The following is a 144,179-nucleotide window of genomic DNA, read 5'->3' on the forward strand; positions in this document are numbered from 1 at the left end:
AGAAAACAGTGTTACCTTTACGGTGACCCAGATCTTGTTTCCTGGGCCAAGTCTGAGTAAATAGTCTTGGTCTGGGATACCTCTGCAGCAGTTGGGAGACAGATCTCTGCAGTTGTGTTCCAATTAGCCCACCTCCACAGGGTTTTAGGTGAATTCATCCTAGATCAATTGGTCAATAGAGCAGAAGGATGGTCCAGCAGTTAGGGCACTAGACTGGGATGTGGAAGACTTTGGTTCAATTCCTTGCTTCCCCACATCCTTCCTGTTTGACCTGAAGCAAGTAACTTCCTCCTCCTGTGACTTATTCCCCAACTGAGGATTTATCCCTGTGAGGATAAATGTTAACGATTGAGGGGCTCAGACACACAAGGACATAAGTACCATAGATACCTTGAATCCATAGAGCCCTCAGATCTATTGGCCTGATCACTACATGTTAGAATGGATGGAGAATGGAATGCATGCAGAAGAAGTGAACAACCCCCTCACAAGTACACATAATTCACTCCCTGTCAGGAAGGGCAATCCCACAGAATGGCTTGCAAACTCTGCCCCAGTAAATGATATTGGATAAAATAATGCTGATTACAAGTTTGATGTATTTTAATACAGCTTCTTCTAAAAAGAAGGTGGAAAATAGGATCAGTTTAGCCAAATCTTTTTTTTTTTTTTTTTGCCATTTTGAAATGTTTCCTTTGCCTGTATGATATTGCAATAGCACTGTTTCACTAGCATCCAAATATTGATACATGGTGCAGTACTAGCATGCCCTTTTCTTGCATCATAGCATCCTCAATGATCTTTCCCTACTAGTGCTGTTGTAGTGCTGCTGATTAATGATCAAGCAGTAAATTAAGGGGCACTTTCTGCAACCTCACAGTTGTGCTCCATTTCATTGCATAGTCCACTACTATCAACTGACTTACAGCAGTGGGGAATGAAAGGGTAGTCCTGCCAAAAATAGCTCCAGCTTTAAACAGGAGTCTGGTCTCAATATTCTACCACCAATTCTACGTGGGGAGATGGTGTTATGGTGGAATCAAACAGAGAATCTGATTCTGGTGCCTATGAAGTCAATAGGAGTCTTTGACTTCAATGAGAGCAGGACTAAGCCTACAGTTAGAGCAATCTCTGAAGAGTAGTGAAAATGCCAGACCACCACCCACCTGCTGCACACTCCTCTGATGTGGAAGTCTCTGCAGTCACATAAAGGGTGATGAGGATACGAGCTATGTGAAGAGATGAGGCAAGAATGGATTTTTTTAAATAAATATATTGCACTGTTTTCATCGCCACATGCAGCCTGGAGAATGATGGGTTTTAAAAGACAGCAAATGTGTCCTCCTAACAATTAATATCTTGTAGATAACTAAGGATTTCTTTATTTCCTAAACCATAGCATAAGGAAAGACTTCTGGTTTCCTTCAACATATGAAAGTGTGATATATATTTTAATTTTTTTCCTCCCCCTTGACTACAATTCATTTGTCTATCATTTTTTCTCTTATTAATACAGCACTTGGCTTTTTCCAATACAGCACCTGATCCCCAGCCTAGTACAGGATGTCATTTTGCATTTCACACAACTCTTTTCCATTCAGCAAGTAAATATATTATACACCAACAGTTCACGAACATTTTCTTGGAAGGAATCTTTTCTCCTTTTAGTAGGAAGGGGACCAACAAAACCCCAGATCCAAACACTGTGATAATTTATTACCTTTTTCTTTCATGAGCTTTTCAAGGACTGTATAATTCCTCTGGGATCTCCAGTTTCCAAAGGGGGAAATGAGAGATCCAGATAAGATCCCATGCCAACATATTTAGAGACAGGCATGTCCTTCTGTAGCTAAAGTAACTGAGCTTGATTAGAAGCCATCAGATGCAAGAACAGACTCAGGAGGATACAGCAACCCAGGTCAGAGGCACTAATAAAGAAGACAGATGATCTGCAGTGCTTACTCCTGCTGCTCTACAAACTGAGATGTGAGTCCCTCCTGATAAATCATTTGATGATATTCCAGCACATTTGGAAAAACTAATACCTTTGCCTTATAGGCAGTGTCCTGAATGTGCCCTAGACCAAGCTTCAGAAAGCATTGTATGACATGGAGAGAGCGATTCTGCTGCACTACTGCTTCCTCTGCAGCAGGGCATTTGATTTCTATAACTGGGCAGGTTAAAATGATATCAGTTATTCGGTCACGTACTGGGCACTACTGACAAGAGTTTGACATCACTGATAGTCTGTTAGAACACTCTTGTTGCATCCAGTATCCTAAAGCCATCTTGTAATGAGTAACTATAGTGGAAGACTTCTCCATCATCTCTATTTGAGATGCACTAATGGGAAGGAACAATGACACTTTTCCTGCTAAAAAGAATTGGACGGGCTGCACTGAACCAGTTCCCAACATACATAGATTGCTGCTGCCTCTTCTTTCAGTGCAAGCTTTGTCTCATTGACACTTGCTATTGCTAGTATCAATAATTTAAAGCCACAGGCACAGGCAAGCTGTAAATAATTTAAAAAATATAATCCATGTCCATCCCTATTGCTGGAGATCAGTTGGGATCCACATTTTTATACACGCTTATTTATACTGAGAAACTTGTACAATAGCTACCCAACAGAAGCTAGAAAACAGCTCTGAATAAAATAACATTGTCATATTATGTTCTGCAGAGCAGAGACAGTGTACTGCTGAAATTTTTTTTTTTTCAGCTAACCAACACTGAGGCTGTATTTTACTAGCCCAGAACAATCACATCTAAACAGCAAGCCCTGAAATTCTGTCTGTAGGAATAGTCCATAGAAGAATGGGGGCATCATCAAGCCATAGAAAAGCCTTAAAAAATAATAAGAATAATTTGACAAAGACCAAACACATCTTGCTGCTCACAGGAATGTTAGACAAAAATATACAGAGTCAAAGTGTGAGCAAGCTGTTGCAACTCACAATCCTTACTCCAAGCAGCATTTTAAAAAAAAACCTCAAAGTTACAGGTGGCTTGAAATGTCTTTGAGGTTTGTTTGGGGGGGTTTTTGTTTATTTTTTTTTTCTTCTCACACAGTGAGAAATTATTACTGGTCACAAAGGAACGTGTGGGGGGGGGGAGCTGGTATACACTGGGGGGGGTCGATGTAAGATACGCAATTTCAGCTACGGGAATAGCGTAGCTGAGGTCGATGTATCTTATTTCAACTTACCTCGGGTCCTCATGGCATGGGATCGACGGCCACTGCTCCCCCATCGACTCCGGTACCGCCGCTCGCCCTGGTGGAGTTCCCTAGTCGACGGGAGTGCGTTTGGGAATCAATATATCGCGTCTAGATGAGACGCGATCTATCGATCCCCGATAGATCGATTACTACCCGCTGATTCGGCGGGTAGTCGGGACGTAAGCTGTGTGTGTGTTTCCTTCCTTCTTACAGGACAGTTTTCTGGCGCTTGTCAGTAAGCCTCAGGTTTTTTCATCTGACACAAGACACTGGTAAAGCAGCTCCTAATTAATCACTTGAACCTAAGCTTCATGGGGCCACTTTAATTTTTCCCAAATGAGAGGTGCTTTTAAGCTTGAACTTCAGATGGTGGTGGGGTGTTTTTTTTTTTTTTTTTGTTTTTTCTTCTTTTTAAAAAAGGAAAACCTCAGGGCCCAATTCTTCAATTTTTGCTTCTTATGTCTAGCCCTAGACTACCTGTGTGAGGAAAGGATTGCTCAGTAGGGTCCCTGCTCTGCTGGCTTCTTATGACGAAGAGTGTAAAACTCTTGCTCTATACACTGGGGGGAAAAGTTGTCTGTGCCAGGAAGTCTTTGTGATATCTTTCTGTGAATTGCTACAGTAAGTTTCACAGCCCAAGAAAGAGCAAGTGCCCTGTATCAGATACATAATAAGCTAGCCAAAAGAAGGCAAACAACAATATCTGCAAGAGCCAGAGAAATCCTTAAGTGTTGGGGGGGGAACCCATATAAACTTCTAAGGATTCTGTGGGTTTCAGTTTCTAGAGTACACATGTCAATGAAGCTTTCCCTTTTCTGTTAATCTGATATCTAAATGAGAACATAAGAACAGCCATACTGGGTCAGACCAAAAGTCCATCTAGCCCGGTCTCCGTCTTCTGACAGTGGCCAATGCCAGATGCCCCAGAGGGAATGAACAGAACTAGTAATCATCAGGTGAGCCATCCCCTGTCACCCATTCCTAGCTTCTGACAAACAGAGGCTGAGGACACCATCCCTGCCTATGCTGGCTAACAGCCATTGGGGGACCTATCCTCCATGAATTTATCTAGTTCTTTTTTGAACCCTGCTATAGTCTTGGCCTTCACAACATCCTCTGGCAAAGAGTTCCACATGTTGAAAATGCGTTATGTGGAAACAATACTTCCTTTTGTTTGTTTGAAACCTGCTGCCTATTAATTTCATGTGGTGACCCCTAGTTCTTGTGTTATGAGAAGGAGTAAATAACACTTCCTTATTTACTTTCTGCACACCAGTCATGATTTTATAGACCTTTATCCTATCCCCCTTCGTCGTCTCTTTTCCAAGCTGAAAAGTCCCAGTCTTATTAATCTCGCCTCATACAGAAGCCATTTCATACCCCTAAACATTTTTGTTGCCCTTTTCTGAATCTTTTCCAATTCCAATATCATTTTTGAGATGGGGTGGTCACATCTGCATGCAGTATTCAAGATGTGGGTGTACCATGAATTTATGAGGATGGCACTATACCTACATAATAATATCAAATGGATTCAAAACCATCTAGGGTTAACACCGTTATTTTGAAATAATTGATTTTTATTGCCAGTTTTCTTTCAAACTGATTCAAGTTTGGTGGTTTCTTGCTGAGACTTGGTCTGAGGTTTACTCTGCTCAGGCTGTTATATTCTATACAGAATCCAACTTTAACTTCAGATAGGTGAGAGTCTCAATAAACTTCTTGCTTACTATCTGTCTGATCCAAAGCCCACTGAAGTCAATGGGAATGTTTCCAATTACCGGTACTTCAATTGGATTGAACATTATGCATCTGATCCTGAGAGATGTTGAGCCTGACCCATTTTTCAGGCTATAGAAAGCAGAATGTGATTCCTGGGTTGGCCAGAAGAGATCACTGTATAACAAAGGGAAGCATTCCTCTCCTCCAAACTGAGCATACTATCTGCTCATTATGTTCTGCCACGAATGGTTGGGGGCTCAAATTCACTCCTGAACTCAGATCCCTATATATCAGCCTGACCAGACAATTTTACTAGGCCCAGAACCAAACTTTGCATTTAAAAAAAAATTTAGAAACATTTTTGGTTCCTCTGCTTGGTAAAAAATAGAATGCCTTACTCTAAAAGGCCCTCATGAAGGCTTTCAACACTGCCCCACAACTCCCATTCAATTCAGTGGACTTCTACATCTTGCAAGATAGGGCACAATATGCAGTCACTACTGTCTTGTTGGATTGTTCACCAAACAGATTGAAACAAGATAGCACTACCAGCTGACATTTGGCCTTCTCCAATTCCTCCTAAGGGAGTGTGTAAGGTCTGGGTGTAAACAACATATGTATTAGCAGCTGGGCAAATCCTAGAATGAAGAGTATTCTAGGCTGCTACAAATGCACAATGGGATAAATTAATCTGTCATTTAACCCTTTGTTAATTACACTGTGTGAAGGAGTTCATTCTATAATGAAGACATCAAGGAGGAATATTACGGAGCATGAATTTCAAAATCAAGTTGTGCCTGCTTAAATGCCAAGACTTTTTAAATCTTGGGCCTAGAACAGACCCATCTAACTCAAGCCACTGAAACTCAATGTAAAAAATAAACTGTAATACACTCTAAGCTTTTATTTACATTTTCAAATGTAGTCATTAGTCTTTTTAGCTATTCCATATAGCTAGGGGTTAAATAATACTGTAGAGCTCAAAAATCCATAGATCTCCAAGATTCCATAAATATATTTTCCTAATGGGAAAATAATTATGCTAATTAAATAACAGAGCTAGCTTATTTATTCCTTTTACTTAATTTAACCAAAAAAGTCCCTCTGCATTGCTCAGTGCAGAATAAAGCATTTCTTTACTCAAAAAGGCATTTTCCATTTTTGAAGCATGTTATTAAATGAGTTCTGAACAGGTATTTACAAAGCTGCTCCTAAATTGTTCACTCTTTTCACATGCGTCCAAGACAAATTCCAATTTATGTAGTTCGAATCCTGCTGCCCTCAAACTCATTCTGAAACTTCACCGCTCCTACTAAATTGTAGTGTAGAATTGCAGGGACAGAATGCCTGGCATGCTCCACCACAGAGATGGTTGTCCATCAATGCTGGATTAAGGATTCATTGTATAAGCAGTCTCTCAAGTGTTTTCAGAACCTCCAGGGTGAAGGATACTATATCTGTACTTCAGATTCTTGTGAGCTCTGTGTCCTAATTGTTTTACTGGGACAATGAAAGATTGAGGATTATTATTTGATGCCCTCCCAATTGTTTAGCTGTTTTATTTCTACAGTACTCATCATGGCTTTATCCTGTGGCCACATTACTTCCATGGTGTTCCTGCAAGGGGAGCAGGAACATGCTATTCTGCTAATATTTTCAGTCACTTCTGTTCTTGGGTGAGAGAAAGGTAGATGGGAGACTGGAAAAAGGGCCAATGGCCTTCAGGACAAGACTATTGGAACATACTGTGGATTCTGGGAATCAAGCATCCCTTTCCTGGAGATGGAATGTAGTAAAGGAGACTCTCTTCACCATAGGCATTCATACAGCAGGGCCAAGTTTATTCATCCCCAGCCCATTTCCACAGTCAGCATTGTTCTGCAGAAATATTTATTTCATGTGAATTAATTTTGTTTTTCCATAATCTGACTGACACCTACAGGCCAGAAGACAGTTCTGCAAGCTAAAGAGGATTTTTGGAAAGAATATATTTCTTTGTCCATGCAGGGGGTGCAATTATTTGTGACTCTCTCATTAGTACAATCATAATATGCACTATCAGAGCACTGAGTTCACACATATTTCCCCCTCTTTATTTAAAGCAATATAACCGGTCTCCCAAGTCTCCCTGAAGGATGCCTGGGTATTAAAATACAGTGCTTTGTGTCCATGGCTATTGGAAAAATTACAGCCTAGAAACAAAGGTGACTGCTTTTATCCTACACAAATTAAAAAAATAAGTATGTGCAATGGAGTAAGGTATGCTGTAACTTCTGGCTGCCAATGCCCTGTGGTAACAGTGGATTTCAATTGCTGTGGGCTTGTAAAACTTGGAGCCTGATTCTCCTCTCACGCTAACATGGTTTGAGAGTGACTCCATTGAAATAAAACACTTGAGAGAGGAGAATCAGATTTATGGAATGCAAAATAACAACATTCCCTGTTCTCCACCCACCCGAATTAAGGACCTGAAAGTGTCAAAGCAAGGGTGTCAGCAGGAAATCAAGAAATGGTATAGACGCACTAAAATGTTAGTGGTGTGTAGTAAAACACAGGGGCGAGCTGAAGTTCTTATTCATTTCTGCACTAAGCAGGGTTCTTTAACCTATCATCATGCCACTGGGCTCAGCACTTTGAAAATTTCAGTAAGACAGCTTAAATAGAAAAGAGCAATTTTAACCAAGGTTGACAAAAACCAGCCTCAGATCTTATTAATGTACAGTAAAGACTCCCTCACTGGCAAGATCAGTATTCTGTGGTGTTGATCATACGCCTGATACACTGACTGGATTTTGCTCATTGTGTTATATGTAAGTATTACATGGTTTATCATGTTTCTCCTGTTTTTTCTCCCTGCCCTCCACTCCCACCCCGATAAAATACTTGTGGGTTCATGGGTCCAAGGACTTCTGAGTGGGGAACAGCAACCTAGAAATATGACCATGCAGGTTATATTTTAACTCCCTGGATCCAGAATTAGGACTACAGCTCTGGGCGGGGCTCAAGGCATAGTTAGATTTATTTTTAGGATATGACCTTTAGGCAGATTGAACCCAGCCCTTTTTGCTGTCATTGGCAACTGGGCCAGATTCTGCTCCTATTCCTTGCTTTCTATATGGAGTAACTCTGTTCACCAATTCAGTAAGGTTACTCCAGATTTATCTTGGTGAACTGAGAACAGATTTGCCATGGAGTTTCAATTCTGCTTCCAAAATCTGTTCCAAACAACGAATGCCACCTCCCATTCTTTCTCGTCAGATATTATCTAGATTCCACAAAGTAATTTAACCTCCTCTGTATTTTTCTTTGCTTTTAGAAGGACTAAACTCCCTATCCTATTTTTTTTATCCTCTGGGGCCATGCTTCAAGGCTTTTCTGTTTCACAGTCTAACCTAAATGGGCTGCCTGATAACATACAAACAGTGGGAGGAGCTTCCTGAGTAAATTAATATTTTTGCCTCCAGTTTTATTTCAGGCTGTGTGGGGTTTTTTTATTTTTTCTTTTTTCTTCCTGTCCTTGGTTATATCACTCCCACTAGCCAAATCATGCAAGACAAATAGAAACAGGACAGGTACGAATATTAGCTGACCCACATGTCGGTATAAAACTATCAGGGATACACCCCGGGGCAAGATATCCTGTACTTGAATTCTTTCCCGAGCATTTGGTGTATCTGTTGTAAAGGCAATCTCCCTAAAGGACATGTGATCTGACTCCTATTCATAGAATCACAGCAGTTAAAGATTGTCTAGATTATTCCATTATTTAAAATTCTAAAGGATTTTTCAGTGATAGTGCAACCAATGTCTGACTTTACCAATTCCAAACACTGGCTTCACGAAGAAAAAAAACAAAAAATGGAAGAGATCAGGAGTCTAGCTAATCAGTGGCATAGTGGTCAGTATCCGCACCTGTCCTGTAGGAAATCAGGGTGCAGTTATCCATGGGGAGCCAATTTGCTACACCATGTCTGAGGGTGACCATCAGTGGGCACTGAACCTGGGAACTCTGGAGCTAAAGCATGAGCCTCTCCTGCCTAGGCTAAAAAATCCAGTTCCGTTAGCCAAGACTGTTCCACGCTCATAAACTTCTATATGTGGCCCAGCCTCCACTAGATAGGAACAGAGCATCATATTCAATGTGTTATGCATGCTTCAGGTCACATTACAGTGGTTCCATTTCCCTGCCAATGTATCATTGCTCCTTATAATATAATAATCTTAAGTACTTTGGCCATTCTGGTTGTAAATGTCTCATGCAATGATATTTCCACCAATTTCCTTGGATATGAAGATTGGTCTCATTCTTAGGAAGTTTTCTTGAGACCCACTCTACATTTTCTTTTTCCTTAATTTCAAGCCCCAGATTTTAGCACTCCTGAATTTGGGAATTTCCCAGATACAAATTTTGATTCGGGCCTCTATCTTTATAATGGACTGAACCAAAGCCCTGGATCCTAACCCCATCAAACTTTGGAAAAGTTTAGTTCAGGCCTTTCCCTAATCCCATTATTTCCAGTTATACTTTCCTTATAGTACCAAAAGCAATTGCTTTTCCTTTTCTGTGTTTAATAGTTCACCTTTCATGTTTAATATTTCCCTTTGCTCATTCAGTTATAATACATCATTTGCATGCTCAAACCTCAGTGATCAAGGAACATCTGAGAACTACAATGACAAATGAAGACCATCTAGCAGGGGTAAACACAAATGAGATGTGAGCCAAAAATCTCAATAAACACTGATTCACTATCAATCTACTATGTATGCAAACGAAGCAACAGAAGAATTATTTTGCAGTGAGTGATGTTTTGCCAATGGGACACTGTGCACAGTGTGATTAATTTTCACAATCTAATGACTTCCTCCTGCCCAAAAAAAAAAACACATTTAATGAAACTCTTTATTTTGCAGCATAAGTCTTAAATTTCATTCAATACATTTGTTGCAGTTTTTATCTTACTGCACCATTGTGTGTAAATTTGTATCCTACTAATAAATGAAACCTTGTTGTATTAACTTTTAAAATGTTCATGTTCTTAGCTTTAGGTTACAGAGAAAAAGATTAATATAAAAAGGGGGTATGTAACATTATACTTAAGGTTGTGTCACTACTTTTCATACAGTCTCTTAACAGACATATGACATTCAGCCATAAAGATTCAGTTCAGGGTGAATTCTACCATATATTCTGTAGGTTGAACTCTACCATAAACTTTATAATTAATAATACTAATTAATTAATAAATAATACCTAACTCTTATTTAGGTGCACTTTTTTCTCCCTACAGAATATAAATAACTTGTATCCTGAAGAGGAAGAATCAAGCCACGTTACCAGACCCAAAGCAAATGTCTGATATAAATTAATTAGGCTGATTTGAAATTATTATACATGCCATGGGGTGTATCAACCCTGCACTGGGCCAACCGGAAGCTGACCAATCACTGCAGGCCCAAAAGACCAAGCCCCCTCCTCACCCCTGCTGTGCATGCTCCAAGTAGTGGGGAGAGATAAAAGGAGACAGCCCAGCATAGGTGCTGGAGAACCCCCTGACTTGAAGCAGTTTCCATTATATACAGGGTTTGGTTCAATGGCTCTCTGCACCCCCACTATAAAATTTGTTCCAGCACCCCTGCAGCGCAGCCTAGTTGGGGTTGGCTGAGGAGGAGGAATGATGTGTGCTGCGGGCTCCTGCAGAGGAACCATCGACTCTCCAGATTGCTGAGGCTGTGCTATACAGGGACAGGCAACCACGGAGACTGATGGGAATGCTGAGCTGCTGCCAGCTGAGGAGATGCCCGACGTGGGTTTTATGGTAGGAATTGACCCAGGGAACATGTTTAGGAGCCAAGGCTTGAACCCTTCATAGGGAGTGTACCAGCTTCATAAGGCCCTGCGTCAGAACCTGGTGTAGTAGGGTGGGCCCAGCTTCCCCAACTCCAACCCCCCACACTTGCTACTAGGCATGGCTGCTGGGGACTCTTGATATAGACTGATTGTTTGCTCTGCTCCAGCCAGGGGGTCAGAGCCCCCGAACTGCTATTGTTTGCCCCAGCCAGGAGGCTCAGGGGCTATAGACTGACAGTGTGCTCTGCCCTACCCAGGGATCTGGAGTTGGTGATTGTGATCACTTGACTTACAGCCTGTTGTCAAGATTCCCTGCTATCAACCCCCACTGGGCAAATGGGGGCAACCCCCACTGGGCCTCTGTGACACCAAGGAAGTTCATTTTCTTCATGAATAATCTAAAATCTATTGTCATCTATAATAATATATGGAGATATCCTATCTCCTAGAACTGGAAGGGACCCTGAAAGCTCATTGAGTCCAGCCCTCTGCCTTCACTAGCAGTACCAAGTACTGATTTTGCCCTAGATCCCTAAGTGGCCCCCTCAAGGGCTGAGCTCACAACCCTGGGTTTAGCAGGCCAATGCTCAAACTACTGAGCGATTCCCTCCTCCCCAGGTCTATTTGACCTGAACCACCAGACATGCATAATAATTTTTTGAACATTTTAAAAACCATTCCTACACAAATAATGCCTTGCAGTTAAATACTAATGACTAGATTGTGCCTTGCACTTGAGCACAAAGGTTGAAAATCTGCCCTATTGAAGTCAGCAGACATTTTGCCATTGACTTCAATGCGGTCTGGACTTCATCCAAGGAGTGCACCTGGCTAGCACTGCAAGGGGGATGGGCAAGAGGCAAAGCCATGTCCCTGATTCCTCACAAACTTACTAGCAGGCTGCAGAGGGGAGTAAACGTTGCCCCTTCTTACAAATGGCAGACCAGGAAGATCCAAGAGACAAAGTACAGTCTACCTAGAATTGTTTCATTCTCATGACAGAGTCTCTTTTTTCCTGATAAAATAAGCTTAAATACATAATGACTTATCCACTATTCTTCAATTTTCTTTTAATACTACTGACTGTAATGAGGAATTTAGAATGAAGAAATTAAACAAAAAGCTCCCCTTTGTGTATTCAGAGGGAGGGGATGTAATTTCAGTAGCACCATAAATTAAGGATCATTTTTAAATTATTTATATTTAATGAATGAGTAACATATGCTGCTATATTATTTAGTAACTTAATGTAAAGCATGCTAGTGAATGCCATATTACCAAATTCTTATCAAGGGCTTTATAACTTGTAGATAGTCTTACTCATGATCTGTACTCTTCTTAACAGGGGTTCCTGCAAATAGAAAAAGATCTAGCAACTTCAGAGTTACGGGTTTGAATGCTGACAGAGGGAAAAAGTGGCATCCAGCACATAACTAATAGACGTTTTTTGTTTGTCTGGCGGTTCCTGATATATACCCTTGCTGGCTCCCAACCCAAGTGATGCCTGTATGCTGGTATGCTCTATACTGGCGGTATGACCCCTTCCCTAGAACCCCACTGGAGGAGGGGTCTAGCTTTCATTGTTTTATTAACAAGTAAGATTAAGAACTATTTTTAGCTCTGAACAAAGTAACAATTTTAAATGATGATCAAAGAGTTTATTAGTAGTAATGTTGTTTTTGTTTCTTTGTGTTACTGTAGTGACTAAGGGTGCCGGGTATGGACCAGGACTTGAACAGCACCTAACACAACAAACACAGGAAAAAGGCATTCCCTTCCTCATCCCACGATGTCTCCCAACGTGGGGCTCTGAGCTCAGTTGGGGCCCTGTACACACTACTATAATAAGGGTCAAAGACATGATTCAAACTGGATTTGTGCCATGAATACAGTAGAATTACAATGAAGTAACATTCTTTTGTACCACGTTACAAGAACATTAGGGCTGCAAAAAAGTGCTTAAAACTTAGGAAATGTTAATTTTGCCCCCTGTGAGTATGTATCCTACTTTCCCCTCCCCCCCTGAAGTCACCATCTTATGTGTACAACAGTAGCAAAGCTCTATTATTGCCCCTCTCACAAGTACCATTTCTTTTCAAGCCAATTGCTTCTGTACTCCTAATTTCTACAGTGGGATGAAGGTTCAGCAGCACTACTGCCCCAACCTTTCTCAATCTCCTGTGCTGCTCCTCACCTCTGCCACACACACACACACACAGTACACCCCCTTTTGGCCTGCAGATGTGTGCAGAGGGGTTTATGGACACAGATGCCAGTTCATCATACGGAGCATGGTATACATTTCTCTCCCCTGTAGTTGCTGCCTCAGCACCTGTGCTCAAAACAGCAGGTCCACATCTCCTCTGGCATCCCCGTCAAGTTTCTGATTAGAGCTGGTTGGATAGTATTTACAAATAATATGTTCAACAATTTTTTGTGCCTTCTGTAACTGAAAAAATTAGTCACACGCTTTTTAAAATTACTTGACCAGTGTTGTAGGTGGTTGAATAATATTCAAGTAAATTGTGATTTCCCTCCCCCATCAATCATTTAATAAATTATTTAAAAATATTTTTACAGTATTCTACCAGTACTAGCCCCATGATTTGGGGTTCAGGAAGGGAAATGCATGCCATAAATCCACACTATCACAGGAACATAGGACTGCCAGGGACCTCTTGGGTCACCGTATTTAGCCCCTGCTGTCACAAGCAATGCATCATACTCTCCCTCATTAGAGACAGTTGTGGGGGGATGTAAATAATACCAACAAAGAACTGGAGGGAAAAACAAAGAGATTAGTTATTTATCATCCAACAATAATTTGACTCCTTTCTTTGCAGGGTGGAGAATTGCAGCAATTCGGTATCAGATTTGCTGTATAGTGAAACCAGTCTGAACTGCCAGGAGAGGGAGACAATGAATGGAATAAGACAGTAGAAGGGATTGAATGCTGATGTCAATTAAACCAGATCCATGAAATCAATGAGGGCTTTCAGTGGTTGTTCTTCATAGCCAGCTCAGTTTGGTATGCAGGGGAAGGTGTCTGTTTTATTGTGATAGTAAATTTCAGAGCACAGAGAGTAGAATATTGGCATTTCAATCAGGCAACTTCATAGACACGCAGCCTGCTCAACTCTGTGTTGAAAGCTTTATGAAAGAGAGCCTGTAGGATATCCAAGAGATTACTTACAAGATTCTAAGGGATGGAGTTGAATGAAAACCTTATAACAGAGCGTGGAGTCCTTATTGATGTGAATTTGAAATATGCCCCTGATCTTTCTGGAGTCTCTATAAAAAGCACAAAGATAACAGAGTAAAAATACTTACCTATAAAACACAAACACACAGGCATATACTTATTGGTTGACATACAAACTTTAGGTGTCATCCTTTGAGAATTGAAAATCGGTGATGTTTAGAGTGGGTAATTCAGGAAAGCAGACATTGTCAAATGAGTGGATGTGGGTGTGAGATATGGGTAAATATTTCAGGTTTTCAAGAAACCATAAATTATACTGTATCACTACCTTAATATATTCTGAGAATTTTCTTTTGACATAGCATTCCATGAGGCTAAAATGTAGCCCTCAGCACATCAGTAAAGTATTTATAAACTGCTTGCTCTCATGCCATTAGAAAAAATGATGCTAGCAATTTCACATGTGCTAAACAGGTTTTCTGAGAAGCTGCAGATTTTGCTTAGCTAAATTATTAAATCAGTCTTTTTATTAAAATGGAAATGTTTCTACTAAAAATCCTAAAAAAAGGATGCTCCTGAGTAGAATATGACAGCTCTTAAACAGAGAGAATTAAGTTAGTTAGGCTATTTAGAACACCCTAAACCATCTCTAGGAAATTTCACTTATGCATTTTTGCTAAAGTTCCTAGTTGGAATTGAATGTCAATCTTACCTGATAGTTCATCTATAAATATTACATATAAACATGGACACTAATTCACAGGCACGTGACATTCTGATAGCCAGCGGAGAGGTGCAGCTATCAAGGCGGCTAGCGGAGAGGAACGGTTAGCAGGACAGCTGGCGGAGAGGCGCAGGTGGCGGTGAAGACTGCAGCAGAACCCCACGGAGAGACTTGGCAATCGGACGTCGACCCGAGCAGCGGAGCATGTAAGGTGCCCCCATACTTCCCTCCTCCCCCTCCCCACCCCGCCCAGGCTGGGAGGTAAACTCTGCAGATGAACTTCTGAACTCCGGGGCTTCTGACCAAGGACAGAAACTGTGGGAGGGGTGACTTTTGGGTTGCTGGACTCAAGAACCACTCTGGGGCTGCATTGACCAAAGACAGACACTGTAGGTTGCTGGACTTCAGACCATGAGGGGAAAAGGACACTGCCAAACTTACTTGGGGTGGGTCTTTTGCTCATGGTTTGTGTTATGAATCCTGTTTGTGGTGTTTCCCCAACATCATGCCACATTGTTTCCCTCCTTTATTAAAAGGCTTTTGCTACACTTAGACTCTGCTTGCGAGAGGGGAAGTATTGCCTCCTAGAGGCACCCAGGGTGGTGGTATGTAATTGTCCCAGGTCACTGGGTGGGGGCTTGAGCCGGTTTTGCCTTGTGTTATTGAAAAGGAACCCCTAGATACTGAACCCGGCCCTTGCTGCTAACTCTGATGGGCAGAAGGGTTACATATACATCCTTTTATCTGCCGGCCACTGCCCTGTATCCTCCTGCCAATAACAAGATGTGGGTGCCCAGCTCTCACGTTGCCTGCTGCCCAGCCTTCCCTCCACAGGCTGCTGCCTCCAGCCTGCTACTCCTGCTCACATGCAGCCTACGGGTACACTACAGATGCTATGGCTGCACAGTTACAGTGCTGCAGTAGCACCATAGTGTAGACATGTGCTAGTGACAAAAAGTTTTTTTTTTTCCATTGGTGAAGTTAATCCACCCCCTCAAGAGGTGGTAACTAGGCTGATGGAAGAATTAGGGTGACCAGATGTCCTTATTTTATAGGGACAATCCCGATATTCAGGGCTTTGTCTTATATCTGGTCACCCTAGGAACAATTCTTCCACTGATCTAGCGGTGTCTATAGGGGGCTTAGGTTGCCTTAACTATGTCCCTGCGCAATGTAGCTAGGTAGATCTAAGTTTTAGGTGTAGAGACCAGGCCTGTGGTTCCCTCCTGAGCCTGGTCCCTCTCTGACCTTAGCATATTATTTATTTTTCTTGTACACTGGTGATTATGGAGCGTTCTACTAGCTTGATGTTGAGCTAGGTAATTCAGTGACCTCCGCTGCCTAGATCCTTTCCCTCCAGCCCAATCAGGGACGATGGAAGATACCCAGTAGTGACTGATTTAATAATTTAGCTAAGCAAAATCTGCAGCTTCTCAGAAAACTTGTTTAGCACATGTGAAATTGCTACCATTGTTTTTTCTAATGGCATGAGAGCAAGCAGTTTATAAATACTTTACTGATGTGCTGAGGGCTACATTTTAGCCTCATGGAATGCTGTCAAAAGAAAATTCTCAGAATATATTAAGGTAGTGATACAGTATAATTTATGGTTTCTTGAAAACCTGAAATATTTACCCATCTCTCACACCCACATCCACTCATTTGGGTTGTACAATACTAGGTGCTTGGGGCCGTGCTGTGACGTGGAGCTGAACGTTGCAGAACAAGTTATGAGCAGAGTTTTATATCTACATAAATACATAACCACAGTCTGTAGACATCTCATAATGACCATCAAGTTCAGAACATTACAAGCTTTCATAAAAGACCTGACTCAATATACTTTTATAGTACACTAACATTTTATATACTCAGTTAATTCAACTGCTTATTCTTTAGCATTCAAATTCCCTGTTCTCCCCTTGGGGTGTTTGGACCCTCATTTTCACAGTATGATCATAGGAGTTTGGGGAGTTAGTTGGTTTTTGGTTTGGGGATATTGAGGTCTTGTTTTTGCGGATCTGGAGAGTTAATTTTCCTAGATAGTTTTGTGGCAACATGCATTTCACAGACACAGCTCAGGGTATAAAGTGACTCTGTTCTATCCCCAATTCCCCCTATGATGTTCACATCGGAGCATCAGACACATTAGTATTGTCTCCAAAGTGGTTCTAGGCACTACACAATCCATATGGACAGCTCAAGGGCATCATGAATCATCACACAGTCCCTGTGAGCCAAGCTGTGGGCTCCATGATCAGCTTGTGGCACCAGGTAGGCAGTGGCAAAAAAAAAAAAAAACAAAACATGAGGTTGGTTTCCAGAGACAGGACACACGCAGTGTTGCCAACTCTTGAGAATTTTAGCATGGGTCTCAGGTAGGATTGCCACCTTTCTAATTCTGGTAACCAGACTCCTGAGGCCCCACCCCTGCCCACTTTTCCCCTCCCAAGGTAGAAGGTAGCTCAGGAGCTGGCAAAGGTTAATGACTGGGCACCTCCCCCCACACACAGTAACCAGGCTTTCAGTGTCCTGCCGAAAACTAGGCACCTGGCACCCGGACACAGAAGCCAAAAACTGGACTGTGCAGGTAAAACCCAGGCCACTGGCAACCCTAACACAATATTTGGTGTTTCTTAGAGCTCCAGCTCCTGGAGCCAAGTGATCAGACGAGAATCTCAAGGTTGTTTTTTTTTTTTGGCACTGTATTTCTAGCCCTCATGGTTATGGAGAAAATTTGAAAGTGTGATCCACGTGCACCCTTAAGGCTCAAAAGACAAAGCAAAAGAACTCATGTTTTAGTCACTCCTGGATTTATCTTTAAATCTTATTATTTTTAAGTCTGTCTCATGACTGGGAAGGGCTGGGGATGCCGACATACTTTTTGAAGATTTGGGGATGACAACAACTCGGCTATGAATGCACCCTCGTTGAGGCCCGGCCAGGGCGGATGCGGGAGCAGACCAACGGGAGCTCCGTGCAACGCCACCTGGGCACAGGCACAACCTTTGGTGAGCAGGGCCGGTGGGTGACAAGCGGAGGGCCAGCGCCGTGCACGCACAGCCGGGAGGGGAGCTGCTGCTGCTGCCCCAGCCCCGCTCCCCGGAGCGCGTCCTCTCTGGCCGGGTTTAACCCCTGTTGCCATAGTTACCGCCTCCCCCCCCCCCCCCGCAGGGGTCTGAGACGCTCCCAGCCCGGCCACCGAGGACGAGCATGTCAAGCTGGCCGCAGGAACCCGGGGGCTGCCCCTAGGCCCGTCGCAGACCCAGCCCCGCCTCCTGACGAGAAGGCGACGCCATGGCCGCGGTTTTTAAGCTGTGGGTGCTGAGAGACGATTTTTGCCCTTACTAAAGATGGCCGCCAACCCCTCTCCCCCATTGCCTCAAGTGGGTGTGAAGCCAGGCAGCGTCTGTTAAGATGGCCGCCGTTTCCCTGCATTCTCTGCCGCGGGGTTGGAAGTGAGGCCGCCCTTAGCAAAGATGGCTGCTGTTCCCTTGTTGCTTCCAATCCGTGTGACGGTAGTGTGCCCTTAGACAAAATGGCCGCGCTCTGTTCTTCACCAGGGGCTGCGAGCAAGGCGGGCTGCTAGCCCTGGCAGAAGAGTCTGTCCTCCTGGTAAGGGATGATTGTGCGGGGGCAGCAGATTGAGCGAGTAGGGGCTGGAGGGAGAGAAATCTTAGTTCCCCCGCCTGCTAGTGCCTGAAAGAGGAGGCTCTGCTAGTCCCTTTGTGTGTGACTGAGGTTGAATTTGTCTCTAAATGATCAGGCACAAACTGGGTGGGGGGAAGCCTGCCACTCTCTTATCAGTAACAGAGAAATGGAGGTGGACAGACACGTCTGTATTGTATACATCTCTCATCAATCCTTCCAGTCTGCCTTATTGCTTTCTCCCAGAAGAAGCAGGGTGGCATAATAGATAGGGCATTGGAGTGCAATTACTATTTCTGTCCTCAGGTTTTCCTTATGTTGTCCCATTATCCAGGGGGCCAGTCTATGGAGCAGTCTTCTAAATTTCAGCCAGTGATCGATCCTCTCTGACTTTCTTTTCAGTTCAAGTCAATTGATCTCTGATCTATTGGACCTCTTTTCTTCCAGTTCACACGTTCTTTCTTTTTTTCTGCCCCTGCACCTTTTTTATTAGCTTTTCCCATTTTGGGGACTGCTGTGAAACTACTCAAGGGACCAATAAAAATAGGTCATTTAATGATGGTGGTGGTGGTGGTTTAATTATACTATAATATTTGGTACTTATTCCATTCTGTGATCTCAAAGCGCTTTACAAACATGAATACCTTAAGCCTGATAACAATTCTGTAAGGTGACAATATGTGTATTATCCATGTTTTCCAGATGGGGAAACTGAGGCATAAATAAATTAAGTGACTCAGTTTGGTGATGTATGTGACTTTGAACGGGAGCCAGGATTCTTGGATCCCCAGTCTTGTCTTTTAACTGCTAGAGCATCTCCCGTCCCTAAAGATTGAACAAAATAATACTAAAAACTTTGGAAGTTGTTGCTTACGATGAAGACTGCATATTGGAAGTGGAGTCCATAAAACAGATTTTGCTGTAATTCTCTTCAGACATTTTCGAGTGGCTGAATTTTTAGGATTGCACAAATCCAACCAAGTCAATAAAGCAAAGATTTTAGCCTCTCTATGCTTTATTCAATACAAAAGTTAAAACAACCCACTTAGTCTTTTAATCTTTAATAAGCTTTAGCTGGAAACAGCTAATCCTTTTACTCAAAAGATAAAGAAATCTTTCTATTAGAGGCATAAAATATCCTAAATAGGAATGGTAAATTTGTTCTCTGTATGTGTGTTAATGTTATTGGAAACAAAGAAATTAAGAGATGGCTGAAATTATGACCTGGCAAGATGGCTTTTCTTTGATAGTCTGACTTTTTTATCTCTACAGGTGTACTGTGATAGTAAAGTGCATCCATCTAGGATCTCTGGTTCTTGTACATGCTGCCTGTGGTTTTAACTTGATTCCCAGGAGGAAGAACTGCTCAGATTCTCACACTTTTACCACATGTACTGGAATCCTGGTTGTTACTACTACAATGTCGTGGGTGCAAGCTGCAGTCAGCCGGCCCAGTGAGGATGTGTTTGATGAAGATTCTGATGAACTGCATGTAGTGCAGAAAGAATGGAAGAGCACTATGGAGAAAAGAGTCAAAGTAATTTTTATAACCATTACTTCATTTTTAGTAGCCTTTTGGCCATTTTCTTTAATACATAAATTGATACCTGCATGAGTGTTTTAAGAGAAAATGGAGGATGGCTGTTTAAAAGTTATTGTAGATCAATTTGTTCTGTATAAAGTAAAAATTGAGCAAGTTATTAAGGAAATGTGACCAACCAGAACACACTTGAGATTCTTCTAAGGGGGAGAGTGCCTGCAAATTGAGAAATTGTAGTCAAAATTCTGCATATCTAATTTGCTCGTGGTGCATAATGTATTTGTTTGTTACTCCCTCAACTACTCATGGGTGTTCTTTGTATAAATTCCTGAACCTCAATAGGAGGTTAGATCATCAGAGGCAAAAATATACAAATTTAGTCATGCGACTGTTCACTTTATTGATGGAGATCACAGCAATAGCAAAACGGTCCCTGGGTGCCTGCCACAGTTTCCCTTTAAAAAGACAGAAGTGGGAGGTCAGGTTGGCAGGAAGAATTTTCTGAATTCTAATACCAGCCCCAAAACACCAACATACCCCCTTACTCTGTATGTTACCCCCAATGACCAATAACTAACGCTTCAAATTTTCTGTATCGTTTATTCTTTTAAATATTCTCTAATAAAATTTAAATCAGTTCTGCCACTCACTGGCCTGCTCTTTGGCTTTGAGTACATTTGCTCCAGCTATAAAATGAGGCAATAATATCTTTCTATCCCCCTAGTGTGTTATGAGTATTAATGAGTTTGCATAGTACATTGAACATGTAAAGTGCCCATATATATATTCAAGTATGTAAAAGGTTGTTACGAGGAGGAGGAAGAAAAATTGTTTTTCATAACCTCTGAGGAGAGGATAAGAAGCAATGGGCTTAAATTGCAGCAAGGGAGATTTAGGTTGGACATTAAGAAAAACTTCCTAACTGTCAGGGTGATTAAGAACTGGACTAAATTGCCTAAGGTGGTTATGGAATCTCCATCATTGGAAGTTTTTAAGAGCAGGTTAGACAAATACCTGTCAGGAATGTTCTAGATAATTAGTCCTGCCACGAGTGCAGGGGACTGGACTAGATGACCTCTCAAGGTCCCTTCCAGTTCTATGATTCTATAAATGCCATATGTTATCAGGTATCTGGTTCATCTGGCTGGAGAGAAAGATATGGAATTTAATCAAAACAAAGTCCAGACTCAGGCCAGTTGTATCATGATAGGAGATCATGTTTGTAAATTTTGAGTGATATAATTAAACAAGGCAAATGAAGATGTATGAGCCATATTTTAGCATTTTTTAAAATAGTGGAAATCACCACTTAAATCAATTGCAGGTCCAGATTAAAAATCAGTAGTTCATTGTAGCCCTATAGTAACCAATATATAGTAATTCCTCTAGTTTGCCTTCCTATAGAAGTGAAAATAACAGTGAAAAAATTAATTTTTATGAAGGCTCATGTTAACAAAGAAATCCTAAAATCCTGCAGGGTCGAGGTGAAGGGCAAAACTCCAACTTAAACTGGTATTGTATTAGACTCTTAGGATTTGATCTCATGCCATTTACTTTAATGGGCAAAGGATAAGCTCTTAATAATGTAGCATCACTATGAGTCATGGTGCCGGGAACATTAAACTTCCACTCTTGGGTGATCAACATCTGATCAAAATAACGGAGGGGGCAGGGGGAGAAGCTATGGTCTGGGCCATAGATAAGGGAGGGTACTGCTGTGGGACTAGAGCAGTGGTTTTAAACCTGTGGTCCGCAGACCGTGTCTTAAGATTTCCAAAGGGTTCTGCACCTCCATTTGAAATTGTTTAGGGATCTGCAAATGAAAAAAGGTTGAAAACCACTGGACTAGACAGAGCATTGTTCTTTGAAAAAGGCATCTGGATTTTGGCTTCTTCAAGGAAACTTTATTCTGCTGTTTCAAGATACTCCTGAGGCTAGCTCCTTCTTTAACCACATCTGATCTTTTCATAGTTGAAATTCCACCATCTCCAATTTCCTTGAACAGAAAATAGAACTTGCTCTCTGAGATGTACTGTTTTCATTCATAGCTTCTCTGCCTGAGGGTGGTGACTACCATCCCTTTTTTGTGGTTAGATGGTAAAAGGGGTCCTGAAACTTTTTTGCTGTTGAAATTTGAGGTTGCAGTATGGAAGAAGACAAGAATTGCTGTTCTAATGCATGTTACTATGTGTGTAGAATAAAGAAACATATTTATAGTACAGTCAGTTATTTTGACCTCACTGTATATAGTTCTGAAAAAGGAAGTCAAAATGACCATGTTTATAAAATATCAAGAAAAGTTTTTGTTTTCTTCTTTTAGTTTTGTGAATCTCTCATTTCTGCTGGACAGTACAGTATACAAGTTTTGCATGCATCTAGCCAAATTAGAAAGACACATTCCAAAAAAACTGAATGTTTATATAGACTTGAACTCTTGTATTATTTCTTGTAAAATAATCTCTGCTTGTAGCTGGATTACTGACATCAGTAACCTTTCATCTTGTTACAGGAAGGCTATAGAGATGGTGTTGAGGCTGGGAAAGAGCTTTCACTTCAGCAGGGTTTCAATCGGGGTTACAAACAGGGTGCTGAGATGATGATGACCTGTGGCCAACTCAGAGGGACCCTTAGGTAAATGTTGAAGCTTTGAGATTGTTTGGTATGTTTATATGGAAATCTGGATCTACTGTTTGTCAAATGCTGAGAAGACTCAGGGTAACACTTTCAAAAGTGACTTTGGAGCTGAAATGCCATTTTAAAAACTAAGTCGAATTTAGACTCCCAAGTCATCTAGGTGCTTTGGAAAATGTTACTTAGTCACCTCATACTTCAGATTATATTATGTAAAATATTCCTAAAATGCCTGTAGCTATGCTATGAGTATCAGGCATAATTTTTTAGGTAGCACTAAATTGGCCATGAAAAAGATGGTGTTACCTGGGAAGGCTTTAGCAAAAAGGTGGTCTTGCGTTTTAATCAGAAAAGTCATCCTCGAGGTCAGTCTGATTTTTCTCTGGTAAGGGCTGTGGTCCTGTCACTGAGAACCCTGCCTCAGCATTTGTCTTACTGTTGGCTCTGTTAGCTGAGACATCCTTGTGGAGCACCGTTCTGCCCTTGTTGGACGCAAGAGTATGTAACCCAATGCAACCATCACACTCTGTGTTGGAACTACCACCAGTGCAACAGACACTACTATGTGATACTGGCTATTACAATTATTCTTCAGAACAAAAAAAATGTAGTGTGGTAATTCTTAGCCCACCTCCCATTCCTCACTTAAAATTAACAGATTAGTGGTTCAGTGAGTTATCTGAATCTACACTTTTGGCTGAACATTCAGCTCTTCCTGTTGAACTTTCCTGAAACACGTATGCATGAAATGTACACACAAAAATGGAACGACTTTTTAACTTTTAGTCACCTTTTCACCCAATCTCAAGCAAACATGCAACTCACTGCAGGTGTTCAGAATCACATTTATTTCCACCTGTTTTGTTTTTCTCTTCAGTGCACTCTTGTCTTGGTGTCATCTTAATGGACAAATTTCTGCTTTGCTGAGTAAGATAAGTAACCTCCTGGCTGAAGTTGGCAAGTATGAAGAATATGTGCTTAAGTATATGAATTCTATCAGTCCACAGCCCCACCTTGGAGAATTACTGGATTCTGTTCAGGACATGGACCTTAGTCATACAATTCCAGTGGAGAATGAATTTGATGAAACTGAAGCTGGAAGACACTGTGAAAATGAGTCCGAGTTGAGTGAAAACTCTTGCAGGAGTAACAGTGGGGCTGATTCCTTGTATTCTGACAGTTGTAGGAGAACAAAAGAACACACACATTCTGAAAGGCCAACCCTTGCTTGGCTTAAAGAAGAGACCGTCTGTTTAGGAGAGCAGCTAGGCTTGTCACTGGACATATTACAGCATGTCCAACAACTGGAAAGTTAACTTTCTCTTGTGCCAAATGGAATCCAATTCTAAGAACAAACTTGACAGGCTTGTATTTTATGTGTGGCTCAAAGGTTGGTCGTCATACTAGCCATTTAATTTCATGGGAATGTAGTGATCTGATTCTAATGTTTCCCTTTAAAATCTAATAAAACAACCCTTGCTCTCATCATATTCTGTCATACCTCAGTTGTTGGCAATAACAGCAACAACAAAAAAGTTGCTTTCACACCTAAATTTAACTTGAATAGGTGGAGAGTACTTCATATACACTAGTGCCACTGCAGAATTAGACAGCTATGCATTTATGTGTCTCCTACTGTCTAGGACTCTAACATTTTCCTCTAATTTATTTAACTTGCCCTTTTTAATATTCTTTTTCAGAAAAGGAACTGAATGATTCTTGAGTCTTATTCCTAGAAAACAGGAGCTCACAGAGTACCAAAAATAAAATAAATATTGCTATTCGGTTTAGAAGGTAGTCTGGGTGGAGAACTCCTTTGAACAAGTGGGAACTGCACGTACAGAAATAGGCAGCATGTGTTCCTTTTTGTTTAAATATTTGAGTGATGTTTTGCCAATTTAATTTGTTCAAAATAGAACAAAGACTTGCATTACATCAAATTGTGTATCACAAATCTCTGGTGTAATTAGCTCTGCTTTCAGAGCATCACTTCACTGAAACTGGTTACAGTACCCAGGACAAAATTTCATCTGAAGCAGGAGGTTAAAACACAAAAGGCTCTCCCCCTCACCAGTATTTTACCAAGCTGTAAATATTAAGACTGGGCAGCTAACTTCAGTTTCTCTATTTAAAGTAGAACTGTAGTGTACTTGAGCATATTCTAAAGCAGTGCCTGCCACCTTATATGTGTAACTTTCCAAGAAAGCTACTTAAACTAGCAAAGGCAAGAGGATCTAAGCAAAACTGCATACATCTTGAATATCACTTTAAAATCTGTTGGTCACTGGATATCAATTATATAGTAGGAAAATCTTGGATGATTTTTGCCACTTGTGGTAATGCATCTGATTGTCAAAGGTTTAAATAAAAAATTGCCACCCACCTATGGCATTGTGCATTTGGCTACATACAATAGAGGATGTAGGCCAGTTCCACTATAGGTGTAAGGTACTCAAAATGCAGCACAACTATTGTGTGAAGTGCAGAGCCAGAGTACTATGGCTGCTCTCTGCAGAGACAAAGGGTGTGGGGGGGGAGGATTTTGTGGCTTGCTTGGGAAGTGATGGGGATGAAGCTGTGGAGACTCACTGTGCCTTCTGATGTGGTTATGCACACCTAATTCAAAATATGGGTAATAGTACCTGTCATGCCAAATGAGTGAAGTGGGTTTTGCTTGTGTTGGTGAGGAGAATTATTTTCCCCCTCTCTCATCCTTATTTTGGGTAGTGCAGGGTACTAAACTTTTTGCCAGAGCTAGAGTTCTCATCTTCCTTTGAAACATCAGCATTATCACCATCTGTGGGAGATAAGAGACTGGATTAGATGGACAGGTAATCCTTAAGGCATTAAATAAACCTTTTTCATTTTTGTTAGCTGGTATATTCTACATCTTAGGGGAAAGCCAAAATGGAAGCTAGAGTATTGTAATAAGGTTATCACAGGACCAGAGTCTCGTGTAGCTGGAAATTTTAGCCTCATTGTAGGCCTTGTTAACTTATTTTAATATTTAATTCAATTAAAAAAACCTTATGGTGTGCTATGAGATTTTTTAAAAAAAATGCAATTGCCACCATTTTCCCTCTTGAAACTTTTATAAAGGTACTTTCTGCTCCTACTGCTTGGCATACCAGTTTCCCTGAAATCTGACTTGGCCTTACCCCTCTACTAAAATGGCTCTTATAAAGTTACCATCTTTGTTCTTCTTCCCCTGCCTTTTCTACTGAGACATGATTGATCACGCTTTCAGGCTTCAAAGAATGCTTTCCTGCTCCTTCAGCTGTTTCCAGTTAGTTATGCTTAACTAGTACCTGTACTCACAGCATGATGTAATTATGAACATTATTGAAAGCATGTAACTTATGAGACCTTACATTTTACTTTTTATGGACAAATACTACACCAAATATACTGCTTAGAGGGTTTGTCAGGTCTGAGACTAGTTGAACAGGTGACTCTGTGCCACAGGCATATTAGCCACAATTTTCTACACACTGCTCCCATAACCAGCCACGTTTCTTATGGCTGTCTCCTTATTTATCCTAACACACTGCATTTGTCACTTTCTGTTGATTTTGTTTAAGCTGACTGCAAATTCTTTTGGGCATGAAGTCTGTTTTGTTTAGACAGTCAGTATTCATTTGTTCAGTACTGTCTTATGCACATTTCTCACCATATAAATCAATTTTAGCACCTACAAGACAAGAATGCTGAGGAGGACTTCTCACTATCTATTCCTGTTTTAAATTGCCACTACATAAGTTTTCATCGGGTTGAAAGCATGTTTAGTCAGAGGCCAAAAACAAATGTGGAAGGTTTGCTTACCACCTACATTGAGTGGATTTGAGAGTAGTTAAAAACAACAACAACAAAAAAAAACCCAAACACTCACAAAACCCCTATAATGCTGCTGTAACGTTTTTGTACTCCAACAACTGAAGTTTAAGTTTTCAAGCCTAATAGTAGGCTAATCCTTCATGAATACAAGTCATTGGGCAGAATTTAACTAAAAAAAATTCACAGCCATTTGTTTGCAAAATTATTTTATTGCACACCTGTATTACCCATACCCCCCCTCTTATCCAGAACTCTTTTTGCAAAAAGAGGATATTAAACCAATACAGGAGGGGGGAAAAGCTTTTAATTTACTACACAGTTCCATGGGGAATAGTACAAGTCAACTCATTTGCATCAAATTGCATTTGTGCACAAAATAGCTTACTAGCAGACTGTTTAACAATAGTTCCTTTCCCCTTCCACCTTTCTTACAAATTTTTCAATTACATGTTAAAAAAGTGTTAATGCAACATTATGGTTTAATAAATGGAACCGCCCAAAGAAAGAAAACAAAATCTTAAGGTTACAGCAATATAACTTGGCCACATTGCATGTTATAATATATGTACATCTACAAATATTTAACAAACCACCACCACCTAAATAACGACATGCCCATATATGCATTATGGGTTAAATTAAGGTTGCTACAGTAGTGATAATTTGACTTTTCAAATTTGCGTTTATATTCTCAAAAAAAAATTATTTAGCAATATGCAGGGTTGAAAATATTTAATTCTAAGAGGAAATCCTGCTAGACAGAAGTATTGATCTTGCCAAATACTCCTCTACTGTTTCTTGAGACAATGTCTATTGATCACACTACAAAAAAAAGTGACATGGAACCACAGTAAACATCAGATGAGTATTTGCTTTAGTTATACTGATATATCACAAATCGCACACTCAATACTGGCCGTGGAGCTGCTTGCCTCCATTCCATCACATGAATTTTGCATGCTGGCTCCAGAAATATTTGCTCCTGTACTGTTAAAAGACGTAGTTTGCTTGCAGGTCACTTCAGGATTTTGCTCAGAGATAACTTCCATATTTTGTATTTCACCATCAACTTTCATTGTGACAGCATTCTTGAAAATAGCTCTCATGACGAGAGGGACTGACATACAACTGAGGGGCAAAAAGAAGGAGTTGAGAACATTATTCACTACAACGTTAACCACTCAGTCTCAGCCACTGTAAAAAAAGCAGATTAGCTTGCTGAAGTGATCCATTTTTTTCTGTGGGAAAATATGGATTATTGAATCAGAAGTTCTTAGTGTAACTCTTCAGTTAGCTAATATGGCTTCTCATATTCTTAGATATCCTGAGGACTGCATGAAAGTCTTTTTTTTTTTTTTTTTTTTTAAAGCCATCTTAGGATATCCCCTTAGATAGTTCCAAGTTTGGGTTTTACTTTTAATGAGAGCTTAAGTTAACAGCATTCACCTTACAATTAGAAAACCATAGTTTTTAAGATAATTCTCATGCAATATATGAAGTTTTAAAAGAATACAGTGCCTCAGTCCTGACTTATCCACAGTAGGACCTTTTTACAAAAAAAAAAAAAAAAAAAAAGGGGGGTTTCTACTGTCTGTACCACTCATAGGTGCCGACGTCATAGGTCCTTTGGGGCTGGAGCACCCAGAGGAAAAATTGGTGGGTGCAGCAGCCAAGCTCCCCGCCCCAGCTCAGCTCACCTCCACCTCCTCCCCTGAGCACGCCACATTCCTGCTTCTCCCAGCACAAGCTCTGGGAGGGAGGGGGGGGAGCAGAAATACAGCACGCTCAGGGGAGGAGGCGGGGGTGATGATTTGGAGAAGGGGTTGGAATGGGGGCAAGGGGGGGGGGGTGTTGAGCACCCACTGGCGCCAGCAGAAGTCGGTGCCTATGGTACTGGTTCAGCTGAAGCAGAATTAGCAATAGCGGAAGCCCAAAACGTACAATGCTCTAGCTGCAGCAGCAGCTTTCCCATATCTTGTTGCTTAAATTCATGGTTCAAGTCCAGCCTACATCCAACTTACTGCCAACTGGACAACTGTTTATTGACCTGGATGAAGTGAATTAGTAGTCCACTTAGTGTATGCATGTCTCATCCACAGCAGCCCCACACAGTTTGGACCCCTCATCTCAGTAGAGATGGGAAGAATTGAATAGACATGAAAAATGAACTGCTCACTCCCCAGAGGTGCCCTCTAGAACACAGGAGGTACATGATGCTGACAGCATGGGAAAACTTGCACTGCAGCTACTTCTGCTGTACCAGTTGTGTGACTAAGCAGATGCATTTCCAGCTGAGCACAGGGCCCCTTTTAAGAGGATAAAAAGAAATGTCTAACTTTCAAAATGTTTTTTCACTTCCTACTGTAAAGAAGTCTTAGTTGCAGACACAAGAAGTGCTAGCGTAAATAAACATATCACTAATTCAAATTGGGCAAATGAATAAATAGGATATGCAAAGAAAAGTGACACCTTTCTTTGAGAACTAAAATATACCTTAGTAAATGCAAAGACAATCTTTTGTTCCATAACTTTTTAATAAACAAGTTCATTTGATCATAGGGATGGTAGTTTTTAACTATTTCTGAAGATGCATAAAAATTACCATTAATAGACAATTTTTGTGTGTCCCAAACGTTTTAGAGTAGAACACTTACCGCTCCATGACTCTTGAGATAAAGTCATTGCAGCAATTTAGAGTTACATCTTGAGGATTTGTATGAAGACTGCATCTGATTTGTCTGGAGCTCAAGACATCAACTACCACTGAATAGGAAAAAATATGGACATTTCAAAATTGTGTGTGTTTACAAAAGTCTAGCAATATTATTTATAACCCCTGAATATTTTCCTTTGATCCAAGTATGGAAATTAAGACGTGTAACATTAAATATTAATGGTTATATTTACCATACTAAACATAATGTGCTTATATAACTCAATTACTATTGCTGTAGGAACTATACAGCCCCATCCCACTGATTTCAGTAGGGCTCTATGGGCGTATGGCAGTCTCAGTATACCCGTGTTCAATGCATTGCAGAACCAGGGCCTTAATTCTTTTACATTTCCTGACTTTGTTTTGAACTGGGCAACCTTAACAAAGCATTTCCTGTTTGTTTATATACATAAACACGCAGAAGAGTAAAGTTTAGGAAGATTGAGATTCACAGTACAATTGAAACCCATGTCCTGATAGAACAAAGATATTTGTAAACGTGATTATATATATATATATATATATATATATATATATATATATATATACACACACACACACACACACACACACACACACAATAGCAGTGTTGAATATTCTACACTTACCACAGGCTAAACTCTCCCCCATAGGATGCTGGAATGAGATAGAAAAGCTAGTGCCCTTTTGTGGAGACACTTCAAAATAAAGCAGCTCTGAGCAATCTGTAAAGCAGTAACTTCATTTAATAACTTAGTTTATTTAAACTTAGCCCCATTTAAGTGAATTATACACTAGCCATTCAAAACACTGGCAACTCAGAATCTTAATTATTGTCACTCTGCAGTTCAGTTTGCCTCTGGAAACTAAATATTGGGTCAGACATGGGTGTGCTACTTGAAATATTTAACCTACAGAGAGCCCTACACAAAAACTAAGGATGCTGATAAGAATTCAGTCATTTCAAACAATTTGTAAATAGCAGTGGATTTGGAGAATGCACCTGCTGTGGTGGTGACATCCAACTTACAAATACAAAACAAATCAGCAGACTATTACAGAGAAACAAAACTTCATAACATACAATTTACCTTCGTTTATAGTGTTCTCAGAGAGACAGCTGCCAATAAGAGTGTTATATGCCACTTGATGCCGAAGAATCTCAATTATAGCAGGTACACACTTTGGATGGGTAAATGGAATTTTACTGACGAGGGCTCCTGTTATACCTGATTTCTCTGTGCCCTTATTTATGAAATAACTGTGCTTCGGGCAATCTGGAAGAGACTGATGAAGAAATACCTATTTTTGTGAGGAATGGAAACTTGGAAAGGCAAGATGGCTAGTCCTGATACTAGAATGTTACAATGGATCTGGTACCAAAAAAGTCTTTTGTGGGGCACACATTTGTCAAGTCTGAAATCCCTGGCCACACTTCAATGAAAATATCACTCAGAAACTGAGTCAACTGAGACCAAGCCCCTCTCCTGCAAAAAATACCTTTTAAAACACAGGATAATCTGCACTGTGCTTCATGCCAAAAGACCGTGAGTTCTAGGGTATGGCTACACTTGCAGCTGTATAGCGCTCTGAGTTAAACCCGCCTTCATACAGCTGAGTAGGAAAAGCGCCACAGTCTGTCCACACTGACAGCTGCCAGCGCACTGTCGTGGCCACATTTGCAGCTGCATTGGGAGCGGTGCATTATGGACAGCTATCCCAGCATTCAAGTGGCTGCAACGTGCTTTTCAAAAGGGGGGGGAGTGGAGTGTGACAGGGAGTGGGGGGAGAGAGAGTGGGTTTTTGGAGTGCTGAGAGTGTGTCAGCACGCTGTCTTGTAAGTTCAGACCCTCCTGCTTCTCACCTCACTCAAAGCAAACAGCAAAATGTTTGCTTTTTCTCTCTGAAACAGCACTTCCGCATTCCTGCAGCTGATCACAACAATGAGAAGAGTGGCCTCTTGATAAGGGGATTATCACGCGCAGTAAGTTAACTCCTCGTTCACACTGACACCCGGGAGTTGTAGCCAAGGCACAGCAAACGTTATTCCTCTCGGGGAGGTGGAGTACCAGCAGTGCTGAAGCCATGGAGATACAGTACTGTACTTGCCTTGCCAGTGTGGACAGAGAATGAGGTACAGTGCTCTGGGAGGCTTTATTGCGCTGTAACTCACAAGTGTAGCCAAGGCCCTAGTCTCAGTTGTTCTTGTGAGGGCTGTTAATAAGGGCAGTGAAGGTCATCGCGAAATTAACAGCCTTTTACCTTTAATTTAGGAGAAGTTAGTATCATTCAGTCATTATACAGGTAAAACGACAGAAAGAGGATATTTCAGGCCAAGCCGTGAACAGAGTGCTCTCACCCGACAGACCCTAATCTCATTCACTTTCCCATACTGTCTTTCAGAAGGAATGTGCTTAGCTGTGCTATCTATTCACCACACTTTTCCCAGAGTCAGGAATCCTGATAACCAGTTGTGACGCATGGCTGGAAAGGGTTAAACATCCTGCAAAATAAATAACCCCCAAAAGACATGTGGGGAGATAATGTTTGTGTTTTTGTGTATTTACAGATGTATGAGTAGGGCAGACAATGTAATCAACAGTCCCGGTCTATGCTATATTCTTATACTTCAGAGATCAAAAGAAAATCCTAGCATTTAAATGAGTTGTAAACACGGGATCTCTCTGTAGTCATCCCTCTTTAAAGTGTATAGCAAATAATCTGTGAATGGTGGAAGAAAAAGCACATTGCCTTATGTTAATTCTATAGCCAAGTACCGGTGAGGGACCTCCTTCAAAGTCATGCTAATTACCTTTTGAACTCCAACTTGTCAAAAGACATGAAATTGTATAAAAGATCTTTGGGTCCTGATTCTGTCATCTTAGATCTGCTTAGGCTTCATCAGGGGAAGTTGGAGTCAAAAGACTGAAGTCCCAGTTATGCTAGTACACCCTGAATATGATATTTGGACATTGGACTATAACCTATGAACTATTTCTAAAAGAACTCTATGCAACTACAAAGCTCACCATCTCTGCTAGGAATCTGCACTTAAATGAATTGAACTCATGTCTGTATGTATACTGATCTTTTAACCATACTCTTTTTTTTAAAAAAAATAAAGTTTAGTTAATAAGAATTGGCTGTAGTGTGTATTTGGATAAGATCTGGAATATTCAATAACCTGGGAGGTAATGTGTCTGATCCTTTGGGATTGGTAGAACCTTTTCTTTTATATGATGAAATAAGATTTACAGAAATTTGCATCACATTTGACGTGGGTACCTGGAGGGAGGCCTGAGGCTGGATCACTTTAAGGGAACTGTGTTGTTTGGACTTCTGAGTAACCAGGAAGGTAATAAAGAAGCTGTTTTATGCTGGCTTGGTAAATCTAAGTATTGGAATATCCAACAGCTTTATGGGGATTGTCTGCCCCATTCTTTGCAGTTCACCCTAATTGAGTGATTACAGCTGGTCCCCACTAGGACCCCAGTCACCCAGTGTTCCATACTGTCTCACAAATAGTTGTGTAACCAACTGGCAGAGCATGTATTGCATGGACCATCTAGGGGTGGTCCAACTACCAAATAACTTGTTTCTGCCACTGATTGCTCCTACAGCTAAATTAGAAGAGGTTTATGGGCAGCTACAAAGGGTGTGGGTTCAAACCCACCTAGCGACTCATTTGAGGGGAAAAAGGTGCTCTAATCTTTTTAGTGCAAGGACTCTGGAATAATTGCTGAAGCAATTTTATTTTGCAAAACATATTTGATAGTTTATTTAGATGTGATATTTGTTTTAATGTAATTTTAGAATATATTTGTGCAGCAAGTGAAGGTATGATTGTAGCGAGCATAGGAAAATCCACAGTAGCATAGGTAACAGTGGTAGTGAAGATGTGGCAGCTTAGCCCACCTTAGCACAAGCCCTCTGGAGACCCTGGACACACTATAATCACACCTTCATTTGCTGTCTAGACAAAACCTTACTGGTTCTGCCTTGGTTGCTTTAAGAGCAGAGCTTCTCTTAGGCAGGCACTTAACTGAGTGCATATTAAGGAGCAATTGGGCAGGGTCGGGTGTAGAATTTTACCGTGTGTCCAGAAAGAGGGGGGGAGGGGGAAAGAGATCCTCCCTGTTTAAAGCTCCAAAAAGGTCAGCACTTAATTTAATAAGCTTATTTTTCCAGAAAGAAAGTCTTCGTTCTTGAACGTGTAACATTAGCACTTGGTAGGAAACTGGATGCCTTAGGGCATTGCTAATAAGCTACAGAGTCTCTCACCCATATCCAGCACAGCTCTGTAGAGATTAAAGTTATTTCCATCTGATGGATATGTAGTGGTCTCTAAAGAGGAGGACTTTGGTGGGTCTCAGTTGCAGCTATCACATTATAAAAACTCACCCACCATTGCCCTGCAAAACAGCCACACTGCAGAGACCAAGAACTACATGGGCCATGTAGTTATCCCTGTTATCTGTAGAGGAAGTGCCCTCTTCTCCAACTGCCCCCGTCCCCCTTTCAGAATTAAGGAATGCTAGCAAAGGAGATGGATGTGGGAAATTTGCCCTGCCACTGCTTTGTAGATAAACAGTGGCTTTCACCCACCAGGGCTGTCCTGCCAACATCTTACACCATTACTTAACCTCGGCAGTCTTTAAAATTTATATTTAAGGTTATTTTCGAGTAATTTCTAAATATGCAAAATAGCTCCTAGACTAAGGCTATCATAATACTAACTATGAAACTATTGTTTTTAACCACTATGTACCACAAAACAAAAAACAGAAAAAACATTTAAAAAAGAAATCAGTTAAATTTATGTATAATCCGATTAACTAAAGGAGTGACTAATTTTTTACATTCTTTCTGCCACTCATTGTAATAAAGACTATAACAAATAGTAAATTCACTACTCTTACTGTTATGCAGTAGGGAATTCCATTTTTAAATCAGATTTAAAATGGAGTGACATGATCTATGCTAAAGATTTTAAAACTGAAAATCTACCTCGGAAGCATCTTGGATATACTGGAGAATCTCAGATTTGAGACTAGTCACTAACAAATTCTGCTTTTGAAGGAATTAGAGGGAAAGTGGTAGACAAATTTACTTAGGCTAAATGCTTTAAAACACACCACCACCACATACAATTGATATGACTCCAGTTACTACACACAAAACAATGTCTCCTTTATCACCTTTATAAAGATGTCAAATTGCCTTAAATTAATTAAAAGTAAGGGGGTTGACAGAGTTAAAAACATTGGAGTAATATACTCCCTGATGGGCATTCAGTTATGTCAGAATTCCTGAATATTGGCATTGCTTACTGACATACAAGAAGTGTTTACTTAACCACATAAATGCAGACAAAGAATAAGAGCAAAATGACTTGCATGTATCAAAAGTCAGAACATACATACCACAAAGAAACAAGAATTATTCATGGCCACATCTTCCTTGTACTCATCATTAAAGGTAAATTGAACAATCAATGCATGAAGAGAAGCTAGCTTCAGTCCATCAATTGAAATTCCTAAAGCCAGGTAATTTTTAGATTAGTATTTCTGGATTGATTTGTAGTTATTCATGAGACATGGAAAATGTTCATTCAATTTTTACAAACCAACAGTCATCATAAAGAAGATAGGGAAGTGTTTACCCCAATTTTACAGATTGGGAATTGATACACAGAAACTTCACCAGGAAGTCTATCATAGCTTCATATTAAATCTTGATGTCTCATGTCCCAGTCCAGTGCCTTATTCACAAGACTATTCTTCCTCCTTATATCATCTATTCTTGGTCCTCTACATATTATTTTCCAATGTCAGGTCACATTTACATGATAGCACATTAATAATGTGCTAATCACATCTGAGCTGATAGGAATACTAATCAGAGGATTTTCTTTCACAGAGAAGGTAGAAAATCTGGACACATCTCCTGCAAAATTAGCATGAGGGAGGTAAAAAGGAAACAAGCTATGTAGAATACTCAAAAATATTTAATCTTACAGATAATTAAACATGCCTGTAAGCTTCTGTATCTCTTGAATACTGGATGAGGACATAGGAAAAGGCTGATGAAACATCAAGAAAAAGCAAGCTGACAAATCCATGCTGAGTTCATCAGTCAGTGGTAAAAAAGCAGGGTTGCTGAGGAAAAAAGGGTAGAAAGGCAAGCTTGTTAAAGAAGACACTGGTGTGACAAGGATTCTTAGTGCCCAGGGTAAAATGAAGACACACATATGGTAGAGATGATTCTCTTCCCACCTCAAGAAAAATCTCCCTCTGGAAAGTGCAAGTATAGACTAGATGTCATAAAGCAAAGTCTATATGAAGACTGATAGAGAAGGAAGGTGAGCCACAAAAAACAGGCAGGATTCTAGCTATAAATCAGTGCAGTGTGGTTAAGAGGGGAGTTTCCCCTCAAGCCTACCCCTTGTATTACCTGTTCAGGCAATCAGATTAAATGATGCTGTCCTAGGAGTGGTCATGCAAACAGTTTAAAATGTTACACAATTTAATTACAATACACTTAATTGATATTTAAAGTTAGGAGCTTGATGCAGGAATTACTGGATGAAGTTCTATGGTCTATGTTGTACAGGAGGTCAGACAAAATCATCTCATTGGTCCTTTCTGATTTATGATCCCATGGAATTCATACAGTTAATATAAACTTGGACATAATTTTAAACTCTTTTGGGAAAACAGTCATCTGATTATGCAGAGTATTCCCAAGAGGGATAATGCTGTCAATACAGTAGTGTTGCTCTTGTCTAACAGTGGGTTTGCATCTCCATTATATGATCATAGGATCAATACAAATGATGTCAATGTCATTTGATTTGAAAATCCATTTATATGTTCAGAAATGTCAATAATGCCTTTGAATCTCACCCATCTCCTGCCTGAGAATCCACAATTAATGGGGAAATGGGAAGTTTGTGTGTTGTGTTTGAACTTCCAACAGTTACAAATACTTTTGTTCCACATACTTGGGAGCCTGAGGGAAGAAAGAAGACAGGTATGAGTCAGTGCATTTTTTTTTCCCCTTATGAAAATATAGATGAACATACTGCTGGTGAAAGGTGCCAGACTAGAAGGCCTGGTGTCTTCCAGTCATCTATAGTGCAGGCACAACCTAGACAGCTACAATGCAAGATTTCCATCACCTAGCCAAAGATTGCCTGAACCCAGATTGCCAAAGATGCCAGTTTGACCATCATAGCTGACGCTCTTTTGTGACATGAGCATGTCTTCATTAAGAACCAAAGATCCACCAGTTCATTTCACACAGGTCACTGAATGACTTTTGGTTGCTACCATGCAGGTCTTAATTAGTACCAGCAACCTAGAAGTGGCAAAGTCTCCAGTTTCCCGAACAATCATGTCCCTGCATTAAATAAGTGCATCACAGGGCTTTGTTTGCCACAAACTGTATGCATCTTTCTGGACTCTGCTAAACAAGCAGTTTACAAATTAATTTGTTCCCACCTTAGTGCCAATCATGAAGAACCAAAGGATACAGAAATGTCATTCTAGTTGTTCCACTTACAAGGAACCATCTTGCATATGAACTTGGATGTAGTGAAACCTTAAATTGTTCCCAATTCCATTTAGCGATCTTCTGCTCAAAAGGAAACTCGTATTGTAGAAAGATAGTTACTGCACCAAGTGAGTTCACCCTTTAAGTACACTGGATTCTTTTCAGACTACAATTGTAAAAACTAAATTTCAGTTCAAAAAAATAAGCTAACACTATTTTAATTTTTACTGTTTATCCATTTTTACCAGGATTCAGCTCTTCTTCCAGAACTTGATATGGAGATAGATAATATTCAATGTTCATAGGGGTTCCTGAAGTAGAATTAAAAATTACAATTGCTTACTACAAAACATCAATTTTGAGCTGGCAAGAAAAAAAATCATTGAGAGAACTGGGCGCAAATGTAAAAACAAATTATATTTGTAAGTAATTTTCAAGTCATTATAGTGTTGAATTATATTTTACTGCTAAAATCTCAATGAGAAAAGTGTATAGAATCAATTTAATTTAATCTTTTGAAAGGTATATTATACTTCAATTGTTATATAGCCTCATATTCAGACTGGAAAAGACTTAATTTAGCAATATTTTAATCTCTCTTCTTAATACTTGTATTTAAATGTTAGAATTTGGAAATAACATCCAACTGGAATACACAAATAGGCAAAGTTTCTTAAAAATTAACTCATCTGCCCTGGGGAGGAAAGAAAGCAATAATACATAGACAAGGGACTTTCATGTGGCTCAGCATAGCAAAAGTGTGTATTGAAGATACATTTTGTGAAAAATGTCTGAATTCTGAGAGTTAAAGCCCAAGGCCCCTGTTGACTACAAATTTATGATGATCTAGAACAAGGTGCTAAAACCCATCAGTTCAAGTTAGTCCCCCTTTTAGGCAAGCAACAGTATCTCTTTTGCAACTATGGAGAGTTTCATAGTTACTCCCAAAATTCCCCACATGACATCAGAAAGTTACTAGCACGGTTTTTAAGCTGGTATGATATCAGGCTGCTGGAATATTTTGCTAGCTCTATGGTCCCCAGAGCATCTTTCCATTACTGTAAATGTACAGTGCTTGGGAATACAGAACCCCTGTCAGGCATTACTTCAACACAATTAATAAATATAGCTAATGATGCAGCTCAGAACTGAAGGATCTTTGCTGTGGGTACACAGTTTACTCAAATTGGGGGGGGTTGTTTTCTTAAATCTAAACAAAAAAATTACCTCCAGTTCTTTGCACAAGGTGTCCTGCTTTTCCATGAAGTACTTCAGTAACTCTGTTTACATCCTGTGTTCTAATTTTTTACAAAATACACACTGATCAGTGGTTCTAGAGTGACAGTGCTATTTAAATCAATATAAAGCCATTTCATTCCATTAAATATTCTCTCTTCTCTTTTGATTGCCTTGGCTTTAGGTTTTGTGCAGTTCTATGGTAGTTTCTAGAAATTCTCTCTCAGGCAACTCACTACTGCCCTATGTCTCTCATCATGCACAGTCTTAATGCTTGGATTTCCAGCTTCAGCTGGGGCCCTCTCTGCTCCCTTGTCTAGGCTTGCTGCATATTTAAAATTTGACATGTTTTGGTTTTGTACACCCCTGGCTCTAAAGGGCGTGGTGATGAAAATACTGGAATGACAGACAGACTACTGCAAGGGCAAGGTGGGAGGAAGTATGAATAAGTGACTTGGATAAACTGGAACTCAAGTGAGACTCTCACACATCAACCCACATGTAGTGCAAGTATTAAATAATGAGCTGCAAAATGGTAACAGGCTGAAAGATCTACTCAGCTGTACAAATAGCTTACTCATCAATTCACAGTTAACTGCTCAGGATATTTGCTGACAGATTTGTGACTAGTGAGGACATGGCATGTTAGCTCAAAAAGAAATGGCCATTCTTAATAAGGAAACACTATGCAAAAATAGTCTAATTGTATGTTCTCACATTACAGCAGGACCTTATTTGATGAAGCTAGTTAAGTAGACAAGTCTCCAGAATAGTATCTTCAATTTTCAGGGCTCCCAGAAAGGAGGCTCAGTCACATGCTGGGGTGCAACTCTTCATTGGTCTGAATTGCATCACCACCTGCCCTGAAATCTTGGGTGCCTCACAATGCTTTGCTCTTGTAGCTCCCAACCTGGGCTGCTCACAAACAGCCTGCTAGCATGCAGGTCACACCCTGAGTGTCTGAGATAGCAGAGGGGCAACAGTCTCACACCAGGCTGCCTCTAAGAAACTGGACAAAGGAGACAAAAGACAACTGCAAACCTGGAGTTTAAGGGCTGATAGACTCAATTTAGGTTAATTTATGGACAGGTCTAATGGGAGGCAAATTGAAGGGGACCAGGGTCGAAGAAAGCTGGAACCCTTAGAGAGACTGCACCAAGGGCAGTCAACAATGTGGTACCAGAACTGGGGATTGACCTCAACTGTCCCTGCAGAAGAAGGAAGCTTAAAAAGTAGTTATATATTTATATACACACGAGCTATGGAGGTAAATCAGCTCCAGCAATGGCTGGCTGACTCAGAACAGCAGACACAGCAACAACTGTTTGAACAGATGGCACCACACCAGCAACAGTTGTAGCAACAGATGGCAGAACTACTACCAACTGCTGCTACTCAGGGCTCCGCCCATAGAGGAAATGTGTCTCCCACACTTCAGGGGAGCCATTCCAATCCAGACACTTTCCAAAATGTTAAACGATGACCCAGAGTCATTCTTAGTAACTTTTGAAAGGGTGGCCATGGCCTCTCAATCGCCCCCAGCCCCGTGGGCAATCAGCTTGCTCCACTCCTCATTGGGGATGTCCAGGCAGCAGACTTGACAATGCAGTGCCCAGAACTATGAACAAGTCAGGATGGCCTTATTGGGCAAACCACAGGAGAACACAGGCAGCTGACTGGTTTCTGGACAGGATAGGTTAAAAGGCGGCCCTCTCAGGGTCTGTGGGTAAGATTTCCCTGAAATAGCAGGCCCACCATTTTAAGCATCCCACCAGCCTCTTGTCCCAACCTACACAGGAACAAAGGCCTAGTGAAAGTTGGAAGGAGGATGCTTCCTCCAAGCTGCTAGAAAACGAAAGGACAGACTCGATAACCTGTTACTGCTAAGGACAAGTAGCAGTGATAGACTATGAAAGGGTGGATCCCCTGAGGACACAGGAATATCCTCATTTTGCCTTTAAGGCAGACTTGTTGTATTGAGTAGACCAGGACAAGCAAGCGCAGGAGATATGGACGGAACTACTAATACCCCAAGTATATCATCGCAAGCGTCTAAATTTAGCACACACACAACACCATGTGCAGGACAAGATAAGAAGTCAAGAATTTCTGTGCATCGTACCCCAAATGCTAAATTAGTGGCCACTAAGCAAGTCCAGCATGCTCTACTAGTATCCCTTCCTTTGGTGGAGACCTCATTTGAATGAGTAGGAACTGATCTTATAGGCAGAGCCTCTGCTAATCTATTGGGGGCCCTAAGCAGGAATATGTTTGCCCCGCCAACACACACAATACTAAAACAGGCAAGTTCGGGGGGCCTCTTAAGACGCTCAGGGCCCTAAGCAATTGCTTAATCTACTTATGCCTAGCACTGGCTCTGCTTATAGATCCCCTACAGAAGAGCGCCTTTGGACACTAACATATACTTGTTATTGTAGATTATGCCACCTACTACCTGGCAGCCATGCCACTCCAGTGAACGAATGCCAAGACTATCGCTATCTTCACACGGGTAGAGATTCCCAAAGAGATCCTGACAAACCAGGGAACAAATTTCACATCCTGGCTGATCAGAGAGGTCTGGGAACTACTGAAAGTCAAAGCATTATGCTCATCTGTGTACCATCCACAGATGGATGGCCTAGTGGAAACATTTAATCAGACACTCAGGAGAATGCTCAAGGAATTCGATATCCAGGCCCTTGACATTGGGACCAACTACTCTTGACCCTACTCTCCACCATCAGGGAAATACCTCAAGCATCACCACGCAAACGGCTATCTGGGCAACAGGCATACGAGACCTGGTATGGGAAACATGGAAAAGCCAGGCTCCAAGAGCTGGAAACATAGTACAATTCTGTCTTAAAGTTATGGGAGTGATTGGAGTTTATGGGGGTATAGGCTAGAGAAAACCTCAGAGAAACATAGGAACAACATAAGAAAGGGGCACAAATGCATGCCTCCCAGCCAGGCAGAGTTCTACTACTACTTCCAAGCTCTGAATCAAAGCTAATGGCCAAGTGGCAAGGTCCTTATAAAGTGATAAAGAAGGTAGGAACCATGGACTATTTAGTCAGACAACCGGAGGGGGGGGGGGGAGAAGAGGGAGGAAAGGAACAAGTTTACCATGTAAATTTGCTGAAGCCCTGGAGAGACAGGGCAAACCTCTTCATCATGCTGAGGAACCAGAATTGGTACCCTAAATTAATGACTGACTATCTAAAAGAAAGCTCAGTGCCCCTCAGAGAGCCTAAACCTGAAGCAAAAGGAACAGGCATTCCAACTGGTGGCCGCTTTTCCAAAAGTATTCTCAGCATCACCCCACAAAGATGTCCATGCCCCACCATCACATTAATATAGAACCTGTTAAAGTAATACAGGAAGGGCTCTGACCAATCCCCAACAAATTGAGGGGAACCATCAAGAAAGAGCTCAAGACCATGTTAGAACTTGGGGTAATAGAGGAATCCCAAAGTGACTGGAGGAGTCCTATTGTGCGGATTCTAAAGCCAGTCTGCTCACCGCGTTTCTGTATAGACTTCAGAGAGGTGAAGACAGTTCCAAAATCCGATGCCTACCCCACGCTATGGGTAGATGAACTCTTATATTGGTTGGGAGAAGCCTAGTACATTACCACTCTGGATTTGATGAAGGAGTACTAGCAGATCCCCTTAAGGCCGGACTCTCAGGAGAAGACCGCTTTTCTATGCTGCTTGGCATATTTCATTTTAAGACAACGCCCGCCAGATTACATGGGAAAGCAGCTACTTTTCAACAGTTGATGTGGTAGTGTACTTGAATGACAGTCATTTATAGCAAGAATTGGGATTCCCATCTGAATAAGGTAGCCTCCATTCTCCAGTCCCTGAGGGAAGTCAAGTTAATGGCTAACTCCGCTAAATGCACGATAAGAAAACAGGAAGCCCGTTATCTAGGGCACATGGTTGGCGGACAATAAATCTGCCCATTGGTGGATAAGATTCATGCCTTACAGCCTACAAGACCCTCACTGCCAAGTCTGGGCCTCCCTAGGTATAGCTGGCTACTACTGTCAGTTCATACCACATTTCAACAACATAGCAGTCCGGCTAATTGATCTAACCAGGGACAACCCCTAAGACAGGTTTTATGGGTGCCCACCTGGGAAAGGGCCTTTTAAGAATGAAAGGGCATACTCTACAGACACCCAGTGTTGTATTTCCAAACTTCGAGAAGCAATTCATATTGCAAATAGATGCATCAGAGGTAGGACGAGAGGTAGTCTTTCCCAAGAGGTAGATGGAGGAGGACACCTGATAACTCTTTCCTCACAAGAAGGTATACTTGGCGATACAAAAGGAATACTTGGCCGACAAGTGAGTGATAGAGAGACCACAGTACTAGCTCCTAAGAAACCAATTCATATTAGTTACCGATCATGGCCCCTTGCACTGACTGAATGTAATGAAAGAGGCAAACCCGAGGATAATGAAATGGTACCTGTCATTACAACCATAAGCCTTCTGGTTACAACACTGAGCAAGAATTTTGGATAGAAATGCCAGTTTTCTGTCAAGAGAAGTAATCTTCACTAGCCAAGGCTTGGCTTTGGCCATAAGGGTTTACAAATGGGGTTTACAAACGCTTTACTGAGCATAGGCAGAAGGGAGAAGAGTCTTTTCCACTTATAGGCAATCAGATGACCACAGCCCCACACGTCTGCTAGAACTGCCAGTTGTGGCGGCATGCACCCACAGCTGCGACCAATAAAGAAAGCAAACCCAACTACAAAGGAGGGAGAACAGAAAGCTGGCTAGACCATCGGGCTCAACAGGTAGTTATCAACGGCTCAATGTCTAGTTGGCAGCTGGTATCAAGCGAAGTGCCCCAGGGATTGGTTTTGTTCAACATCTTCATTAAATGATCTGGATGATGGGATGGATTGCACCCTCAGCAAGTTCGCAGAGGACAGTAAACTGGGGGGGAGAGATAGGGTCCAGAGTGACCTAGACAAATTGGAGGATTGGGCCAAAATAAATCTGATGAGGTTAAACAAGGACAAGTGCAGAGTCCTGCACTTAGGATGGAAGAATCCCATGTACTGCTACAGGCTGGGGACGAACTGGCTAAATCGCAGTTCTGCAGTGGAGTCTACAGTGAACAAGAAGCTGGATACAAGTCAACAGTGTGCCCTTGCTGCCAAGAAGGCTAATGGACTGCATTAGTAGGAACACTGCCAGCAGATCGAGGAAAGTGATTATTCCCCTCTATTCAGCACTGCTGAGGCCACATCTGGAGTATTGTGTCCAGTTTTGGGTACCCCACTCTCCCCCCCCCACCACAGAAGAAAGGATGTGGACAAATTGGAAAGAGTCCAGCGGAGGGCAACGATAATGATTAGGGGGCTGGGGCACATGATTTATGAGGAGAAGCTGAGGGAACTGGGCTAATTTAATCTGCAGAAGAGAAGAGAGCGGGGGTGGGGGGGATTTGATAGCAGCCTTCAACTACCTGAAGGGGGGTTCCAAAGAGGAGGGAGCTAGGGTGCTCTCAGTGGTGGCAGATGACAGAACAAGAAGCAAAGCTCTCAAGTTGCAGTGGGGGAGGTCTAGGTTGGATATTAGGAAAAACTATTTCACTAGGAGGGTGGTGAAGCACTGGAATGGGTTACCTAGGGAGGTAATGGAATCTCCATCCTTAGAGGTTTTTAAGGCCTGGCTTGACAAAGCTCTGGCTAGGATGATTTAGTTAGGGTTGGTCCTGCTTTGAGCGGGGGGGTTGGATTAGATGACCTCCTGAGGTCCCCTAGAAAGCTGGGACCCCTAGAAAGACTGCACCAAGAGCAGATGGCACCATGGCAGAGATTTCTAGCTTCCCATTGGGAGAAAACCCAATATCCATGTATACTGCTGTGAGCAAGTCTATTATACCAATTTCATAATTTCATATTGCAAAAAGAATAAAATCAAAGGCACTATGTACTCAAGATTACCTGTACAGAAGGGACATTGAATAGAGATCTTTTTCCAAAGATTGCAAGGCAAGATATACCTTAGCTTTCATGTCACTAGGAAAGAGAATACGGATTATTAAGAATTAAATAATTGACAAATAAAAGCTAATTATATTTAAGAGATACAACCTATTTCCTGGAATTTGATACAGATTTAACAGGCCTTCTAGAATCTTTCCAAAGGCATCATAATTCTTCATCCTAACAATAAAGAACAAATTATTACAGCCAAAATACCAAAAGATGAATGAAACACACCATACAGCTTTATATAGTGAGGTGGAAAGATTTCATACAGTGCATAGAGACAGTGACGTAAACCTGGTTGTAATATTTAGCATTTCACAACGTTGTTAAGAATTTTATTTTTTTTTTTAAAGAATATATCAGGAAATGTGACTTGACTCAGGCACAAAGCAATGCAATTAAATTTGACATTACTTAAGTATGCATCACTGAAAGCAATCAACAGGCACGGTATACACATCTGACAGCTGGAGATGTAACTTATCAGCTAGGAACAGCACTTCTTGACATTTCAATACAGTTAGTCGTGCACTACACTCCCCCATAATACAATGAACCCATAAATAGTTCTTTCATCAAAAGATCTCCAGGTTCGCTAGTCACACTAGATCTCATAACACCCCTGTGAAATAGACAAATTTTTAAAACAGTCTGAATGGGTAAGTTGAAACACAGAGGATAAGCAACTTGCCCAAGGATACACAACAAGTCAGCGTTAGGGCCAGGAACATGACTCTGAATCTCCTGACTTCACCACCAGACCAAATTCTTTCTCCAACCAGAAACTTAAGCAAACCATTTAATTTATCTCTGCCTCAGTTTCCCCCCATCTAAAACATGGGGATAGCAATACTTCCGTACTTCACAGGCACATTTGTTAATCTTATTTCACCAGTGGTTTGAGGCCCACAAATGTAAGATGTTATAAAAATGGAGAAGTTTCATTACATTAAATGTAATACTACTTAATAGGGTCCACCATTAGCCAATTAAAGACCATAAAGTAATGAATATCTGAGATGGAGTTAGATTGAATGGTATACTCTAATGGGGTGGTTTAGTATACTTTCCCCCTTATCACTACATATTGTAACTACACATCACCTTTTAAGATCATAATTGGGAGCAAAAACATTTGATGCACTTTATAAAGTTACTACTACAAAGGTGAGTGAGAAAAAGAAAGTTTTGATCTCAGCTAGCTATATGTATGAAATTAGAGATGCTAATCATTCAGTTTGAGACAAATAGCGTTTAAGATGACCAATGTGCAATGCAGGTCCTCAGGTAGAAGGAAGAAAGAGAATACCTCTGTCCATTTCTCACCCATCCTTGTCCTTTTTATTCCAGTAAAAAACTTGTGAGATACCACAGCCACTGAAATATACTCATTGGAAAGAGCAGTTGACCAAATTTGTTTTTTAAGTATATTTTAAAATCTAATGAACTTTTCAGCTGGTCTTTAAAATGAAGGTCACTTTTTGAACAGGAAATGTTTAGACAGGTCAAGAAATATTTGGCATAAGAATATTTAAATCCATTGCACAACATCCTCTAGAAATATCACTAGTGGGAATGTGAAGACCCTTTCTCCCCTTTACATGATGAAAAAGAAACCGATTATTCTGATTTATTTGCACTGCCACAGAGAAGATTGATGAAGAACTGAAAAAAGGGGGGGGGGAAATCGAGGGAGTGTAGGTTCAGGGTCTGAATACAACAAAAGCTAATCTATATAAAAATGTTTTTCCAAATATTATTGCAAGAATCCATGTTTCATTACTAGCCAAAAACCAGTTTGTACAATTTTATATGTATTGTCCACTCTTTAATAAAGAAGGGTTTAAATTGTGTTATGTAGCCCTGCAGTCCTTATAAGATAAACACACATATTACATGTGTTCAGCTGATAGAAAGAGCCAATACACATAGTTAAATTTAATGGAGCCGCATCTGCTTACACAAGCAGTTACTCCAGAAGTGAACATATCTTTTCCCTGCAGTTATTTTCTAAGCTGTGTTTGTATTGCCTCCCCTTTAGTTTACAGACTATAAAGAATTAAAAACAAAAAAGCCTTCTAATATGAAGCATTAAAGCGGATTTTTAATATAGATATGTTTAAACAAGGACATTGTTTTAATTTCTTCTTTCTTATCAATCACTTTCTGGTTTCATACTTAAAAATATAAAATTATTTAAAAAAAAATCAAGTTTTCAGCAGTATGTAGCTTCCTGATATTAGGATATTTAGAAGAGAAAACTCTTGTACTATTCCCTTTAAAATACAATGCTAATTTAAATGTTTCAGAAATTATTTTCATAACAGGTTCAGGACTATTAAATAATTCCCTTCCAATCAGCCAAGGAATTCTAAGCAAGTCTATACCTTAGAAGCTGCACTAGGTCATCACAAACCTAGAGAAAATAAATAAATAAAAAGGTCAGACTTTTCTAGCACCCTTTATGAAATACCTCTGTAAACATTTTACTGGTGACAATATCATTGTTCATTATTTTACTCAACAAAATTTCCTCACAGAAATCAAAGTCATATTATATAGTTAGTTATGCCAGAATCTTAATACAAGAATACTAGGAAAAGAGAATGGCAGTGTGACTGACAACTACCCAAGATAAGTTATTTGATAAATTCTATTTCTAAAATCCATTTGCTAGTTTTTTTCTTGGCAACTATTGTGGTGCGGTTCTCCAAATATGTACTTCCATTCTTAATACGATAACCCATCATAAATGACAGATTTTCCTCGCGAGACACATTTGTTCCAGTTTATTTTGAGTTAATTTGTATTCTTTTCAGATTTTTGGGCTGACTACCCTGAAGTCTTCCACACTTCCATTTAGCCACAGAACAGCAGCACTGGCAGTGGCAGCACAAGTTTCTCCACACTTTACCCTCCAGGTTGTTTCGCCTAATAACAAACAGCAGCACCAATGCTTTTAGTACACAGTGATGTTCTATCACTATTTTAACAAGGAACTCCCAGGAGAGAAAAAAAAAATTCCCCTGTAATAATCCCCATTAGCAGGAATGTGTGCACATGTATTGAAGAATGTCTGAGAAATTCTCACAATAATTAAAATCCCCCCTCTGGGAATACATATTAAACTGCACTTCACTGGAATTCTTAGCACCTGAGGAATATATTTAGTATGTTGAACATAACTTTTGTAGGGCTTTAAGAAGGGATAGATATCTGGGGGAAGGTCTGGATGTAGCAATATTTAAAGAGGAAGTAAGAAGCAGAGAAATCACCCCTCTTCCCTTATGCTTGGTGGTAGAATTTTAACAAACTCACAAGAGCTCCCTACAACACACTATAGTACTGTGAAGATGTAAGATAATGTTTTGTACTGCATTTAACTAGGAGAATAGCTCAGCCTGCCTACCTGTTGAATCACTGTCCTTTAAAATGCTAAAAAGGATTCCAAGAAATACCAATTGCTATGTGGACTCTTGTCTTACAGGAACTAGACAAACATTATCAATACATTTAGGTATACAGGTATATTTATGCCAGCTAGTGTAACAGTCAAATGGAAGTTTGTTCAATAGCAGAGAAGTATCTTATTTGGTGTTTTTCCAGCCAGTTACAAAGATCCCGTTATGAGTCACTTTCAGAAAAAAGCCATAAAAACAAGATTATGTTTTGTTACACAAGGAGCATGATAAAAAAAAAAGAAAACAGATCAACTTTACCACAGGAGCTTCTCCAGGGTGAGCCAATTTTACATCTATCACCTTTCCATCTTTCTCCAACTGAACTTCTACATAGAACATGTCTGATGTTAAATAGCAAGCTGTCCCATTGGGACTTATGTGAGATTTCAACCTACAGAAAAGGAAAAAGCATCATATACCTGGAAGTTTTGTTGTGTGAAGAAAGAAGGCCAGTTTATTTTATTTGGAAATGTTTACCGCTCTAAAATAGCTAATCAGATGCTAAGCCAAGGAAAACTATCCAACTAGAGAAAGTACTTTTGGTCTTCTCTTCTGTGATTTGCATTATTAATGTGTTTAGCAAATATTTACCTTAGTCCTCGCATGGCTTCCTCAACCCCACCAGAACAACCACTTCTAAGAATGCCACAAATAACTCATTAAAGAGGACACAGTTACGTATCCTCTTTTTGTTCCACATAACATAGCCCATTAGAATGCCAATCCAAGAAAGTTCACAAAATGTTAAGTCATCCATCTGGTAATTCTCACTGGATTTGAGGTAGTTCAGTTTCATTTACATTTAACGCATAAACAAACTTACCCCCTTTGTTTGGATACAAATTCCAATCTGCTCATCACAGTAGACAAAGATTTAGCTGAAAAGGGGAAATTATTTAATCAGATTTCAATGTACTAGAAAAAAAAATGGCAATTATTTTGTTTCAGAAAGTATGATTTAACTAGTATAGATAATACAAGAGAGAATGTCTATCCTCTGTGTTTATACAGTTCTTAGCACAATAGAATCTTAATCCTGATTGGAAGCATCTATTCATATCGAGGTCATGCCCAATCAACCACTACTCCTCTCTCCTCCTACCTTCCCTCCACCCTGATACAGCTATTTCATGGAATGTTCAACAATGGATTATGAATTTTCTTGCATCTTGTTACCATTTAAAGTCCTCTGTATCTTCTCCAAGCAAGAGAGTAAAGGATGATGTGGGGTAACACTAATGGAACCTCGAGGTGGTTTATCCTAGCACAATAGGGGAGGAAAAAAAGATAATTTCAAACATCACCAGTCAAAAAGAAACTGGATTCTGTGTATGAATTAGAAAGATTCAAACCCAATCCAAAATAAAAGCAGCAGCTATTTCACACCAAAAAGAAATCTGTAATTTCACATGGAGGTGAAAGCAGTTCACCACAGCTCTGATTCTGCAAACTCTTACACACGAGTAACTTTATGCATAGGAGTAATAATAATACCCGGCTCTAGAGTAATCCCATTGAACTAAATGGACTGACACTCTCACGCTGTAGCAATTGACATAAAGCCTTTTTTAATTATTTGTATTACCATAGCACCTGCGAGCCCAAGTTGTGGAGCAGGACCCTACTGTACTAGGTGCTGTACAGAGAACAAAGAGCTTATAGTCCAAGTACTTAAAATAGCACAGGGACTGCTATCCATAAACTCTTTAGACCAAATGCAGGCCTTGTTTGATAATCTGAACTACTTTCACCAGGCTTCCTAGGAGCCAATCCAGAAGTCTTTATTGAGTTCTTGGCATCAGCAAGAGTGTGTCTGAGTAAAAAATGAATGAGCACTAAATAAGCATTTGTGTAAGCATTTACAGGATCAGGGGCCAAGTTCTATTTGAAAATGTGACGTTAATTAGAAATTAGGATCTCCAAGCCTCCTTGCTGGCAGGCACTGCCTAAAGACCTCCAAAATCAATCAGCAAAATTATGTTCTCATTTTTGTTAAGTGGATATTTTAGTTAAATATTAATAAAGAGCATCGAAGGAGGACATGGACACAAATGTGATTTGCTCTTTCTAGGCAGCGTTCATGACTATGCTGGAGCCACCATTGTTTATACAAGGAGACACTTAAATACAGTAACCAACATGGAGAACCAAAACAACTAGTACCTTAAAAGTTAAAATTATAAAAGATAATCTAAGTAGGAGCCTCCCAACTGACTCTCAACCTCCCAAAGGATGTGTCTAAGTCTTTGTGGGGTCACAACCTTAGGGCTCGCTCATTCTTTACTGAGGTCAACTCCCACTGAAGTCAAAAACTGAGTGAAGACCTCAAGCCACTAAGAAGTATTATGAAAGTTGCTAAGATTATCAAACAAGGCCTGCATTTGGCCCAAAAGAGTTAATGGAAAGCAGCTCCCTGCACTGTTTTAAAGTATCCATGTCAATTGTAAGATAAACAGAAGTCAGGCTTTCGTAGGTGTAAGAAAGCTCCATGAAAAAGCTTCACCTTGAAAGAAAAAAAAAAAAAAAAAAAGTCCCAGAAAAATTTCAGATTAGTTAGAGACATTTCTGTTGTTTGCCCTTTGGTCAAACACCCTCATCTTATCCAGCTGCCAACAAACTTGCTGATATTTCTTACCATGCAAAGACGTACAAGTTTCAGAGTTTCAATCCATGGTTTTTGTGCATATTTTAGATGCAGCTTGTCCATTAAAGCATTTATTGAAATAAGTTTCACAGGATCTGGAAAATATTTTGAAATTTTCTAACATGCAATACTGTATTTTACAGGTTACTTTATCAGTAAAAAGAAAATGGTTTGTTCATTAGACCCATTCTACTTAAACTGTATAGATAAGTTCATAGATGTTGCACTTCAAGAAAGGAAACAGAGGAAAGATGGATTTGAATTTTTTATACAATAATTTAATCATAATAGGCAATGTTGAAATTTCTCAGGGTGCATTTCTGTGTGTTAGTTTTGTTTTTCTACATCTTTCAGGGGTTTGTGCAGGGAAATGTAGACTTCACTTCCATGTGGATAGAACCTCATGCCAACATGGAGCTCATTGAAGACTTAAGGCTTAATTAGCTTACAGAGATAGGCAAACGGGGCAGACCCTGTCTTGATCCCTGGCACAAGGGGCAGCAGAGGGAGAAAGGCAGTCCCTGACAGACAGGGAGAAGGGAAAACAAAAGCCACCTCTCGGGGGCGGTCAATGGAAAAGGAAACAAGACAACCCCAGGGCCGGCAGTGACATGGGAAGAGGAAGGGATGGGAACTACAACAGGAACAGGATCAGGACCAAGGGCAGGAACCAGACTGAGATCAGGGCCCCAGCAGCTAAGCCACCACAATGCTGCACCTCTTGACCAGGCATGGGGATCAAGGAATGGGTATAGGAAAGGGGTCCTCTATGAAGTCAGGCCGGGGTGCCAGGGTAGACTTGGCACCCTCAGTCTCTCCCCCCGCTCTCCACAACAAAACAGCAGTCACCACCACAGGAGCAGAGAAGATACAATCACTCAGTCCAGTAATAGTACCCCCCTCCACAATGTCCTGCAGCAGCTCTACACACAGCTCCCCTTCTTCTTCCAGGACACCAGCAGCAGCCTCAGAAGCAGCTGCAGCCAGCCAACCAACTAGCCAGGAGACCCAAGGATGGTAGCAATGGTGGGGTGGGTCACTCCTCTCTGGAGAGCAGGCCACCAGGGCACTGCAAACAACAGCCAGGGAGACAACAGGAGGGGTCTGACCAGGGGAGAAGCAGGGCAACAGAAGCTGCCCCAACTGAGAGCTGATACCTGACCCCACACTCTGATCACTTAAACATTAATTAGGTCCACCTGTATATTATGGAATGAGTATAGGAAGCATTCAAACTGGCTCCACCTCTCTGGCACTGGATGGGGATCAGTGGTGGGAAACAGAGCCCAGGCAGGAAGGTCCAGGAGCTATCCTGACAATAAATGTCACTTGGTGCAACCAGGAGCAATCCAAACACAAAAAGAACGTCCTTCCTCCCCCAAGAGTAAAAGTCACTCCCAACAGTTGGAGAGGGGAGTATCTTCCGATCATCCTAATTGATTGATCACATTGCTAATTGATTGATCACATTGCAAACTTTCTAGAATAATATCAGAAGGGAGGAAATTCCTCTCCCTCCCCCAGCTCGCAGGTGGGGATAATAGAGGGGACACAGAGGGAAAGAGGGACTTTTTACACACAGCTTTCCTCGTTGTGCACGATGCCGCTGCACAGAGCTGCCTGCCCCCACTGCATTCAGTGCAAGCACACTACGCACGTGGGAGGGATTTGGGGCAGGGTGTGCAATGCACCCTCAGAACACAAGCGGCTCGGACTGGAGGGGGGTTGTTGGGGGACCCACTGGCCGCTTGAGAGGCTAGGGGCAAGCAGGAGCTCAGATCCCAAGTACTGAACATGTGGAAGCGGTTTGCGGGCAAACAGAGCAACCACATCTTCCCTGTCTACTCAGCTCCGCTGAGCGTGTAAAACCCCCAGCCTCAGGAGCGACCAGGGCCAGCACGCCCCCAGGCACCCTCATTTACCAGCATCCTGGGACCCTGCCTCACTGCCGCAGGAACCTGGCTGGGGCCAGGAGCAGAGGGACACCTGCTCGCTCCTCTCCTTGGGACTGGGGAGAAGCTGCATCCTCTGCATCTCCAGGCTGTTTGCTGGGCTGGGTCCTTACTCCTCAGCCGCTGCCCCCCGGATACTTGCAGCAGCAGCTGTGGCCCAGTCACTGGAAATTCTTCCTAATGAGCCGGGGCCACAGAGGGCACGTGAAGAGCCCGTGAGTCTTCCCCACACCCAGCGCAGCCCTCAGCCTGAGCAGGAACTTTCCCCCAAGCCGGGGGCAGCTGCTCTCTCCAGTAAGGCAGACACGGTGACCGAGGGAGATTTTAAATGTCTCATTCACACACAGAAAAACCCTATCCCCGCCCCTTCCCGAGAGAGAGCCTAACACACGGCAGATCCCCTCCCACTTACCTACTCCATCCCTCAGAAGGGGGAAACGGAACCTCATGACAGCAAAATGCCCGCCCCTTAGCCCAGCCTCAGGAGAGGAGACACAAAGCAAAAGCTCATCCTTCATATTTTGTTCCACCCCCGAGATAACAGAGATTGCAACACCCCATCTCCCTCCCAATCAGGGATTGCCCTACACTCCTTCCCAGTTTAGTCATTTTCCAACCCCTCCCTGTAAATTTGAATATCTCCTCTAATTTCAATTCCCCAGGGAAAGTACTGTCTCCCATCCTTTTGTGCCCCAGGAGGGAGAATATATAAACACATGGGGGAGGAATTCATAAAAAAGCAGTTAGGCTCCCACACCAGAGCTGCCCTTCCAGTCTAGGAGCTGGAGTAAAGGATGTAACCCTCCATGCCATTTGCATGGTGTCCAACTGCCATTGGATTTGGGGCCCAGTGGCTGTTCCCCAGGCCAGCTTCCACTATTTCTCTTCATACTTCCTCTGTGGGCCTCAAGGACCCACACCTCTCCCACATAGAGCACAAGGAATGGGCTGTGGTCCCCCAACACCAGGCTTAATCTCAAGCACTGTCCTTAAACTTCGTCCCCAAACGGAGGAGTTATGGAGTCTTTGCTCTGAAGGGCAGCCCAACACTGGAAGGAATGCAGTACTGCCTGAAGGTGTCTTGTCTACATCATATGGTACTGTTTAGATGTATGGTACTATTTGCCTTTGTTCTTTTGTTTGTTTTAAACAATGCCTTCACACCATTATCACCACTCATACTGTGAAGTCAGACTCATAACATATAAAGGTACTGGTCCTGCAAACACTTAAGTGCCTGAGTAGGATGTGAACAGTTCCATTGACTTCAGTAGGATAACTCCAAGTTACGCAGTAAGCGTTTGCAGGATCAGGGCCATGGGCCTAGTTTGGAGGTGGCAGGGGGGGTATTCCTCCCCCAAAACTGCAAGCATCGGGGAGGCTTGGAATTTGCCCCCACACACATGTGTCTCCTTTGGCCTGACTGGAACTCCCCCTTTCTCCCCCCCCCCCAAATATAGAAGTCAAACTATGCCTATGATCAGGGCCTAATAGTCTTGTGGGAAGTGGGACAAACCTTTGACAATCAGGGCCTTATCCCACAAATACCGGGACAGGTGCCAGAACCACAGAATACAAACAAATGTATTTTAAGCATGCAGTAGGGTGAAGTTATATGCTTAAGTCACAGTTTGCAAAATGACAGGTTTCAGAGTAGCAGCCGTGTTAGTCTGTATCCGCAAAAACAATAGGAGTACTTGTGGCACCTTAGAGACTAACAAATTTATTAGAACATAAGCTTTCGTGGACTACTGGGCTGTAGTCCACGAAAGCTTATGCTCTAATAAATTTGTTAGTCTCTAAGATGCCACAAGTACTCCTGTTGTTTTTGCAAAATGAGGTGCTCATTTATGCTGAAGATGTAATTAAGTGAATGCCCAGCTGCCCAATTGTTTCTGTACTCTTATTAGGTATACTTTAGTCTCAGCCTCTGAAGAGCTACAGTTTGAAATTTTTTGAAGTGACTTCCAATATAATTGCCAGCTTTACCTGTGAAAAATAGGGCATCTGTTTGAAAATTTAGGCCAATTTTTTTCCAGTAATTCCAGAGAATCATTCTTTGGCTCAGATTTGTTTGAATTTCTTACTGAAAAACAGGCTTCCTACTAGTCAAGATCTGTTTGATGGCCTGAGTGAAATGAGTTGAAATCTCAGTCTAATTCTACTGAACAGAAATGTACATCACATAATACACCACAACAATTAGCAGTACTGAGTACTTCAGTGATAATTTTAATCAGAGAGGCCAAGGCTCCTGGGCCTGATCCAAAGCCCACTGAAGTTAGAGAGTTTTTCCATTGACTTTGATGGGATTTGATCAGGCCTTGAATGAGCATGCAGAATGAATTGCCCTCTCACCCTACAAAAGAGAATGCCTTCAAAATATAGTGAGAAGTCTTGTGCTGCTTGCCTTCTCTGGTAGCAGCTGCTCTGAGAATAGAGGATTTAAGCCTCCAGTGCTCTCAATCTAGCACTGTTCATAAGCTTAAAATTCACTTTAGACATTTTTGTAAAAGAGGATAAAAGAATCTTTTCTACTGGGCTTGAATTTTCATCACTTTATTTAGATATTATATTTTGTGCTGCCTGAATATGGATGTTTTGTTGCCAACCCTTTGTAGGGATGCTGCTTGTCTCGGAACAGTGCTTCTCTGCTTGGCTACATAAAAATAATAATGTGCGCTATCATTATACACAAGTAAGGGGAGCTTATATATTGATTGAAAGCTCCTCACATAAAGCTATTGTTCAGACATGTACAGAACTATTGTATCAAGTTATCATACGCAAGAGCAGAGTTAGAAATGTTAAATAATTAAAAAGAAGCCAGTTATTACAAAAAATGAAATGATTAAGCTGTGTCATTAAAAAAATTAAAGGCAGCAGGCCAGACTCTATTCTCAATACATGAGATGATTGGAATCGCCATACCAGATCAGAGCAGTAGCCCCTCATCTAGTCTAGCCTGTCTGTGACTGTGGTAGGTACCAGCAGCTTCTGATGAAGAAACCTTGCAGTGAGTAATTGTGGAATAATGTCCCCTCAGGGAAAGTGTCCTCCTAAATCTGAATAGTTAGAGGTTGGTTTACGCCCCAAAGCTTGTGGGTTTATATCTCTTCCAGAGCTCTTTTATAAATTAGTAATTACTATTATTACTCTGTTTGCTGTGTTGTTGTAGCCATGTTGGTCCCAGAATATGAGAGAGGTAAGGTTATTACTCTGGTTAGTCTTGTTATACTTTTCCAAATCCTGCTAAGTTCCTGGCCTCGATGATCTCTTGGGACAATGAGTTTCACGGGATAATTGTGCATCCAATGAAAAAGTACTTTCTTTTATCAGGTTTGAATGTATTACTGTAGTTTTCCCGTTTCATTGAATGTCCCCTTGTTCTTGTTTTCTGCAAAAGGATCAATACACATTCTCAATCAATACACCAGCATGAATCCAAAATAACTACTGGCTTCAGTGAAGTTACTCCAGATTTGTGACCATGCAATAGGGACAAAATTTGGCCCCTTGTTCACACTCAACAACATTTTTAATAAGAGCAATTTGGAAAAGGTTCAGAGATTTTGATTTTTTTTAATGTAATGTAGTGGATTGTTTGTTTTTCTATTAATAATATGCCCAATATAGAAACTTTGCATATGAATCTTACACGTAAACAATAAATCAGTAACACATGTCTTATCAGATTTGTTCAAATACTTTCTCAGTTCTTTTCCCAAGAGAGGAAAAAAGCCCTTTCTATATGTAAGTCCTCAGTTGGATAGTGGTGGATTGGAAAACAACAGCTACGTAACAGCTCACAGTAACTTAACACAAATAATTTAGGACAGCAGGTAAAAGTCACAGTGTACATTTGAAACTACAGAAGATATTTAGCTATGCAAAATATGATTGCCTGAACTGATATTTGGCCAGGACATAAAGGTTAACACCCTGTTCTTTCAAAAAGTTTAATGGAATATAAAATAATTTGAAATGGTTAGAACCTAGTTTTAAATCTCATTCAAAAGACAGAATAATGCCCTCTAGCATCTTGCTGGAGCACTGGTCAATAGCCACCAAAACTACTGAACAACCAACAGCATTTCCTAACATAGCCTGGCCAGTCTTCCATTTTAGCACTAGCTAAACTCACCCCTGCTTCCTAGACCTTTACGGCTAAAGGCCATGAACATTACACTGTAGCTTTTAATACTTCATTTACTCACTACCTCATATTTACAATTACAGTATAGTATTTTGTACATGAGAAAGGATTTTTTTCCCCAGTATCAAAATCTCAGTGCCTGTATTTCGCTTCACTAGAACTATATAGGCTGATTCAATTTCACTTCATAACTTATAGAATCAGCCTCTTAGCACTCTAAGTCTACAGTGTGAGCCACTTAACTCTGCTAAGCTTTGGCTGCTTTTCTCTCACCTATCATCGAGCGGCGAACAGCAGAGGCTAACAGAGGGAGTTTGCCTGGGATCTGTCCGAGAGGAGGTACGCTAAGTGCTGCATTGGGGGGCTGTGTTGGTGAGTATCTGAGTGTCTGTTGCTGGGACAGTTTGTCAGTTTGACCGTGTGCTTGATCGCTTGCTTGAAAAGTGTGAATTGGGAGTGCTTTGTTCCAGGTGGGCCTTGAGTGGGCCTGACTGGTATATAAGGGCAGTCAGCAGTGAACCAGCTGAGTGGCGAACAGCAGAGGCTAACAGAGGGAGTTTGCCTGGGAGTTCGCCTGGGGAGAGCTCACTGAGGCTTTCATCTGTGGGTTTCTCTGAGTAGTTACTGCAACAGCTGAGGAAGCTCTTAAGAGGAAGATGATATGGAAGGTGAGCAATCAGCTGTTGTAACCTGCATAGGTTGTGCCATGTTTGTCTTTCTTCCACAGGACAGAAGCAACTTTGTCTGTACAAAGTGCAAGCTGGGCTCCATATTGGAAGAGAAGGTTCGAGGTCTGAAGAAACAAGTATCGACTCTGCGTTGCATAAAGAAAATGAAGATTTCCTGGGCAGATGTCAGGAGATGCTTCTACGGCCACAACGTTCTGAAGATTCAGAGCAGGCGCAGCAGGGACAGAAGGATGGTGAAGAAGTTTGGCAGCATGTGACCTCCAGAAGGAGAAAGAGGAGCGTCCATGTACCAGCAATGGAGATACAGGTGAGCAATCGTTTCCATGTTCTCTCTACAGGTACTAATGCAGAAAGTGGACTAGATGACACAAGTCAGTGGCACTGCTATGGGTACCCGCATGGCCCCACAGTATGCCAACATGTTTATGGCTGACTTAGAACAACGCTTCCTCAGCGCTCGTCCCCTAGTGCCCCTCCTCTACTTGCGCTACATTGATGACATCTTCATCATATGGACCCACGGAAAGGAGGCCCTTGAAGAATTCCACCTGGACTTCAACAATTTCCACCCCACCATCAACCTCAGCCTGGACCAGTCCACACAAGAGATCCACTTCCTGGACACTACAGTGCAAATAAGTGATGGTCACATAAACACCACCCTATACCGGAAACCTACTGACTGCTATACGCACCTACATGCTTCCATCCAAGACACATCACACGATCCATTGTCTACAGCCAAGCCCTAAGATACAACCGAATTTGCTCTATCCCCTCAGACAGAGACAAACACCTACAAGATCTTTATCAAGCATTCGTAAAACTACAATACCCACCTGGGGAAGTGAGGAAACAGATTGACAGAGCAAGACGGATACCCAGAAATCACCTACTACAGGACAGGCCCAACAAGAACAATAACAGAACACCACTGGCCATCACATACAGCCCCCAGCTAAAACCTCTCCAGCGCATTATCCACAATCTACAACTTATCCTGGAAAATGATCCCTCACTCTCACAGACCTTGGGAGGCAGGCCAGTCCTTGCTTACAGAAACCCCCCCCAACCTGAAGCAAATACTCACCAGCAACTAAACACCACACCACAGAAACACCAACCCAGGAACCAATCCCTGTAGCAAACCTCGTTGCCTACTCTGTCCCCATATCTACTCTGGCGACACCATCAGAGGACCCAACCACATCAGCAACACCATCAAGGGCTCATTCACCTGCACATCCACTAATGTTATATATGCCATCATGTGCCAGCAATGCCCCTCTGCCATGTACATTGGCCAAACCGGACAGTCCCGCCGCAAAAGAATAAATGGACACAAATCGGACATCAGGAATGGTAACATATATAAGCCAGTAAGTGAACACTTCAATCTCCCTGGTCATTCTATTACAGATTTAAAAGTCACTATCATTGAACAAAAAAACTTCAGAAACAGACTTCAAAGAGAAACAGCAGAACTAAAATTCATTTGCAAATTTAACACCATTAATCTGGGCCTGAATAGGGACTGGGAGTGGCTGGCTCATTACAGAAGCAGCTTTTCCTCTCCTGGAATTGACACCTCCTCATCTATTATTGGGAGTGGACTACATCCACCCTGATTGAATTGGCCCTGTCAACACTGGTTCTCCACTTGCGAAGTAACTCGCTGCTCTCCATGTGTCAGTATATAATGCCTGTAATCTGTAACTTTCACTCTATGCATCCGAAGAAGTGAGGTTTTTACCCACGAAAGCTTATGCCCAAATAGATCTGTTAGTCTTTAAGGTGCCACCAGACTCCTTGTTGTTTTTGTAGATACAGACTAACATGGCTACCCCCTGATATCTGAGGGAAGGGAGCAGAAGGAGACTCCATCGATTGGAAGGCAAAAGATGCACTGTCCTAGGGATGGGGGTTCCACAACCACCACTCCCAAGAGGAGGAGGAGGGTGGTGGTGGTTGGGGACTCCCTCCTCAGGGGGACTGAGTCATCTATCTGCCACCCCAACCAGGAAAACCGAGAGGTCTGCTGCTTGCCAGGAGCTAGGATACACGATGTGACAGAGAGACTGCCGAGACTCATCAAGCCCTCGGATCGCTACCCCTTCCTGCTTCTCCACGTGAGCACCAATGATACTGCCAAGAATGACCTTGAGTGGATCACTGTAGACTACGTGGCTACGGGAAGAAGGATAAAGGAGTTTGAGGCGCAAGTGGTGTTCTCGTCCATCCTCCCTGTGCAAGGAAAAGGCCTGGGTAGAGACCGTCGAATCATGGAAGTCAACGAATGGCTATGCAGGTGGTGTCGGAGAGAAAGCTTTGGATTCTTCGACCATGGGATGGTGTTCCAAGAAGGAGTGCAAGGCAGAGACTGGCTCCACCTAATGAAGAGAGGGAAGAGCATCTTCGCAAGCAGGCTGGCTAACCTAGTGAGGAGGGCTTTAAACTAGGTTCACCGGGGGAAGGAGACCAAGTGGGGAAATGGGATCCTGGGAGGAAGCACGAGCAGGAGAGCGCAAGAGGGGAGGACTCCTGTCTCATACTGAGAAAGAGGGACGATCGATGAGTTATCTTAAGTGCCTATACACAAATGCAAGAAGCCTGAGAAACAAGCAGGGAGAACTGGAAGTTCTGGCACAGTCAGGGAACTATGATGTGATTGGAATAACAGAGACTTGGTGGGATAACTTACATGATTGGAGTACTATCATGGATGGATATAAACTGTTCAGGAAGGAGAGGCAGGGCAGAAAAGGTGGGGGAGTTGCATTGTATGTAAGAGAGGAGTATGACTGCTCAGAGCTCCGGTATGAAACTGCAGAAAAACCTGAGAGTCTCTGGATAAAAGTTGAGAAGTGTGAGCAACAAGGGTGATATCGTGGTCGGAGTCTGCTATAGACCACCAGACCAGGGGGATGAGGTGGATGAGGCTTTCTTCCAGCAACTAGCAGAAGTTGCTAGATCGCAGGCCCTGGTTCTCGTGGGAGACTTTAATCACCCTGATATCTGCTGGGAGAGCAATACAGCGGTGCACAGAGAATCCAGGAAGTTTTTGGAAAGTGTAGGGGACAATTTCCTGGTGCAAGTGCTGGAGGAACCAACTAGAGGCAGAGCTTTTCTTGACCTGCTGCTCACAAACAGGGAAAAATTAGTAAGGGAAGCAAAAGTGGATGGGAACCTGGGAGGCAGTGACCATGAGATGATCGAGTTCAGGATCCTGACACAAGGAAGAAAGGAGAGCAGCAGAATATGGACCCTGGACTTCAGAAAAGCAGACTTTGACTCCCTCAGGGAACAAATGGGCAGGATCCCCTGGGAGAATAACATGAAGGGCAAAGGGGTCTAGGAGAGCTGGCTGTATTTTAAAGAATCCTTATTGCGGTTGCAGGAACAAACCATCCCAATGTGTAGAAAGAATAGTAAATATGGCAGGTGACCAGCTTGGCTAAACAGTGAAATCCTTGCTGATCTTAAACGCAAAAAAGAAGCTTACAAGAAGTGGAAGATTGGACAAATGACCAGGGAGGAGTATAAAAATATTGCTCAGGCATGCAGGAGTGAAATCAGGAAGGCCAAATCACACTTGGAGTTGCAATTAGCAAGAGATGTTAAGAGTAACAAGAAGGGTTTCTTCAGGTATGTTAGCAACAAGAAGAAAGGAAAGTGTGGGCCCCTTACTGAATGAGGAAGGCAACCTAGTGTAAGGTGGATAGAAAGCTGGCTAGATCGTCGGGCTCAACGGGTAGTGATCAATGGCTCCATGTCTAGTTGGCAGTCGGTTTCAAGCGGAGTGCCTCAAAGGTCGGTCCTGGGGCCGGTTTTGTTTAATATCTTTATTAATGACCTGGAGGATGGTGTGGACTGCACTCTCAGCAAGTTTGCAGATGACACTAAACTGGGAGGCGTGGTAGATACACTGGAGGGTAGGGATTGGATACAGAGGGACCTAGACAAATTAGAGGATTGGGCCAAAAAAAACTTGATGAGGTTCAACAAGGACAAGAGCAGAGTCCTGCACTTAGGACGGAAGAATCCTATGCACTGCTACAGACTAGGGACTGAATGGCTAGGTAGCAGTTCTGCAGAAAAGGACCTAGGGGTCACAGTGGACGAGAAGCTGGATATGAGTCAACAGTGTGCTCTTGTTGCCAAGAAGGCTAACGGCATTTTGGGCTGTATAAGTAGGGGCATTGCCAGCAGATCGAGGAACGTGATCGTTCCCCTTTATTCAACATTGGTGAGGCTTCATCTGGAGTACTGTGTCCAGTTTTGGGCCCACACTACAAGAAGGATGTGGAAAAATTGGAAAGAGTCCAGCAGAGGGCAACAAAAATGATTAGGGGTCTGGAGCACATGACTTATGAGGAGAGGCTGAGGGAACTGGGATTGTTTAGTCTCCAGAAGAGAAGAATGAGGGGGGATTTGATAGCTGCTTTCAACTACCTGAAGGGGTGTTCCAAAAAGGATGGAGCTCGGCTGTTCTCAGTGGTGGCAGATGACAGAACAAGGAGCAATGGTCTCAAGTTGCAGTGTGGGAGGTCTAGGTTGGATATTAGGAAACGCTATTTCACTAGGAGGGTGGTGAAGCACTGGAATGCGTTACCTAGGGAGGTGGTGGAATCTCCTTCCTTGGAGGTTTTTAAGGCCCGGCTTGACAAAGCCCTGGCTGGGATGATTTAGTTGGGAATTGGTCCTGCTTTGAGCAGGGGGTTGGACTAGATGACCTCCTGAGGTCCCTTCCAACCCTGATATTCTATGATTCATTATCACACAATCCCATCTATTGTAAGACTAAGGCTTTATAGACAGACATGGGACAAAAATAGTTTTGTGGCAAATGATCATGAATGTAAAAATGAAATTACCCTAGTTTATCTAATAGACATATTTTTCAATCTGGGAATAACTGGGAAGTGTCAAACATTCCTGCATGATGGCAGCACTGCTGTCTCCGAGTATTCATTGCTTGGATCGCCTTTTCCATGTTGAAGGGAAACAGCCATAATTCCTCTCCAGACCCTGGTGTGAATAACCTCATGAATGAACATGGCCAGGCTTCATAATATATATATATATATATATATATATATATATATACACACACACAGAGTTTTATTTGGCAAGGTTTTAGGGGCCACAGGAATGACTGATTACTGGTACAGGCAGGGCTGGCTCCAGGTTTTTTGCCTCCCAAGCAAAAAAAAAAAAAAAAAAAAAAAGAGCCGGAGTGCCGTGCCACCCCAAAGGGCCAGAATGCCGCCCCTTGAAAAGTGCCGCCCAAGCACATGCTTGGGACGCTGGTGGCTAGAGCCGTCCCTGGGTACAGGAACTATTTTCTGGCTCATCCCCCCCATCTCCAGTCCTTCTAACCTTTACTACAGAATTTTAATAATTAAGGGCCATATTCTACCACTTTTATTCATGTTGAGTAATACCTTATTCAGTTGAAATCAGTGGAACTACTCATAAATGGCCTGATCCAACACCCACTGAAGTCCATGGATTACCTCCGGTTGAATGCAATGGGCATGCAATCAGGCTCAGATTAAGGTATTCGTGCAGAACTGAGCAGAATTAAAATTACAAGGATTTATTTTAGGTCCAAATTGAAAATGTTACATCTGGAAGAGAAAATAAATGGGAGATCAAGGGACAGCTGAGATGGAAATTCAGGAAGGGCAATAGGTAGGAGGGATAAAGATCACTTGGGGGATAGAGGGAAGGAGCTAGGGTGGCGAGACACTTACAGATTAATAATACATAGCTCTTACATGGTGCTTTTCATCTGTAGCTTTCAAAGAGGTCAGTATCATTATCCCCATTTTACAGCTGAGGAAATTAAGACACAGGAGGGAAAAATGACTTGCACCAGAGGTAGGTCCTGAATCTAGCTTTTCTAAGATTAAATCCAGTATTCAGTCCACTAGGCCACACTAGAATAGAGATAAGGTGAGGAAGACATGAAGGAAGAAAAAAGTAAGTAGCTGGTGAAAAATAATGGACTAACACAAGGGGAAAGGATGTAAAATAATTAGTGGTAGAGTGAAAACATGAATAGGCAGAAGAGGAAAAAATGGAATAGAGAGAAGAGAAAATACAGCTATAGAAAGGAATGAAAAAAGAAATAGCAAGAAAATACATACAAATTTAAGAGCAGAAACATGTATCTATTTTATTTACCATATTTTTATGGTATTATCATGGTAGAAAAGGGACAGCTGAAAGGACAGAGGGTCTACTTTAAGCCTGTGGACTTAAACTACTGTTGGGCCAACAGTGGGTTGGAAAAGAGTCTTCAGATTGAAATGTTCTGGGTGAACTTGACTAGGATCCTCTCTCTCTTTCTCTCTATATGCAGAGAAGAAGAAAAACTGTATGTGATGCGTATAAAAGTTTTATTGGTATAGTTTTGGGATGGACATATTATTCAGGCATGATGACGCCATGAGTGAGTAATATAGGTCACTCCAAACCAGTAGCAGTAAAATCTTTATACCATACGTCACTGTCACATCATCCCTATGTGCTATAAACTTACAAAGTAACTATTAACTAATATCTTTCCAGAAACTCATAACATTTTCTCAAATAGCTTTTATAGTCATAATAATGTTGCAATTTCTATGTTCTGATTTCTCAGTCTGTCAAGTGCTATATCCCATTGAAAGTAGATCATTCCTGGCAGTCTAGTGAGATGAAACTCCTCCTCCTAGCCCTGATGATTCATGAAATATCTGTCTTTAAACCTGCCAATACTCCTCAACTAATTATTTTACACTGCATCTCAAGCTTCTGAGCTTCTCTATACACTCAAAGAAGAAAACATTTTGGGACAAGAAAAATGGCTTTTATTTGAAGGGTAATTGAAGTTTTGGAATGCTAGAAGTTATACAGCAGAGAGAGATTATGGGCAGAGTACAGGTGATAAATGCAATGTATCTCATTACCCTGCAATTTATTACAGTAATACCACATAGATTTGGGGTGTTCACAATCTGGACCTGAATTTTGCATCCTGAACATATCTAATCTTTATTATTTGTTTGCATATCAGTAGCACCCCAACTGATTGATCCCATTGTACCTGGTGCTGTGCAAAAGCGTAAGTGATCATCCCTGCCCTAAAGGGCTTACACTCTAAATAGATAAGTCAGAGAAAGGGAGCGAAGGGAAACAGAAGCCCAGAGAGGTGAAGGCCAAGATCCTCTAAGGTATTTAGGTGCCTAACTCCTCTTGATTTCAACAGGAGTTAGCCACCTAAAGACCTGTGAGGTTCTGGGCCGAAGTGACTTGTCAAGATCCCACAGCCGAGCCAGACAACAGAAATGAGATCACTTGAGTTCCACTGTAGTGCATTATCCACTAGGCCATGTTGCCTCTCTCACTGTTACACTGTTAACAAATATTAAAATTTTCATACCTATACAAGCAATATTTTGATTTATTATTATTCATGCCTAATATTGGACAGAGGAAGTTGAAACTTTCTAGCCATTTACATTTTTCATTGGGTAAGACTGTTTCAGAACACACAGTCCTTGAGATTTGTGGTTTATTTCCTTCAATACTGTTGCTTAAGGTGTCAATTAATCTGCAAGCAAACCTCCTCCTACACACTTATTACTTTAAATATAAAAGGCATGTTAAACTTAATATAATTGTGCACCATTCTTAAAAGAGGAAAAGCAATTCATGCATAGGAAATACTACCACCTCCATAGTGATTGCAGTTCAGCAATACCTTCCAGTGGAAATGCCTGCCCACCCACAGACACAGCAGATCCCCAGCATATACATTTTCTGCTGAAATAGGAGGTTGCTCTCAAAAGCAGTCAGTGACTCTGTCCTCTTTCTATTTTTGCACCCTAGATAAATGGAATCTATTCAACCCTGATGGATTTATTGAAATCTTACAGGGAAAATTGGCATTTCTTGCATGGTAAAGCTGCACAGACTGCATTTTCTGATGAGAGTGGCTCATTCATGTATGTCACCAGAACCCTGAGCTAAAATTACAGTCTTAAATTATATATATTTTGTGTGTGTATATATACTGTGTATTATAATACAAAAATAAATTGAAAGAGAAAAGTTTTTGCTGCTTTGGATTTCATACTCTGTACTGGAATAGCACAGCAGGGCTTATCACAGGCACTATGGCATGATCTTTATACTCCATAGTATAAAATTATTTAAAACAACTGAAGTTCTTAGTGTAGCATTCTTACTATTTAAATTATTATGCAACATCAGACCTGACAAATATAAAATTGTCTAAGTCTGTGGTTAGTAACACACTAAACATTTCCATGCATGTTTTGTATACATACTAGTACATGTGCTGGTAGACAAAAACAGACAATTGCCACATGCCTAGAAATCCTAGTTCACAGCTGTAAAGACAGGCAGGACCTGATTCTCACTGCCTTGCACCTTGTGTTTTAAACTGGTCCAGAGAATTTTAATAGACTTTCTCAGAAATATTTCTGTTGATTTGATGTTAGACAGCTTATTTTTACATTCCCCTAGCACAGGTGTAAATAATTACATAGGTGCAAAGTAAGGGAGAATCAGGCCCTTGGTTTTATAGAAATAGGTTATACAAAACCTAGCATCAAGAGAAATATTTCCATGACATTTTTTTTTTAAATCCCAATGGAACAATTTAACAAACAAACAACCCAATAAGTGTTCCACTGAAGCCTTTGCAATCCCATGTTTGCATGAGAACCTGAAAGTGAAATGTATTATTAAATGACTTTAAGCAAACATAAAATTGACTAATCTATTTTCATTTTATAAACTGAGTGAAATGCAAAAATTAAACAAACATAAATAGTGAAAAAATATATTTGTTACGTAAGTAAAGAAGTTTGTTTTGTAAAAGCATACCAGGGCAGATTAATTGATATATAAATCTAGTTTAAAGTGGAATTGTAGTTTTAGAACTGGACGCTGAATTCAGTGGGAAATATTTTCCTTTAAGATTCTGTGTTTAAGAACTGCAGTAAACTCTTATCTTGTGTTTTGCATGCATCCCAATGTTTAATGAACCACAGAAGTACAATCACTGCTAATGTGACAGATGGCAAGTTAGTTGTGCTCACATTTCCCACTTTTCAAAAATATTCAGTTTTAAATCAGAAGAGGGGAAAAGATATTGTGAAATAGGCTTTGTTACCATGAAATATAAAACCTTTTAGTTTGGGCTGCAGGATAAAAATGACATTTGTCATCTCAAATGATTGACAATTGGCAGAACTATGACTATATCTAACTGGAAAAAGAGTCAATAAAAATCATAGACATTTATTTAATGGGAAAATAGGTGCTTTTTTAGAAGTGATCCAATTCCCACTACAATCAATTAAAAGACTTCCACTGACTTAAATGGGATTTCCATTGACTTCAGTGGGAGAGGTCCCTTCTTTCTGTACAGTGGAAAGTGAAGGTGGATGATTACCCGTTAGGGGTATGTCTTCACTACCCGCCAGATCGGCGGGTAGCGATCAATCCAGCGGGGATCGATTTATCGCGTCTAGTCTAGACGCGATAAATCGACCCCCGAGCGCTCTCCCATCAACTCCTGTACTCCAGCGCCACGAGAGGTGCAAGCAGAGTTGACGTGGGAGCAGCAGGAGACGACTCACTGTGGTGAAGACACCACGGTAAGTCGATCTAAGTATGTCGACTTCAGCTACGTTATTCAAGTAGCTGAAGTTGCGAAACTTAGATCGATCCCCCCAGAGGGGTAAGGGAACACAAAAGAAGGAGAACAGTTGCAGCGTACCATGCTGACTCACAGCCCTGCATTACTGGTAGTAGCCCCTTCACAGCAACAATGGACATTTGGAGCTCCATGGGATTTCAGGGTGCATGGCTGACTGGAAAGAGATGGTGAAACTAAGGGGCAGACATTCTAGGCAGCATTAACATCTGATTCACAGCATCTCCCAGCTTCATAACAGGAGGCAGTGCAAAGTTGCAGACCAGAGGACCAACAACAGCACAGCGCTGACTCAGTCACAGTTACATGTGAGAAGACCTTGGCTATATTGATAGAGACACAGTAGCGAATGCAGAAACAAACACAGAGATACATTTTAAGTGGTGCACTGCAACTTTATTAAACTTAACACAGAGGAGGGGCGCTACTCACCCTGTCACCATACTCTTATCTCCCAGGCATGTTAAGTGGTTCTATTTCAGGGGTTACAAGACTCCCACCATATAACTTGGGGTAGATTCTCCTCATCATACCACTAAGACTCAGCTCACTATTCTGAGTCCTACTACCCACCACATGCCACTCCAGGAGGACAGAGAGTACTAAAGTGGGGACCTCAGCCCCCAAAGACCATAAGATCTTCCCCTATCCCCTGAGGCCCACCAGTGAAATCCCAGGTCTTTTACTTCTGGGAACCATTCCTTTTAACCACACTAGAAACCGGCCACAAGCTGCAATGAACTAACATCCTTACCGAGTACTATCATTAATTATTAAATCCTATTCCTATTTAACTTAAACTGCACCTCCAGGATCTGGCGAGGAAAATTAAAAACTTCTTAGGCCTTTGCCAATTTGACCCAATGGGAAGAAAAAAGTTGTCTCTGACCCCAAAATAGGTAATCTGTAGAACACAGCTCTGAGGCTATCCATCCAGGGCAAGGAGGGTAGAGCTGCTGAAACAGAGCCAGAAGAGACTTTAGATGGCACTGTGCTAGGGTTTAAATTAATGAAAAAGGGCAGGGGACCAATCAGCTCTCTTCCTCCCAAGCTAGTGAATGGGTGGCTAGAGACTCTGAAGGGAAGGGACACCCTGCATCCCCTCTGCTTGTGTTCTTCTCCCTTGTTCAGCAGGGGCTGTCCCAAATGAAGCCAGTGCCATCAAGTTCCCCACCTGTTGAGGTGGGTGGCTGGCATTACCAAAGAGCAGGCATTCTATACAGATGCTCCAAGATCTGCAGGGTTGGGATCCCCTGCTATCCCTAGGCTGTGTCCATATACAAGCTCATACTCCTATTCCTTCCATGCTGCTACTATTTCCACTCCTAAGAAGCAGCTAATGTATGAATTTCTCCCCAGGGTGACACATGCAGAATGTTTTGCATCTGTTTTCCTCTGTCTTCCATAATTTGGTGATATTTAGCCCCAGGTTATCAGATTTCTCTGATTTAGTTTTGTAGGGTCAAAGATAGGTCAGTTTGTGTGGATGAACATGCTCATAGAATTGAGCATTTTATTAGAATGACTTCATTGGAATGTTCCCATGTTGTGATATCGTACCATGCATTTTCTAAAGCTCTATGGGAGATGCAAAAATTAGCTCATAATAAACATGGAGGCCAAAGAAGCTACATCCCAGGGAAAGATTGACCAAACACTGGCTAAATGCCTAGGATTTGACATTGTGGAGAAAAGTGAGCACAGAGAGCAGCATTAAATGATTATAAAATGTTCAACCAGCTCTACAGCTGGTCAAAATGTTAAAAAAAATTTTTTTTGCACATCTCCCCTCATTATTTTTGCACAAATCTCCCCCGCCATCACCATCCTCTGCATCCATTGTTGAAACAATGTTCAAAAATTTTCAGCCAGCTCTAATTACCAGTGATGTCCTGAACTGACTAGACTACCGAAGTGTTACAGTTTGATAAGCCAAACATGCAGACCAGGTACTCACTTTTGATAATATAACAGGGTTTAGTGTTTATGTAATTGTACTAAATTGTGCTGTTCTTAATTTTGAAACAAATTTCTGTTTAAGTCAAGGGTTTATTAGTACAAGATATGGTTATTAAGGAGTTAACAGGAGCTCCCCTGAGATATTGTTATAACACTGAAATGTGGTCTCCTCCTATTATCCCTGTGTTTCACGTGGTTACTGTAAATCATTCTGCTCTGACTGGGCACTGAGTGACCACAAAATATAGAACCATCTCAACTTCAGACTACCCCTTCCTTCTTACCTTGTCACTGCACCTAAATTCAGTCTTTTGAATATCTTTCCTCTGCTTCTCCTTCCCCTTGAGGAAAGCTCTGGTCTTTCTTGCCCTCACTAAAAATAATAATCTTTTTAAAATTAATAACACGTGCCCCAACCTGTTCCTCCCAGACACTAACACATACACTTCCAACCCCCACTAGATGTCAAAACCCACTCCAAACACACTTCTGTTCTCAACATCTTATGACAATCTAATGAAAGATTTCACCGGTTTGGGTTTAAAAACTGTGGTCTTCTCAGATATGACCCTTACCTTTTAAACAGAAGTTTATAGACAGACCATGGCAGTCTTGATTAACTGAAAAGCCTGTTCTGACCAAGGTAGGATTTCTGGCTGATCATCAGAGTCAGGTGGGTATCTTAAAAAAATCCACCAGTACTCACTCTAATAGAAATCTAATTTAATTTTGAATGTGTACTATACAAAGAAATCAAGAGAGTTAGTTACTAATATTAACAGATGATGTAACCTCCAACATCTTAAATATGGAAGTATGTACACATAAAGGAAGTTTACATGCCTGCAGTTAAGAAAGTGATCCACTAATGGAACCAGAAGATTGCTGATGATATGCATCCTACACCTGATCAAGATGGCTGATGTCTCATGCTATATCTAGTATTTACAAGTTTTTCATTAGAAAATACAATCCAGCTCTGATATGAAATCTCATTTTGAAAACTAAGAAATAAATCCACTAGGCTGGTTTTGGCCTATAAATCCCTAAATGGCCTGGGTCCAGCCTCAAGGAGAGATGGCTTCTCTTTCTATGATAAACTGCCAAAGTTGTGATCAATGCAGTCACTGATGCTAGATACCTGTTTTTTTTGTTTTGTGTGCAATTGTCCAAGTTATTGCCATGTGTAAAGGGGAGGCTCGGTTAAGGGCAGACTGAAAATCAGGCTGTTATGTTCTAATCCAAAACTATGTTGCTGCTAGTTCACATCTGTGCTGACTTCCTGAGTACCTGCAGGAAATACTTTAAGAATGATTGGATTGGGAGCTTGGAATGCAGACTTTTCCCAGTTTTCTTTTTTCCTCCATATTGTACTTTTTGCATTCTTACTATCTATCTTTTCTCATCTATCGCCCTAACTTGGATATTTTTTTAACTGCTTCTTAAGTCAAGTGCCAATCAACAATTAAAGATAACACTGAGCGTGCCCTAAATGTCCATATTCTCACAGTGAGAAGTCCCTTGTCCCAGTGTGCATACCTGGGGATTTCCTTCTTCCTCCCTCCTTTTATTATTGCCTTCTACTTTCTTCTGTTTAGGGCTATTTTCTAATAACTGCACAATCGCTTTTAAAGTCCTGTGTGTTGATCAGGTGTTAATACTTGTACTATTATATAATACATGCCAATTATTACCACTTCACAGATGTGATAATTATTATTTGTCGCTAATTAATTTGTGATATAGTCTGAAACCTTTAATAAAATTGAGATAAAAATAATTTAAAAACATACACAAAAATATGAAATTTGGGGCTCAAATTATACTTAGCAGTAGAGTGCACTCCCACCAGAGTTTGGGCAGAAAACCCTTTTGTGCAATTTAAATGATTCAGAAGTTGAAAGTTAGATTGGGGTGGGCAGAAAGTGTGGAACTTTGCTGATGCTCACCCACAGTAGTTTTTATATTCTGTTGAAAATATCAGGGGAAAATGAATTAATAACAGTGACATTACAACATGATACAATTATATTCCAGAAAAAAGAACAGGAGTACTTGTCTGGCACCTTAGAGACTAACAAATTTATTTGATCAAATTATGCTCAAATAAATTTGTTAGTCTCTAAGGTGCCACATGTACTCCTGTTCTTTTTGCGGATACAGACTAACCCGGCTGCTACCCTGAAACCTGTCATTATATTCCAGAGTTAATGCTGCATTGAGCTGAATGGGGGCAGTCCACAAACTGTGGAGGGCTAGTTCGACAATCTGTCTGCAGAGCCAGGAAGGCAGCACTGAACTGGGGCATTTTTCTTTGCAAGAATTTATTAAAAGGCTGAAAACATTTTTTGGGGAGAGAGAGAGGAAGGGAGATGTGCGATTTCCTCCCATGCTTTCCTCTCACCCCACAGTTCAGCGTATAGGGCGAGAGTGTAAACACAAGCCACGCCCCTCCACTTCACAGCCACGCCCCTAGTCCCCCCATACACTGGGTGCGCTCCCTTCTTCCCAGCCCCTCCCAAACCCCGCCCCCGCCAAGCAGAATTAGCTCCTCCCCTTTCGTTCCGAGCCCCCCCACTGAAGCCCCGCCCCTCACATAGCCCCGACCCTCCGTTCCAGCCTATTAGAGGCCGCGGCCTCACAGCTTATAGCACTAAGCGCTGTTGCCCCGTTTTCCCCGGAAGTCGCTGCCTGCCTGGCTCCGCCCCTACTCGGAAGCAGGTTCCACCCGGGCCCGGCCGGCCCCCGGAAGCAGCCGTGTGTGGCGGGTGCTGGTCTCAGCCCTGCGCGGAGCCAGAGTCTCTCCGGAGCTGGGCGGACGCTTCCCCCGCCCCCCTCAGCCCAGCGCGAAGCCGTCTCTGAGCGCGGCGGCGGCCGGAGGAGGCGGCGGTGGGCGCGAGACCCCCCCCAGAAGAGCCGCCGCCACCACCACAGCCGGGCAGGTGAGTCCGGGCGGCGAGGGGGGGCGGCACCGCCCTGTGGCTGCGCCCCCCTCCTCCCCCACACACACACAGCGGGGAGGGCTCGGTGACCCCGGGTTACTCGCTCCGGGGCTTCATCCCGCGCGGCCCCTCCCCGGAGACTCTGGCTGCGGCGCCTCAGGCGGTTCCCCCCCAGTCCCAGCCCGCTTGTGCCAGTGGGGCTGGGTGGGTCGGTGCCTCCTGCAGGGAGAGACCTGAAATTCCCGTCCCCTGAAGGTTAAAAGCTTCCCGCCGCCGGCGCCCTGCTCCTCCCTTCCCGGGGCCGGTCCCGCTACCCGCTGCGGCCGTGTCCGGCGCTGGCGCTGCCCCTACTGGGAAGGCTCATTCATTCCCGCCGGTCGTCTCTCATTTGCCGTCCGGAGCTGGGCGCTCCCTGGCCAGCCTTGGCGTGAACGTGCCGGGCCGTCCGCTGCGGGAATGGGTGGGACCTTGTCCCAGAAACTCCTATCATTCATCTTGTTAGTTTGGCGTGTGCGTGTACTCGGAGGAGGCTGGAAATGAGTTGCCTGAAATCATGGGTCTTTGCTGTAATGTTTTAATAGTTTGATTCACTCGTTTTTAAAATGGCTTTAAGCCAAGCTTTTATTTGTAGATCAGCCACCTAGGTTACTCAAGTTTTATTGTTCTAGTGTTTAAACAGCGGCCCACACCTCTGCTCTAACAATGGCGAGCGCCTATTTTATCTATGTAGGAATGTTTTTTTTGGTTTGTTCTAAGTGTACTTCTGATGCAGTGTTAATTGTTTTCTAATATCTAGTCTTGACTTCAAAAAATGACTGAGATCTGTGAGAGCAACTAAATTCTTAGGGTATTGTGTTCATCACCTTCTTAGGCTGTATTTAGGAGCCGTTTACTGCAAAAACTTAATTGTCAGTGGTTCTTTTGTGTGGTAGTTCATGTTGTATTACTCTTAATCTCCTTGGACTTAATTATAATGTCCTGCATAACAAAAATCATAGGAAGGAATACTAAGTAGGTATATTAATGCGTTTTCTAAATTCCTAAAACTTTACATTTACTTTTGCTGGATTAGGCTAGTAATGATTCAGTCTTGTATCTATATATAGCCTTGCATGTATTTGAGAACTGATTTGCATAACTTCAGCCAAAAATACTGAGACTTTTATTTTATATGTGAATCCCTGCAGAAATCCAATTCCAACAGCTTTGTAGTCCATGATTTACTGATCGGGGATACATTCACTGTAGTGATCAAGTGTGCTAAGTGTGGGGGAGTTGGATGTACGTTAACCAACTCTGATGCTGAGCACTGCTTCTTTTACTATAATATCCTGGTTTGCATGCAAGAATATGCATGTGTAGCAGTAGCATTGAAATGCATTGGCAGGGATTGATCAACATTTATAGCTTCTGAGTTGGAAACTACCTCAATTTCATCATCTCAGAATTTCTTTTCAACCAGGAAAATGATTACAGCAGGTGATGCCTTCACAAGAGGGTTGGGTAATATACAGCCCCTCCAATAGTCCTCTTTATACGGTGCTCAACATCAGTAGAAATGTTCACATCTGGCTTTCTGTACAAACATGTCAATCTAGCAGCCAAATGTGCTGTTAATATTTCTAGCTCTGTTTCCACAGCAACATTTCACATCTAGGTTTTTTAAATCCGGCTGTGTGGGGTTAATCAAGGTTGAAATGCAAAGAGGGGTTTATCCAGAACAGTGAATTGCTTAATTTCAGGAGGAAAATGGTGGTTGAAAGAAATGCAGATACTACAGTAGTTTAACAAGGGCTATCATTAGACTGATTTTTTTAATCTATCATTAAAAGAAACGTAGATTTCTCTCCCCTTCCCCATTTCATTCATTCATTGAACAGGAGGCACCTCAACACATTTATATTAAACTTCTGCAAAAGTCTGAGTAGTTCTAATAGAATGAGGAAATAGCTCTAATAGAATGAGGAAATATTGAGACTCCTGAGGATTTCCTTCTGGAAGTTTAACACATAGTCACAAGAGTGAAATATGAAGGAAAATTTCGGTTAAAGGTATCAATTTCCACCCTTTAGATTACTTTAGAAATATGTATTATCAGTGTTCAGGGCTTCTGTTTTCTGTCCCCCATTTTTATAGGGACAAATAATAGTGACTCCCTCCCACTCCTAAAAAATAAAACACCTGGCAAACAGAGCCAGTGGTAGAGTGAAATAACTGGATTATGCAAGACAAAACACTGAATTCTATTATTGACTCATCTGAGCTTGCTTTCAGTCAGCTTGGGTTCTGCCTAATTGGGGAAAAGGATTCAGTTTCATGGTGCACCAATATGTCTTAAGAACTAGATATGTTTCAACAATGTCCACAAATAACAGATGAGAATATCCTAGTTAACTGTCTCTTTAATAAAAGAACCGATGCTGTTGCTTTGCTTTTTCCTTCACAAGAGATTTTGTCATCCACATGTCCAGTTTCACCAACTGAAGCAGCATTGGGGAGAGAACGATAAACCTAAGATGACTGTCACAAGCACATCTAATCATTTCATATGGTGTCACTATGCATAAACTCTATGGGGAATAAGAGGCAAGACCTCTTCATGGGGACATATGTACAAATAAACCTCTCTCAAAATGTGGGGGGGAGAAAGTAATGATGGATAAAATCTATTAAGGAAAGGCAAGAGGAGCAACTAGGTGTTAGAAGAGATTGGAGATGACTACAGCCCAAATTTTGCTTAAGTATTTATGTTCACTGCCATAAGAACAGTTTGTTTTTAACGCCTCCTTGGTCTTCTGCTAGGTGTACTGCACTCAACATCCCTGAATATGTTCTTAAATATGAAAATGCCCCCTCAATTGACTAAAATAACTTGGAAGACATGGGGTGCATTACATTTTCATGTATGTGATTGTCTTTAAACATGTTACATGTTAGATATAAAATGTAAGAAATTACTGCTGGTGCAAAGGGCTGTTAGAAACTGAGGCATGACAAACTAAAACTGAGGATTTAGCATGTTATGCTGTCATATGTGCTGAAAGTTGCTTATGAGGACCTTTGTGGCAACTTTCAGCATTCTTTTTCAGCAACCTCAGAATTCTAACAGAGGAAATGATAAGCACAAAAATACAAAATTTAGTATAGAATCAATTAGTGACTGCTAACTTGGCAAAAGAGAAACTTTGGAATTTGGTCTGGGATAAGTAACTGTTAACACATATCTAAAGAGCATCTACTAGCCAGCAAACTTGTATACTAATTCATGTGTTTATGGCAGACTTCTAGTACACCTCTAGTTCTCGGTGTCAAGCTATTAATTTGCTTTTAAAAATTTATTTTAAACCACATCAATTGGCTACGCTATAGCCAATATAATAGCCTACTCAATATTATGGAAGTATAATTATGTTGCATGTTTAGGAGGTGTATCACTTCTCCAAACTTAGGTTTCAGTGACAATATATTAACCAGAACAAAGGAAACTTTCATAACATTGTGGCAGATTTACTAAATGTAAATTGATAGCTTCCCCAAAACATCTCATACATTCTGATTTTCTTTGCTAGAATAATTAGCTATTTCATGATTACTCTGGCTCTTGGGGGCTTGGGGAAAATCTCCTCTTGGTAAGTAGGAAAGTCTCATAAGCAAGTACTATTGGCTGCAGTCTAAATTTTCATTTAAATGTTTCTAGCCCGTTGGCGGAGAGAGAGGGGTAGAGGAGGGAAACCATAACCTCTCTGGGGCTAACAGCTGGCTTATGCCTTTTACCACTGCTTCTGACTTTCCATAAGCCACAAAAGTGAACTGATCAGAGACGAGTTACTTTTCAGTTTCTCAAATCTCTGTGGCAGCAGTGAAACTGACAACAATAAAGTCAGTTTTGTACTGCAGAGTCTTGCAAAAGCTCAGAATAACAGCAGAAGCAGGTGTTGTGAATGAAAATCTCAAAAATGAAGTCAGGTGGGGGGGAATAGAATGTAAAATCAGCACTGCCTTTTTGTGGCATTAGATGTTGTAAAGAGGGTTGGTTGCATCTGTTGTTTTTGATCAACTATTTTATAGTTAACAACAAACACGCTTTATCAAATATATATTAAAAAATATATAGGATTAATACCAGTAGAGTTCACAGGAGATATCTTGCTCCCTGAACAGTCCTAGAGATCAGGTTTCTATTTAACTTTTAAATAAAACTTATTATGTGACAATTATGAAGGTTGCTGGTAGTGGCCTTATAGGTGGGGTTGCAAATGGAGGGTATAAAATGGCACATAGGGTTTAAAATGGAATATAAATACTATTAACAAGATAATCTGTTTTATTCTTCTAAATTGCAGGGGTGTAGTGGTAACTTGACTGGCAGGCATAAGCGTCAAGTATGCTTTTAAAGCATGCTTTTAAAGCATTGGTATTTGTTTCACTTACATTTTGCTGAGGGAAATGATGTAGATAATTTTTCTGCACTGCTAATCTCAATCTCTGATTATGATTCTAGTCTTCAGCTCTTTGAGACTATCCACCTAAAAACCCCACATGTGCTCTTAACCATATAGGCAGAGACATGTATTCAAATAAATATTAACAGGGAGAACATAAGAATGGTCATAATGGGTCAGACCAAAGGTCCATCCAGCCCAGTATCCTGTCTGCTGACTGGCCAATGCCAGGTGCCCCAGAGGGAGTGAATCTAACAGGTAATGATCAAGTGATCTCTCTCCTGCCATCCATCGTCCCACTCTGACAAACAGAGGCTAGGGACACCATTCCTTACCTATCCCGGCTAATAGCCATTAATGGGCTTAACCTCCATGAATTTATCTAGTTCTTTTTAAACTCTTCTATACTCCTAGCCTTCACAACCTCCTCAGGCAAGGAGTTCTACAGGTTGACTGTGCGCTGTGTGAAGAACTTCCTTTTATTTGTTTTAAACCTGCTGCCCATTAATTTCATTTGGCGGCCCCTAGTTCTTATGGGAACAAATAAATAACTTTTCCTTATTTACTTTCTCCACACCACTCAGAGGTATATAAAATCATATCATCTCTCCTCTTCTCTCCCCATCTCCTCTTTTCCAAGCTGAGAAGTCCTAACCTCTCTAATCTCTCCTCATATGGGACCTGTTCCAAACTCCTAATCATTTTAGTTGCCCTTCTCTGAACCTTTTCTAATGCCAGTATCTTTTTTGAGATGAGGAGGCCACATCTGTATGTAGTATTCAAGATGTGGGCGTACCATGGATTTATATAAGGGCAATAATATATTCTGTCTTATTCTCCATTCCTTTTTTAATGCTTCCTAACATCCTGTTTGCTTTTTTGACTGCCGCAGCACACTGCGTGGATGTCTTCGGAGAACTATCCATGATGACTCCAAGATCTTTCCTGATTAGTTGTAGCTAAATTAGCCCCCATCAAATTGTATGTATAGTTGGGGTTTTTTCCAGTGTACATTATTTTATGTTTATCCACATTAAATTTCATTTGCCATTTTGGGGCCCAATCACTTAGTTTTGTGAAATCTTTTTGAAGTTCTTCAGTCTGCTTTGGTCTTAACTATCTTGAGCAGTTTAGTATCATCTGCAAACTTTTCCACCTCACTTTTTACCCCTTTCTCCAAATCATTTATGAATAAGTTGAATAGGATTGGCCCTAGGACTGACCCTTGGGGAACACTACTGGTTATTCCTCTCCATTCTGAAAATTTACCATTTATTCCTACCTTTTGTTCCCTGTCTTTTAACCAGTTCTCAATTTATGAAAGGATCTTCCCTCTTATCCCATGACAGCTTAATTTATGTAAGAGCCTTTGGTGAGGGATCTTGTCAAAGGCTTTCTGGAAATCTAAGTACACTATGTCCACTGGATTCCCTTTGTCCACATGTTTGCTGACCCCTTCAAAGAACTCTAATAGATTAGTAAGACCTGATTTCCCATTACGGAAACCATGTTGACTTTTGCCCAACAATTTGTTCTTCTATGTGTCTGACAATTTTCAGGGCTTTGGAGCAGAGCCTGGAGCAGTGGAGCTGTAGGTTTTTCCCACAGCTGGAGCACAGCTCCAAAGCCCTGAATTTTATCTTTATTATTGTTTCAACTGATTTGCCCGGTACTGACATTAAACTTACAGGTCTGTAACTCCCAGTATCACCTCTAGAGTCCTTTTTAAATACACCTCTACACCAATATAACACGACCTGATATAACATGAATTCGGCTATAACGCGGTAAAGCAGCGCTCCGGGGGGATGGGGCTGCACACTCCAGCAGATCAAAGCAAGTTCGATATAACACGGTTTCACCTATAACGTGGTAAGATTTTTTTTTTTTTGGCCCCAGGGAACAGCGTTGTATTGGGGTAGAGGTGTATTGGCGTTACATTAGCTATCTTCCAGTCATTGGGTATAGAAGCTGATTTAAAGGACAGGTTACAAACCATAGTTAATAGTTCCACAATTTCACATTTGAGTTCTTTCAGAACTCTTGGGTGAATGCCATCTGGGGTCCTGATGACTTGTTACTGTTAAGTTTATCAATTAATTTCAAAACCACCTCTAATGACACTTCCATCTCTGACAATTCCTCAGACTTGAGGAACCTACAAAGGATGGCTCAGGTTTGGGAATCTCCCTAACATCCTCAGCTGTGAAGAAAAGAGAGAATTCATTTAGTTTCTCCGCAATGACTTTGTTCTTTAAATGCTCCTTTTGTATCTTGATCATTCAGTGGCCCCACTGGTTGTTTAGCAGGCTTCCTGCTTCTGATGTACTTAAATCTTTTGAGTTTTTGGCTAGCTGTTCTTCAAACTCCTTTTTGGCTTTTCTTATTATGTTTTACACTTAATTTGGCAGTGTTTATGCTCCTTTCTCTTTACCTCACTAGAATTTGACTTCCACTTTTTAAAAGCTGCCTTTTTATCTCTGACTGCTTCTTTTACATGGCTGTTAAGCCATGGTGGCTCTTCTTTTAGTTCTCTTACTGTGTTGTTTTTAATTTGGGGTATACATTTAAGGTGGGCCTCTATTATGGTGTCTTTGAAAAGTGTCCATGCAGCTTGCAGGGATTTCACTCTAGTCACTGTACCTTTTTAATTTCTGTTTAACTAACTTCCTCCTTTTTGCATAGTTCCCTTTTATGAAATTAATCGCCACAGTGTTGGGCTGCTGAGGTGCTCTTCCCACCAGAGGAATGTTAAATGTTGGTCACAATTTCCAAGCAGTCCTGTTATAGTTACCTCTTGGACCAGATCCTGCGCTCCACTCAGGACTAAATCGAGAATTGCCTCTCCCCTTGTGGGTTCCTGTACCAGTTGCTCCAAGAAGCAATCATTTAAAGTAGCAAGAATTGTGTCTGCATTTCGTCCTGAGGTGACATGTACCCAGTCAGTATGGGGATAACTGAAATCCCCCACTATTGAGTTCTTTATTTTGATAGCCTCTTTAATCTCCCTTACCATTTCATCGTCACTATCACTGGCCTGGTCAGATGGTCGATAATAGATTCCTACTGTTCTTACTAGAGCATGGAATTACTATCCATAGAGATTCTATGGAACATGTGGATTCATTTAAGATTTTTACTTCATTTGATTCTACATTTTCTTTCACATATAGTGCCACTCTCCTCCCCCCACCCTCCTCACATGACCTGTTCTGTCCTTATGATATATTTCGTACCCTGGAATGATTGTGTCCCATTGATTGTCCTCACTCCACCAGGCTTCTGTGATGCCAATTTATATCAATATCCTCCTTTAACACAAGGCACTCTAGGTCACCTATCTTATTATTTAGACTTCTAGTATTTGTGTACTTGTCACTGTTTCTTTGTCTGCCCTCTTCCAATGTGTCATTCTTTTTTGTGAATTTTCTCATCTGATCTGGCCCATGCTTTATCCTCTTCCATCCTCTCCTCTTGACTAAAACCTAGAGAATCTCTATTAGACTCTCCTCTAAGAGAAGTCTCTGTCTGATCCACAGGCTCCTCTGCAGCAATTGGCTTCCCCATCTCTTAGTTTAAAAACTGCTCTAAAACCTTTTTAATGTTAAGTGCCAGCAGTCTGGATCCACTTTGGTTTAGGTGGAGCCCATCCTTCCTGTATAGGCTCCCTCATCCCAAAAGTTTCCCCAGTTCCTAATAAATCTAAACCACTCCTCCCTACACCATTGTCTCATCCACACATTGAGACTCTGAAGCTCTGCCTGCCTACCGGGCCCTGCGTGTGGAACTGGAAGCATTTTTGAGACTGAAATCGAGGGCCTCTATGGTGGCAGTCTCTTTCCTAGCAGCCTAAATTTGGCCTCCAGGACGTCTCTCCTACCCTTCCCTATGTCACTGGTACTGTTCCAAACCTGAGAGCTTTTATAAAAATATAACTGGAAAAGTATTGCACACTTACAGCCAGATTCTGCAATCTTATTTGCTTTGAGTAATCCCTTATTCTGTTAGTAACCCCATTCAAGCCAATGAGACTACAGAGTAAGGCCAGGTCTATGCTTGGAAGGCTTTGCTAGTATAGCAATACCAGTGTCCTATACTGGCAAAGTGCTTATAGTTGCACATACAAAAACTGTACCTCTGTCAATATTTCATCCCTCAAGTGAAATTCTGTACTGAGAAAAGCAGTCTTGCTGGTATAACTTTGTTTACACTAGGGCACTTTGCTGGCGCAGCTGTGTCTGTTGCAAATTACATTTCAGACTACATAGCTATGCTGGTAGAAGTTTATAGTGTAGATGTGGCCTGAGGTACTATACAAACCAAGGCTGGCAGAATCTAGCCCTTAATCACTTTGCCTGTCATTTGTTACTCAAGGCTATCAAAATGAGAGCACATTGGAAGTCAGATACTAAACAAATCAACCAGTGAGAATTATCTTGGCATGAAAATTATTAAAGGACATTTGTTCTAGCAAGTTATGTTAACAATGGAAAATTCTGATAATGCTAACATTCCACTTAAGTAATACATCACCTGAATCTTTGAAGCTTTGCTTCAAAAACTTTAAGCACAAAAACAACTCTTTAAATCCATGAAATGCCCTCTTTATGGCTGGCTTCTGTACGATCAAGTTTTGTAACCTGTAAACTGATCAGGGCAGAGATTCTTACTATGTAATTGCACAGACTATTACTATGTAATTGACCTAGTGGGGCCCTGATGGTGACTGTGGTCTGAATACTACTGTAGTTCAAATCTTGACTTTTAATCAAGAGTGTAAACATGCAGTCAATAAGCTAACCCATGATCAGAACTGATGAGCGAAATATGCCCTTAAAGGTTGGAATCACAAGTCAAGTACACTAAATAAAATAAAAAGTGGTGTAAGCATACAAATCTGCTTGTTTATAGCTTCTAGTGCACTGCTGAGTTGCTTGTGCTGTTAAGTCTAAAGCTGACAATGTAAATCCTTGCTTTTTGTCTTATTGAACAGTTTTGTTCATGATAGAATATTCAGTACAGTTCATAGGAATGCCACCTACTTAACTGCTAGCACCTCTTAAGTTGGCACCTTGGATATTTGTGGAAGTCTCCTGTCAATGCACTAATCAAGCATAACTCAGCCTACTTTGAATGATCTGAGCTCACTGTCAAAGATGGTATAGAAGCAAGATATACTTGCTATACAACACAGGTAGGCAACCTATGGCACGCATGCCGAAGGCACCATGCGAGCTGATTTTCAGTGGCACTCATACTGCCCAGGTCCTGGCCACTGGTCTGGGGGGGCTCTGCATTTTAATTCCATTTTAAATTAAGCTCTTTAAACATTTAAAAAAATCTTTACCTACAACAATAGTTTAGTTGTCTATTATAGACTTATAGAAAGAGACCTTCTAAAAACATTAAAATGTATGACTGGCACGCAAAACCTTAAATCAGAGTGAATAAATGAAGACTCAGCACACCACTTCTGAAAGGCTGTTGACCTCTGCTATACAAGGTAGCAAATAGAGACTGACATTTCACATCATGTTTTATGGAAATATGCTTGAGTGTAAATATGTAACTGGAACATGCTTTATGCAAACAGTCTCTTCTAAGGTTTCATAACAAAGATTATAACTTACTGAATATATATTTCTAGCTTCAGATACAAAATGATACATACAAAGAGGAGGAATAAAGTAACTCTGGGGTCTTATTGTAATTATGCAAAGTGTATGCTGTTGATGGCTTAAAATTTTGATGGGTCCCATTGACTAGGACAATTTGGCTGTAAATGGCTGTTTACTTGCAAACCTTCCTGTGTTCATGTAAGCCAGCCCAGGAAGAATGGAGGCTGGGGTCTCACAGGACATGTGACCATGTCACATGATGCTGAAATCCATCTTAAATCTGGTCCTTCCCCATTTAGGAGGAGGGATGGGGACCCAGAGACAAAAAAAATTCTCACCTTGGGCCAAAGCTATAAAAGTGGGTGGAACAGAACAGAGGTGGCTGCCACTCCTGAGAACCCCTAGTTACCATCTGAGCTGGAACTAACAAGAACTGTACCGGGAAAGGATTGGGTCCAGACTAAGGAGTCTAGTCTGTGAAAGAAGTTTATTGGAACATCTGAGGGTGAGATTTACCTGTAAACAGTTTCTTAATGTATTAGGCTTAGACTTGTGTGTTTTGTTTTTGCTCGGAACTTTGTTTTTTGTTATTACTTGAAACTACTTAAATCCTACTTTTTATTCTTAATAAAATCATGTTTGTTTATTATTGAACCCAGAGTAAGTGACTAATACCTGGGGAAGCAAACAGCTGTGCATATCTTTGTTATAGAGGGCAGACAATTTGAGGTTACCCTGTATCTGTTTTACTCTCTCTAAAGCTTATTTATTTGGGGTTTGGATCCCATTGGGAGCTAGGTGTTTGAGAGAGATGACCTACTGAGCAGTTTTTGGCTAAAGTCTGCAGCTCTGGGGGTGTGGGCCAGACCTGGGTCTGTCTGGCTAGCCTGTCTGGCTCAACAAGGCAGGGTTCTGGAGTCCCAAGCTGGCAGGGAAAACCTGGCTCGGATGTCAGGTGTCAGTCCAAAGGGGGCCTCTGACCGAATCTGTCACAGACTAGGAAGAAAACTGAAGTGGCGATTATAAGGCACCTAGATGCACTTGATAAGAGGACTGAGCTCTGATAAAAGTAGGCTTTAGGGTTTCTGAACATGTTGGGCCAAATAAATGGCTTCTTTCTGTTGAAGAAATTTGCCCTCTAAAAGGGGTCATTTTATTGGGGGCTAGAAAGGAAGAAAGTGCTCTACTTCTAAATATCAAGTCTTTTCCTAATGAATATTGTGCAGCACAAGAACAAGAGGAAATGTCACTATCATATTCAATACATCAGTATTTTACATCTAAATGCTATGGGGACTTCTGCGGTAGAGTGCTGTTTCTTTCTTGATTGTCCTTTTCCTGTTAAATACTAAAACTGCAGTGTGTATGAATATAAATGGGTGGGGATAAGGAAGTTGTACCAGTGTGGATTTTCCTTCCTCTTTTATTGGCTTCTCAGTACTCATTTGGTTTATATTAACTACAGCATAACAGTGGAATAGCTGAATAGACTTATCTGAAAAAGGTTGGGTTTTAAGTGTTAAACTTATTCCTATCCTCTTGACTCAAAACATAGTCAGCTGATGTTAAAACACAAATATAGCAAGGTAAGATGCTAGCAACTTTGCAGAAAACAGGTTTTAAAATTCAGTAGTTTTTCCTAGAAACTTCAGCTTTGATCTTGTAATAGCTTCTGCCCAGGCAGATGTCATCATTGCATTATCTAGGCTTAAGTTTCTAAATTAACTTCATGTTTTAATGGGAAATAGTCTTTGGATACTTGCTGCTAAGTAACCCAGTGCAAGATGAAATCTTGGATAACTGACACGAGTTTGAATCTGTCCTAGGACCAACACGATCAGTACTCTTCATCCTTGTTATGATCGAGGAAAGGGAAGAACATGTAACTGTTGGGAGACTTTGTAATATCAAATTGGCTTCTTCCTCGACATGTAAACTTCTATCTGATCGGTTAAAATGCCTTGTACTAATTGTCTTTTAAATTAAAACCAAAATTTTAACATACACATCTACAGAAAAATAAGTTTCATGACCCTTGAATTAGATGAGAACTACACACACGACGGCATAGTATGGTAACTCAAACTATGAAACTGAGTGAACCGATTCTTTCCAGATGTCAAATAAGACTAAATTGTGTCTTCAGAAAGGGGGATTTTTTTTCCCCCAGTGTGAGTCTAGTCGCATGGAAAATTTAAGCTAATTTGCTCCAGCATGTAAAACTTGTAAATACATATGAAGCTTCTGGGATCTACAGCTGCTGAAAATGTGCTTTAAAACTTTCTCCTTCACTGTAACAACTCCAGAACTGAAAATCTAACCAAAGATGACAACTAAGACTCTCTTCTAAAACTCAGATGAGCTCTGACATTTTAAAAGATTTTTTTCAACTGAGCTACAAGTGCAAGTTAAATGTTGATTGCAAGGAAAATTGACTTTATTTTAGCCATCTACTTCATGTTTGAGGAAATTGATAGCTGTAGTCAAATATCATAGAGCTGAGTGTCAGACATGTAAAACCTAGCATTCTTTTGTCTTACTGGATGTCGGGGTATACCCCCCAAATCTGAACTCTGGGGTACCCACATGAAAGACCCCCCTAAGCTTATCTTCTACCAGCTTAGATTAAAACTCTTCCAAGGCACAATCTTCTGCCTTGGACAGATATTGTTGCCACCACCAAATTTTCACAAATATTCAGGGAAGGGTCACTTGGAATCCCTATTTCCCTCCCTCCCCAACCCCTTTCCTGGGGAGGCTTGAGAATAAAAAAAACCAACCAGTTGCCTTAGCAATGTGAGCACAGACCAACCCCTTGTCTAAGGACTTTGGAATCAAAGGATTCTTTTTTTAAAAAAAGGTGAATTTTATTAAAGGAAGACACACATCTGGAAACTCAGGCTTTAGGGATTAAACACCAAAAATAACTTTCTTGGGGTTCAGCTTAAAGGTTACAAGCCAAATAAAAGCACCTGGGGTTAGCACGGAGGAATCCACAAACCAAAAAGGTTCCTAATTGCATCGGTCTTAACTTTTCCTGTGCTACTTACAATCTGGGGTTCCAAATGAGGGGTTTCTAGGTATGATGCGGACGATTTTCCATACCTGGTTTAAACCTTACAGCTTATTGCTGCCTTCCCCTCTCTCCAGCCCGAGACAAAGAAACCTCCCCCCAGTGGTTTTTTCCAATTTGAAAGGGTACAGCCTCCCTATTGGTTCCCTGGTCAGGTGCCAATTCAGGTTAAGCTTCTCTTAACCCTTTACAGTTAAGGCAATTAGGGTACAGCTGCTAAGGAGGATTCTTCTATAGCTACTGACTGGTGGCTGGGTGAGAGCTACCCCCCCTCATTTATCACACTGGAAGTTAATGGAGTGCATTCCCAAGTAGAGAAGTGTCAGCACCCTGTCTCATTCTGTCGTGCTAGCAAAAGGAGGCAACATATGTGGGAGGAACTTGATTAAATTATAGACTGCAAACTAAAAAGGTTTGTTTTTAACTATGGAGTTCTTGAGTGCTTGCACAACCACTACTTTGTCATGACAGGTGCCTTAAATATTTATAGTAAATGGAATGTTACCTTGTGGATAGACTTATAAATTATAGCAAAGAGCATTGAACCTGGGTGTTGAGGTTGTTGCATATGTCAGTTAAGGGAGCATATTGAAATACATACTTTGCATGACCTTACTTAGTCTTCTCTTCAGGAATCTGTATTTTGCAAACTCATTTTCTACATCTGGAAATGCATGTGAGGGCAGGAATCAAATATACACTTGACTGTTACTCATGTAAATAAGCCTATTAAAAGTTGTGTATATGGCTTTTCATCGGGATCGCTTTTCAAAGTGAGTGACATGCCTGAAGGTAAAATTGTCACGTCGGTGTCCAGATAGATTACAGTTTTGGCTTAAACATGATTGCTTCTCAAGCTCATCTGTCTGTGGCTGTACCTAAGTTAACTGATCCTTAGTGTTGTGTGACCGTCCTGTGGAGGATCCTGTTTGCTTTGTTGCCTCTAAGTATTTGCAGTGAAAGTATTATATCATTTTAATATACTGTCTCAATATGCTTCGGTTTTTTTAAAACTGACCAAAAGTTTAACATAGTCATGGAGTGAGACAGGACCTAATTTCTGACACCTATGAAAATAAAGTATACTCATTTATGCTTTTCTCTGGTCCAAAACTAGGACAAGTTGATAAGTCTTGCATTCAAAACCTGGGGTTGGGGGAGGATACCCTAGCAAAAGCTCTCATTTTTTGGAGCTAGCTGCAGGCTGGAGCTCAGGAGCATATCATGGCTTCAGTTTGTCGTATTCTGAAGTGGATGCTAAAAGCCTATCTAAAATATAAATGCTCTCATTTGCAACTACAAAGTTTAAGGGTTAACTCTTGGAAAAACAGTTTTGTATTGTAACAGCCACTTATGTCTTTCAAATGGATTTTAACTGTAGTCTGAGCTGGAGTTTCTTGGTAAGGTTTCAGTAAGCAGGAGTCAATGTATTTGATGGAAAACATAATTTTCGATTGTGGGGAGGGGAAACTGAAGCAGAACTGATTCTACAAAAACATATAGGTGTTTAAAACTATATACAGTAGAAATACCAGAATTGGCATAAAGCCACTCTTCCTTGACTCTTTTCCACTAGTTTGAAATCAAACATACTTCAAGAAAACATGCCCCTTTTCTCACCAGAATGGAAAATCTGATTTGTTCATGGAAGGAGGTTTAATTGAAGCTAACGTTTCCAAACTTCACATAGGAGAGAGCCATTTTGCAGAAAAGGATATCCAATAAGTCCAGTCAGAAAACTGGAAAAACTAGCTTTCGGCTAGGTGCAGTACTGGTTTAATACAAAGTCCCAGCACTTGGATGTATGGCATGTAAAAACCTAGCGAGAAATTCAACTCGTGTTCATTCCGTCTCCTCCAGTAGCAATACTTAAGGTTCTGCAGATACTATGGCTCCTATGTTATGCCTTTGAAACCCCATGGAAAGTATGAGGGTTGTACAGGTGTAAATGGTGGGCTTCTAGTAGTTCTGTTGCATGAGAAGGAATAGAATTCAGCTTGCATTTTGGTAGAGTTGGCTCTAGCACTAGCAGGATTAAAACAGTGGAAACATTTCAGTTAAGTAGATGACTGAAGGATGGACTTGTGTAAGAGGGTGGCATTTAAGTAATTTTCAGAGTAGAAAGGCTTTTATAAAAATCTAATTTGGTCAGTGTCTAACGCAGCTTACTTTATGAATGGTTAAATTTTTGGGCAGAACAAAACGGGCATTTTCTAGTATTAACTATAACACGCAGTTGAAGATGCTAGTCTAGTGATATGCACTAGGGTATCATGTCTGCTAGTGGTTTAACCCTCTTAACACTTAAAAGGTGATTTCTCAGAATTCACTCCTCTTAAGCTTATGACCATCAATTTAATTGATAGCCGTTGCAGTTCTCTGCTTCATTGCTGGTGTGAGACTATCTGTGCTGTCATTCCGGTAGAGAGATGGAGCTGCTCCTTTTAAGTGTAACTTGTCTTCTAGTTTGCTTGCTTACTTAGGGTATGTCTACACTACGAAATTAGTTCGAATTTATAGAAGCCGGTTTTATTGAAATCTGTTGTATACAGCCGATTGTGTGTCCACACAATAAAATGCTCTAGGTGCTCTAGTCGGTGGACCGCGTCCACAGTACAAGGCTAGCGTCGACTTCCGGAGCATTGCACTATGGATAGCTATCCCACAGCTATCCCACAGTTCCCGCAGTCTCCGCCGCCCCTTTGAATTCTGGGTTGAGATCCCAATGCCCGGATGATGCAAAACAGTGTCGCGGGCGGTTCTGGGTACATGTCGTCAGGCCCCTCCCCCCTCGTCACAGCAACGGCAGACAATAGATTCGCACCTTTTTACCTGGGTTACCTGTGCAGACAACATACCACGGCAAGCATGGAGCCCGCTCAGCTCAGCTGAGCTCACCGTCACCATATGTCCTCTGGGTGCCGGCAGACGTGGGACTGCATTGCTACACAGCAGCAGCTGCTAACTGCCTTTTGGCGGTAGACGGTGTAGCATGAGTGATAGTCGTGGGGCTGGCAGCCGTAGGGCTGCATTGCACCAGCCCCTTGCAGGCGATGGTATATTATGACTGGTACCCATCGTCGTCATACTGGTCTGGCTGTCAATCATGGCCACCTGGGCAGACATGATACTGTTTTGATGATGATGGTTACCAGTCGTAATATACTATTTTCTGCCAATTGCCCAGTATTGTCTGCTAAGCACCCAGAAGAGGCCGAGGGCGATGCTGGGTGCTGGCGGACGTGGGGCTGGCAGACGTGGGGCTGCATTGCTACACAGCAGCAGCCCCTTGCCTTTTTGCAGATGATGGTATTTTATGATTGGTACCCATCGTCATCATACTGGAGAGGCTATCACTCATGCTGCACCGTCGGCTGCCACCTTAAGATGTAAAAAATAGATTTGTTCTGTATTCATTTGCTTCCCCTTCCTCCGTGAAATCAATGGCCTGCTAAGCCCAGGGTTTCCAGTTTAATCTTTGGGGGGACCATTCTGTGTGACAGTTGTTTGTGTTTCTCCCTGTTCCTGTACCTGTACGCCATGTCGTCACTCGGCCCGCCCTCCCTACTTCTCCTGGTCCATCAGATACTAGTTTCGCGCCTTTTTTCTGACCAGGCGCCATAGCTAGCACTGGGATCATGGAGCCTGCTCAGATCACCGCAGCAATTATGAGCACTATGAACACCACGCGCATTGTCCTGGAGTATATGCAGAGCCAGGACATGCCAAGGCGAAACCCGGACCAGGCGAGGAGGCGATTGCAGCGCGGCGACGAGAGTGAGGAAATTGACATGGACATAGACCTCTCACAAGGCACAGGCCCCAGCAATGTGGAAATCATGGTGTCACTGGGGCAGGTTGATGCCGTGGAACGCCGATTCTGGGCCCGGGAAACAAGCACAGACTGGTGGGACCGCATCGTGCTGCAGGTATGGGACAATTCCCAGTGGCTGCGAAACTTTCGCATGCGTAAGGGCACTTTCATGGAACTTTGTGACTTGCTTTCCCCTGCCCTGAAACGCCAGGATACCAAGATGAGAGCAGCCCTCACAGTTGAGAAGCGAGTGGCGATAGCCCTGTGGAAGCTTGCAACACCAGACAGCTACCGGTCAGTTGGGAATCAATTTGGAGTGGGCAAATCTACTGTGGGGGCTGCTGTGATCCAAGTTGCCAGGGCAATGAAAGACCTGGTGATAGCAAGGGTAGTGACTCTGGGCAACGTGCAGTCAATAGTGGATGGTTTTGCTGAAATGGGATTCCCAAACTGTTGCGGGGCCATAGACGGAACCCATATCCCTATCTTGTCACCGGAGCACCAAGCCACCGACTACATAAACCGCAAGGGGTACTTTTCAATGCTGCTGCAAGCCCTGGTGGATCACAAGGGACGTTTCACCAACATCAACATGGGATGGCCGGGAAAGGTACATGATGCTCGCGTCTTCAGGAACTCTGCTCTGTTTCGAAAGCTGGAGGAAGGGACTTTCTTCCCGGACCAGAAAGTGACCGTTGGGGATGTTGAAATGCCTATCGTGATCCTTGGGGACCCAGCCTACCCCTTAATGCCATGGCTCATGAAGCCGTACACAGGCAGCCTGGACAGGAGTCAGGACCTGTTCAACTACAGGCTGAGCAAGTGCCGAATGGTGGTGGAATGTGCATTTGGATGTTTAAAAGCGCGCTGGCGCAGCTTACTGACTCGCTCAGACCTCAGCGAAAAGAATATCCCCATTGTTGTTGCTGCTTGCTGTGCGCTCCACAATATCTGTGAGAGTAAGGGGGAGACCTTTATGGCGGGGTGGGAGGTTGAGGCAACTCGCCTGGCTGCTGATTACGCGCAGCCAGACACCAGGGCGGTTAGAGGAGCACAGCAGGGCGCGGTGCGCATCAGAGAAGCTTTGAAAACGAGTTTTGTGACTGGCCAGGCTACTGTGTGAAACTTCTATTTGTTTCTCCTTGATGAACCCTCCAACACCCCCCCCCCCGACCCGGTTCACTCTACTTCCCTGTAAACCAACCACCCCACCCCACCCTCCCCTCCCGCTTGCAGAGGCAATAAAGTCATTGTTTTTTCACATTCATGCATTCTTTATTAGTTCCTTACAGAGGTAGGGGGATAATTGCCAAGGTAGCCTGGGATGGGTGGGGGAGGAGGGATGGAAAAGGACACACTGCATTTTAAAACTTTAACTCTTATTGAAGGCCAGCCTTCTGATGCTTGGGCGATCATCTGGGGTGGAGTGACTGGGTGGACGGAGGCCCCCCCACCGTGTTCTTGGGCGTCTTGGTGAGGAGGCTATGGAACTTGGGTAGGAGGGCTGTTGGTTACACAGGGGCTGTAGCGGCAGTCTCTGCTCCTGCTGCCTTTCCTGCAGCTCAACCATACGCTGGAGCATATCAGTTTGATGCTCCAGTAGACGGAGCATTGCCTCTTGCCGTCTGTCTGCAAGCTGACGCCACCTATCGTCTTCAGCCCGCCACTTGCTCTGTTCATCCCGCAATTCAGCCCGCCATCTCTCCTCTCGTTCATATTGGGCTTTTCTCATCTCCGACATTGACTGCCTCCACGCATTCTGCTGTGCTCTATCAGCGTGGGCGGACATCTGCAGCTCCGTGAACATATCGTCCCTCGTCCTACGTTTTCTCTTTCTAATGTTCACGAGCCTCTGCGAAGGAGAAACATTTGCAGCTGGTGGAGGAGAAGGGAGAGGTGGTTAAAAAAGACACATTTTAGAGAACAATGGGTACACTTTCGTTACAAGGTCGCATATTTCGGCTTGCAGGCAGCCATCGTAGGCCACAGTGTTTTGGCTTTTTTAACCTTCTTAACATGCGGGAAAGGTTGCAAACAGCAGCGCATTTCCCATATCAAGGATGAATTGGGTTGTCCATTTAAAATGGGGTTTCAATGTAAAAGGAGGGGGCTGCGGTTTCCCGGTTAACATGAGGCACAAACACAAGTAAACCCCCCCCACACACACACGATTCTCTGGGATGATCACTTCACCCCTCCCCCCACCGCGTGGTTAACAGCGGGGAACATTTCTGGTCAGAAGAGCAGGAACAGGCGCCTCTGAATGTCCCCTTAATAAAATCACCCCATTTCAACCAGGAGAGCTTTCTGGAGATGTCCCTGGAGGGTTTCCGCTCCATCCCCATGCACGTTAACAGACTTTTCCAGTAGATGTACTGGCCGCGATTGCCAGGGCAAAGTAATCATTAAACACGCTTGGTTTTTTTTGTAATGTTTACAAAGTTACACTCACCAGAGGTCTCCTGTGTGACGTGAGGGTCTTGGGTGAGTTCGGGGGTTACTGGTTCCAGGTCCAGGGTCACAAACATATCCTGGCTGTTGGGGAAACCGGTTTCTCCGCTTCCTTGCTGCTGTGAGCTACCTACAGTACCTCCATCGTCATCTTCCTCGTTCCCCGAACCGTCTTCCCTGTGTGTTTCTCCAGTGAGAGTCATAGCACACGGTTGGGGTAGTGGTGGCTGCACCCCCTAAGATCGCATGCAGCTCCGCGTAGTAGCGGCAAGTTTGCAGCTCTGCCCCGGACCTTCCGTTTGCTTCTCTGGCTTTGTGGTAAGCTTGCCGTAGCTCCTTAATTTTCACGCGGCACTGCTGTGTGTCCCTGTTATGGCCTCGGTCCTTCATGGCCTTGGAGATCTTTTCTAATACTTTTCCATTTCTTTTACTGCTACGGAGTTCAGCTATCACTGCTTCATCTCGCCATATGGCGAGCAGATCTCGTACCTCCCGTTCGGTCCATGCTGGAGCTCTTTTGCGATCCTGGGAGGACTCCATGACGGTTACCTGTGCTGATGAGCTCTGCATGGTCACCTGTGCTCTCCACGCTGGGCAAACAGGAAATGAAATTCAAACCTTCGCGGGTCTTTTCCTGTCTACCTGGTCAGTGCATCTGAGTTGAGAGCGCTGTCCAGAGCGGTCACAATGAAGCACTGTGGGATAGCTCCCGGAGGCCAATAACGTCGAATTCCGTCCACACTACCCCAATTCCGACCCGCAAAGGCCGGTTTTATCGCTAATCCCCTCATCGGAGGTGGTGTAAAGAAACCGGTTTAAAGGACCCTTTAAATCGAAAGAAAGGGCTTCGTTGTGTGGACGTGTCCAGGCTTAATTCGGTTTAACGCTCCTAAAGTCGACCTAAACCCGTATTGTAGACCAGGCCTTAGAGTATAGAGTGGTCTGTTTGTTTGCAGGACTGTGTGATGAGCTGTGCAGCCTGCTAGGCTAGACAGAGCTTACTAACAAGGCTCTTTTCTGCTATCCTTGGCTTTCTAACCCCTTTAGATTCTGATGGGGGGGAAGGGGGCACACTAACTCAGAAAACATTGCTCTAAAAAGCTAGCTCCTAGGCAATCAGAGTAGTTAAGAAACAGGAGCATGTGAGGCAGTTGATGGGGAATTCAATGTTTAGAATACTCTAAACTTAAACCAATATCACATCCCCCAACCCAAAAAAGAGGACCCTGCAAGAGTAAAAATAATGCAGGCAGAAGTCCAGCAGCAGTGTAATTCAGTATATTACACTGAATGCAGCATGAAGGATTACCTGCCTTGTGGGCAGGTTGTGTATGTGTGCGTATGGTAAAAACGGCTCATAGCGCTCAGACACAGTACAGGCTCTTGAGGCTAGAGTGTCTGAACTGAAGAAGCTAAGGGAGACAAAGTAGTAGATAAGGCTTTCAGGGACAAAATAGAATGGTCCCATCCACAGTCTGGCAGCATCTGTGCTGGTGAGGATTAAAGTCTGGGAGGAGACCATCAAGCTGGAGCAGAGGGAAATAAATCCATAGTTGGGAGCCTCCTTCCAGATACCCCTTCATGGAGACCCCTGTTTCTAGGATGAGCCAGGTAATAATTGGATTTGTGATGAGTGGAGAAGGGCATGGTAGATTGCCTGCTTGGTGTGAAGGTTGTAGACTTCACAAGACTTCGACAGACTTAGAGGCAGTGCTGGGGGGAAGCCTGTGGTTGTGGTACCCGTGGGTAAGAGATTGAAGTCCAGGACCTCCATAGTAGTTGTGATGCTGACAGACTCCTAGGCCTCACTGAACATTGACAGATGTGTAGCTGAAAGCCATACTGGCTCACCTGTGTGTTAGCACTGTTAAAATAGATGTTGAGTTGACAAGAATGAGTATAGTGTTCAGACTTGATGAAATCCTTGTAGGATGCTCCATGTATTGATATCCCTTACAACATCTGTAGCCCACAGTATAGAGATATATTGAGTGTTTGCATTGTAAACCTTTAATTGTGTAACTCACCAAACAGGAAAGAAGCATTAATAATGTAAAGTGCTGGTCCTGCTTACAACATGGCCCACTGAAACCAAATGAGCCATTGTGAAGCATCAAAGGAGAAAGACTTTGATTGCTCCCCCACAACACCCACAAAGATGGGACCTGGCATGCACATAAACTCAACCCCTCAGCTTGAACTCTGAGGGAAGGGGAATAACAATGTCTGACAAGAAGGAACTGTATCGCTATGCTGCTTGGAATTCAGAGTAGGTAATATTTTTAAGCATAAGCAAGGAATCCCCAAGCTGCTTAGTTTGGCTTAGCCATAAGGGACATATAAACCTTGCATGTATAATAGCTACCTTTTGAAACCTAAAACTCATTTGTGTATTTACCTGCTTTAACCTTGTAAATTACTCCTAATTTCTTAAGAAATCTTTAGTTGATTACTGGCTATATGTTATCTTGAGAGAGCTGGGATGCAATTGACCTGGGTTAAGTGACTGGCCCTCTAGGACTGGGAGTAACCTGAATATTGTGAATTTTGGTGTAAGGGACCATGTATCACAAACGCAGCTTCACGTTGGAGTCTGTTTTTTGAAGTTTTTTGTTGTTGAAGAATTGCCACTTTGAGGTCTGTTTTATTGAGTGACCAGAGATTGAAGTGTTCTCCTACTGGTTTTTGAATGTTATGATTCCGGATGTCTGATTTGTGTCCATTTATTCTTTTGTGTAGAGGCTGTCCAGTTTGGCCAATGTACATGACAAAGGGGCATCGCTGGCACATGATGGCATATATCACATTGGTAGATGTGCAGGTGAATGAGTCCTTGATGGTGTGGCTGATGTGGTTGGGTCGTATGATGTTCCTTGACTAGATATGGGGACAGAGTTGGCACCGGGGTTTGTAGCAGGGTTTGGTTCCTGGGTTCCTTCTTGTCAACTGTCTCCTCCCTTGGTATCCTGCTGTTAATTGATTTATCTTGTTAGACGGACTTAACACTTTATTTGAGATTTATTAGGAGCTGGGAAAGATGGGCTCCACCTAAACCAAGTGGAACAAGACTGCTGGCCTGTAAAGTGAAAAGTTGTAGAATTTCTTTAAACTAAGGATTGTTGGAAAGCACAGGTGTGAAAGAGCACATGTTGTAGGCAGAGACCTTCCTTAAGGATGGAATTTATTAAAGAGGATAGGAAAGAAATTGGTAAAGGAGAGGTAGGGGCTAAGGGGAAACAGTCCCATTTAAATACAACACATGAAGGCAAATGTGCAAGTGCTTAGAATTTAGACTTCTTGCATTTGTATATAAGATGAGTGAGCTAGATAGAGTACCTGGAATTAAATGAGGATATTGATCTAATAGGCATCACAGACACTTGGTGGAATGAGAATCAAAGGGATGGGGTTATACCAGGGTACTAAATATATAGGAATGACAGATTGTGCTGATGGGGGAGTAGCACTATGTAAAAGAAAGCTTTAATCAAATTGTACCATAGAATATCTATGGCTAGAAGTTGCTTGAACAATAAGAGTATAGCAGGAGTAATATACTACAGACCACCTGACCAGGTTGGGGGTAGTGACTGAAATGCTCGGCGAGATTAGAGAAGCTACAAAGGGAGAAAATGCAATAATAATGGGTAAAAAGAATAATGGGTAATGTGGCACCTTAGAGACTAACAAATAATAATGGGTGGTTTCAAATATCTTCATATTGACTGGGTATATGCTATCTCAGGCAGGGATGCAGAGAAATTCTAGACCTCATAAATGACTGTTTCTTGGAGCAGCTTGTCCTGGAACCCACAAGGGGAGAGGCAATTTTCAGTAGTGTTTAACTTCAAAAAGGAGAACTGCACAAAAATGAGAGCTAATGAAATGGAAACTAAAAAATAGTCACAAGTGAAAGTCTCCAAGCAGTTTGCTGGCTTATTTTAAAACTCTGTAGTAGAGGCTCAAACTAATTATAACCCCCCCAAATAAAAAAAGGACCAAATAAATGACACCACAGCTAAATAGCAGAGTAAGAGGCATTTGGAGGCAAAAAAGTGTAAGTCACTTTAAAAACTGGAAGTCATATGCTAGTGAGGAAAAAATCATGTAAAAGTGTAATAAGGCAGGCCAAGAAAGAATTTGAAGAGCAGTTAGCTAAGGACATACATCTCTTGCTCTTTTTAAATGTACATTAGATGCAGGAAGTCTGCCAGACAGGCAGTGGGGGCCCCTGGACAATCCAGGTGCTAACAGAGCAATCAAGGAAGACAAGACCATTGCAGAGAAACTAAATTATTTCTTTGCATTTGTCTTCTCTGCAGAGGATGTAGGGGAGATCACCCCCCCCACACACACCCTGTCGAGCCATTCTTTTTAGACAGATCTGAGGAACTATTGCAAATTGTTCCAAAACTTCCTCTGACCTCAAATTGATAAATTAAACAGTAAATCACGGAGCAGATGGCATTCACCCAAGAGTTCTGAAGGAACTGAAATATGAACTTGCAGAACTAACTGGTACATACTCTATCGCTTAAATCCGCCTCTGTACCAGATGATTAGTTATTCTCCAATGTGATGCTGATTTTTCAATAAATGGTTTCACGGGCAATCCTGGCAATTTCAGATCTGTAAGCCTAACCTCAGTACCAGGCAAATTGATTGGAAACTATAGAAAAGAACAATTATCAGCTACATGTATATTGGGAAAGAGTCAACACTGCTTTTGAGATGGAAAATGTTTCACCAATACATTAGAATTTGGTGGGAGGGGGGAGGGTGTCAAATGTGTGGACAAGGGTGATCCAGTTCATGTAGTGTACTTGGGATTGCAGAAAGCTCCATTAAACAAGGTCCCTCATCAAAGGCTCTTAAGCAAAGTAAGCAGTCATGGATAAGGAAGTAACTGGTTAAAATAGGAAACAGAAGACAGGAATGAAATGATCAGTCTTCACAATGGAAATAGCAGGGTCCCCCAAGGATCTGTACTGGTTCCTGTCCAGTTTAACATTAATAAATGATGTGGGGAAAGGGGTGAACAGTGAGGTGGCAAAGTTGCAGACTACTAAATTACTCTAGATCATTAATCTAAAACTGAGTGAGTGCAAAGAGTTACAAAGGGATCTCCTGTGACTGGGTGACAAAGTAGCAGATGACAGTAAGTGTTAAGTGCTAAGTTATGCATGTGGGGGGGGGAGAAAAATCAACTTTATGTACAAAATGATGGGGTCTAAATTAGCTGTTATCACTCAAGAGATCTTGGCATCATCATGGATAGTTCTCTGAAAACATCTGCTCAGGGTGCAGCAGCAGTCAAAGTTAGGAACCATTAGGAAAGGGATAGATAATACAGAAAATATCAGTGCCACTATATAAATCCATGTTATTTCCACACCTTCAGAACTGCATACAGTATTCGTCATCCCATCTGAAAAAAAAATTTGAATTGGAAACAGTGCCGAGAAGGGCAATAAAAATTAGGGCTACAAAACAGCTTACGTGTCAGGAAGACTGGCACCATTATCTTAGAAAAGAGATGATTAAGGGTGGAAATGAGAGTGAGCTATTAAAATAATGAATGGTGTGGAGAAAGTGAATAGGGAAGTGTTTGTGTACTGTAAAGGGGCAAGAACCAGGGGGTCAGACATTAATTGGGTAACACAATGCACAGTCAACCTGTGGAACTCATTGTCAGGGGATGCTGTGAAAGCCAAAAGTACTACTGGGTTAAAAACAAAAATCAAGTTCAGGATGATAGGTCCATCCGTGGCTATTGGTCAAGGATGAAACCCCATGCTTTGGGTGTCCTTAAGCCTCTGACTGGCAGAAACTGGGTCAGGATAATGGGGGAAGGATCACTTGATTGCCCACTTCCATTCGTTTTATCTAGTTAGGTGAAATTCAGTCTGATAGGGGTTAAACTCTTTCATTCAAGCAAAGTACAGATATTGGCATTAATATTTGTGATGGTCAGTAATTCACATCATTCCTGACTTTGGGGCATTCTTAGTTTATCTAACGGTTAATGTTCCAGCATATTACTCTGGAAAACTAAACCGTAATTGTGTTAAAACAATTGGGAGTCTTCAGAAGGAGTTCGATTGTCAGTGCCATACCTTTTGTATGTATAGGAATGTGGAATAAAACTAGTTTCATGATGCTATGAAAATACTCAACTTTGAGAAAATAATCAGATACTTGCACATGCCTCTACTTCCTGCCATTCAAATAGAGGGGAAGCAAAGCTTGGGCAACAAACGTGCAGGTCTTGATCTAGTTTAAGTATTCATCCCGGAAAACAAATGAGGCACTTATTTATATGCTCCTTGGTCTTTCCTCCTGCATCTAGGCATGATTAACGTCATGGCCACATGACTGTACTTCCATAATTCAAGATCAGATTCCCATGTGGTGTTTTGTGTGTGTTCTAGAGCTGTTGATTAATTGCAGTTAACTCAAGTGGTTAACTCAAGCGATTAACTCAAATTAATTGCACTGGTAAACAATAGAATACCAATTTGAAATTTATTAAATATTTTTGGATGTTTTTCTACATTTTCAATTTAATTTCAATTACAACACAATGCAAAATGTACAGTGCTCACTTTATATTTTTGATTACAAATACTTGCACTGTAAAAATGATAAAGGAAATAGTATTTTCCAATTTACCTCATACAAGTACTGTAGTGCAATTTCTTTATCATGAAAATGCAGCTTACACATGTTTTTTGTTACCTGACTGCACTCAAAAATAAAACAAGTCCACTCAGTCCTACTTGTTCTGCCAATCACGAAGAGAAACAAGTTGATTTACATTTACGGGAGATAATGCTTCCCACTTAACTACCATCTCACCTGAAAGTGAGAAAAGGTGTTTGCATAGCACTGTTGTAGCTGGCATGGCAAGATGTTTACGTGCCAGATGCGCTAAGGATTCATATACCTCTTTCCAGCCATGGTTCCAGAGGACATGCTTCCATGCTGATGACACTCATTTAAAAAAAGTTAATTTAAATTTGTGACAATTCTCCCCCAAGAAGTTCAGTTTCCTGCTCTGCTTTACCCACATTCTGCCATATTTCATGTTATAGCTGTCTTGGGTGATGACCTAGCACATGTTCGTTCTAAGAACATTTTCATTGCAAATTTGACAAAATGCAAAGATACCAATGTCAAGTTTCTAAAGATTGCTATAGCACTTGACCCAAGATTTAAGAATATGAAGTGCCTTCCAAAATCTGAGAAGGGTGAGGTGTGGAGCATGCTTTCAGAAGTCTTAGAAAAGCAGCACTCTGATGCAGAAACTACAGAACCCAAACCACCAAAAAAGAAAATCAAGCTTTTGCTGGTGGCATCTGCATCAGATGATGAAAATGGACACGTACCAGTCCACACTGCTTTGGATTGTTATCAAGCAGCACCCATCATCAGCATGGACGCATGTCCTCTGGAATGGTGGTTGGAGCATCAAGGGACATATGAATTTTAGCTCATCTGGCATGTAAATATTTCGTGATGCTGGCTACAACAGTGCCATGCAAAGGCCTGTTCTTGCTTTCAGATGACATTGTAAACAAGGAGGCAGCATTATCTTCTGCAAATGGTAACCAAATTTGTTTGAGTGATTGGCTGAACAAAAAGTAGGACTGATTGGACTGGTAGGCATTAAAGTTTTAAGTTTTTTTTTTTAATACAGGTTTTTTGTACATCTACATTTATAAGTTCAACTTTCATGATAAAGAGATTGCACTACAGTATTTGTATTAGATGAATTGAAAAATACTGTTTTTTACAGTGTAAATATTTGTAATAAAAATGTAAAGTGAGCACTGTTCAATTACGACACAGAATACAAAGTGTAATGAATATATTTGAAAATGTGGAAAACATCCAAAAGTATTTAAATGGTATTCTATTTAACAGTAAGATTAATCTCAATAGTGTGATTAAATTTTATTAATCATGCTTAATTTTTTTAATTGTTTGACAGCCCTAGTTATTCACAAGATAGCCTTTGTGCTGTGCCTGATCAAGCATCAAATACAGGTGGTATATATGCAACTGTTCTTGAACTGACACTTCTGGCTGTGTTCATATCACTGTTACTCTTCCTATGTGAAGTGGGAATTTTTTGTAATTTTCATATATGGTAATGACTTGATTAGGGATTGATACCTGGTGGATGCAAAAGAGTTAAGTTACTCTTTTGGTGCAGAACAGGAGACATTAGGTGGCTATGTCAAACTGTCTGGGGGGTGGGTATGAATGGGTCATTAAGGACTGGCTGAAACTGACCCATATTAATGGAGGATCTGGAAAGACATGAACCCCAAAGACTCTTTGACACCTAAAAATAGAAAACAATGTGAAGTCATCAGGAAGAACAATGGACCAAGAGGTGACAAGCTAAGAGTTGGCATTGAGAGACCATACTGCTCATCTGGGACAGAGATACACTGGACAGAACCAGAAGAAAGCAAAATGGTTCCAAGAGAGCCCTGGCTTGGTCTTAACCTTTGCTTCTTGTACTACTAACCTAAAAACTTCCCAAAGATGTGTTCCAGTTGACTTTATTCATTTAAAAAAATAAAAACCTACTATTTTGAAAAGGCTGTCTGGTGTCCTGGCAGATAGGTGCATTGATCTCTGAAAAGGGTGCAATGTCCCTGAAAAAGCGTTTTTCTGTTGGACTTATTGGTCAGAGCTCATGGTGTAAAAGGAATGCTGGAGCCCAGAGGCACAGTCTTAGAGCAGCAGTATGGCCAGCTGGACTACTGTTTAGGGAATAGTGGGACACCTTGTAGGGTCTAGCACGCTGAAGGGGGCCCAGGGATCTGTTTAAAAGCTAGGGCATAGCACAGATCCTGTGAATCATGTAATATGTTGTCACAGAACTACTTTATATTGAGAGTGCTTGTCTAAGAATTGGTTATGGTTCTCTAGAGAGCTGTTCTGCTCATTATGATGCCTCGCATATTTTTAGAGTTCTTCACTCTGGATTCTTCCGGTGTGATTATGCTTGTAAATTTGTAGGTCTGTGGCCTTAAAGCAAGCATAGACTTGCCCAGTCATTTTACTAGTAATTTTCAAATGCCTTAAGAAAATTAGTATATGTTTAATTTGGCACTGTGCCACTCCCTAGGATGAATTCCTCCCTAGGGAAAGCTAGGACACAGCCAATATTCTTTAATTAGTATACTGATCTTTTGTGCACACAGATCCAAACACAAGTTTACATGTTGCTAACTGTCATGTCTTAAGATACCTGGGTTTTGTTTTGTTTAAATTTGCCTGGGCTGCTAAAGTAACCTTGGTCCTGGAAGTAACCTTAGTCCTATCTTGTTTGACCTTTTTTCCATTTTAGTTCTTACCAACTTAGTTGCACAAAGTCTTGCAAATATGCCATAGAGTACTAGGAAAACTGGTTAGAAATCAGCATGAGTAGTCAGCTAGTGCTAATCTACAGTGAAACTATAGGAAAACAGTGCATGCAACAAAACCTCTACTTTTAGGACTCCTAGGATATGGTGCCCATTCCTTGTCATTTCAGGCCATTTCTTCACATTTGATGACTTTTAGGTTTTGTTCTAATCACTGCATAGCTCCATTATGAAATCACTATTACATTTTTTGGCATTTTATGGGGCACCTTGACAAGGTTGTGGTAAAATATTGGCTTTATATCCATTGGGATGATACTTTCCATATTTACTGTAGTATAAAATATAATGAAAAACTGCTAAAGCTTTTGAGATGCTGTGGTGACAAATCTGAAATGATCAAATGTAAGCTTGACATCAAATCATAAGCATGTACAGACTAAATTTAAAATTAATAACTTAAAGGTACAGAATTTGGAACTTCAGTCCAAAATGTGGCAGTAATGGTTTGGGCTTAACTTCAAATGCACTAATATATATATTTTATTTATTAAGCCTGATCTGCAAAGGCCTAGATGGCTGAAATATCCTTTGTGACCAGAGAACCCACCTTGTTAAACCTACAAGGAAGTTCATAAAGCAATGGGAGGCCAAAGGCTAACATCCTATACTTAACTTATCAACAATGGAAGAACTTGGAACCATATCTATGGTAGTTCCTATAAATTTGAACATCTGAAGCAGCTAGGAAATAAAGTTGTGAAGAACAAAACAGACAGTTACTAATGGGGGCATTGCTAACTATTGCATGAATAACTTACTAGTAAACGTAACTTATTTGCACCCTTTTCTGCACACTTAAGTTGAACATTTATGTCTTAAGTTTTAGAACCTTAATGTCCATTCTGTGAAAGTTTGAACAGTCAGTAATTTTCCTGCTGTTTTAGATGGGACTGAGGAAGTAGCTTAATGAAACGTTTCCCAGAGATCTTCTCTTGCAGTATGCCAAGACTTTGTTTTTATTAGTTTAACAAAGCCTTGGTTCAATATCTTGGAAAAATACACCTACTTTCATTTAGGAAGTTGCTGCTTAATTCTAACTCTTGACTCCCCAAAGGAATTGTTGAAGTTAAAGGTACTCAACCAGCTGCATTACTAGGAAACATCCAGTAGAATGGGCACTTCAAAGTTACATGAACTTACCTCATCTCTGTTAATGCCGCCGTGATAGTGAGTTGTTGAGCTCTTAACTTTAAAGAACAGTAGAGCTGCAGGCACCAGTGGGAGCTTGTGAACTGTCACCCAGAGGTTGCCATTATCCTCTGCAGTAGAAGCTGCTTTAAACCCTAGAGAAGAATGATGCAGATAATCTTTGATCTTGGGCTGAGCCATCTGACTTTTCAAGTCTTTTGGTAAGATGACAAGATAAATGACCGTATGTACCTGGGATTTGTATAGCCTTTCTCTGCATGGAAGGATGCAGTTTTTTAAACTACATGTGAATTTAGACAATCTAAATTACTGCAAATCCCTATATGGACACTGATTGTGGTTTAAGTGTCTTATTTAGGTTTATTTTAAATTAATTAGGACCAGGATTAAGCTAAACCAAAAGGTTCCACACAGGGATTTGCACCAATTTAACTAAACTAGAACTAGTTGGTATATAGCTATCAACCCCAAGTATTCAAAAAGCCTGCCTCCAAAATTGAGTGGCTTAACTCAGAATGTTGGTTTCTGTAGGTTTATCTGAACCCAAACTGTACTCTTTAACTATCCTGACAAAACTGCCCAAAGTGGACACTGTTATCAGCATAAAGGTTCTCTATTCCAGTGTAACTTATTACTGTGCAGGAAGGGAAATGAGCTAGATCAGTCATAAAGCATCTTTATCAGTTGCTTCTGTAGGCTGAGCTCATGGCACTTCCCAGGGGCTCCTTCCATTCCTTCATCTCCTCAAAACCTCAGTGTCCCCCATGCTCATTAAGATGTGGTTGAAGCTGCTGGCTGGTAACTAGATTCAAGGGACTTAATGTTCCCAATTTCCATCTTCTGGCTTTGCCACCAAAATGAATAGGGTTCTACCTGTTGCAGCCTAAAACATTCCCTGAAATGTTCCATGTGGCTGGATGAAGCATTCAAACTAACATATTGGATACAGAACTTGATGAAATCTAAAACATTGCATTGCTTGGACAACAATAGACAGTTTACCAGAAACTCAGGTAATTGTGAGGTAGAACTGGTTAAAGGACTGCATTCTGTAGCAGTGTAATTAACTCCTGCAGTGAATAAATGGGCTGTGTAATTTTTTATTTATTTATTTATTTTGTTTAGGTGTTATCCCAAAGCAAATTTGTTAATTGTTCTGTTAGAAAACTTATTCTATACAGTCTGGCAGCCAGTGTATACAAAGCTTGGGTGTGGTTTGTTTTGTTTTTTCCCCACTGCCTTTCTGAACTTTCATTCTAACTCTGATACCACCAAGTTTTTGGATCATTTTGGGTATCATTAGTCTGACTAGGATAGCAGGACATCAGAAACTTTACAGCTTGCTCATTGGGACATATGAAAAGCAAACTGGAAACTCCCTGCAGAGCTGCTTTAATTCAGATGTTTGAATGATTTCCATTTCTCTCAATGTCCTATAAATTACAAGTATTCTCAGGTCGCCAGCCCTCTTAATTTAGCAAATTCTATATTTTGAATATACTATGTTAAGATTTGAGATTCCTCTTTATGCACTGACAAGCCACCTGAATGTGTTACAGTAGCTGAAAATTACTCATACAAAAAATGTAATTTTCATCCACAACTTTCTGCAGTTACTGATCCCATAACTGCCTTTGTGATTTCCTGCACTTTATCTGCAGGGTTCAGAGAACCATGTTTTCTCAACTACAGACTGTCTAGGTTTGCTGCAAGACAGTCACAGCAAAGGAATTTTCATAATTTTTGGTTACTTCTAAACTATGCAGTGATCAGATAAATCCTTCTGTCACTGAAGAATTTGACACCAGTAGTCAAGTGTCCACAAACATGAATGCCTCAATTTCTAACCCCATCCTTTTGTACTACTACAAAAAAAAAATCTAGCCTTCAAGGAGCCAAAAGAAGATTAGCTATTGCATTAAGTAGGATAGGGACATCAAACTGAGGTTTTACTGTGTTGGTAGGCACGCAGAAGGGTAGTTCTGAGGTTCAGGCTTGAGAACACACCAGTACAACAACTTGAAAGTGCTTTCTGTTAAACTTGAATCCAGAATACATTTATTATCCCAAAGTAGCTAACAGTTGTCAATTCGTTCTAGACATTTTCTTATTGAAATAAAGATGGAGAGCTTACTTGAGCAGAGGGAAAATGACATCACTACCATGAACAAAGGGGTTGCAGGTGGTCATGTTTCCTTTGTTTACATCTTCAGCAAGTAGAGAAAGGAATGAGGTCCTTGTAAAGAATGGGTGAGCCTAATTTCCTAGGAAGATAGTCCAAAAGGGAAGACTAACCTCAGCAGGTATAGGGCATTAAGAGACCTCAGAGGAAAGAAATACATGAGCAAGTCATGTGAAAAAATCCTACCAGAAATCCTTGTAGAAATTTGAATGTAAATTCACATTGTAATTTATCCCAATGGTCAGATGCCCACATTTATAGCTAGTTCTATTTTTCCTGTTACTTTCTGAAACTTTTGTCCTACTTACTCTAGTCTAATACAAGGAATTTATTCCTACAAATGAGGAGATTCTGAAACTAACAAGTGTGCATCATGCTTCAAAAAAGCTCAGCTTACCCAACATTTTCTCCTAGTGGACTTGTTGAACCTAAATTGGAACACACCATGCTGAGTGGGAGGACTTTTTCTGATAAGCTGCGAGGCATTTTTGGAGTTGGTGCCTTTCTTGAAAATTTGTCAGTGCAAGAATTAGGCATGCCTCAAAGAGGCAAATATGCACTTTATAGTTTGTAAATTTTTCTGTAACTAATGCATTTAAGCATGATAGGAATAGGTTCTAATAAAGCTTTAAACACAGTGTAGTCAGTCTCTTTAAATAGTCCCAATCAGACCCTTGTTTCTACCCGATAACTCCGAAGAGAGGGACATTTCCTGAAGACTTGCAGCATATGTCAGTGATTACCAAACTTTTGTACTGGTGACCCCTTTCACATAGCAAGCCTCTGAGTGCACTCCCTATAAATTAAAAACACTTTTTAAAATATATTTAACACCATTAAATAAAGGTAAGCAAAGCATCTTGCAGCCTGCCAGGGGCTTACCCTGAACAAGTCTCAAACCAAGTTTGAGAACCCCCTGGTTTAGACAATGCCCTTTTCACTGTTCTCTGAACTCTGACCTGTTTTCCTGGTATTGAGGTGCATGGAACAGAACATGGAGGTAGGATCTGAGAACCTGTAGGGAATAAGGAGATGACATTGTGCCTTTACACACAATGGGCATAGTGACATGGTACTACACTACAACACTGTGAAGCAGTAATGGTTGCTACACAGGATACCTACTTCCACAAAAGGAAACTAAGTTAAGCCAATTGAGTTCTACTTTTTCAGCCACAAACACACCCCTTCCCAGTACCCCACACCACGACCATAAGTATTACTACTTTTCACCTTTCCTGCATATTACTAGATTTTTCTCCAAACACAGCCAGCTAGTACAAAGACCTACACCTAGCATTGGGAGGAAAAATATGGTAAAGGGCTGTGCAGAAGGGGGTAAGGGAAGGCAGATGTCCCTCAGATATACCCTACGTTGTGTGGCTGTGGTGATAAGCCAAGTGTCTTGCCTTACTTTCCTTGTTTTTTGTAAGCTTATCAGGGATGGGTGGGTGTGACAACACTAAATGCTTCAAAATGAAGCTTTTTTTAATATCTTACTGGGTTTTTATTCATGGAGTAGGTGGCGAAATGGACAGTCAGCAACTGCATTATCGCCCTCAGAGGTCTACTTTCCAGCAGGGGCTGCTCCTGAACGCGTCTCTGTTGTAGAATGAAATCAAGCGTAACTTATAATGATATGACTTTGTGTGCTCAGCCCTCATCAATCAGGCTTGTGTGCACAGTGTATAAGCTTTCAGTTAGTGTGGATAATAGCTAAGTGACCTGAATCAAACACTGAAACTACCCACTGCACCAGATCTAGTTGGGACAGACTTCTTTACCAGGACTTGCGTAGATAACTTTTCTTTCTATGTCAACAAAAAGTAGGGCTGCCCAGAGAACACTTCAGCCAGAGCCCTGATTTTTATACTATTAGATGTATAAAAAAACAAACTACATGAATTCAAATGGAATTAAAAACTGAAACTTCATACCAGTTGGCCACCTACTTCTAGAGGAAACATCAGAAGTCCTCTGTCAAATGTGGTCGTAAGTATGGAGCTGCTACCAGGCACCTCCATAATTTGCTGTGGTTTCTCAGGTTTCTTCTAATATTGGTGCTTTTCAGCTTTGTCTCGTGGAATGTTTGTTCCAGAATGGTGTTCAGCACATGCCAGTTTAGTTAGTTGCGCTGTCTTCTGGATCACTAAGGCCTTAATACAAAAACTGAATACTGACCTTGGAACTCTTCCCACAGCAAAATTTGATATCGTGTAATAGTATGACAATTTAAATTATCTCTAAGACTTAAACTCCATATAGCAAAACTTGTATCTAAGTTAATCTTGAACATCTCACCCATTTGTAGGAATGCAATTCACTAGGACTTGCAGTGTATTTCAAGTAATAACTAGGCTGATGGAGTGACTCAAAGAGCACAGTGCTAATTGGTTAGCCAATCTGATTAAGTTTGCACCTATTTCCTTGATTCAAGCTGTTGTGCTTTTTTTTTCCTGTAAAGGGACACTATCAAGGTTTTTGAAAATGACTGGGGGAGGGATAGCTCAGTGGTTTGAGCATTGGCCTGCTAAACCCAGGGTTGTGAGTTCAATTCTTGAGGGGGGCCACTTAGGGATCTGGGACAAAATCAGTACTTGGTCCTGCTAATGAAGGCAGGGAGCTGGACTTGATGACCTTTCAAGGTCCCTTCCAGTTCTAGGAGATAGAATATCTCCATTAATTTAAAACCTTGACAGTCCTTTTAATTGCAAATACTTTAAAATTGACATGCAAACAGAAAAATCCTTATGGCCTTTAAACAATAGACTGTAGAGGAAACAATGATTACAGACAAAGTACTATCACAAAGTAATGTGAAACTAACAATTTCTCTTCCTTCCAGGTATAGTACTCTTAAAGTAGTGTAGCTTTAGTAGATAACTTTTGGACAAATGTGAATTTCCTAGTTGACTGTCTCTTTAAAGTCTTGCAGATGCTTTCAAAGACCCTGTAGTCTAACAGTCAATCAGAAATTCCTAGGTATTGGTGTTAATTATGGCCTGCAGAAACATGAGCATGTCAGTAGCCCCACTGAATTCAGCTGAACTACTCAGTGTCTGTAGGAAAGATTTTTTTTTTTTTTCTTAGACACATTAGTATGAAGTGTCCAGTCTTATTTGCTCTAAGATCACATCTACCCATACAGCACTACAGCAGCGCAGCTGCACCCCATCTGGTGAAGACTTTCTCTCTATGGAAGAGAGCTCTCCCATGGCATAAAAACCCACTTCTGCAAATGGCAGAAGCTATGTTGACTGGAGAAATTCTCCTGATGACATGGTGCTGTGGACACTATCACTTAGGTTGGTGTAACTGTCGCTTAGGGGAGTGGTTTATTCACACCCCTGAGTGACAGATTATGCTGTCATAAGCTACAACTGCACTACAGTGCAAGTGTCTTTATACTTTGTCAGGCTTTAAATGTATACATGTCTTCATCCAAAATTGTCTCTGTAAACTGAAATATTGTCTCTCTAGCTGAGGGATATTACAACAAAATTTCTAAGTTTTAAATAGTGAATGTGTTATGTCTTTTTAGATTGTGTAAATCTTTCAAGTGGGAAGGGTAATTAATGCCTTAGTTGTGTAGATTAGCTGAATATATTTGCTATATATCTCTTTGCTGCATGTCTATAATTAGTACAGCAGCTTGCTCATACTTCATTCACTTAGCCTTTATGTATGAAACAATTTAAGCCACTTAATTTTCAATTGCATTTTCAGAATTCTTTGAGAACATAATGAATAGCGTTACTGATGTGATCCAGAGAAGATCTCAGATTTTTAAGACAGCCTGGGAATGAAGCTTCAGTTGACATTTTCCATATGACAGTGGCATATTACATTTTTAATAACCTCTCAGTACATGGACTCAAACTGAAGAGTTCATATGCATTTATGAAAATTACTTTATACCTTAGCAGTTAAACTACTGAAATGTACTAATCCGCAAACAAAATGGCATTTCCACACTGAAAAACATAGTTGTAGTGTTATGAAGTATTATTACTAAGACTTCATTATCTTTGTTAAATACACTTTCACAATATGGTTTTATGCAGTATTGTCAAATACAAACTATTTTGTCACATGAGTAAGTTCTTCGTAATTGTTTACCTTTGCTAGTTAGCAAAACTTCGTGATTCTTGTTAGGTTCCTAGTTAGTGTGAACTTGTAAAGTTCTAATGTGCTAGATCCCCTCCCTTCCCCTGAAGTGTAGCAGTCATTAATGCACTGTCTGAAGATGGGTTTGAGATTTGGTATTTTAATCCAAGGAGCAAAGGGGGAGTGAAGGGATCAAAACACTAATATTTAGAAGGATGGGAATACCTCACTTCTATATAGTAGACTCACTCTTGTTTTAAGAGTGCACTGGCTTACTCTCTAAAGGGAACAGTCCCATCTGCCAGGATGGTACTCACCTAAACCCTCAGGAAGGAACTGAACTAAAGGAGCACAAAGATCTACTGGAGTTTGAATGACCCCTTGCTGGCTTCCTATAATGAGTTTACTTGCTGTACACAGTTGTGCCCTAATCCTGCAACTGTCTGCATGGGCAGAATCCATTGAAGTCAGTGAGTTGCAGGGCATCTACATGCATGCAACAAGATGTGGTATTGAGGCACGAATTGCAAATGTAGTACTTGAATGCACCATAATAGCATTTTGCATCATAAGGTCTGCAAGTTGATTTGGTTCTAAACCAAAATATACTTTCAGCTCTTCCACCTTTTGCCACAACTATGCCATTTGATGGTAAGGGGTTAAGTTGTATTCAGATCTGGGTTTTTCATTTTCCATTCAAAGACTACACTAACTGCACTCTTAGTTTACTAGGAGTACATCTTGAGTACTTATTATTGAACTTGTAAATTCCCACAAACCTCTCATTTCCTTCCTTTGATATAATACAGCTTTTCTTGTGTGATATTGACTTGTTTTTGTCAGAAGAGAAATCTTGTTTAAAGTATTGCTAGTTTGACAAACATACAAAGGACTCTTACCACATTCAAGAAAACATGCTGTACTCTACAAGCAGGTGATATATTTTAATCTCTAACTTTTGGCTAGTTTGCACTGCTGTTTCATGGAAGAGGGCTTTCCTTGCTATTTACGGATTACCTTTTTAAAAAATATCTCCCCAGCATCATTGTAGTGAAAATAGTAGGAACCAGATAGACATGTGGCACATACCCTTAGTTTTCTTTTAGTGAAGGTAAGGTAACAACTGAAACAAGTTCCTTGAATACATATGTCCCTGAAACTTTACCGGTAATCTCTTTAAACAGTACACAAGCATTAACTAATGGAAGTACTTTATTTCCCCTTCTAGATTCTGTTTACTTCTGTCAAATAGCTGCAACCCAAAGATGGCTGCAAATAAGCCCAAAGGTCAGAATTCTTTGGCTTTACACAAAGTAATCATGGTGGGAAGTGGTGGCGTAGGAAAATCTGCTTTAACACTGCAGTTCATGTATGATGAGGTAAGAATCCAACTTTATTATAATGTTTTGCATCCTACTTAATTTTCAGAAAGAAATGATGAAATGGCTGAGTAGCATTAAGCTTATTGGTATGATCATTTTAAAACTAGTTCTTGAGTTCTAAATAAACTAGCTGGAAGAATTGAAAGGTTTATTATGTGACTTACCCATTAAGTTGAATATAAATGTCTGGGATTTCTTGAACTCACACTTTCACTTGATTTATAATCTCAAAAGGCAGTAGATCAACTATTGTGTATTCTAATGACATCCTTAGAACCCTGCAAATCTGCGTATATGTGTGGATGCATATTTTGTATCCGCACAGGGCTCTAAACAAGCTTTTTCAAGGAGACTTGGTTCAGAAGGGATCTGCACCCTATTGGGGGTGCTGCTCAACCTCTTCTTTGAGAGAGGTTTGAAATAGGATTCCTGTTTTCCCTTACCACTTGTCAATGCAAAATACTACCATTGATTGGCTAAGTAGTCTTGGGGCACTTCTATAGTGTGCACCATTGGTGGCAATGTAAGGTATGCATAGCTATACTCTACAGTGAAAAGCTAGCTGCATCCACAGTGCAGTGTGTAGCTACATTTGTTAGGGAAAGGCTTGGGAGGCAAGGCGACACTACACTGCTAAAGATAGCTCTGTAGACAGGGGCGGTGCTGCTTGAGCATATAGAAATCCTTGGGTATGTACTCTACATGGCTTCTGGCATGTGTTCATTGCCTAAGCAGTGCCTCATGGTCTATATTGCTTTTTATATACATGCTAAAGGGAAGTGCAGTGTATGTATTCTGAATGCCACCATAAGGAGTGTACAGTGTAGACATACCCTTAAGTGACTTTAGAGTACTTGCAAGAAACAAACCAATGTTCTAACTCTGTTCAAAATCAGCTTGACATTGACATTACCCAAGACAACGCAAGTATGCTGCTGATGCTCTAAAATCCTATAGAAACTGAGACAAGAGGCCCTAAATTGTGTGAATTTTATTTTTGGGTAATAGCAGGAAGTGAGAACCTCTGGTGCCCGTACAGCTCACAAGAGCATCTTATTTTGCTGGCATGAGATGGGCTTGACTTAATTTTGTCAAGTCTTTGTATGACTATAATATAGGTACTCTTATGGCCTGAATAAATGAGCTATGTAGTTACTGACCCAGAAAAAGTATATCATCTTGTATTTACATTAAAAATCCAGATGGAGATGTTTGTGTATTTTCAACATTTATTTGGGAATATTAATATGGTTTTATCCTATATTCTCTTTTTTTTTTTTTTCAGTTTGTGGAAGACTATGAACCTACCAAAGCAGACAGCTACAGAAAAAAGGTAGTTCTGGATGGGGAAGAGGTCCAAATAGACATATTGGATACAGCAGGCCAGGAGGACTATGCTGCAATTAGAGACAACTATTTCCGAAGTGGAGAGGGATTTCTGTGTGTCTTCTCTATCACAGAGCTGGAATCTTTTGCAGCTACAGCAGACTTCAGGTAAACTGATGGGGAAATTACACATTTAAATATATTTTAGTGAGTTCATAAAATAAGGTCTTGATCACCTGTCAGATTCCTCTTGTACAATAACTTTTATTGTACTCTTTTGCTGTTTCATAGCTATGAAAGTTTGTAGAGATGTCAGACAATACACAGGGTGCAGTCTAAAGACTTAGAGCAGCCATGTGTGTTTTTCCTCTGCTGATCAGGTAATTTTTGGCACAATTACCTTATCTTTAAGATGCTACGAAACAAAGATTTAGTAGTACTGTCGGAGCAGGTACTTGGCAGGGTTCAAAAGACTGCCTACCTATGTAATTCATTGGCTTTTTGGCACCTGAACTGACTTGTAAACAGGCGCACTACCATCCAAACTGATGGGCCTGACCATAGTTACTGGTAGCAGTAAGTGCCAGACTGTCTTGTAGGCTGCACAGCAGCTGTGCAGTTTGGATCCCAAACTTCATATGTCCCAGGACTGTTAGTTTACTCTCTGCTTGTTCTACCCATTGTAGTTCTATACCATGTTTGTTTTTTGGTTCTCTTCTCTGTTTAACCTGTCAAGTACCAACAGGAGCAAACAGCAGCCAGATGTGTAATCACTGGCCTCTATGTGCTAGAATATATGTAGTGCAAAAGGTCACCTACTTAGTTTCTGTATGAAAACTGAGTATCCCGGAGAGCAGCATGTGGCAGGATTTATCCTCCAAATTCCTGGGCTCTGGCTAGCAAGCTTTCCATATGTTAAGAGTTGGTACTATTGGCTCTAACAATAGTTGCTGTTGGCAACATTACACAGCACTTCACAACCACCTTGTGAGGATGGTTATTGATGTCTCTATTGATGTCTGTGGTTGGATGAACAATATTCTAAGGATACTGATATTACATAATATTTATAACAACTCAAATGCTTTTATTAAGTAGAAGGTACTGAAGTATAGTTAATGCAATCTTGTTTAATCCTGTGGGCCCCAACATTTGGTGCTGCAAAGTATCAACAGTTGAGTTAAACATTTGCCTTCTGTTTTTGGAAATAAAGTGCCATCAAAAACCACTAAGTAGACATTCCATTTTAACCAGCTTCCTCAAAATAAACAAAACAAACTTCCCCAGTGCAATCTAGCAAGGCCAGGCCATGAAAAGGCGTAAATAGCTCTTCATAGCTATTTTGTTTTCTCTTGGAAGAGTGTCAAAATTCCAGGGGAAACTAAAGTAAGTCTCATGGAGAGACAGCCCACAAGGTTACAAACTGGTAATAGGACAGAAGAAAATGCAAGGCACAAGCAGTCAATCTTTTGAAGCATCCTCTTTAAGTGAGGGGAAATGATCTGACTAGGAGTCTTTTTGGGTTGAGGATGAAACTAATGGATGATATGATACTATTGCTAAAACAGTAATTAAGATGCTAAATATTAAAACTCTGCCCTAAAAGTCAAGAGAATACCTTCCTCTTCAGTTGTGCATATCACCATCCACTCAGTCTGAAAGGATGTGAATAAGCTGCATGAGGAATGTCCAGGCTAAAGCAATTTTAAAGAGCAAGAAGCTTTCTTCAGTTGAGAATATGGCAGATAACATTACAGTTTCAAGGCAGTTGCAGCAACATATTACAAATATAAAGTTACTCTGTCAGAAGGGATTCACTCCCTCCCCTCCCGCCCAAAAAAGACCATGCAGACAGAAAAACTGAGTCTTGTAATTTATGCAAATAACATTAGGCTTCAGCAGTAGCTGCAGAAAACAAGTTCCTTACTACATGCTCGAACAGTGGTTCTCACTTTTTTCCGCAAACCAATTAAATTGCTGAGGGTCTCAGCGGATTAATGATCTTTCCAAATATTGTTTGTACTGTTAGCAAACTCTTGTAAAGCACTTTGGATAAAAGCATTATACAGAAAACTTAATCTTTTTTTGTTCTACAAATAAAAAGCACAATCTCCTATTTTAATACCAGTAGTCTTACCTTTCTAATGCGATGGATGTGCCCTCTGTCCCCACCATGGCAGCCCTCAAGCTGGGGCTGGGAAAAGTTGTTGTCTTTCTCTGGCTGCTGCAGCCCTGCACGTTCCAAATTCTGCCCCATCCCCTCTTCTCACCCCACTGTCCCCTCCCACCTGTCCCCTATTCCATCTAAGGCCACCACCTCACCTTACAAGTGTCTTCTTCAGGGTCCAGGCACGTAATTAGTGGAGCCACGCCTGTGCAGCTCCATTAATTAGGTGGGTGGCCCTTCATTCTCTCGTGTGCGGCCACCCATGCGCGCACCTCGGAGGGAACTATCCACAAACCACCTGAACAGAGCTTGTGGACCACTGGTGGTCTGCAGACCATAGTTTGAGAACCTCTGCTCTAGAACTACTTCAGCTTGGTCTAATGAAACAAGAACCTGTTGCATCCCTATTTAGAATAAGAGTCCCCTCTTTTCATTAATCTGACACTAAATATACCTAAATTTTCCAGAACCCAGCTACAAATCTGGATAAGGCAACTCATTTTGTTGAAACTAACTTATTTTAGAAGTGTTGAAGATGCAAAATCAAAATAAATATATGCCTTTTATGTACCATATGAAACATATTAAATTAAGAATGCTCTTAGGCATGCAGCACAATAGGAAACACTAAGTATGGGTGATGGGTTACATCAGTAGTAGTAGTAGTAATAGTGAAATAACTTCAGTATTAAATAGGCACTAGTAATTTATAGATGCTCAGTTAAACTGGCAAGTCAAAGGTCAAAAACCTCTTTAAAGCATTTTAATGTTGTGAAAAGTGTCTGAAGCACTCAAGGGAGCAGCGGAACTAGGTTGCCTACGTGTTGTGGTAGTGCCTAGGGGCCCAGTGTGGTAGGCACTATACAGATCATAAAGGTCTCTGGCTCAGCTTCCAGTCTGAGTATAAGACAAGAGAGATGAGGAACAGGGTAACAGGAACACAGTAGGTGCCTACTAGACCTGTCTTCATGGGTCAAAACAAAATGAGTATTGGAAATCAGAATATATTAAGGAAAACTTTTAAAGGTGGTCTGGAATGGAGGAGGGGATATGGATGTGTCCCTTGCTGCTTTTGATGAATAAAGGAGGCATGAATGGTTTTAAACTACTTTAAAATTTCAGATCTTGTCTGCTGTCTAAAATTTACTAGAACTAGTGAAATGACACATGTTGAGCTCTATAGAGGAAGAATTTAGTCATCAAAACAGTGTTAGTCATGTTAAATAGATATTACACTAACTTCAGACAAAGAATGTTTATTAAAGATTCAAAAACACTATCCTTTCAGCTAAAGTGAATTTGCAATATACATGCGGAAACACCCAGCAGAAACAGAAAAGACCAGCCCCTGATGTTTCTGATATTTAGTTCGGGCATGGAGGGGAGGGGTTGCAGGGTAGAAAACTTAATCCTTTTCACCTCTTCTGTAACACAAAGAATAGTCTATTGGAAATCTCTAGAGCAGGTTTCACATTTTAATATTTATGTTAAAAGAATACTACCATGCCATGTTTGGGAGCTGTCTATATCTGAGTTCCTGGGCATTCCTGATCGATCTGAGGGAATGCAATTGAGCAGAACACCAAAGAAGGACATTGTGACAGGAAGTTTGGAAACTTGATGGCTTTTTCTGTAAAACTGTGGTTGGTCAGGGCACAGCTCTAACAGGGTAGTTTCCCCATAATGTTAGCTTACCAGTTCGGTTCCCTTTTGCAGAAGCTGTATACACTTGTGCTATACATGTGGGCTTTTAGTGGTTGCTAGCAAGTTCCCTTCTGCTTTTTGCTCTTCACTCAATTGAGTGGAATCTGTTGTAGCAACTGGTATGCCTTATTTCAGAGTAACAGCCGTGTTAGTCTGTATCCGCAAAAAGAACAGGAGTACTTGTGGCACCGGTGCCACAAGTACTCCTGTTCTTCTTTTTGGTATGCCTTAGTTATTAAAGGGACTATCCAATTTATCTAACATGCATAATACGTCTTTGCTTTGAGGCATAGTTGAATTTCACACTTAAGTTCTGCTTGATGTCTTCATCTGGAAACTTGTTTAGAATGGTCTGCTTTCAGAGAGGATTTGAGCAGGATGCTGGCATGGTCTCAGTTTCTTGTAGGCTAACTCTTTAAACAGCTCAAGTACATGATGAAATTATTAGAAGGTGGGGCACAGAACTGATTGAAAGATCTTTGTTCAGAGTTCTCAGTGGCTCTGGGAAGGCATATCTAGTGAGGTCCTGTGGGGGTTTGTCCTGGGTCAGATACTATTAAATATTTTCATTAATGATTTGGCCAATGGAGTGGAGAGCACTTATAAAACTTGTGGATGACACCAAGCAGGGAAGGATTGCAAGCATTTTGGAGAAAAGGATTAGAATTCAAAACCACCTTGACAAATTGAAGATTTGGTCTGTAATCAACAAGATGAAATTCAGTAAGGACAAGTGCCAAGTACCACACTTGAGAAGGAAAAATCAAATGCCCAACTACCCAAATGGGGAATAACTGGCTACGTGGTTAGTACACCTCTACCCCGATATAACACTGTCCTTGGGAGCCAAAAAAATCTTACCGTGTTATAAGTGAAACTGGGTTCTATTGAACTTTGATCCGTTGGAGTGCGCAGCCCTGCCCCCTCCCCCCCTCCCCCCCCCCCCCCCCCCCGGAGCGCTGCTTTACTGCGTTCTATCTGAATTCATGTTCTATTGGGCCGCGTTATATCGGGGTAGAGGTGTACTGCTGAAAAGATTATAGGGGATCACGGTTTGAGTGAACAATGATGCAGTTGCACACTGCACACCCTCTAAACTTTCTAAAAGGAGTAAATGAGCATTCACTGTAACAAGGTAAAAATAAAAATGCTACCCTTTTGTGGACTTTTCTGGGAATACCTCTGTAGATTAATGTTTCTTTCTTTCCTCCTCCTCCAGGGAGCAGATTTTAAGAGTAAAAGAAGATGAGAACGTTCCCTTTCTGCTAGTTGGTAATAAATCAGATTTGGAAGATAAAAGGCAAGTTTCTGTAGAGGAAGCAAAGAACAGAGCTGATCAGTGGAACGTTAACTATGTGGAAACTTCTGCTAAAACGCGAGCTAATGTTGACAAGGTAATGACCTTTAAATACAAAACATTAAAAATCAAGGTTCTGTAAAAGCCCTAAATCTTTCAGATACTGCTTTCCATATCTACTTTTGTTTCATGAAAAGCTAAATTTAGCTTTTCATGAATAATTCTGGACCAACTGCTGTAGAGAACTGCATCTCCTTTAACCACTGAACAGGTACAACAATGATAGTGGAACTATAAGCTTCCCTGCATTGCCCCTTCAGTGTGCTTCAACCATGTTCTAAAGGGGCATCCTCAAGTGTGTGATAACGGAGTTCTCAGTTTGGAACTGACCAGACCACCAGTTCAGCCTTTGGATGGTGACAGTTTTAACAAACTTGGCTAGATTTTGAAGGGGTAGTTCAGGAGGTGACAGTCTGATTCTCATTACCAATCCCTTGAGACAGCCTATCTTAGCCTAGACACTTGTTTTTCAATATTTTCCTAAATAATTTTGAATGTGACCACGAGACTGGTAGCCTCTAGGAAGGGAACAATAGTGGCTGGACTGTTCATTGACCCTTTGAATGGCTTTATAGGGGAAGGATTCTGACCTCCCTCAGTCAGATGATACCTGGGCATGGACAAGAGAGAGAATGAATGTTTCACAGCATAGAATGTACTGAGCTGCAGCAAGAGGATCAAGGGATACAGAGAAGCAGCCTTATTCAGAAATGGGCAAGAAAAGACCTGTGTGGTCACCATTTATTTTTGAGGCAAAAGCAAAGATGGGGGGACAATGCTTGAATCTGGTCTCCAAAAGTAAGACTGGTTAAATTTCATGTTCAGAATTAAAATGTCTTGCACTCTGAATTTCAGTAACTCTTTTGGAAATCCATAGTATCTGGTTGCTAACAGTATTTTGCCTTGTGGAAAGCAAATCTATTAAGAGACAAGGGGATTAAGTAGCTTAGATTAATGTGCTAACCTCTCCTTTCTGGTGACCTACATACAAATCGGATCATGCTCTTGAAAAATCCCCAGTGGAAATCATCATATCTAAGATGTCAGAAGTCAGGTCACCAGTTGCAAATTGATGGCCTAACACGGAAGGTGGACTGTTCTGGAATAATTGTCTACCATCAAGTTGTAGGGTTTTTTCTTTAACTCCTAACTAGAGCAACTGGTTCTGCAACAGTTTTTCAAATGGTAATTTTAGTCTTTGGGTCAGTGGCTAAGTGCAGTTCACTTACATGCAGCAAAACACAATCAGGTTACACATCAGTAGACCAAGAACTAGTACATAGCAATTTCTGGTGCATGGAATTGCAGCTGGTATCAATGTATCGTAGCCTAACAAAATTGCCAATTCAGACACAATCTACTGGTGCATCTTTTTAATGACACACACAATTAATTTTATTTTAACACTCTAGCTCTCAAGTTCAACACATGCTCTGCAATAAAGGGAACTATCTCCAGCTCTCTAAGCACTTAAACCGTGGCCGTTACAAGTTTGTGAAGATTTTCAGACCTAGTGGTGAAATGGCAACTAGCCCACAAAATGATAGTTTAAATTGCAAAATCCCTTGCGGTGGACAAATCAAAGGAATAGCTTGGTATCGGACACAAGGTTCTCTAGTCCTCCAAAGTCTGAGTGCTGCGGTCCAGAATTGAGATGTGCTGGCAAAGCTATACAACATGCCCGGAAGGCTCTTCACTCTTAAGTGCATTTGCAGAAGTAGGTTAAGTAGGTAGCTAAATACTGTATCATTTACTTAAGCAATTGGAGGATTGTCACTCATAGCACAGATTTAGATACATGGATAACTCAAGTCATAATTAGAAGTAAAGGCCATTTTATCTCTTAATGAAAATTTCATATAGTGTATATAGTTGTACTGATTTTTGTCAAGGAAACCTAGATATTCTTTCCTCAAACACCTTAAGTGTAACACAGGTAAGTCATGCTCATTACATTTTAATCATCACCTGGATCACATACTAATTTCTTAAATGTAATTCTATGTAGAACATCGCTATAGAACAAGAGTACTGTAGTGGGATATACAGAACTATGGTTTTCTAGCTCACTCTGTGCATCACTTCAGAAGAGACCACCTTATTCTGCTACAATATGGCTGTCAAAATGCTCTGTGGACTGCCAGCAAAGGCAGATCTCTAGTTGAGAATAGAGAACTTGTTGCCAAAAGGAAAACTGCATAGAATTGGGCAGTTTGTTGCTCTCATACATCTACTGAAGTCAACTTGCAAAGATGAGAATAACATTGTAGTAGCACCTGGAAGCTGACTGCTTCAGTATCCCTTTGTGCTTTGTGTCGTTGTTCATTTCAGAGTCTTCGAGAAGCAGAGTCTTACCAAAGCCTGAATTGACAATGGGCCCTTGAAGAATTGCATTCTGAGCTGAACCTGTAGAGGTCTCAAATTTCTCCAAAATGCTATTCCATTCGCCTTCCGAAAGACTTGCTTTTGAGCTGTAACTTAAGGCTTAATTCTTTTAAAGACCGTTAACTTATCAAGCCTCAAGTCATCAGTTTGCATTGGATAATTAAGTTGTTTCTAGACTGGTGGTTTCTTATGAATAACTCTAGTCTCAGGGGACCATACTGGGTCCTCCATAATATGGGTATATCCAATCCTCAACAGAACTCAAATTGCATTTTTAGACTAAATGTGGATGGCCCCTGGAAAACAGACACTAAATGTTTTATTGTAAGTATCTAATATGACACTTTGCAAATTAGATGTTTAATGTCTGCTTGTCTTTATCATCTGTGTGGTATTCTAATGTGAAATGCAAAGGATTTTTTTCTTCCGTCTGATTAGTATGAAATGGAAATAAACTTGAAACCTCATGCATGGGGGCATGGTATGGCAGTTATGCTTCAGGCTGGAAGTTCAGCTCTTATGGCGCTCATATAAGCATCTCAGGAGCACGTGCAGCTCAATGGTGAGGGGCAGCTAGCCTCACTCCCTCGTCAAAAAAACTGCATTTCCTTTGAACACTAGAAAGAGTAGGATCCTTCTTGCAGGATTTGCTTAGGGCTAATTTATCCTAGACATACTGTATTTAGCTGACTCTGATCCACACACTATTTCAAGTAGATCATAGTTATGTAAAGTTATAACACGAACACTTGCTAGTTTACACGTCAATGCACTTATCTAAATTAACTTATTTTCTTTTTAGGTGTTTTTTGATTTAATGAGAGAAATTAGAGCCAGAAAGATGGAAGACAGCAAAGAGAAGAATGGGAAGAAGAAAAGGAAAAGCCTAGCTAAGAGGATCAGAGAAAGATGTTGCATTTTATAATCAAAGACCCAACTCCTTTCCTTCCTTGACCATGCTAATAACCATAACTTATAAGCATGCCATCAAAGGCTTAAATGACTGAAATTTAACATTTTGGAAATCGTAATGTATCACTAAAAGCATGAATTGGAACTGCACAGAGTTAAATTCACTGAAAAAAATTTAATGTGGCTTCAAGAAGCAAAGTTCAACCCATTTCATAATTGCCTACCATCACTGTTCTTCTGAATGTAGTATTTCATAGGCAGTCTTTCTTTAACAGTAAACAGAAGGAAGTATTACTTTCTGTGGTTTCTTGTAAAGCATAAATTTTGTATCACTAAATCTTCAACTTTGTCTTGTCTTCTACTGCCTTGCAAATTACAATTGTGAACATACCACCAAACAAACTGGTATACAGCTGTTTTGCCATTATGAGTTATGCAAATTATAGAAGAGAAAATGATTCAGGCAGTGTATCTGCATACAGTTATATTGAGTCATTCCTATGTGGATCTGCATTACCTGATTAATTTAAAGTGGTGTAAATTATTAAATGGAAACATTTGAATATGCCTTAATTTAAAAACCTAGAAATAGCAGATTACATAGTTAAGGCTGTATTTCGATCTTGATGCATCGAGACTGATGCATCCCTATGCATCAATGTGGGAGAATATCCTTTAGTGTGGAGTGCAGTTATGTGAACGGTCTTGCTAACTAGCTGTCTGCTAGCAGTGTCTGATCTTAATGTGTGCCATACTCTGGATATTTTGAATAGCCCAGAGCATATTGTCACCTGTGATTTAGTAAACAATATGGTAGTTTTAAAATTAAAGGGGTTGGAATCTACATGTACGGTTGAGGTTACAAGGTTGTATGGCAGTTAAGCCTGAAATGGGCACTTACCACTTAACATGCTGGCACTTTGAAACTACCGTTTTGCAAGTAGTTAATATCTGTAGGTGTTTGGATTTTTAAGTCCCTGAGTTGGGCAGAGTGGAGCTCATTCAGTAGAGCTAATATGTTTTGCATTCGGGTGTTTGGGAAATTCTGGTGTGTCATCAGTAACTTCTTCCTTTGTCCTCGTGATACTAAGCTATGGGAATATGATGTGGTTGTTTGGAAGCTACTTGCAGGTTTTGTACTGTTTAGTCTAGTTTGTGTTCATAATGGGGAGCATTGTAGCAACTTTTTCTAGTTTAATGTTATCAAGTATGCTTTGCAGTACAGAAACACTTACTATCCGCATCCAAATAAAATGTATTGCCTCAGCTGCTTCAGAAAACAAAAAACACTAGCACCCTGCTAGTGTTCAGTATCTTCTGGCTAAAAATAAGCCAGAATCTGAGAAATTTGGACTCTCTCTTGAGTAGGAAGAGGTAGATTGATTCCACAAACTATTACTCTTTTTATACATGTGTAAAACCTATAACTGACAGTCCAAAATGCATTCAAGCAAACTAAGTAACAAATGTGTACTTTACACGCTAACAAATAGATACTGTAGAAACTCAGCTCTTTAAAAATTACTTATGTTAAATATTTATCCGTAAGGAATTTTGTATGTACACTTAGCAGACTACCATGTGCGGAATTAAAGTTACTCATGTAACTATAGCCAAGTAGGCCAGTCTTCATCTTTACTGTGTACTCATTTTCAGTCTATTTAACCAGGGAGTCTAACCACTAACATTGACTTTGCTTTGAGAACTGTGTACTGGGAACTGAGGTGTAATGAAGCTAATGGACACCGGAAATGTCACTTGTCTTAGGCTGATGCCTTACCCAATTCTTTTTATTTGCTATTTGAGCCATTGAAAGACAAATAAACTTCCATTTTTTAAGTACTTGTGCAATGTTAATTGATGTAAAAAACCAAGTTGTGTTCTAATATGGCCACTGATACCAGCGGTCATAGAGTCATAACTGAGTATTCTAGAAGTTTTTTCTACCATATGTAAACCAAACTGAATTCAATCTTAACGCTACATTAGTTAATCTGAGTAATGCACGTTTGAAAATGCTGGAGAACAAATCTAAATAGGTGCTGCATTTTGTGTAATACCAGTTTACCCCTTCTGGTGTCAGCAAAGGAATGCCAAGTAACGAGACCGTAAACTTGCTCTGAACTTAAGTAACACTGTACAAATAACACCAAAAAAACAGGATTTTCTACACTAGAGATCTGAGTAGACCATGTATGTTGGAATTGTGCCAATATTTCATAATTGTGGGGAAAGCTTCCTGAAGTTTAATTTTGTTCTCAAAATCAAGGGAGTGTATAGGCTTATGGCTAAGGCACAGGAGGATCTGAGACCTTTTCCTGGCTTTGCCACAGACAGTCTTTCCTTCAAGTAGCTTAACCTCTCTGTGCCTGTTCCAAGAGTGGTGTGTAACTGAAGATTTTCATGAAGAATTGTGACCTTGTCTGCTGGAAGACACTACAGAAGGGCAAAGAGCTATAAAGTCGATTGTCCATTGGCTTTTAAACATCTATGGTCCCTTCCATTTCATTCCTATTCAGTACTCCATTGCAGCTAGTATGTAATCCTCCATTTACTAACTTAAGAAGCAATCCTGTATTCTAACAACTAATGCATTCCAATCTTTCTAAGAGTTAAGCTTCAGTACTTTGATGCTAACACACTGCTAGCCCTCATGCCATCTGTTGTTAGGGACCATCTGCCCCATGCATAGGGATATACTACAGCTTGTGATAACCGAGGCTTGAAAGTATCTAACTTCAGTGCTTTTAACAATCCCCCACCCACTATTCTACAGAACTTTTATGGATGGTGTGAGGCAGAGCCCACTAAGTATACAAATCCTGTCAATGGGCATGACTAAAATATGGACATCAATCACTTCCTAAGACCACTCTAGATCAGTTTCTTGTAAGAAGCACTTCCCGTCAAAATCCAAAAGTCCTGGGATTCTTGTGGGGACACCAGTCCCACAATGACTCTCCCTATGTTGAAAGTTGTGATTTAAGAATACCCCACATTAAGGCCTGTGTTCAAAAACAAAGCAGCAAATAATGCAACCTGTACAGCTGTATTGTTATGTTCCACCATAGCAATCTTAGTGGAAAACAATAACAGTCCTATTGCATTTGAATTCTTAAAGCAAAAGACCCATCAAACTGTCTGAATTTTACTTAGTCCCTCTTTGCTGGCTAATCTCAGATACCACTGTGATTGGCTAGCAAATTATAAAGGTATTTGATTCTCAGTGGGAGGGAAGGAAAACTGCTTTCTCATTGCTAGTCTGACCAATATTAGCCAGTGGAAACACAAGGAGATGGAAGACTCAAACTTCTTGGAAAGACTGAAGTGTTACATCAGGAGCACCAGTGAGGTAGCTACTTATAGCTTGAACTCTCTCCTCCATAAGATTCACCCTGTCTTTAAATCACTTTTTCTCCATACAAAATATGAGCTGCAGCATTGTCACCTGATACAATACACTTTTAAAAAAAGTTTTACTTTGTCCACAGCCCCTGGAGTCTCTGGGCAGCTACCAAAACTGAGGCAAGAAATCAGATTTTAGTGACCACCACTTAAAATTCAGAAAGTAAATTCCTGAACCCAGTTGTGGGAGCAGAGGGAAAGTCACAACAGGGAAATTATCTTGTGAAATACACTTTATGGTAGATTTCAGTTCCCTCAGGAGGTTTGATGTCCCCTGCAAACTTCTGGAATACTCTAAGCTGGAGTGCTAGAGGATAATAGCAACCAGGTTTAGACTGACACAGATCTTGTCAGTTTCCAATCATCAATTTGGGTGCCTTGGCACCCCTACAATTTCTCCGAACAGAATTCATTTAACAATCTAGTCAGAACTCTACAGTATCAAACTAAACATAGGTTTGGGGCTTTTTTGCTTATATTGCAAAAATCATGCACTTGTATTCAGACACACAACACTGAGCTGGTTAAGTTTTGCTGTTCCTGCAATAGGTTAGCTACAGCTTTTTCCAGAATTGACTCATGAAGCGACTTCCTGAAGTTTTGAAAACTAACCTTCCTACTCAAGCATTTTTATGGGAGGTCTACATTTGTGGCTCATGCTGAACAAAGAGGAACCACAGTGGCTAACCTTGAGGACAAGCTAATCTTTGGCCTCTGTGAAATTTTCTCAATTGTAAGTACTAGGGCTGGTGAGCACTTCCAGTTAGTGGGGGAGGGTGTGTGGGTGGGTGGGTGTGTAAATGCTGTTTAATGAAAGTCTAAATGTTTCACGGCAACATACCTGTTTTTGTTGGGAAGGTTTGAGGTCCAGGGTGGAATCTCTTAGAGAGAACTGAAAACCTGGCCATCTTGAGACAATTTCGTTTTGTGGAAATGCTTGAAAGGGGTTTGTTCTAATGCAGAACAGAAAACTTTAGAAAACTTGAAAGTTATGATATGGAATTGAGTCTGGCCAGCTCTAAGTACTGCTTCTAGGAAGTCACTGCATTCAAATATTTCTAAGTTATTTCTTTGTCAAGGTATTTAATACATAGTGTGTGTTTAGATTTGGCCATGTGTGGGTCTGTTTTATAGAGGCAGGTAAGTACTCTGTTGCTTTTCAGATTGGGAAACAGAGGCTATGTAGCTGGTTCAGTAAGCCAATTGCAGAGTTGTGAATAGCACTCCTGCCTCTCATTCTGACAAGGCAATTACGTTACGAGGCAGCATGATGTATTAAGTGTTTTCCCTTTAACTTAATAGGGTTATTTGAATTAAATTATAAACTTACAAAATCTGGATTTTACAAGTTTGTATTCTACACTTCAAGTCTGAAACACTTGGATGGAAGCCATCAGTTCCAGACCATGACAGAATGCACTCAGCCTTTCATCCTTTGTAGGCACTGCGCATCTTGTATGCAGGTCTCTTGTATGGCCACTAATAACTAACAGGTTCGGTCAGCTCTGGGAACACAAGATCCAATGTCACTTTTTGTAAGTGCATGTATTTGCCAGTGTCCTTGATCAAAAATTTCTTACACCCTTCTCTCCCACAGTTCCCCAATGTACTGATGGGATACTACTCCCATCCAAAGCAGTATTTATTTAGGGTCTGACTTGCTTTTTTCAGTGTGAACCTAGTTGCCATTTTAGTAGCTGTGTCTTTTGCTAGTATTTGTATGCCAGCATAACATAGAAGCTACTATTTATGGATGTAAAAAGATCACCTTTCAAAGGTAGGCCTATAGTTCAGAATGAACACTGCCTATCAGTGCAAGGTGATAAGAAATAAACTGCTGGTGTGTAGTTTTTCAAAATCACCTGAGTTTCATTTTTTTGCACCATTAAAACCCAAGGCTGATTTGGATCCAGGTTCCACTTTTATTCAAACACCCAAAATTCAGAGGGATGGGGGTGATTAAGTGGTTTTGATTTGGGCCATCATTTTTGTTCTAGAACATGTAATTTCAGAATACCTAAGGAATTTGGGGGGAGAGGAGGAAGAGGTTTAAGGATGCAACAGCCTGTTCATGAGTAAGCAGACTGAAGGGATTCTTCAAACTGTGTCCAAACACTCTGGAAAATGTTCTGTCACTTTGTTTCCACCACAGAACGTGTCCAGTCAACTACACATAAACTTGAGGAATGGGGGGAAAGGAGGATAAATTCTTTGAAGTGTTCCACCCCTGAAAAGTTCACTGAAATTTCGGAAGAAAAGCCTTGGCTGGCTAAAGTCTGCTACAAAATATTTGAAGTGACTGGAAACTACTGTATGAAGCAAGTTGTAAATTGTTGCTTTAGTTACCTGGAGAATTGAATTGCCTTTTAAATGGCTGGCTGTGAACTGAACCCAAAATTAAACCAATTATTTAAGCCCTGGTATTTAAAAAAGATTAAATCTGGTTATAATATTGTAACAATATAGCACTTGTTTCAAAGTGCTTTGAAAGGTGGATGGGTATCCCTGGCTTTACAAATGGGAAAACTGAGGCAGAGATTATTTGCCCAAGGTTAAAGCAAGTCAGTGTCAAATTGGGAATAGAAGCCAGTCCTGTACCCTGGACCACATTGCTTCTTTGATATGGTGAAGTGCTGTCATTGATTTAAGCTATGACCATATAGGTGTGGCAGCAACTTCCTCAGTATAGTCTCAGATTAATGTATTTGTCTCAAAAGCACCCTTATCCCAGTTTGTATAAATAATTTTAAATGCTTTAGTGTGTAACTAAATGCCGTAACCTCTATTCCCTTCAGTTGCACATTGTAAATATTGAGTGTTCAAGTAAGTCTTCTACTCTTGGCAAGAGAATCTCAGGATGTGATTCTCTCCCCCCCAATGTTTTATGCCCCCTTGATACCTCCCCTCACCCCCAAAAGCCCACCAGAATGGGAGGACAACCCAGTAGGCCCTTCAAAATACTGCCTTAAATTTCTTTCCTCTTTGATGTCCGCTATTGCTCTCCTCTGTTTCTTTGGCAGTATGGATAATTCACAAGAGCTTTGTGGCATAGTGCATCACTTCAAAATAGTGGCTGCAGTAAAAGCATAGGGACTTATTTTCATAGTTACTGAACAGCTGTGGCAGCCTGAAATTGTTCACAGGAGGGTTTCTGCAGCAAGCAACCTGCCATCTGCTGGCCATTACTAGCCAGCATAATACAACCCTGAAGCAAGTCTTTGGATGATCAGGATTACAGACACGAATGAGAGCTGCCTCAAACTATTTCTGTTGCCTCGTGCCTCTTACGCTTTCCAAAGTAAAACTAAGCTTCTTACAGATGTGACAATGTTACACATTACTCAGCTGGTAAATTCAGTTACCAGTCTAGACAATGGATGTCTCTTGAAAATATTTGGTGGCACAAACATATAAAAGGGGAATGACTGTAGTGCAATTCGCCTAATCTGGCCTATCATGAGGGGAGGGAGAGCACTTCTGCAGTATTCTAGAGTAGTGATCCAAACACTACTGTTCACCATAGTGATACTTCAGGGTACTAGCCTTTTCCTATAAGAACACCATCATTATTACTAAGAATAGTGGTTAGAGCAAGGGAACATGAGCCTTACCAAACCCCTGCTCCATCTACTCCAGTATCCTGTTGCTAACCTGGCCAGCACTAGATGCTGTGCGATCCTATTGTGCTAGGCATTGTGAAAACAGAATAGTCCGAACCTGGAGGAGTTTACAGTCTAAATGATGAGCCACATGTGCTCACACACAAAACACGCAATTTCCTCCTTCCCACTCAGAACAATCCTCCTGTCCAGTTGACAGTCAAATTCCTTCACTGCCCTTATTTACCCTATCTGGGCCCCATCTCACTTTTTGAATGTTTGTGTCCCTGCTGTTTCCCATTCCATGTAGGAGAAACACCACTTGAGAGGTGATGTGTGGTGGTAGTTGTGTACACCCATGTATCAGTTGCACAAACCGAAAGGCACAACTTTCTACCTGTCTGGATCAGAAGTCTCCTTTTCCCATGTAATGAGCTTGGTAGAATTCAGAGCTTTTTAACTTTTTTTTTTAATTTGATTTGATCCTATTTAGAGCCAGGAGATGTCAGAGGAGGCTGATTTGCTTTCTAGCCCACTGGGTTGGGAGGCAGCTGTACACTAGCAGCTTGTGCTGTGGAATGTGAGGGGAATAACAGGAGTCTGCCCTGTACTGACCACAGTGCTTCAGAGGGCATGGTTTTGGCACTCCCATTGGCCTGTAGATGAAAGGCAGCTCTGAGATCTGGTTACACCTATAGAACAGGTGTAGCAACTGCCATTCTTACATGTATGCTCCCTCCCACCCCTGGGTGGGGAAGCCTAGCAACATTTCATGTCTCATCTCCCCCCCCCCCCCCCCCCCCCCCCCCCCCTCTGGCCAGGCATTGTGGAAGCCTTGTGATGGCACATTGTCCCCTTCCCTCCCCACCCCCACCCCCAATCATCCTGGGTATGGAGCAGGGAAATCTGGGGGGGCATTTCTCTGCTTCCTTAATCCTCAGGCTGGAAGCAGGGATGCCTAGCAATAACTTGGTTCTAGCCTCACTTTTGGGCATGAAGGGCCAAGAAATGTAAAGGGTTGACCCAGAATCAGGGGGAGAGGGTGGCACTGCTCAGCACCACCGCTTTTAGTTTGGATTGCCCATCTTCTTCCCCACATTGTGGGAATGGATACTAATAAGAGATTGTAAAAACACCACATGAGAGTGAAATACATGAAGCTCTGAAATGCTTTACAAAAGAGGTTGTGGGTAACTGGTGGCTGGTAGTTTGGGCCATGTGCCCTTCATATTTCCAAATTTTAAACATGGTTTGTAAATTTTGATTTGTATTGTACATTGTAATTTTCTAAAATATTTGTTGTACATTTTCACTTGGGGAGCAATTTCAAATCCCCACACCAGTGAAACAAAAGTGCAGAAGTCAGTCTTTTCGCTAATGTGATCCCTATTCTACTTATGGAATTGCAGAGATGTGAACAGTAAAGGTTGCTCAACTATCAGGTGCCTCGTTGACCAAACTTGTGCCTATTCGAATTCTCAAATTGGATACCCCAAAACTGAAGCGCACACTTACAAACATTGTGCTCAAAATGACTGGCACAGTGTTATACAGTTATTCAACTGTAGTCAGAAACTGAACACTGACTTGCTACTTAAGGCCCTGACCTCAAATCTTCCTAAAGCATTTGTCAGAGCACAGTAATGGTTCATAATTGAAACAATGTATTTGCAGATGTAATGGCTAGAAACATTTTTTTTTTTTTTAAAAAACCCTTGACAGAATTAAAGATTCATTGTTTGAATCCATGTGTGTTTGGGTGTTGTCTTCACTGCTCTTCCCTTCCCTCTACAGTACCATAAGTGGGGCAGGTTTAAGCACTTAATTGCTTTCTCACTCACAGGATGTAGAATATAAACTGCAGCACACCAGTCAGTGTACGTGACCCTGAATAATAATAATAATAATAATAATTAATTACCTGGCACTCAAGTAGCCATCAGAATTCAATGCACTTGACAAAGGATGTAGGCATCATTATCCCTATATTACTGATGGTGAAAACCTGAGACAGAGTTGTGAAGTGACTTGCCCAAGGTCTTACAGCTGGTCAATTGCTGTGCCAGGAAGAAGGTGGTATAGTCTTTAGCCCCAGCTAAATAGATCTCCAAAATAATTGGTTAGTTTTTGTTGAGTAGAACTTGGCTGATGTACATTTTGATATAATTTTTGCTTTTTTTTGTTTCTGAAACCAAGAACTTACTGAGAGAGTTTGTGTGGAGTGGAGGATCCTGCAATCCCTTCTATTGGACTGACTCACTAAAGGATCTTGGTCAACCCAAACACAGATCCCAGAACAGTGTCTCATCACTGCTAGAATGGCTGTTGAAATGGTTACTGGATGTCTCAAACGCAGCAATTAAAAAGAACTAAGCCCTTCTTTGATAGCTGTTGGCTGCGGGCTGCATAATCACGGAGTTTCAGAAGGGCTCCTTTGCTCAAGACTGACTTGAGGAAGCAGTCAGTAATAAAGAGGGCCAGGAGCCCTCCGCAAGCCTGTAATAGAACTTTATGGCACCTAATAATGTTAAGGAGGTTTGGGGGTGAGGGGATTCACATGCCACTTCGCTGCAAAGCTGGTTTGCATTTATTGAAATGAACTGACGACAAAAATAAGTGCAATAGCTTCCATGGGGTGTGTGTATATTTAAACCAATAATATTTGGCTCTCCATTGTATCTCAAAACTTTACATTTTAGTGCAACAGCACCCATAATCGATTATCTAAATCAGTGGTTCTTAAATTGTGGTTGGTGAACCACCAGTGGCTTAAGGAGCACTGTGCTGGTGACCTGGTTAGTCACGTAGTGTGGGCTCCTTTTTGTGTTTCATGGTTTCCAGCTGTTAAATAGTATTAAACTCAAAATCACTACTTTCCTAGTAAGACTTTTCCACTTAAAAAATTGTTCTAGTTGCCCCTGGGCTATTATGTAATCCTGGCTGAAAGGAGGGTGGTGGTCTTATGGCCAATCTCTTTATTAAACTGTGGTCCATAATATGAAAAAGCTCAAGAACTTGATTGAAACAAATGCTCACTAGCAATTTTATTTACAAATTAAAGACCATGCTGCAGCCCTGTGTCATGCGAGTACTCCCGTGACTATGGGTTGTAGAATAAAATGCTGATTTGGTTTACCTTAAACAGTTTATTTTGATGTTAAATCCTTGTGTATTTAATCTCCCTTCCCATGCAAAAGTATGTAATCTCATCACAACTGAATTAGAGTAACCCTCTTTTGCTCAAATCATTTACCACAGTTACAATTAATTTTAAAACTAAAACAAGGAAAGAAACAAATGGGGGCAGGGGAGAGGAGAAGCATGAAGAAACGATTGGATTTGCTCTCTGCCTATTAGCTTCCTTGATTCCTCCCCTCTTCCTTTGGACACTGTGAAAGGAGTGTATTCCTCCCTTAAGGGATAAGCTTGAGCCTACAGCTAGAACAGCTGGGTGTGTAATCAGAAGGCCCTGTTCCCCCCACACCCTGTGCTGTGCTATATAAACAGGAAGAGGATGCTGAACAAGACACAGGGGAGTAGAAGCTATGTAGGTTGCAATGGGTGGTGGCTGTTTCCTCTCAGGCTGTAAGGAGGCTGCCCTAACTAGATACTTTGAATTGATAGTTTTGGGATCTGACCCCGAGCTCTAAGGTGAGGACCTTATGAACTGTTTGTCTTCTCCCAGTGTGAAACCCTTTTGAAAGGTACATGCCATTTGTGAGTGTATGCTGGCTTCGCCTTGCTAATTAAAGTGAATCCCTTGTTGCCCTGACTGGGGATGTTAAGGTGGGCACAGCCACAGTACCACACAGATGTGCAAGGACTGGTCACACCTTGACATGCACCAATTGAAGCAGCAGCCCTTGTGGCTGGGGATGGATAGGCTGCAGGGTCTAGTTAGCTTTTCATGTTTGCTGATATCAATTATTTTCTTCAGTTACAATGCCAGGCACTTGAATCTGCTGCAAAATTCATTAGTTCAGATATGTTTAATTTTGGATATAGCACCTGGATACAGTGGTTTGGTATATATTGGATGGATGGAGTATAAGGTCCAGTTCTGAGCTTTTATACCAGTGAAATGTATGGTGAATGCAGAGTTGATCACATAAATGTAAATCCACCAGTAAAGAATCAGATATTGTTCACTCAGATTTACAGTGATGTAACTCCACTACTGTCAGTGGAGTAACTCTGGATTTATACTGTTGTAATTGAGTAGAACTTTCACTTGGCGTTTACGATCAATACTAACCTAGGATGTCTCAACCAGATGCTGTTCTGTTACACCACTCTAACTCCACTGACTCATTCTGGATTTACTCTGTCATTTAGATCAGAATTCTTTGCCTGTAAGAGAATGTTGCAATGACTCTAGGCTACGAGCCCAGCTTCCTTGTCAAAAAGGAAAATAGTGTCAATGTGGGGAGAGGTCAGGAATGCAAAACAATAAACAAATGAAAGAACAGACTTGAGGTGCTTTGAGACCATACATATTCTTCAAAATATTTACAATTGCTTTCCCAGTTAAGGTGGATCCGACTTTATTTTAGTACATTAGTAACAACTAGGGGAACTTCCTTTTCTCAGTTTCCTCTGTTTACATCTGGAGACTTTCTCCTTTAGTCACAATCTATCAGAAATCCTTTCACTGGGGATAAATGATTCCTTGTAGGATCTTTGCATGAATCAGTCTGTGTCAAAGCAAAGGTTGGTTGGTTTTCTTTAAGAAAGAAAATAAGTTTGACACACGTACCCTAGTTCAATATGAGCACAGGCTCAGACTGTAACTGTTAAAAAGGAAAAAATGTATTCTTAAAAAATGTTTAGTGTTAAAGGGCATTTTTTCTGAATTTTTATTTTGGATCCGAAGCAAGAAACCAGTTTGTACTGGTGCAGCCACAATTTAATGTTCTTGGCTTAAAGGGATTGCAGATGGCATACACCGGACCTTCCAAGACCTGCTGTTACAGCAGTTTTATCTTTCAGGTTCTTTACAACTGGGGGAAAAAGCATGCAGATAAATGTGAAACAACTACAAAGCAAGAAATTTTCCAGCATTTGTGAAAGGCTGTCAATTGTGAGAACAGGGAAACCTACATTATCATTGTGAATGCCTACTGCTTTTGAGAAATAGCTAAAGAATTCCACTATGTATTGTCTGTTTGAGCCAGTGGGAAAAGGGAAGAAGCTATAGATTGAAGTGTTTCAAGTTAATTTTTCCATGACACGTAAGATTCTAGGTAGTAGGACAGGACTGATTCTGCCAGTGCTCTACAGCTTTAACCATCCCTTATCTTTAATCTGTAAACCTTATCTTCGCCCTTATTGGAATGGGGGGAGGAGGAGAGCAACTGTTTGGGGGTACTGCAGGTGACAGACTCCACAGAGAGAGAAGGTAGGTTAGGTAAAATCTATTTTTTTTGACAAACTTCTGTTTGGTGAGAGAGACCAGCTTTCAAGCATACAAAGATGACTTCTCCACAGAAGCAACTGGCAAGAGTCTAACAACTGATAACTTATCTCAGCCCCACAGAAAGAGGAGATCCCCAAAAATATGGACAAGGAAGAAATATTTTGGTGAACAGTGCTGACTAGTTCTGTGAACAAAAATTGTTTATGGATGAATTCTACAGCCTTTTTTTACGTGAAGAAGTTTAAAAACCCTAAGTTTCAAAATACTGTGAAGACATTTAACCCCATTCTGCAGATGGATAAACTGAGGAACAGAGGGTTTTGTTGGGTGTTAAAATGCCTCAGGTCAGACAGCTAGTTTCTGGAGACCCTGGGAGTCTACTCATCACAAGCGCCTGTCCTAAGTACAGGAGGACACCACTCAATCATTCAGTTGTACATCTGAATAAAAACCGAGCCAAAGGCCACACTCATCTCAGAATAGCAGCAGTGTTAGTCTGTATCCGCAAAAAGAACAGGAGTACAGCTGTAGCCCATGAAAGCTTATGCTCAAATTTGTTAGTCTCTCAGGTGCCACAAGTACTCCTGTTCTTTTCAGTCTTGTCTCAGATGCACTGGTGTAAATCCAAACCAACTCTGCTGAGGAAGTACCTGGGCTTTACACAGGTAAACGTGAGATTGGAACTTGACTGTTAGGGGCCACATTCAGAGTGATGTTGCTGTAAATGACACACCCAGTGAAAGTTGGTCAGAAAATTCGGGTGAATGGCAAAGTAATGTAACCTTCACCAAAGGTGCATTCTCACTAGGTTTGTAAACTGTGTACCTTTTGCTGATCTGGTATTCTGTGGGGATTAAATTGAGCATTGGCATGTATGTGCGACTCCTATGAGTTTTTGCCAGAGCTTAATTTGTTCCCAGGAACACTGTGGCAGATACAGGCAAAGGAGAAAGTTAGGATGACTATCTTACACCCCCTGCTGTTGCTTTTAGACTCATAGACTTTAAGGTCAGAAGGGACCATTATGATCATCTGGTCTGACCCTCTGCATGCTGCAGGCCACAAAACCCTTCCCTGGACTCTGCTGTTGAAGTCCCCAATCCTGTGTTTTAGTGACTTCAATGGCAGAGACCCTCCTGCTAGTGATCCCTGCCCCATGCTGCGGAGGAAGGCGAAAAACCTCCAGAGGCTCAGCCAATCTACCCTGGAGGAAAATTCCTTCCCGACCCCAATATGGCGATCAGTAAGACCCCGAGCATGTAGGCAAGAGTCTCTAGCCTGACCCATGTTGGCCATTATACTTTTAACGTACCATTGCTTGGTTTTCCTTGGCTACTATGTTTTACCGTTAAACCATTCCCTCCATAAACTTATCTAACTTACTCTTAAAACCAGACAGGTCCGTCGCCCCCACCGTTTCCCTCGGAAGGCCGTTCCAATATTTCACTCCTCTGAGGGTCAGAAACCTTCGTCTAATTTCAAGCCTGAACTTCCCCACGGCCAGTTTATATCCATTCGTTCTCGTGTCCACATTAGTACTAAGCTGGAATAATTCCTCTCCCTCCCTTGTATTTATCCCTCTGATATATTTAAAGATAGCCATCATATCCCCCCTCAGCCTTCGCTTTGCCAGACTAAACAACCCAAGCTCCTCTAGTCTCTTTTTTCCATTCCTCTTTTGTTCTCATGAACCCATGCATACATGCTTCCACTCAATTGGTGCATAAATTGCTTTTGCACATTGGGGTGAGATCTATTGTATTGTCATTTACAGCTGCTTGTTACTGAATGTGACTGAAACTTCCACTGCAGTTGCACTTGCTTCTGAATCTTCAGGCCTTCAGTTGGTCCATGGTTTTGATAAATGGTGCCTGAAGTCAAAAGGGGTTTTTGCTGTAATGTTTGCCTACACCATTTAGCTTATTTTTATTTAAAACGAATTAGAAAAAAACTCTACTTGGTCAGGTTACATATCAAAGCTGCTGCTAAGTTATTCTACTCCAATGTTGATTTGTAGGCTTGTGTAGTGATCACCTTTGTGTGAACTAGTGGCTCCATGTGAGAATCTTTTGCCTAGGTTTTCAAAAGTGTCCAGGGACTGTAGGTACTTCAGTTTTTAAGTGCCCAGTTTTTGAAGCAACTTAAATGGGGCTATCTTCTGAAAATCAGGCCCCCATGAAGCAGCTCAACCTGGACACCCAAAATTCACTTACCATGTTTGAAAATGTAGACCCTTATCCCACTTTCCAAAGGGCAAACAGAGGCACTAAGTAGAGTGACTTGTCAAAGAGCAAGCATGAAGCTATAGCGCCTCTTGCCTTCCACTAGAGAAGTGGGTGCTCAGCATTTCTGAAAAACCAGGCCCCCTAACTTCTGAGATCCAATACAGTCCCTTGATCACCAGCCCCTTTTACCTCTCTGGAGGTAAAGATACATTGTAAAGAAATGTTCAGATTCATCACCAGGGAGGGTCAGACATACTGATGTTTGTTTCAGCATCAACCACAGTGTTAACATTCCAAGAACAACTCCCTTTTGATAAAGGTGCAGGGACAATGAACTGGGCTTTTAGCACTTTCTTATGGAGGCTTAATGTCAGAGCTTCATGGTTGTTGCTCTACTGCCCTCTAGAGAACTTTTTCAGTAAAGCAGTTTTCAGAAACATTTTTATAGATAACTCCATAACTTAAAATTAGTAACTGTACCTTTCCCACTCACTGGCAGTGGCTCAGCGTTAACAGCACAGCATGGCTTTAGCTGAAGTTGCAAGCTGCCTGCTGTTGCCTCACTTCGCTGCAGCATGCTTGGGTGAGTTAGTCTTAGCACTCACAGTTGCCAGAGCCTGTGCATTGTCTTCAGCAACTGCATGCCCAGGGTGGCAGCTCAAAGGTGTTGGAGAAGGGAGAATGGGAAGGGCAAACTTTAAAGGAACTCTCCACTAAGACAACGTAGAGGAAGGTATATCTCCACATACCCAAATCAATACCCTTGAACTACATGTGAGCTTAGAACTCATGAAACATGTCATCCTGCTACCTTGAGGCATCAATAAAATCCTCTCCAAAGAGCAGGCTCAGTCTAAGTGGGGGCTGTGCAAGCTTCCCTTACCCTTACTCTTTGCGGGAATATTCTGAGGGCTGCCGGGGTAGTTCTGTCTCCCTCTTAACACAGTTGTTTGCCTCTCTTCTCGGACAGCCGAACAGATGCTAGTTTTGTGATACAGTCCGAGGAAGGGTGTCAAAAAAAAGACTGGGGCATGGAAAGATGGCCATGTGAACGGAAATTTAAATGTGGACTATACAGACTAAAGAGGAGACAAATCAGTGGTGACATAATAGAAATATTCACTAGCTTAAATAGTGATGCAATAATTAACTTAAAAAAAAAACACCAGGCGCTCTTGTTCCCCTCTCTCATAATTCTAGAACTAGAGGCTATTCAAGGATATTAAAAGACAACACATTTCAAAATAAGACTATTTTGGCTTCTTACTATGTATCACAGTGACAGGACTAGCAGGATGGAACCTGGAACTGTGGGACTGCTGTGCCCCCTTCACTCTCCACAATGTTTTGCCAGTGACAAGCAGCAACAACCCCTCCAGGTGCTGTTATCACTCAGCCACCAGCATGCAGAGGCACATCTAGTTAAGTTGCATGAAGGCTCCTCAAGCCTCTCATGCCCCATACACAGGGAAACACCTGCAAATCTCCCAAGCCTTGCACCCCAGAAATACCATCTTACACTGCTCAAGACCTTCTCTTGAGCAGTGCAAATGTACTAATTAGTTCACCACTTCATCAAAGGGAAGTGGGCATGCCACCAGCCTTTGTAACCTGACCAGATTTCCCAAGCATGTTAGACAAACTGGATAAAACATTGAAGCCTTTGTAACCTGACCAGATTTCCCAAGCATGTTAGACAAACTGGATAAAACATTGAAGTAAGGCAGAAAGACAGATTAAGTGCTAGGCCTAAAGGTCAGAGATGCTTACCCACAAAAATAAAAAAAGCACTCAGTCTAAATATTAAACCTTATTAGCTCTTGTCTATACTACACTGTTTTGCTGACAAAAGTCAGCTTTTTGTCAACAAAACAGTGGAGGTTTGCACACTAAAATGCTCCTCCTGTCAATGTAACTCCCCTGCTATGCTGACATAAAACCACCTGAGGTGTAGGACTTAGGTTGGTGTAGTTAGGATGGTGCAGTGTCTGTGCATCTGCTGTTGGCTCTTGTTCGTGTCAATTTCACGGCTCGCCAGGAGCCATGAAATGGACAAAAATGCTGGCTCCTGGGCAGCTGCCCAGTCTCCACTCCAAACCAGGCTGTCACCCCGGCTCCCAGCTTGGGGTGTGGCCCAGGCTCCCTGCTTCCCAGTGGGAGCAGTGCTGCCAGGTGGATCTCCCTGTCAGAAGTGAGAAGACCCAGCCAGTAGCTGGGCCTCCGGTGGGGAACTGCATGGAGCTAAAAGCCCTAGTTCTCAGTCCCCCAGACTGCCCCTCTTCAGTCAGTTGGAAGCGCTCCTGGTGAGGATGCACACCACTAACAGAAGGAGGGCAGTGTGGACATCAGCCACTGCAGCAATTAATACGGTGGCCATAAGTCAACCTAACATAGGTCGACTTTAGCTTTGTAGTATGGATGTAACCTTAGTGTAAGCAGTATCTGGATCAAGCAGTTTTTCTTACCCCACTGGATGTTGCAGGTAGGTTACAGTCCTTAATACACAGGCTAACTTTCCTTCTCAGCCTGGGACCAGTCTTCTCAGTTCAAGTCTTTGTCTTCCCAGCATTCTTGTTGCCTTCAGCATAGATGGGGGAGTAGAGAGGTGATCACATGATGCTACTATCCCTTATTTTATAGTCTCAGACTGGAAAATACTAGCCCAGATATGTCCTGGTGGGCCTTGCTGACTCAGTTAAGCAATCCCCATTGTGTCATGCTTGCACAACTCTTGTAAATTCTTTATTTATAGCTTCTTTGCTGATTAATAGTCATTTAACAGCCGCCTTGATGTAGGTCACCTCCTTTGTCATCACTGGAGAATTAGCAGTAGGCAACTCCCAAACTTGCAGCATATTTCAATAACCATACAGCAAAATCTCATAACTTTATACAGACTACCACTATACATATTTTGACAGAACAATGGGTTTCAGCAGATCATGACCTTTCACCTGATATCTTACATGGCATGCTTTGTATGAACCCATACATGAATGATGAATATGGGGGTTACAGGGTGCTACTTAAAGGTACAGTATGTCATAATCATTACTTGTGAAAGCTCCCTGTAACACAATATTTTAAAGGATGAGCACTTAGCAGGAACCAAAGGACTTACACAAGGGTAAGGATAAGAATATTTACAGTTGTTTAGCACCAGACCAAAAATAACTGATATTAACCATCCTATTTCAAAGCAAGACTGGAGGAGGGAGAAACGTCTATGTATAGGTTATCCCATTATCATCTGTTATGGGGGTTTCCCCCACATAATCTGATCACTGGTGGTGATAAGCTGTGGAACCAGTGTTTGATCTGTTATGGCAATTTTTACATTCTTGTATGTTAAAGTGGGAAAGGAGACCAAAGAGCGGTCAGATGGTAACCATTTTCAGTTACTACCAAGCAATTGCAGTGTTCAAGGTTCTATTACTAATCCTTTTAGCCATCTAGTTTACTATACCAATGTCCTCCTTGTACACCAAACTTTTCGGCATCACATCCCCTTTTTAATTTTCGAGAAACCCTCAGACACCTAACCCCTCCCCCCGGAGCCTTGTCCCCTGACCACCACCTCCCAGGACCCTCCACCCCTAACAGTCCCTCTGGAACCCTACCACCACCTATCTAACGCCCCTGCTCCTTGTCCCCTGACCACCCCTCTGCCCCATCCAACCACTCCCTGGCCCGTGACTGCCCCTTATCCAACCCTCCCCTCCCCCCACTCCCTTACCAAGCCCCTCAGAGCAGCACGACTGGCTTATTGGAAAGCCAGGGAGGTGGGCGGGTGAAAGCTGCGTGGCTGCAGGGGAAGGGGGACAGGGGCTAGCCTCCCAACCTGGGAGCTCAAGGGCCAGGCAGCCTTGCGCCTGCCCCTTGGAATTTCGTTGTGCCCCCCAGTTTGGGAACCAATGCTGTACACAGTATAGATATTACCATTGTTGCCAAATTCCCCTCTCCTGGTCCCCCCCCCCAAACTAAAAATTGTAATGTTTTCGATAAGATTTTCATTTAATTCCAGTAAATATCATAAATATGAGGCAGTAATACCCTGAATGAGAGTGCAAATGTACATCTTGGGAATAGAAAAGTAGAATTAAGAGGATATCTTAAATTCTTTAGAGAACAACGTATGATTGAGCTCCTGAGACCCTTTTGGCAATAGACTAAGAAAATCCTTCCCAGTATTCTAGAACACTGCCTATCGCATGTCATAATACATAACGTTTCATACACATTACATAGATTTTCAGCTGTAGCTCTCAACATGATTTACAAAGGTAAGTGAAATTATTCCTATTATATAGAGGGAGTAACAGAAGCACTTAGGTTAAGTACCTTGAGTCAGGTCACGTAGCTAATAAGTTAGGAACAGCAATTCTCCTCATTCGCACCTCTCTGTTCACTCGGCTTGCTGTTTCTTGGAAGGGAAATACACACTTTCTCTCTCTGTGTGTGTCTGAGTCTCTGGTCCAGCTCCTCAAAGGCATTTAGACACCCAGCTCATGTTGCTCCCAATGGAAGTTGGGTGTCTACGTATCTTTTGAGGATCTGTGCCTAACACAGTTTTCAGTAGATTATAGGATGGAGAAAACCTCAGAATTGCAGCTCTCAATCCTTCTGATGTGTATATTCAGAAAACCAGCACCACTCTCACAAAGAGCACCTTGATCTTTAAACAAGACAACAGTATCCTTCAGACATGAGCTGGTCAATAAGAGATCATAGAAAATGACAATAGTTAAGATACAGTTGCCTCAGCCAGGCATCTCACCTACTAGCTTGCAAGAATGAACATTTTATAATAAATAAAACAACGATTTAGGAGCAAGTCTCAGTTCTGCTTCTAGATACATAGGCCTGTCTACTGTAATTATTTTGTAAAAGTGTTAAAGCACTTTCTAGATATGTGGTTATGCAGCTTGCTTACGTATGCCTTAAACGTTTGCTCTTAGCATTTCATTTACTAAGTCTGTAGTGATGCACCAACCTTTATGGCTAAGAGGAGAGTAGAATTGGATACCTGAACTAGAACATGACCTCTCTGAGGAGAAGTCAAGAAATGATGCAAGAAGATTCAAAGAAAGAATGAAACTCTTGATGTGATGACATTTCTCACTAATGCTTTTGCTACTTCGAACTATTCCACTACTTAATATTAATCAGAAAAGGAAAAAAAAAAAAAAACCCAGGGTGAAGTACCATTTGAAAAGACAGCACCTGGGCTGGATTAACGAGAGCCACTAGTGTCATAGCCTCAGACAGTTATTATGAAACATTTATTACTACTGTAAATTTACATAGTACTTGTTAGAGCTGGAACATGTTTTATCTATATTCTCTCTAAATATACTTTACCAAACAAGAAAAGACACAGACCAGCTTGTTTGAATTCTGAGTAGGGAGTATAGTCACCAAAGGAAGGGAGAGGTGACAAATTCCGATTTCAACTAAATATGGGGGACAACTGAAAACATAGCAGGGTGGCAGTAATATCACAAGTGTGAAATAAGGACATTGGAAGGGGACACAGAGGACATAATCCTAGCCCCACCGCTGCTGCTACAAAAAATTAGCAAGGGAGTCAGTGGCCACAGGCCAGAGGGACTCTGCTTGACTGTATACTCAAAAGAAAAGCCCCACTCTCACAGAGAACTTCCCCCATCTTGATCACTGCTAGGAGGAGGTCCATGAGGTCTCAAGACTTTGTAGAGCTGTGAATAGGCTTATTTTGGGAGAGGTGGGCCTAGGCTCACCCAAAACTAAGGCCTGTCCTATCACCCAAGGGGAGGGACCATAAAGTCCAGAATACAACAGATTATGGAGGTCAACACATGAGAAAACAGGGATAGGAGTGAAGGTCAAAGGGTTAGGGATTCAGCAGGGGACACAGAGCAGGCTGCCCCACTCTCCAGGAAGGAGTCCAAGGAGCCAGTAGAAGCTTGTAGAGGAACTCTCTCCAGCTGTGTGAAGTAACAAGGGACCAAAAATAGGCCCTCACAATTGCAGAGCACCTCCCTGTCCAGATTTCTCCTCGGAGAGTGATGGATGGCCATCTTGAACAGGGCTGAGGAGGGCTATTGACTTTGTGGGGCCACAGATAGTCTGTACTGTTCACAACACGTGTTGAGATTTTGATTCCAAAAATGAAAAAGAGGAACTACAATCTTGCATGTTGAAGGTAAGAATGTGCCAGAGCCTTTCATGGGGATGTGGGAGGGAAAGGCAGGTGTTGGAGACATCAGTGAATTGCATCAACAATTATGCCCATACTCAAGATATGGGACAACAGTTCATAAGAGGGAACATTTGTAGGTATAAATTGGTGAAATCCTTACCCACATCCAATAAACTACACAGCCATAAAAACTGAACCCTCCTAAGGTCTAGTTTTATTAAGAGAGTAATTCAAACATAACATGATATAAATCCCAGTCTTTTAACTCTTCTCCCCAGGCACAGTTGCTCTTAAGGCTCTTTTGTTAGGGCTCCACCTCCCTTATATTCAGGTGGAGTTTAATGGGTGGCACCTGCATCAATGAGTAAACAATGATGAAGCTACAGTTCAGGCAGGATTCCAACACCCACAAACAGGGTGGGGCTGCAAAACAATCCTGTCATCCTTACAGGAGATTATTAATGAGGAAAAGAAAGAAAGGAGGGGTTTCCTGCAGAGGTGTATCTTAAAGATGCATTTGAAGGAGGAAACTGGGTGCTTAGAAAAGGACTGTGGCATAAGGCAAGATTTAAAAAAAAGGTGCGGAATCAGAGAAGGGAGAAATGAGGGGAAAAGTAAGGCATGTTGCTTAGGAAGAGTTTGTGGTGTGGAGAGGGTCCTGGTAAATAAGATCTGAGAAGTGGGTGTGAGATTGTGGTTGGGGCTTGAAGAGGAGAATGGAACTCTTTAATTTGGTGTAATAAAGACAGGAAGCCAATAGAGGGATTCAAGAATTGAAGTGGCTGGAGCAGTGGGAGAGAAAGGTGACTCTAGTAGGGTGGTTTTTCACACCAATTTCAGGGTATGTCTACACTATGAAATTAGGTCGAATTTATAGAAGCCGGTTTTATAGAAATCGGTTGTATACAGCCGATTGTGTGTGTCTCCACATAAAATGCTCTAAGTGCTCTAGTCGGCGGACCGCGTCCACAGTACCGAGGCTAGTGTCGACTTCTGGAGCATTGCACTATGGGTAGCTATCCCACAGTTCCTGCAGTCTCCGCTGCCATTGAAATTCTGGGTTGAGATCTCAATGCCCGGATGATGCAAAACAGTGTCGCGGGAGGTTCTGGGTACATGTCGTCAGGCCCCTCCCCCCTCGTCACAGCAACGGCAGACAATAGATTCGCACCTTTTTACCTGGGTTACCTGTGCAGACAACATACCACGGCAAGCATGGAGCCCGCTCAGCTCACCGTCACCATATGTCATCTGGGTGCCGGCAGACGTGGGACTGCATTGCTACACAGCAGCAGCTGCTAACTGCCTTTTGGCGGTAGACGGTGTAGCATGACTAATAGCAGTGGGGCTGGCAGCCATAGGGCTGCATTGCACCAGCCCCTTGCCTTTTGGTAGAAGATGGTATATTATGACTGGTATCCGTCGTCGTCGTACTGCAGTGACTGTCAATCATGGGCACCTGGGCAGACATGCTACTGTGTCGATGATGATGGCTATCAGTCGTAGTATGCTATTTTCTGCCAATTGCCCAGTATTGTCTCCTAAGCACCCAAAAGAGGCCGAGGGTGATCTGGGTGCTGGCAGACGTGGGGCTGGCAGATGTGGGGCTGCATTGCTACATAGCAGCAGCCCCTTGCCTTTTGGTAGGAGATGGTATATTACGACTGGTATCCATTGTCATCGTACTGCAGAGGCTATCAGTCATGCTGTACCGTCGGCTGCCAGCTTAAGATGTAAAAAATAGATCTGTTCTGTATTCATTTGCTTCCTCTCCCTCTGTGAAATCAACGGCCTGCTAAACCCAGGGTTTTCAGTTTAATCTTTGGGGGGACCATTCTGTGTGACAGTTGTTTGTGTTTCTCCCTGATGCACAGCCACCTTTCTTGATTTTAATTCCCTGTAGCTGTACGCCATGTCGTCACTAGGCCCGCCCTCCCTCCTTCTCCTGGTCCGTCAGATACTAGTTTCGCGCCTTTTTTCAGACCAGGCGCCATAGCTAGCACTGGGATCACGGAGCCCGCTCAGATCACCGCGGCAATTATGAGCACTATGAACACCACGTGCATTGTCCTGGAGTATATGCAGAGCCAGGACATGCCAAGGCGAAACCCGGACCAGCCGAGAAGGTGATTGCAGCGCGGCGAAGAGAGTGATGAGGAAATTGACATGGACATAGACCTCTCACAAGGCACAGGCCCCAGCAATGTGGAAATCATGGTGTTACAGGGGCAGGTTCATGGCGTGGAACGCCGATTCTGGGCCCGGGAAACAAGCACAGACTGGGGGGACCGCATCGTGCTGCAGGTGTGGGACGATTCCCAGTGGCTGCGAAACTTTCGCATGCATAAGGGCACTTTCATGGAACTTTGTGACTTGCTTTCCCCTGCCCTGAAGCGCCAGAATACCAGGATGAGAGCAGCCCTCACAGTTGAGAAGCGAGTGGCGATAGCCCTGTGGAAGCTTGCAACGCCAGACAGCTACCGGTCAGTCGGGAATCAATTTGGAGTGGGCAAATCTACGGTGGGGGCTGCTGTGATCCAAGTTGCCAGGGCAATGAAAGACCTGGTGATATCAAGGGTAGTGACTCTGGGCAACATGCAGGCAACAGTGGATGGTTTTGCTGAAATGGGATTCCCAAACTGTGGTGGGGCAATAGACGGAACCCATATCCCTATCTTGGCATTGGAGCACCAAGCCACCGAGTACATAAACCGCAAGGGGTATTTTTCAATGCTGCTGCAAGCCCTGGTGGATCACAAGGGACGTTTCACCAACATCAACGTGGGATGGCCGGGAAAGGTACATGATGCTTGCGTCTTCAGGCACTCTGCTCTGTTTCGAAAGCTGGAGGAAGGGACTTTCTTCCCGGACCAAAAAGTAACCGTTGGGGATGTTGAAATGCCTATCGTGATCCTTGGGGACCCAGCCTACCCCTTAATGCCATGGCTCATGAAGCCGTACACAGGCAGCCTGGACAGGAGTCAGGACCTGTTCAACTATAGGCTGAGCAAGTGCCGAATGGTGGTGGAATGTGCATTTGGACGTTTAAAAGCGCGCTGGCGCAGCTTACTGACTCGCTCAGACCTCAGCAAAAAGAATATCCCCATTGTTATTGCTGCTTGCTGTGCGCTCCACAATATCTGTGAGAGTAAGGGGGAGACATTTATGGCGGGGTGGGAGGTTGAGGCAACTCGCCTGGCCGCTGATTACGCGCAGCCAGACACCAGGGCGGTTAGAGGAGCACAGCAGGGCGCGGTGTGCATCAGAGAAGCTTTGAAAACGAGTTTTGTGACTGGCCAGGCTACGGTGTGAAACTTCTGTTTGTTTCTCCTTGATGAACCCTCCGCCCCCCCCCCCCACCCGGTTCACTCTACTTCCCTGTAAACCAACCACCCCCACCCTCCCCTCCCCACTTCGAGCACCGCTTGCAGAGGCAATAAACTCATTGTTATTTCACATTCATGCATTCTTTATTAATTCCTCACACAAGTAGGGGGATAATTGCCAAGGTAGCCTGGGATGGGTCGGGGAGGAGGGATGGAAAAGGACTCACTGCATTTTAAAACTTTAACTCTTATTGAAGGCCAGCCTTCTGATGCTTAGGCAACCGTGTGGGGTGGAGTGACTGGGTGACCAGAGGCCCCCGCACCGTGTTCTTGGGCGTCTGGGTGAGGAGGCTATGGAACTTGGGGAGGAGGGCTGTTGGTTACACAGGGGCTGTAGCGGCGGTCTCTGCTCCTGCTGCCTTTCCTGCAGCTCAACCATACGCTGGAGCATATCAGTTTGATGCTCCAGCAGACGGAGCATTGACTCTTGCCTTCTGTCTGCAAGCTGACGCCACCTATCATCTTCAGCCCGCCACTTGCTCTTTTCATCCCGCCATTCAGCCCGCCACCTCTCCTCTCGTTCATATTGTGCTTTTCTCATGTCTGACATTGACTGCCTCCACGCATTCTGCTGTGCTCTATCAGCGTGGGAGGACATCTGGAGCTCCGTGAACATATCGTCCCGCGTCCTCAGTTTTCTCTTTCTAATGTTCACTAGCCTCTGCGAAGGAGAAACATTTGCAGCTGGTGGAGGAGAAGGGAGAGGTGGTTAAAAAAGACACATTTTAGAGAACAATGGGTACACTCTTTCGTTACAAGGTCGCATTTTTCCTCTGCCTGCCGGTTTGGTATGAAAGATCACTCACACAGTGCCAGGCAACAGATTTCGGCTTGCAGCCAGCCATGGTAATCCACAGTCTTTTGGCTTTTTTAACCTTCTTAACATGTGGGAATGGTTTCAAACAGCAGCGCATTTCCCATATCAAGGATGAATTGGGTTGGCCATTTAAAATGGGTTTTCAATGTAAAAGGAGGGGCTGCGGTTTCCGGGTTAACATGCAGCACAAACCCAAGTAAACCACCCCCCCACA

The 144,179-nt window shown here is 41.7% G+C and overlaps 3 protein-coding genes across 8 annotated transcripts; 2 read left to right on the forward strand and 1 right to left on the reverse strand.

Annotated features, from left to right (window-relative positions):
• The first annotated feature begins 17,604 nt into the window (after positions 1-17,604).
• Positions 17,605-23,897, forward strand: YAE1 (YAE1 maturation factor of ABCE1). Of its 2 annotated transcripts, none has more exons than XM_034761240.1 (4): positions 17,605-17,733; positions 19,643-19,907; positions 22,420-22,541; positions 23,419-23,897. In XM_034761240.1, exons 2-4 carry the CDS (start codon positions 19,791-19,793, stop codon positions 23,855-23,857), a joined length of 678 nt encoding a protein of 225 aa, XP_034617131.1. In that variant the 5' UTR covers positions 17,605-17,733; positions 19,643-19,790; the 3' UTR covers positions 23,858-23,897. The 2 variants fall into 2 exon arrangements, with proteins under 2 accessions (XP_034617131.1, XP_034617130.1); XM_034761239.1 differs by lacking the exon at positions 17,605-17,733 and adding an exon at positions 18,182-18,337.
• Positions 23,898-27,077: 3,180 nt separating this feature from the next.
• On the reverse strand, positions 27,078-71,852 carry LOC117872598 (mediator of RNA polymerase II transcription subunit 1-like). 5 transcript variants are annotated; one of them, XM_034761234.1, is made up of 17 exons: positions 52,352-52,458; positions 49,979-50,082; positions 48,520-48,604; positions 48,167-48,221; positions 47,602-47,734; positions 46,270-46,298; positions 43,985-44,056; positions 43,835-43,909; positions 37,852-37,922; positions 36,870-36,935; positions 35,976-36,081; positions 35,104-35,228; positions 34,494-34,606; positions 30,162-30,357; positions 29,700-29,795; positions 29,030-29,138; positions 27,078-27,503 (listed from the first exon to the last, which is right to left on the reverse strand). In XM_034761234.1, exons 1-17 carry the CDS (start codon positions 52,455-52,457, stop codon positions 27,254-27,256), a joined length of 1,791 nt encoding a protein of 596 aa, XP_034617125.1. In that variant the 5' UTR covers position 52,458; the 3' UTR covers positions 27,078-27,253. The 5 variants fall into 5 exon arrangements, with proteins under 5 accessions (XP_034617125.1, XP_034617128.1, XP_034617126.1 ...); XM_034761237.1 differs by lacking the exons at positions 49,979-50,082; positions 52,352-52,458 and adding an exon at positions 71,736-71,852; XM_034761235.1 differs by lacking the exon at positions 36,870-36,935.
• Positions 71,204-120,778, forward strand: RALA (RAS like proto-oncogene A). Its single transcript, XM_034761241.1, has 5 exons — positions 71,204-71,421; positions 108,932-109,082; positions 110,371-110,579; positions 115,502-115,676; positions 118,827-120,778. Exons 2-5 carry the CDS (start codon positions 108,969-108,971, stop codon positions 118,947-118,949), a joined length of 621 nt encoding a protein of 206 aa, XP_034617132.1. The 5' UTR covers positions 71,204-71,421; positions 108,932-108,968; the 3' UTR covers positions 118,950-120,778.
• The last annotated feature ends 23,401 nt before the right edge of the window (positions 120,779-144,179 follow it).

This window comes from Trachemys scripta, chromosome 2 (assembly GCF_013100865.1).
Source record: "Trachemys scripta elegans isolate TJP31775 chromosome 2, CAS_Tse_1.0, whole genome shotgun sequence".
NCBI lineage: Eukaryota > Metazoa > Chordata > Testudines > Emydidae > Trachemys > Trachemys scripta.

Bases quoted from the DNA above. Each gene is read 5' to 3' on its own strand.
- RALA (XM_034761241.1), top strand. From the start codon at position 108,969: ATGGCTGCAAATAAGCCCAAAGGTCAGAATTCTTTGGCTTTACACAAA. The intron at 110,580-115,501 runs GTAAACTGATGG...CTCCTCCTCCAG, and splicing joins GCAGCTACAGCAGACTTCAG to GGAGCAGATTTTAAGAGTAA. The intron at 115,677-118,826 runs GTAATGACCTTT...TTTTCTTTTTAG, and splicing joins CGCGAGCTAATGTTGACAAG to GTGTTTTTTGATTTAATGAG.
- YAE1 (XM_034761240.1), top strand. From the start codon at position 19,791: ATGTCGTGGGTGCAAGCTGCAGTCAGCCGGCCCAGTGAGGATGTGTTT. The intron at 19,908-22,419 runs GTAATTTTTATA...ATCTTGTTACAG, and splicing joins CTATGGAGAAAAGAGTCAAA to GAAGGCTATAGAGATGGTGT. The intron at 22,542-23,418 runs GTAAATGTTGAA...TTTTCTCTTCAG, and splicing joins CAACTCAGAGGGACCCTTAG to TGCACTCTTGTCTTGGTGTC.
- LOC117872598 (XM_034761234.1), bottom strand. From the start codon at position 52,457: ATGAAGGATGAGCTTTTGCTTTGTGTCTCCTCTCCTGAGGCTGGGCTA. The intron at 46,299-47,601 runs GTAAAGTTGATC...TATTTTCTCTAG, and splicing joins ACCCTGGAGAAGCTCCTGTG to GTTTGTGATGACCTAGTGCA. The intron at 37,923-43,834 runs GTAATCTTGAGT...GTAAAAAATTAG, and splicing joins TCAATGTCCCTTCTGTACAG to AACACAGGATGTAAACAGAG.